General features: G+C 39.8%; 5 protein-coding genes and 1 pseudogene across 10 annotated transcripts in view; 3 read left to right on the forward strand and 3 right to left on the reverse strand.

The window, feature by feature from the left end:
- The first annotated feature begins 13,952 nt into the window (after positions 1-13,952).
- On the forward strand, positions 13,953-21,889 carry LOC130738523 (uncharacterized). 6 transcript variants are annotated; one of them, XM_057590516.1, is made up of 3 exons: positions 13,953-14,518; positions 14,804-14,915; positions 15,004-21,889. In XM_057590516.1, the coding sequence occupies exon 3, from the start codon at positions 20,514-20,516 to the stop codon at positions 21,438-21,440; it is 927 nt and encodes a 308-aa protein (XP_057446499.1). In that variant the 5' UTR covers positions 13,953-14,518; positions 14,804-14,915; positions 15,004-20,513; the 3' UTR covers positions 21,441-21,889. The 6 variants fall into 6 exon arrangements, with proteins under 6 accessions (XP_057446499.1, XP_057446498.1, XP_057446497.1 ...); XM_057590515.1 differs by lacking the exon at positions 14,804-14,915 and having other exon boundaries at positions 13,954-14,518; positions 14,963-21,889; XM_057590514.1 differs by having other exon boundaries at positions 13,955-14,518; positions 14,804-21,889.
- A 428-nt stretch (positions 21,890-22,317) lies between these two features.
- Positions 22,318-24,564, reverse strand: LOC130736721 (uncharacterized). Its single transcript, XM_057588512.1, has 4 exons — positions 24,244-24,564; positions 23,192-24,134; positions 22,748-22,888; positions 22,318-22,634 (listed from the first exon to the last, which is right to left on the reverse strand). Exons 1-4 carry the CDS (start codon positions 24,562-24,564, stop codon positions 22,318-22,320), a joined length of 1,722 nt encoding a protein of 573 aa, XP_057444495.1.
- Positions 24,565-38,358: 13,794 nt separating this feature from the next.
- Positions 38,359-106,710, reverse strand: LOC130736722 (probable 3-hydroxyisobutyryl-CoA hydrolase 3; annotated as a pseudogene).
- Positions 65,279-66,937, forward strand: LOC130738525 (replication protein A 70 kDa DNA-binding subunit C-like). Its single transcript, XM_057590519.1, has 5 exons — positions 65,279-65,641; positions 65,728-65,995; positions 66,245-66,341; positions 66,423-66,544; positions 66,649-66,937. The coding sequence occupies exons 1-5, from the start codon at positions 65,492-65,494 to the stop codon at positions 66,915-66,917; spliced, it is 906 nt and encodes a 301-aa protein (XP_057446502.1). The 5' UTR covers positions 65,279-65,491; the 3' UTR covers positions 66,918-66,937.
- LOC130738524 (uncharacterized) lies at positions 67,029-68,801 on the forward strand. Its single transcript, XM_057590518.1, has 6 exons — positions 67,029-67,237; positions 67,323-67,580; positions 67,666-67,848; positions 67,933-68,112; positions 68,220-68,309; positions 68,408-68,801. Exons 1-6 carry the CDS (start codon positions 67,067-67,069, stop codon positions 68,564-68,566), a joined length of 1,041 nt encoding a protein of 346 aa, XP_057446501.1. The 5' UTR covers positions 67,029-67,066; the 3' UTR covers positions 68,567-68,801.
- A 31,673-nt stretch (positions 106,711-138,383) lies between the features above and the next one.
- The window catches only part of LOC130738526 (ABC transporter G family member 11), a 6,596-nt gene continuing 800 nt past the window's right edge, over positions 138,384-144,179 (reverse strand). The window contains exons 1-10 of the mRNA XM_057590520.1: positions 143,984-144,179; positions 142,690-142,979; positions 141,536-141,707; positions 141,310-141,432; positions 140,871-140,999; positions 140,482-140,676; positions 140,305-140,391; positions 139,953-140,225; positions 139,229-139,336; positions 138,384-139,141 (exon numbers count right to left, since the gene is read on the reverse strand). The exon at positions 143,984-144,179 is cut by the window's right edge and continues 800 nt beyond it. Coding sequence (XP_057446503.1) covers positions 138,782-139,141; positions 139,229-139,336; positions 139,953-140,225; positions 140,305-140,391; positions 140,482-140,676; positions 140,871-140,999; positions 141,310-141,432; positions 141,536-141,707; positions 142,690-142,979; positions 143,984-144,179 — 1,933 coding nt within the window. The 3' untranslated portion in view covers positions 138,384-138,781. The remainder of the gene's footprint in view (positions 139,142-139,228; positions 139,337-139,952; positions 140,226-140,304; positions 140,392-140,481; positions 140,677-140,870; positions 141,000-141,309; positions 141,433-141,535; positions 141,708-142,689; positions 142,980-143,983) is intronic.

The following is a 144,179-nucleotide window of genomic DNA, read 5'->3' on the forward strand; positions in this document are numbered from 1 at the left end:
GAAAGAACAAGAAGAAGAAGCTGCCCGTCAAGCAGCAGCTCAGGCTGAACAAGCCAGACTTGAGGCAGAACGTCTTGAAGCTGAAGCTGAGGCAGAGCGACTTGCACCAGTTCTGTTTACTCCTGCTGCTTCTGCTTCCATTCCAGAACCTCAAGCTGCTCAGAACGTTCCTTCCAGCTCTACTCCGACAAGCTCATCCAGACTCGACATCATGGAACAACGTCTTGACACTCATGAATCCATGCTGATTGAGATGAAGCACATGATGATGGAACTTCTGCGCCGTACTGACAAATCTTAGTTTTTAGGATCTCTTCTTTTTCTTCCTTTTCCTTTTTATTTAACGTTGTTTTATTTAAACTCTGCTTATTTACTTACTTTAATTTGTTCATTTGTGATTCTATATGCATATATCTATATATATTTGTGGCACATATGTTTGCAAAACCTGTTTTATTCATAATTGTTCTATGTTTACATCATAATTCTTTCCATCATACATTATTCCCTATATCTAGAATGGAGGATCCTTCCTCATTCTTCTGCATTCTTGGCGCTGCTCCACTCTTTCCTTCTCCAGACGATCCAATGCATACTCTATGTTGCCAAGTTTGATGCTCAGATCATCTTTTTCTAGACTATCTTCTGTCGTCTTGAGTCTCTTTTCCACAGTCTCCTTCTCTTCCAGCAGATTCAGCTCCCGCTGGCAAAGCTCCTGAATCTCTTCCACGAAGCAGAGGAACTCCTTCAGATCTTTCTCCATCTCTGGACCAAGATCTTCTTCAAGCAGTGTCTTCGTCAGCTCTTGTATGGTCTTTGTACCATCGGGATGCCTCATATTGAGGAACATATCTTCCTCAAACGCCTTCCTTCTGAGCTCTTCTAATGCCATTCTGTATGATGCCATTTTTTTCTGAATATTATTCGAGGTGTGAAGCTTACCTTTCTCTCCAACGTTTTTATAGGCTTCACTTTCTCTCTGAAAGTTAATGCTCTTACAGTTTCTCGAGGTTAAGTACTTGGTAACTGACCCTTATATTTCCTCACTTGACCGGTGGTAAACGTTCATCCCTTGCATTAACTCTTCTATTTATTATCGCCTCACTCTGATTCTTACATCGTCTTCATTTTCTTTCAACTTAGACCTTCTCTAAGGGGGAAGTACCTTGTACTTCAAGCTAAGTTTTTCACACCCCAAGCTTTTTGCTTATGACAAAAAGGGGGAGTAAACCCAGTTTTTGATGTGTAAGATGTGTTAGTGTGACTTATTTTTCTTTTGGAGATTTTAAGAGTTCCACCTTCATGACCATAGATGTGTCACTGGGCAAATACAAGGAATACATTTCACTTCTTCTGAAGTGATTCTAAGTTGACTCTGATACCCAAGACTCTGATACCTTGTCCATGACTCTGATCACTTATGCGCTCTGATTATTCGTTTTTCATCTATGTCATAAGCTTTTCACTCTGAACTCTTATATGATTTAGCTCAGAATCTAGACTTTACTAACGTTTTCATCAAGTATTAGATTCAGGGGGAGCTAAGCTCAGAATCAAGCAGTGACTTGAATTCAGAATGAGCAAGATAAACTATTCACATCAGGATAAGTCTTATTTTATATCTCTAAACTCTGAGTGAATTCAGTTTAATGTTTAAGAATTGTTCATCAAAAATCTTAGTTTTGTCATCATCAAAAAGGGGGAGATTGTAAGATCAAGTTTTGATCTAGTAGTACAACTCTATGTTTTGATGATTACAAGTTAACCTTTTGATATGAACAATTGTGGTACTCTAACGTGTTTTTCTGAGTGTGCTATTTACAGGCTCTGACCCTGACTCAATTTCACACAAATCAGAAGCACTGTGTATAAAGGGTAACCCAAGCAACGCTTTCGCATTCACCATGTTCAGTATGAACAGTGGAAAAGCTTCAGAAGATCTGAAGCTATACAAACTCTGATGAGGACTCAGTCGCTAGAAGCTCTGATGATCCAGAAGTTCTGACAACCAAGAAACACTGAAGGTTCAGATGTTCCGATGGTGTAGAAGACTCTGAAGATCCAGAAGCTGAATAGTGGAAACTCTGAAGTCCAGAAGCAAGAAACTCTGAAGGCCATGTTCTTCCCTCTGAGTTCAGAATCAGAAGATACAATGGTCAGAGGATCTGTGCTATCCCTCTGACTCTGATCAACCGGCTTCACAAGTTCCAATACGAAGCATTCCTCTGATCAGAAGTCTCCTAGGTTAAAAGGTCAAGTCGCTATCCAAGTACAAAAGCAAGTGTACCTTCCTGACGACCTACCTAACGTTCTCAGCCACAGCAGAAGCTGGATTTTCCAGAACTGCCCTCCAACGGTAGCATTTCCATGCAACGCTCAACCCTAATCCTTGGAGTATATATAGAGGCTGAAGATTGAAAGAAGCGGCGAACAAGAAGAAGAAAAAAAAATATACAAGAAGCAATACACACGCGCAAGATATATTCTAAGCTTTCTTTCATCTTGTAATTTATTTTAGTTTACACTCAGCTTATTCAGAAGCAAACCCTTGTAAACACCAACCTCAAACAGTTGTTTGATTTTCCTTTAGGAGATCAAGGTTGATCGGATCCTAGAGAAGACTAAGAGAGTGAATCTTAGTGTGAGCTAAGTCAGTGTAATTGTTAGTCACTTGTAGGTTTCAAGTGCAGTTGTAACTCTTACCTGATTAGTGGATTGCCTTCATTCTAAGAAGGAAGAAATCACCTTAACGGGTGGACTGGAGTAGCTTGAGTGATTTATCAAGTGAACCAGGATAAAATTCTTGTGTGCTTTTCTATCTCTATCTTTTGCACTTAGTTCTCGAAAAGATTTGTTAAAATCTTTAAGGTGGTAGTTTTTGTACTGAAAACGTTATTCAAACCCCCCCTTTCTACCGTTTTTCATACCTTCATTGCTTATCTTCCTGCTTGGTCAAAAGCTTGATTCTCACCAGGCTGCCGCTTTGGCCAACCTTCAATCATTTTTGACGGATGCCTTAGCCACTTTCCATCAAGCCAAGGATGTGGGCCAAGCTGTTAGCCTCAAGGAAGCCAAAGTCTCTTCTGGTAAAGCTCAGATTGTGGCGATGAAAGAGGACTTCAAGAAGTTCACTGCTAGGAAGGTTTTAATCGCAGATGAAATTTCTGATGTCGACACTAAACTTGAGGAGCTGCGTCGAGAGATTGCCAAGTTGGAGAAGAAACGAGCTGATTTGGTCGAGGAAGGCCCTGCTGTGAAGACTCAGCTAGATGCACTCACTAAGGAATCCAAGGCTCTGATCATCTCGACGAAGGAGGTTATCAAGGATTTGGAAGTTGATCAGGCTGTCAAGAGGGATCTCGAAGCCAAGATTGCCACCTTTGCTGACCGCTTGAGTTCTTTCAAGTCTCAACTCTAGGATTTCTCTTTTCATTTGTCAGTTTGTAATGATGACATTATTTTGATCATGGCTTTTGATGCCAAATTTCATGTACTTATTTCGACAATGTTTTTGGCACTTGACTTTTGGGCTATATAATCTAACCTTTAATCTGCCAAACCTCTTCGTTTTCCTGCAACACATTTATGCTTTTACTCCTCAACGGCTGCCTATTATTGTTGCACCGTTCAAACTTCAACGCATTATTTATACCGTCGTCGTTTGATTTCTGGGAAATAGGCCAATTTATTGCAGTCTTTTACCACGTTTTCTTGATTCAGTGAAAGTCTTTGTCCATTAAAGGCCAAAGTTATTTACGATGGTAGTGGTAATCTACGTGGCCTGTAACCATAAGATGAAGAGTTGGCAACTGATCGTCATTAATTAATGTAATCCTTTGTTGTTATCCTATAAATAGAGCGTTCTTTGTTAATACTCTTCAGTAACTTCTTCAAACTCCTCCTTACTTCTTTTCAGTAACTTCTCCAGAATTTCCTTCCCGTTTCCACATACTCCTTTAACTATGGCCAGCCGTCGTCTTCTTAATCAAATCCGGAGTTTGGCCTTTGATCAGGATTTGTTTTGGGAGCTACATTCTTCTATCTCCTAGGCTGAAGAGCTTACTGGGCTCATCAACCAACTTCTGCAGCGGAATATCATTGCTTCCGTGAAAACTCGTCTCCTGGAGTTCCTGGAACTCCTGAATGAAGCAGTGCCTCTGTATGAAGAACAACGGGAATTTCCTGCTCGAGTGTTCTTTGCTGAACACCAAATTAATGAGAAGATGGAGGAGTTTGACGAGTTGAGGGCTGCTCTGAATCAAGTGGACCCTGAGGAGAGTGTGGGAGCTCTGAAAGTCTTGGTTGACAAGCTTTCCACTACCGCCCGCGAGGAGCTGGATCTTCGACAGGAAAAATCGCGACTGGAAGCCCAGCAAGAAGATGTACTGAGGCGCATGGAGCCTCTAAGGGCTAAATATAATAGTTATAGGGCCAACCCTCCTTTTTAGAATTTTTTGCCATATTTGTAATGTTTCATTTTTAATTAATAAAACATTCGATTTTGGCAATCTTTTCCTCATTTTCCTTATTCGATGTTTACTTCATGCAACATTGGCTTATACACTTTTAAGTACTTGCCATTTATTGTCATTTGTCGAGTTTTACCCCCTAACTCTTTAATCGAATAAGCGTTACCGGGGAGCACTGTCTCGATTTTGAAAGGGCCTTCCCAGTTTGGAGCCCATTTTCCATAACGTTTGTCTTTTTTATCAACCGGCAAAATAACCTTCCACACGTAATCGCCAGGCATAAAAGATTTAACTCTAACCTTTTTATTGTAAGCTCTAGCAATGCGGTCCTTTTGCCTGGTAAGGATATCCAACGCCAATAATCTTTCTTCGTCGAGATTGACTAACTCATCAAGCATCATATTCCAATAGTCTTCGCTTGGAATTTCCTCTTGCCTTTGGATTCTACATGACTGCAAATACACTTCTGCTGGCAGCACTGCTTCTTGGCCATACGCTAGTCGAAATGGTGTTGCCCCGGTAGCTTCCTTAGGTGAATTCCTGTACGCCCAAAGCACTTGGCCCAAAGTTTGATGCCAGCTTTTAGGTTTTCGACCAACGTGTTTCTTAATCAAGGAGATTAATGTTTTGTTGGCCGCTTCTACCTGGCCATTCGCCTGAGCATAATAAGGAGTCGAGGTTAGGAGTTTTATACCCCAAGATTCCGCGAATGATGCCACTTTTTGACCTACAAATACTGTGCCTTGGTCTGTAGTGAGTGATTCATGTAACCCGAAACGGTATACTATGTGATTCTGAATGAAATCGATCACTGTGTCTTGGGTAACGTTTTGTAGAGGAATCGCCTCTACCCACTTGGTAAAGTAGTCTATGTCCACTATTATATACCTATGATTCCTAGAAGAAGATGGGTTAATCTCGCCGATTAGGTCTAAAGCCCACCCCCTGAATGGTCATGGTTTAATGATCGAATGCAGTTCACTTGCTGGCACATGTTGTATCCCTGCATGTCTCTGGAAATCTTGGCATCCCTTTGCATACTTCATGCAATCCTTCATGATAGTAGGCCAATACATCCCTTGTCGAAATAAGATCCACTTCATCTTGATTCCTGCCTGATGGGAACCACATAACCCATCGTGAACAGCCGAGATTGCTATGAACGCTTCATCTTCGCTTAAACACTTCAGTAGTGTTCCGTCGACATTCTTCTTGAATAGCTCGTTTCCCATGACGACATAGTTCATCGCCCTGTACTTTGTTTTTCTATCAGTGGTGCCCACAGGATTTTGCAAATAATCGACAATTGGCTTTCTCCAATCATTAGGTACCACATTGTTAATGACCAAAATGTCGAGATCAGAGGGGTTTAATTTTTCTTTGACTTCAATGAGTTCTTTCAGCCTAAATTTATCAACCATGTACCCTGACGCGATCTGTGCCAATTCATTGGCCTCTTGATTGTCTATTCTGGGAACGTGGCCTATTCCGGCCTCGTCGAATTTAGCCAACAAATTACTCGCTTTCACGTAATATCTAGCTAAATTCTCACTAACGCATTTGTATTCCTTGGTAAGTTGCTTTATCACCAACTCAGAATCTCCTTTTATGACAACATTCTTTGCCCCAAGGGCTATCAAGATCTCGAGGCCTGATATCAACGCCTCATACTCAGCCTCATTATTCGAGCAATTACTCTTAATCCTAAATTTGAATTTAGTGGGGATGCCCCCTGGGGACACTATGAACATTCCGATTCTAGTTCCATTTTTATGGCTGGAACCGTCGAAAAATAGCTTCCAAGGTTGGATGCCCACATAAGTTACGATTTCTTTAGGAAAAGTGTGATCCGCCAAGAAATCGGCAACTGATTGCCCCTTGATTGCTTTTAATGGGGCATAAGTTAGTGAATATTCGGTTACGGCCAAAGCCCATTTACCAATTTGACTGTGCAAGATAGGTTTGGATAACATGTGCTTTATTATATCATAATGAGAAAAAACCATTACATCAATTGGCTTTATATAATATTTCAGCTTTACACAGGAGAAGTACAAGCATAAGTTCAATTTCTCGATCATAGTGTATCGAGTTTCTGCGCCATTCAACACTCTACTTCAGTAAAATATGGCCCTTTCGTTGCCCTCTTCATCTTCTTGAGCCAGCATGCTTCCAATGGTTTCATCTGTGGCAGAGATATACAGCTTCATTGGCCTCCCTCTTACAGGTGGTACCATCACAGGTGGGTTGGATAAGTACTCTTTGAGTTCATTAAATGCTTTTTGATGCTCTGCTTCCCAGCGGAACACATCTTCTTTCTTAAGTCGAAGAAGTGAGGAAAATGATTTGGTCTTCTCGCTGAGGTTGGTAATGAATCTCCTCAGGAAGCTAATCTTTCCCAATAACGACTGCAGTTGTTTCTTGCTGGTTGGTGGACTGGTGTCGAGAATGGCTTTAGCTTTGTTTTTGTTGATCTCGATGCCCTTTTTATGCACCACAAAACCCAAAAAATCACCTGCAATAACACCAAAGGCACATTTAAGAGGGTTCATCTTTAAGCCATATTTTCTCATCCTCTCAAAGGACTTCCTTAGATGCAATAAATGGTCATCCCTTTGGTAAGTCGCGCCAGCGTTTTTCAACCCAAATGGCATGACCACCCACTCATATGTCCCCAAGGCACCAGGACATCGAAAAGCTGTCTTCGACACATCCTCTTCTGCTATGAAGATTTGGTTGTAGCCTGAATAACCATCCAACAAGCTTAAGTATTCGTGACCAGCAGCTGAATCCACCATCATCTCAGCAATGGGCATGTGATATTCATCTTTTGGAGTGGCAGCATTAAGATCTCGAAAGTCAATGCAAACTCTCATTTTTCCATTCTTCTTGATCACCGGGACCACGTTGGCTAACCAATCCACATATCGAGCCGTTCTGATGAATTTGCACTTAAGGAGCCTTTCGATTTCTTCCTTGATTTTTACCAACACATCTGGATGGAACCTCCTGGGTAATTGCTTGACTGGTTTCTTGTCTTCCTTGATGGGTAACTGCAATTCCACGAGTTCTCGACTAAGTCCTGGCATTTCATCATAATCCCAAGCGAAACAGTCTTTGAATTCTTTGAGTAATTTCACCATCCTGTCCTTTAACTCTGGGTCAATAAGAGCACTGATGTATGTTGGCTTCTTCTCTGGGCCGTCACCCAAATCTACTTCTTCCAAAGGATCCTGTGCTTCCATTTTCTTGGGAGCCTCGATCGCTGGTTTCTCGAAACCCAATGGGCTATCATCATAGATGCAATCTAACCTCAAGTTGCGGAGATCTTCAAATTCTTCGATGCTTTGCTCGTCTTCTTCCAAGCACGTGTTATCCTTTTTTGTTGTTGCCTCATCCTGAAGTGTCATCTCGACAGGCAGAATTGAGACATCGGTAGCTTCATCAATAACCATTTCTTTGGCCATTCTTGCGGCCTCTAAGGCCGTTCTTATTTTGTTTTCGGCTGCGTAAGCCGAAATTCGAGCTATGCTCGAATTAATCATCTTTACCATTATTTTGCCACTCAGTAGTGGCATCTTTTTCTTCATCGCTGTGCCATCCACTCATAGCATCAGGTTTGCAAGCTTCATTGAGGTTCAACCCCCGGATGGGATCCAATGTCACTGAATACTCTAAGTATGGATTGAAATATTGATTGGCCACTGTGTCCAAAGGAGCAATTGTGGCTAAGCTCTTCTCGAAATTCTTCTTGCCAACGTAACCTGTCTCTGCTAAATAGTAGCTTTGATCTGCCTGTACATTTTCGACGACCCCATCCGATTTCCAAATGGATATACGTTGGTGCAAAGTTGAGGGTACTGCTCCCACGCCATGAATCCATTCTCTCCCCAGCAGCAAATTGTAATTGGCCTTTGAAGGGACCACAATGAATAATGTGGAGCGGGCCACCGTTCCTACGGTTATGTTCAGCATGATTGCCCCCAAGGAAGAGCCCGTCTTTCCTTCATAATCGGAAAGTACCATATCATGGGGGATTAGGTCTGCTTCAGTTTTGCCCAACTTTTTGAGCATAAACTTAGGCATCAGATTGATTGCAACTCCTCCGTCGACAAGGACTTTGTTCACTCCTTTCTCTTCGACTTTAGCCCAGACGAATAGTGGCTTCAAGTGGCTCTTCATCTGTTCTGTTGGCCTCTGAAAATAGCTCTCTCATCTTCGACAGACCCTTTTTGCATCACGTAGTAACACAAAGGGTTATCATCTGGCTCTTCTTCGACATAGTAGTCTTCCTCGCTTTCTGTAACCTCTGAGATTCTATCGAATTCAGCAGGCAAGATAGACACTATGCAGATGATGTTGAGGTCTTCTCCATCACTGTCATCGAAATCTTCGAGCATGTCTTCATCCTCATCTTCAACAACATCTTTCCCCTTTTCCTTGGCCGGGTTTGGTGGCACAGTTGTTCCTTGTTTGATGGCGTGGTCCAGCTGATTGATAATCGACGCCACACTAGGTTCATTGCTAGGGTTGTCTTCTGGCTTTATGTCCCATAGTGAACGAAATTTGCCACCTCTTTCCCTTTCAGCTTTCCTTTTCCTAAGGAAACGTCTGAACTGGGTTCTGGTCATTTGTTCAGGAGCATAGTAATTCCCGGAACCGTAGGAGTAGCTTCGCGACACACGGGAATTGTTGATGTAAGAGGATCCCTGGCCCAAGTCGATTTTCTGCCACTTTTGGTGTTGTTTTGGCCTTGGAGGTGCTGGCATGAACCATTGGTTTTTTGGTAATCCAGCATCAGGGACGTAAGTTTTGTCCTTGCCTCTTAACTTCTGGCCTTTGTGGCCGTCGAGTTCCTGGCCCCTCTCAACCCACTCCTCGTGGGGATATTTCAACCTTCTAGACACAGGCGTCTTCTTTTGATAATGTTTTTTCATTTCAGAATCTTGGTAGGCTTTGGCTGCAGACTTGTCGAAGACGGCACTGCATCGAGGGCACAACATGACTTCTTTCTCGCCATCTTTGCTCTGGGATAAAAACTCAACAAGAGTTTCTCCGGCCTTGGGGTAAACTTTATCTAAGCTCACCTCTTTCTCGACCTCTGGTTCCTCGACAGCAGTGTCTTCCTCCTTTGCTTCCCCGAGTGTCAGGCCCAGATCTAACTTTCCAGAAATATCGACCATACCAATATAGAAAGGTTCCACATAGTTGGCCTCAGCTACCTGCAACGGATCAGAGTCAATCTTCATTTGGCCTTTAGCTTTCTCATCATACTTGAGTCTCCCTGAATCCAATGCCCCCTGCACAAGATCCCTGAAACGAACACACTGTGAGGTCCAATGACCAAAAAAGTTATGATACTTACAATATTTCTTCCCTTTCCTTTGTTCAGGAGAAGGAAGCTTTTGGTCTTTAGGGACCACAAGCAAACCATCGGACACAAGTATATCATAAATTGCATCACATTTGGTCACATCAAAAGTATAAGTTTTCACAGCAGGAATGGTGTTCTTGGGGTTTTCTTCCCCAAGTTTGTTTTCATATGGTCTCAATGCTTTACAAACGTAAGGATCGCCTGGCTGGAGCTCAGCCAGATTGACATCATTTATGTTGACGTCTGCAGGGACTTCTCGATAAATACACGGACTTTGACACACTGGATTAGCGTCTATGTACGCTACTTTTTCTTTCTTTGGCCACTTAGTGGTCTTGGCCTTTTCTTCAGACTTCTCAGCCTTTAGTAATTCGATGTGTCTCACTCTGTCTGCGAGTAGGGACATATCTCGAATATATTGAGTATCGATTTTCTTTCTAATAGAATACTCTAGACCTCCAGCGGCTAAGACAACTAGTTCATGTTCAGGGACATGAGTGAAACATCGAGATTTAAGCATCCTAAACCTGTTTAAGTAATCATCAATGGACTCTGCTGTCTTTCTTTTGACACTAGCCAAATCCTTTAAGCTCACCTTGCACTCTCCTCTAAAGAATTGTTCGTGGAAAATTCTTTCCAATTGAGCTCATGTATGGACTGACCTTGGGGCAAGGGTGGTGAACCAGGTGAACGCATTCTTAGTTAAAGAACTTGGGAAGTACTTCATTTTTAAATTTTCATTGATGGCTAAGTCCCCTGCTTCAATCTGGTACCTGGCTATGTGCTCTACTGTAGACTCTCCGGAGTCCCCAGAGAACTTGGTGAACTTGGGGACCTTCCAGCCTCGAGGAAGCTTAGATTCGAGAACTTCTTCTGTAAAGGCCGACACAAAATGGGGTCTATTCGCGAAACCCACGTTGAAGCCGTGTTGGTTCAACAATTGTTCCACCACAGCAGCAACATTTTGTTGCCCCCCAGCGTTTTGGTGTCGAATTCTCTCCAGCACACCATCAGCGTGCTCATCCCTGTTCACCATATACACATTTTGCAGTGGTGGTTGCACTGCTTCGTTTCCCCCAAACAAAGGGTTTGCCCCCATGTTTTGGTGTTGTGGCGCTTGATAGCGCACAGGAGCGGGGACATGGTTAGGCAATGGGATTTGATTAACCCCTAGTGCCGGTTGGATTTCGACTGGTGCCCCCAGGGATGAAGCCAAACGATCCATCTGACGTGCCAAATGCTGATTATTGGCATTATTATTTTGGAGCACGGGGTTAATTATTTCACCTATCTGTCGAGATAACATGTTAACCATCTCATGGTTGCTATCATCCACTTGCTGCCTAATGGCTTGAAGTGAACCAGAGTTCATACCTGTGGACAAATAAATTTGCGAACTGGGCCCAGGGGTAGGGCCAGGAGGACTAACTCGACTTCCTAAGTTCAGCATTGTCCCATTTGCCCCAAAGGGGGGTATGCTAAATGGGGGAACATTCTCGGGGAGCGTCGAGTACGTGCCCTGTATGCCCTGCATTATAGATGCAGGCATACCATAAGGCATGTCTTCCCTTGTAACCGTTGGAACAATTTGTGCCTGCACTGATGTAGATACAGGCATTTCCGCAACTGCAGAAATTGCCACGTTCTGGGTTGGCATAGTGGTGCCAGGCCCCATCCCAGTAGATACTTCTTCATTATTGTTACCGCTACTTCCCCCGGGGCTGCCCTGATTGCCCACGTTAGACCCTTGGGGGGAGGTTCGTCCTCGATTGCTTGCCATACTTACAATCTTACCACTTCTCAGGTGCATATAAAACGTAAATCACAATCAAGGCAAGTAACAAATACCAAATAGCATGCAATAAACCAAACACACAAAACGCTTCTGTAAAACTTAGTTTTCACAAAAACGGTCCCACTGGGCGTGCCAATTTGTTTACGGTGGTTTTTGGTAAACAAATATCCTCTTAGTTCGACTAAAGGAAGTTTAAATTCGGGGTCCTTTTGGGAAAACGTCTTGCCAAAGTGTTGTGTGTGAGTTGATATTTTTCGACAACAATGCACGATTCAAAAGAAACTGGATTTCATTAAACACGGATCAATTACATGAAGATCAAAGTGCAACAAAGTGAAAAGAGAACTGCAGGGAACGTGAATTTCGACAAGAAATTAAGCAACGGGACTAATAAAATTAACAAGCGACGCTACAAGCTTAAATGCAAGAAAGATAAACATTTGGTTCTGCAACATACTCCTCCATCATCATGTCTTGCTCCTTGAGTCTCATTGATGCGGACATTAGAGCTTTTTAGTGAATTTTTCAGAGTTGAGTTGGGAACCCTTTTTCTGATGCTGCTTCTTCTATTTATAGCGCTCTCTCTTCCTCCACGTTCTTGGCGGTTTTTCTTCAGTGTGTATGGGCTTCGTGGGTTTGAATTTTGGCGCCTTACCCCACGTTCAACCGGAGATTCTGAGCACGTGATTTTAATTGCAACGTGGGCGGTCTTGAGTCGTGGGTAACCGTTGCCATTCGTGGCATCGTGGGTACACGCACGTGCTGATAATTGCCCATCACTCGGTAACTGCTTCTTCCGTTGAGTTTGTCGAAGTTCCTCCATCTGCTGAGTTTGTCGAGATGTGGCCTTTACTAACTTGTCTTTGGGGGACGCCACGTGCTGAGCCACAAGTCTTACCATAGTCCTTTCTGTCGAGCAACCGCCTTTCCAACATTGATGTCGAGAATCGTGGCGTTAATGATTTTAGTTCAACAGACTGGCACATAAAATTAGATATTTTATTAGTACATGAGGTTAAAAACATCCGCTAAACGTATTTTTCATTTTTTACTTTTCATATTTAGAGGTGGTCCTGTCGACCAGCGGCTGCAGAAACACAAGGTCTACTTATAATTATTATTATTACTATCGGCCAAAAAAGAGTTTAGGTTCTTTCACATTTTTCTCTTTCTTCGATCTCATTTTTAGTCACTTTTCTCTTTCTATCACTTTCATATTTTTCTATCACTTCACCTATCATTTCACTCCTTTAGGGCTGCCGAAAAAATCACTACTGACTGAAACCCGATTCACCCGACAAAATCGTCACCCGAGAAATTGAATACGAACAACCCGTAGTAACTAATCAGTCGAAGGCGAGCCTGGTGTTTTGATGTTACTCACCCGACAAAACCGATAATTTTGGCCTGTGTCCGACCGGAACCTACTAATTGACATCTCTTCCCTCAAACCCATCTAAATGGCTCACAACTTCACATTACCACCACTACTAACTTTGTTGCCTAACTTGCCTCCTCCCTCAAACATTTCTCTTCTCTGTAGCAATCATAAATCTGAATGTGTCCTTGAAGGCTAGTGAGGTTTTGTCTAAGACTTCCTTCAATCAGATGAGTGAGGTCCGTCCAAGTAGTCATTCTATGTCACTATCATGCACCGTCAAGGCGGAGCCAACTTCTTAGTGTCATCTTTTACTTTTTTTTATGATTTTTTTTGGATTAATAACTCGTATGAACTCAACTAACAAAACCGTGATTCGTGTAAACCGAATCGAAACAACCCGTAGCCACTAATTGGTCGGTGGCGAGTCTGGTGTTTAATGTTTTTCACTTGATAAAACAGACTATTTTGGCTCGAGACGACCGATGTACAACTTTACTCTCTTTCTCTATTTACTTCTTTCTCCCTCTTGGTGTGAGGAATGTTTCTCCCACTTGGTGTAAGAAATGTTAATAAAAACTTATTTGCCAAAAAACCTTCACTTGAGCTACCAATATTTTCATTTTGTGTACGTCATTGTCAAAACCTATGCTCATAACATTTTCATGTAGGCGAGATTAGCTATGAGAAACTAACTACAAGCCATATACATGCTTGGAGATGGTAAAAGTCTCCATCATCCGACACAAAGGAAAATGATAGATTCCTATCATTTCTTTCTCCCATAACCCACATGATATGGATGACACAGAAAGAGGAAGAAAGTGGGACCAACACTTGTTGAATTGGTCCCCTATTTGCTATACCAATTGAAGTATGTTTTTGGATGAACTTGAAAATGTGGCAGTCCGTCGGTGTGACTTTCTGGCATTTGGTTGGCAAGTAAGGCCACTTGCTCCTTTTTAGAACTTTGGTGAATCTACATTATTGTGTATGCTATCACACTAGAGGTTAGTAGAACCTTATTATATATACATGTAATTCTATAGAAGCCTTGGTGAACTAGCTGCAATATGTATCACTTGAAGCAGAACTACAAGCAGCATAGCCTCCTAAGAAGAACTTGCATGAAGAGGCAGAGAGCATAGTGCAGCCAAGGATGACTTGCCGGAGCAGGAGGCCAGGAGTTAACTCATGTTCATTGATTTTCTTATCTATCACTCCGACAAGTTGTCCTTGGCTATGTTGGGCTCTCTTCTTCTCATGTAAGTACTGCAATTAGGCAAAATTATTTTACAATCCGCAGCCACATTTGCGGCCGCAAAGTAAACAGTTTTGAAAATTTCACACCAATATCGCGCAGCTGTGATTGCAGCTGGATCAACTTGTATTTGTTTGCAATTCTCCAATGCAACTACAGCCTAGATTCCAATTTAAAGCTCTGATGAAGCCTTGTGTACAGAGCTATGATATTTAGTGCAACTTTATGGTGTTTTTCCAGGGTAAGTGATCAAAACTTGGTTGATATGGAAGTTAAGTTTTAAACTATGGGTTATTTACAACATTAACTCATTTGAGTCATTTCTGCATCTGTATCAGTCACATTTATATGTAAGTTTCCCATAATTTTAATATGAATTATGAAGGCAGCGCTACCAGAAATTAAAACTTTGACTAGAGATTGAACACGGTACAAAATGTCCCTTTCTTTTTGAAGTTGAACTCATCAGAAGTTTTTCATATTTTTTATAATTTGTTGGAGAACATAAGTATGTATACTTTGACAGAGTACGTAGTGTGAAAAATTCAGCGAAATTGGCTTGCTGACACAGACGTCCAGGACAAATATCAGAGAAGTGAGATGAAGGATTTGAAATTTTGAACATGAAGTCCTTGTAGGTATACAACATTAATTACATGTTGTTATTTCATTTTCTTTGACTTAGAACTACATTTTGATGGAAACTGGGGCTGAGACTCAATGTAGATCAACGTTATACTCAACAGAATTCCTTTTAGCCAGTTAACTCACAAGGATCATGAGCTGTTAATACTGGATTTTGATTTGGAGGAAGGATGCAATTTGGGAATTTGATGGAGATAAAAGCCCAAAACAATTAAGACGATTACAATTTCAAATTCATTAAATCTCTTTGGCATGTACTTCAGGAAGATATCAAAACGGTGCTAGATGAAATATTTGTTAGTATTATAAAATGTGTCATGGTTTTTACCTGTTGCTTGAAAGACATTTATCAGTGGACTGTCACGACCATGTGAAACAGTTATTAAAAATAAATTGCAAATAATGCAAAAACTCTCGTTACTTAAACACCTTGATTTTCTTAGTATTTCTAACTTCTTATTACATCACATAAACACCTGCAAATACTATGCTTGTTGCACATGTTGACCTTCTTTTAACATTGAGAGCAGTCTAAAGTGGACCATGCAATCTTAGGGTGATATGTTTGCTTGTTGTGTGCAGTTTGAGCCTCCAAAAATTTGTCTAGAAACAGAACATGTGTATGTCATGTCATAGATGTACAAGCCTATGGGGTCAAATGCCCCCACCTGATTTTCAATTTCAAAATTTACTTGTTTGATTTGAAACAAAAACATATTACTTAGTTATAAATTACAATGCTAATTGCTAAATTGCCCCCACCATAAAAAAGTTGCTCCCATGACTTATAGTAAAGAAAATGTGCCCCATGACTTTGTACGTATATTATACATTGAATACCATTAAAAATTTAAAATTTATCTACATTTGTGTTAAATATTCTAATTTATCTTTTTTCCCTTTCTCTGTAGTCTGTATAGTATTATGGTCTATTTGTTTTTAACATTCACATCATTATTTTAGTAGAAGTTATGTTGATTTTTCTATCCTTTTCCATATTTATAAAAAAAATCTTCATTTAATTCACTTATAGTTGTGTTGAAACCTTATATTTATGTAATAAATTTTGATTATTTTACATCTGATTAATAAATTACACCATCCAATTATTGATATCCATACCTCTTCCTCTGAACTCAATATGTCATCATCTCTTACCATTTGAGCTATCTTTTGGGACAATAAATTTTGATTTTAGAAATGAATGTATTTATGATTTTTTAGTAGTTAAAATATATTTATGAGAAATATGGTGTTCTATGACCATAAATTTTTTATTTCTATGCTAATTTTCATCTTCGGTAATTAAAAAATTTGAAATAGAGAAAAAAATAATTCAAGTGTGTGTAAGAATGAAAAAATTCTATGATGTATTTAATTTTTTTAATAATAGTGTATTATGTTTTTTTAATCTTACAAACTCACATGTATATTTTGCCCCCACGAGTTAAAATTTCTGGATCCGTCACTGATTATAAAATGTGTCATGGTTTTTACCTGTTGCTTGAAAGACATTTATCAGTGGACTGTCACGACCATGTGAAACAGTTATTAAAAATAAATTGCAAATAATGCAAAAACACTCGTTACTTAAACACCTTGATTTTCTTAGTATTTCTAACTTCTTATTACATCACATAAACACCTGCAAATACTATGCTTGTTGCACATGTTGACCTTCTTTTAACATTGAGAGCAGTCTAAAGTGGACCATGCAATCTTAGGGTGATATGTTTGCTTGTTGTGTGCAGTTTGAGCCTCCAAAAATTTGTCTAGAAACAGAACATGTGTATGTCATGTCATAGCTGAAGGTGTGAAAAACGACTAGAAAGGGGGGGGGGGGGTTGAATAGCGTTTTCAATATAAAAACTTTCCCCTTAAGATTTAAAGTAAATCTTTTCGGTTTCTCTAAGATAGATGGTGCAGCGGATAAAGATAGAGAGAAGAGAGAAGCACACAAGTATTTTATCCTGGTTCACTTGATAAATCCCTCAAGCTAATCCAGTCCACCCGTTAAGGTGATTTCTTCCTTCTTAGAATGAAGGCAATCCACTAATCAGATAATTGTTACAACTGCACTTGAAACCTACAAGTGACTAACAATACACTGACTTAGCTGTCACTAAGATTCACTCTCTTAGTCTTCTCTAGGATCCGATCAACCTTGATCTCCTAAAGGAATCACCACTAAGATTCACTCTCTTAGTCTTCTTAAGGATACTGACCTACCCGGTCCCTTAAGGAAAATCAAACAACTGTTTGAGGTTGGTGTTTACAAAGGTTTGCTTCTAAATAAGCTGAGTGTAAACTAAATAAGAACAGATGAAGAAAGTAGAGGCTTGAATCTTTTCTTGTATTGCAGCTCTTTGTTTTCTCTCTTTTCTTCAGCCTTTTATAGTCCAAGGTGCAAAGGATATTTCTGTTGAGAGAATATGACCGTTGGAGGGCATTTCTGGAACTTCCAGAACCTGCTGTGGCTGAACTTTGGTAGGTAGGCTTTTCAGAATAGTACACTGCTCTTGTACTTCTTGATAGAGACATTTGCCTTTAACCATTGACTTCTGATCAGAGTTATGCTTCGTGTTGGAACTTGTGAAGCTTGGTGATCAGAGTCAGAGGGATGCTTGGATCCTCTGACTTTCGTAACTTCTGCTTCTGGACCTTCAGAGCTTCTGGACCTTCAGAGCCTCTGGTCCCTCAGAGCTTCTGATCCTCTGATCCTCAGATCCTCTGATCTTCAGATCTTCTGATCTTCAGAACCTCTGATCCTCAGATCCTCTGATCTTCAGATCTTCTGATCTTCAGAACTTCTGACGAATATATCTTCTGGTGTCAGAATCAGAACCTGTTTGTCAAAACACTCAAGACAAACATTAGAGTATCATAGTTGTTCATCCACAAATAAATACTTGTTATTATCAAAACATAGAGTTGTACCACATGACCAAATCTTGATCTTACAATAGCAAATAATGAATATTAATTTGTAGTAACATAAAGAATGGTGTCCGCCCAATATGATAAAAAAACACAACTTTTATGATGTTTTCAACTTGAAAATTGTAGCACAAGAAAAAGTTAAAGAGCTTATTTGATAGCATAAGCTGTTTTGAGCTTATTTTCATAATTTATTCAAGATAGCTTATGAAAAAGAGCTTATATATAGCTTATTCTCAATTTATTTCAATAATTTTTTTAAAAGACCTTATGAATAAGTGCTTATGTCATAAGCGCTTATGACCATAAGCGCTTAGCTAAGCTGTGTTTTCCTAAATCAGACCAAAGTATGTTTCTTTTTTGAGTGTTCACTTTAGCAGCGATTAAAACCACAACAAAAGAGGAGATTTTTGATGTTACGCATTGTTGTGCTGTTCACCCATAGTTACCATTGTACTAATAAAACTTAACTTAAACAAACGTTAAATAATTGTATGATAAGTTTTGTTGACTATAACAATGTGTTGCGTTCTAAGGTAAGCTTAAGTAAGAAAGGTACAAAAAGCTAACCCTAGCAGAGCACTAAAATAGTAAAGACGTAATAAAAGGGAATATTCTCATTAATGGTCATAAAAGTTGGTGGTACAAGGTGATGACTTTCCCTTTTATAGAGGGGTATGGTCATGACATGGACTTTTCCTACATTTGGGCCTGACAACCAGGGCCCAAATCCCTATGCACATAAGACAAATCCAAGAGAATCTTCCAGCTGGCTTACGGGACCACTTAAAGGGGGCGAGAATCCTCGGTATTTCGCCAGTTCCCGCAATGTCTTCCTTCGTCCAGCTGATTGCTTGTTTTGGGCGGGCATGGAGGTCTTTATATCCCGCCCAGTCCACATGCCCCCAAGACATGAGGCTCAGATAGATTGAGTCGAAATGTCTTCATTATGCTATTTCATCGCCTGCCTTCATTACTCGTTGGGTGATTTTTGGTGAAGTCGTTGTAAATGTATTGGTTATTCTACATCGCCCCTTTCACATTTGTTGTTATATCGCCACTTTCCGCACTTTTTGATATGTCGCCACTTTTTATGTTTGTTGATATGTCGCCACTTTTTGCCCAACACGTTTTCTCAAACGTCAATCAAGTCTTTTTCACTGACACACGCAATCCTCGTTTCCCGGGATTCGTCATCATTTGCAATGAATGCAGTTTCCATTTGTGTGTCTCGAGGAGTTGCTTCGTTTGGTAGAAACCTAGGATGTTATGATGCCTTTTCACTTCACACTTTTTTCAAAATTTTCAAAATTTTAAATCCCACGTCGCTTCGCTACTTACCCCACTCATTCTCTCTCCTCTTTTCCCCTATAAACCTCTTTTACCTCTCTTCACTTTTTTACTTTCAAAGATTTTCTCACTTTCTCCTCTTTGAACTCCGACGAATCCTCCCTTGCTCCGACCGTCGTCATAGCGCGGTGTCTCCCTCTTCCCAACGTTTTCATTCCCCGTTTTAATCCCTCCTCCGGTGAGTCCCTTGCACGCTCCTCTTGTTTTGTTACTTTCTTTCTCGAATTTCTTCCCTCTGTTCATCTTCCTTTGTTCTTCTTTGGTTTTTTATCATGTGTTTTCCCAGTACATCCGCAAATAGTGCCAGTGCCTCTTCTTTTGAACTATCTCCCCCCTCAGCAGATGAAGAATCCTTTTCATCTGTTGTGGTTCTTTCTGATTCTCATACCGTTGGGAATGATTCCACCCTTGAGGAGTCTCCCACCTCTGTTCAATCCTATCATGATGGCTTATCCTCGCCTGAATGGCGAACAAATATAAGTTTGATTGAAGACAAGTGTCTGCTTCAATCTATCTAGGGTAGTGTTGGGTGTATCAACTCTCACCGATTGACCGCCCAAGGTTTTACCCGAATAAATCCCGCCACGTCCAAAAATGATGACCTGGCATTAAATGTTCTTCCTTGCGGCGAAGATGACTATGTTACTTTAAGAAAAGTAACGTCAGATGACTCGCCCGATTTCTTTTATGTGTACGGTTATTTCTTCACTGAACTAAACATAAAACTCCCTTTCTCCCCCTTTATCTGTCATGTTCTTACTTTTTTGAATGTGGCTCCCTGTCAGCTCCAGCCCAATGCTTGGGGTTTTATCCGTTGTTTTGAAATTTTGTGTGAACATCTCAGTTTCACGCCCACCTATCCTCTGTTTTTTCTTTTTTTATAAGTCAGTTTCAAAGAAACCCACTTCCGTTAAGTGGGTACCCTTGTTAGCTCGTAAGAAAATGAGTCGCTTTACCGCCCTCAAAAGCCATCATAAGGTGTGGCATAAATTTTTTTTTAAGGTTGCTGAGTCGCCCGAAATAAATAATTTGTTCCGTGACTCCCAAAATCGCCCCCTTTTTCCTTTCTATTGGATGAATAGTCCTCGTCGGAAGATTGTTGTTTCATCTGATGCGTTGGATGACTCCGAGCGAGGGGTGGCAGCTTATCTTCAATCATTGCCTGTTTTCTCCGGTCATGACTTGATTGAGGCGTCCAAATCTGGCACCCTAAATGAATTTTTTAGTAAGTTAAAAATCCTTGTTTATCTTTCGCTTATCGCCCTTTCATCATCCTAACTCGTACCATTCTTTGTGCAGCTACCATGGGAAAAGGCAAGTTTGATGCCAGCCCACAGAAAATGAAGGCGTTCCTCGCTCAGGCGGTTGAAGCAGCCAAAAAAATAGCCGCTGATGAAGAAAAGAAAAGAAAACCGGAAGGCACTTCTGATTCGGGTGCTACCAAAGATCCCAAGCGTCAAAAAACTTCAGGCGCTTCCGATAAGAGCTCTGGTGGTAAGGCTATGCACCAGACGACATTGAATCCTGCCAATCTTAGTCCGAAGACCAAAACTGCTGAGAAAAAGAAGGGAAATGACAATCTCCCGCCCCCTCGTAAAGATTCCCATTCTGCTGTTGTTCGCCCAAGTACTCCCTTTACCCAGGTTGGCTCAAGCGCCGCTGCTGCAGGCGATGTTGTCCCTGCCTTGCTTAATCTAACTGACCCCAACTTTGATGGTTTTGATTTTATGAACCAGACCTTTGACAATCGCCTGAGCAAAGACACTGTTGGACAATGCGACCCCAACATCGCTTCTCTGGCCATTCATCATGCTCTTTCTACCGCCAGCAATGTGGCGGGCCTGGTTAATTATGTGAAAGTTCTTTACTCTGCCAAACATCGCTTTGAAAAGAAAGCGAGTGAGTACAAAGCTGGTTATGAGCGCATGAAGGCTGATGTGGAGGCGCACAAAAAGAGCCTGCAAGAGTCTGAAGACAAGTGCGCCAAGCTTACTGAAGAGCTTGCCACTTCTGAGCTGCTCCTTAAAAAGACTAAGTCTTTGAGGGATACCATTAACTCCAAGCATACTATTCTTCAAGAGAAGTGTGAGAAGTTGGTGGGGAAATATGACCGCCTTAAAGAGTCTATCCTTGGCGCGCCTCGTATCAATTTGCAGAAGGTTTCATCAACGCTAAGGAGCAAATTCACGTTGTGGATCCTAACTTTGACCTTTCTCAAATTGGTTATCTGAAAGAGATTAAGGATGGCCAGGTGGTTGGCGATCATGACATTGCGCTTGATCTTCTTCCTAAGTTCACCTTTGAGAGTGATCTAGAAGAAGAAGAAGAAGAAGAAGAAGAAGAAGAAGAAGAAGAAGAAGAAGAAGAAGATGATGATGGTAACCAAGACCTAGGCGAGGATGATCATCAAGATCATGGTGGTTCTGGTGATTGCCAAGACCAAGTCGGAGATGGTCGCCAAGGTCGTGACAAATCTGTTGGTGATCAAGGCCAAGGCGACAATGATGATGCTAGAAATGAAAAAGGTTCTGATGCTCATGTGAGCCATGATACCACCAACCACGCCGAAGATCTTGCTAAGTTTTTCTCTTTTTGTTTTTGATGTAGGGCGAGGCCCGTTTTAATTTCATGCTTGTAATGGGCTCTGCCCCCGCCTCCTTTTTCATTAATGAAGTTTTTATTTCAGTTCAATTTATGTTATTACTTTTAAGTTGTTATTTACTGAGCTTTATCAACGTTTAGGTTTATGTACCTTAGCCAATTTTTCGACGAGGCTTGGTTTCTAGTGGCCACTAGAATTGTCAAGGCTTTTAATACTCAGTGGCGATACTTTCTTATTCCGAAAGGATTACTCGCGGTATTTTATACCTTGATACGACTTACGCCGCATAAATTTATAATATGAATCAAGAATAAACAATCTCTTGGAATGATCTTTTCATTGCTTTTCAAAACATGGGAACTATTGTCCCTTCATTTACACATATGCCGCCTCATTAAAAACCTTTCCTAAGAAAGGGAAAAAGAGTGCGGCTTCATTCATTCTTGTTGTTCCACTTAACTAAAGTACTGCTTCAAATGTGAGGCATTCCATGTTCGTGGAATCCTCTAACCATTCAGTTGTTCCAATTTATAGGCTCCACCTCCAACATCGCAAATTATCCTGTAAGGCCCGCCCCAATTGGGCGAGAGTTTGTTATGTTTGTCAGGTATAGTCTTCTTTCGAAGCACTAAGTCTCCTACCCTCATGGTTCTTGGGACCACCTTTGTTGCGAACTTCCTTGCAAACTTCACCTTTTCCGCCTCATTCCTTAAGTGTGCCTCTCGTTGTTCCTCAGGTAGCATGATTAAGTTTGCTATCAAATTCTCCCCATTGTCGTCCTCATTAAACCGAGCTACTCGCCAACTTCGGTTTTCAATTTCCACTGGAGCATGGCATCAGTTCCATAAGTTAAACGATATGGGGTTTCCTTCGTACTTGTCTGTTCAGTCGTGTTGTATGCCCAAAGGACGCCTGGCAGCTCCTCCGCCCAGAGACCTTTCGCCTCATATAATTTTTTCTTTAAGCCTTTCAAAATGACCTTGTTGGCTGATTCTGCCTGCCCATTTGTCTGAGGGTGCTCTACTGATGCAAATCGCATTTCAATTCCCAAATCTGCACAAATTTCAATTCCCAAATCTGCACAAAATTATCTAGTTAAATTGCTTGTGAATTGAGTCCCATTATCCATTACCAAGGCCATGGGGACACCAAATCTACACACAATTCGTCGTCATAGAAAGTTCCTGACTTTAGCGGCCGTAATAGTCGCCACTGCTTCCGCCTCTATCCACTTGGTAGAGTAATCAACCGCCACAATTATATACTTCATTTGTGCCTTTGCTACTGGGAATGGTCCTAAAATGTCAGTCCCCCACATAGCAAACAGCCAAGGTCCCATCATGGTTGACAACTCTTCAGGCGGGGCTTTGTGTAAGTCACAGAAAACTTGACACTTTTCACACTTCTTGACGTATTCCAGGCAGTCCTTCTTAATTGTTGGCCAGTAAAATCCTGCTCTCAATACCTTTACTGCCAATGATCGCCCTCCTATATGACTAGAACACACTCGTTCATGAACTTCTGCCATGATTCCCTGAGCATCTCCCACGTCAACACATTTGAGCATAGGAGACATATTTCCCCGCCGATATAACTCATCGCCTACCAGTGTGTAGAAACTAGCCTCCCTACGCTTTTCTTTTGTGTTAAAATTATCATCCTTTGGAAGGTTTTGGAGAAAAGTTTTGATTGATTCCATCCACGAAGGCTCGCCTTCCGTTACCGCTTTTACCGCCTTTAACTTAACTTCCACCAAGTCTATATTGGGGCGAGGAAGGGTTTCCTGGATGACTGTTTGATGATTGCCCAATCGTCCCGTACTGGCCAATTTTACTAGCACATTCGCCCTTTCATTTTGGCTTCTTGGAATATGTTCTATCCTGATCTTCTCTATTTCCATCATTAGCCTGTGCACCACTTCCAGGTATTTGGAAAGTTGTGGGTCCTTCACCTGATTCTCTCCTTTTACCTGCTTAACAACCAGTTGTGAGTCGCCTTTGATGAACAATTTCTGAACGCATAATTCAATGGCGAGCCTTAAACCAGCGATTAATGCTTCGTATTCTGATTGGTTGTTGCTCGCCTTAAACTCGAATTTCAGAGATTGCTCGATGACCATCTTGTCCGGGCTTTCAATAGTTATTCCTGCCCCACTTCCCGTATCATTGGAGGATCCATCAACAGACAGGACCCACTCTCCTTGTGTTTTCTCGCCTTCCGTGGGTGTTAATTCCGCCACAAAATCAATCAAGTTTTGGATTGTAATTTGCCCCCTTGGCTCATACTGTATATCATATTCAGACAACTCGACTGACCAATCGCCCTGACAGATCAGGTTTCTGGAGTACTTGCCGTAAGGGAACGTCACTTTTAACTTTGATTTGGAAACTTTGGAAGTATGGCCTGAGACGTCTCGCCGTTTTTAGAATTGCCAAAGCCGCCTTCTCGATTTTCTGGTATCGCAATTCAACACCTTGCAGAGTATGACTCACAAAATAGATAACCTTATGCTTTTTCCCCTCTTGAAGCAATACCGTACTGACCGCCCTATCTGTAACTGCCAAGTAGAGCATCAAAGGAACGCCTGGCGTGGGTTTGGATAGTACTGGTAATGTTGCTAATGATTTTTTCAATTCAGTAAAAGCTTGTTCACACGCCTCAGTCCATTGAAACGTCGAATTCTTCTTCAAACAAGTGAAGAACGAAGCTGCTTTGTCGCCTGCTATTGGCAAGAAACATGCTAAGGCAGCCATGCGTCCTGTTAACCGTTGTACTTCCTTGACATTTGTTGGACTTTTCATCTCCAAGATCGCCTTGCCTTTATCTGGATTTACTTATGTCCCTCTTGATGTTATCATGAACCCCATAAACTTTCCCCCTTGAATCCCAAATGAACATTTCTCGGGATTTAACCTCATGCGATATTTTCTTAGCTGAGCAAATGCTTCCTTAAGATCATCGCCATGTTCACTGGACTTGGCGGATTTGACAATCATATCATCCACATATACTTCCATGTTCCTTCCTACTTGGTTCGCAAAAATTTTATCCATGAGACGTTGGTAAGTAGCTCCCGCATTTTTTAAACCAAAAGGCATAGTTTTGTAACAGTAATTCGCCTGATTAGTCATGAACGCCGTACTTTCCTCGTCTGAAGGATGCATCATGATTTGATTATACCCAGAATATGCATCCATGAGACTTAAAAGTTCATTCCCGGAAGCCCCATCCACCAATTTATCAACATTGGGAAGAGGGTATGAATCTTTAGGACACATGATGACCCGGGTTTATATGATGTTTTTATGGTTTTTCCTTGTAGGTTTTGAGTCTTTTTCTTGTGTCTCATGTAGTGTTTCATGCATTCTCATGCATTTTTATTCTTTTCTTTAGTCTTTATTTTGTTTTGGTAATTTAGTAGTTTTATAGGTAGTTTTCTTGCATTTTAAGTAAAGTTTAGGACTTGCATGGTTTTGTTGTGTTTTATGAAGGACCTCTTGTGCTAATGAGCTCTTGGAGCTTCTAGAATCTTCCTTGACTTGTTGGTTAGGTTTGGAGAGCAGAAACTGAAGGAGAAAGATGGCCAAGAAGCATGGAATTGATGAAGAACTTAAAGAGGATTGAAAAGAGGAGTTTCAGAAGCCAAAAAGTCCTTTTCAGGCGAGCTTAAGCGCCTATGTAACACCCTCTAAACCCCGCATAATAATATATCATAAATCAGAGTAAAATGCATAACACAGAGGGTGTCACACTTATTCTCCAGAAACATAAATCAAAACACCTGTCATGCTCATAATAAATATATAAATTTTCCAACTTTAATGTCGCAACATCATATGCATAGCACAGCGGATTTATTTCAACTCCAAAATTTAACATAAAGAGAGTTCATAGGTAACTCTTAACATCAAGGTACAAAACTAAACGTTTCCCGGTGTTACATAAAAGAGCATGACTCCCCTAACTAAACCGTAAATGAAAGACTAGCTCCTCCAACTAACCCTCGCGAGAAGCTCCACTATCTTCGGTACCTGAGCGATGTTGCATAGAACATCATTCCAACAGAAGGGTGAGAACTCATATCATATGGATAAGCATAATAATAAATAATGTAAAAGCTTATCTATGCTCCACATAAATTACTCACATTCACTAACAAATAATAAATTATGTAATTTTAACATAATTAATCAAGTTCACAGTTATGGCAAATACTCCATAAATTATAGCTCAATTAGAACATATATAATAGTCTCTAATTACCACCACATCAAATCTCTCCAAAAATATCACCATAACACATATGACTCAAGTGATACCCGTGCAAATGCCTTTGGTACCAAAGTTGTTATCCTTAGCGGTATCACCGCGTCCACTCCAGACAGATAACCACCAATAAAGCCCTCGCTCTAGGCTTCAAAACCACTCCAGTTTTGGGACAAGTCACTAGCCTCCACGAGAACTAGCAAACATTGCCTCTTGACAACTATGCAGAGTGTATTGTGCAAAAATCAACTAACATATGCATATTCAGACCATCTCCAAGTCCTAATTATTTTAGCATATTCATCACCAGTTGCACAAAACACATATTACATGTTATCAATTATACAACTTGCAATCACAACAACTTAGCATCTCAAACATAACATCAATTCAGAAACAACATCATATAATGATTATTAAAAGTAGATGTAAATTAAATATAATTCATATATAACAGGCTCTGCAACTATTTCCTAAAGCCTGGATTTCTCTCTAAATTTTCCCAAAAACTCACGACATGCTCATGCTCGCCATCTCGCGACATCTCACTGCACAACTCGCCATGTCGCGACATCTCACGACATCTCCCTACGCAACTCGCCATGTCGCTGAATAACTCGCCATGTCACGACATCTCACGACATCTCCCTACGCAACTCGCCATGTCGCGACATCTTGCGACATCTTCCTGCGCAACTCGCCATGTGCGCTCACCACACATCTAATGAACTATTAAACAGATGTAAATTATCAAATATACTCAGAAAAATCTAATATTTTTATCATGGTTCCGTATACACGTTTTGTAAACCTCTATAAATTTTCAAGTCACAATTCGAAGTACAAAAATCAGGAAAAATCGTACACTAACCGTAGTTCGTAAGAAACTGGACAGCTTAATCTATACTCACTAAAATACACATAACTCGAGCTACAGACGTCGGAATGATGTGAATCCAGTGGTAAAAGTTTCGTAACAGAAAAACCTACAACTTTTATGAAGACTACTTCTTCAAATTCGGCCAATAACATAGCACGAAAAAGGGTACAAGAGAACGTAAATTTCTGCGCATCATGCAAGCCTATCATCTACCCCCAAAATCATCTAAAAACCAAACCCTAACTATTTCAATTTGGAAATTTTTGCAACCTAGGGTTCCTAAATCATGCTTTCTATCATTATCCACTATCATACCAATCCATAAAACATGAATTCAAACTCTTACCTCTTGTAGATCAGTTCTAAGTTTTCTCCTCTTTTCTCCTTTCCTTCTCTGCTTTCACGTGTTTCTTGTTCTGCTTCTCTTCTAATCCTTATTTTTTTTTCTTTTCTTTCTTTCTATTTCACTCCTAACCCTTAAATAGCCATGCAATGGGCCCCACTCTCAATTACTCACACTAAACCCTAAAACCTTATTTATCTATATCACATAATCACTTAATTATCTAATAAAATCACTTAATTACCATATACCATAATACTAATTAAAATAAAATAATAAATAACCTAATAACAGAAAATGGGGTGTTACAACTCTCCCCCACTTAAGAATTTTCGCCCTCGAAAATTGCCTTAAACGAACAACTCGGGATAGGAATTCCAAAACAGTATCGATTGTGTCATAAACACATATCGAATACAAAAAGAATTAGACATGCTAATAACCCTAGACTACTGACCAATCATGCTCTGATACCACTAATGTAACACCCTCTAAACCCCGCATAGTAATATATCATAAATCAGAGTAAAATGCATAACACAGAGGGTGTCACACTTATTCTCCAGAAACATAAATCAAAACACCGGTCATGCTCATAATAAATATATAAATTTTCCAACTTTAATGTCGCAACATCATATGCATAGCACAGCGGATTTATTTCAACTCCAAAATTTAACATAAAGAGAGTTCATAGGTAACTCTTAACATCAAGGTACAAAACTAAACGTTTTCCGGTGTTACATAACAGAGAATGGCTCCCCTAACTAAACCGTAAATGAAAGACTAGCTCCTCCAACTAACCCTCGCGAGAAGCTCCACTATCTTCGGTACCTGAGCGATGTCGCATAGAACATCATTCCAACAGAAGGGTGAGAACTCATATCATATGGATAAGCATAATAATAAATAATGTAAAAGCTTATCTATGCTCCACATAAATTACTCACATTCACTAACAAATAATAAATTATGTAATTTTAACATAATTAATCAAGTTCACAGTTATGGCAAATACTCCATAAATTATAGCTCAATTAGAACATATATAATAGTCTCTAATTACCACCACATCAAATCTCTCCAAAAATATCACCATAACACATATGACTCAAGTGAGACCCGTGCAAATGCCTTTGGTACCAAAGTTGTTATCCTTAGCGGTATCACCGCGTCCACTCCAGACAGATAACCACCAATAAAGAACTCGCTCTAGGCTTCAAAACCACTCCAGTTTTGGGACAAGTCACTAGCCTCCACGAGAACTAGCAAACATTGCCTCTTGACAACTATGCAGTGTATTGTGCAAAACTCAACTAACATATGCATATTCAGACCATCTCCAAGTCCTAATTATTTTAGCATATTCATCACCAGTTGCACAAAACACATATTACATGTTATCAATTATACAACTTGCAATCACAACAACTTAGCATCTCAAACATAACATCAATTCAGAAACAACATCATATAATGATTTTTAAAAGTAGATGTAAATTAAATATAATTCATATATAACAGGTTCTGCAACTATTTCCTAAAGACTGGATTTCTCTCTAAATTTTCCCAAAAACTCGCGACATGCTCATGCTCGCCATCTCGCGACATCTCACTGCACAACTCGCCATGTCGCGACATCTCACGACATCTCCCTACGCAACTCGCCATGTCGCTGAATAACTCGCCATGTCGCGACATCTCACGACATCTCCCGACGCAACTCGCCATGTCGCGACATCTTGCGACATCTTCCTGCGCAACTCGCCATGTGCGCGCACCACACATCTAATGAACTATTAAACAGATGTAAATTATCAAATATACTCAGAAAAATCTAATATTTTTATCATGGTTCCGTATACACGTTTTGTAAACCTCTATAAATTTTCAAGTCACAATTCGAAGTACAAAAATCAGGAAAAATCGTACACTAACCGCAGTTCGTAAGAAACTGGACAGCTTAACCTATACTCACTAAAATACACATAACTTGAGCTACAGACGTCGGAATGACGTGAAACCAGTGGCAAAAGTTTCGTAACAGAAAAACCTACAACTTTTATGAAGACTACTTCTTCAAATTCGGCCATTAACATAGCACGAAAAAGGGTCCAAGAGAACGTAAATTTCTGCGCATCATGCAAGCCTATCATCTACCCCCAAAATCATCTAAAAACCAAACCCTAACTATTTCAATTTGGGAATTTTTGCAACCTAGGGTTCCTAAATCATGCTTTCTATCATTATCCACTATCATACCAATCCATAAAACATGAATTCAAACCCTTACCTCTTGTAGATCAGTTCTAAGTTTTCTCCTCTTTTCTCCTCTCCTTCTCTGCTTTCACGTGTTTCTTGTTCTGCTTCTCTTCTAATCCTTATTTTTTTTTCTTTTCTTTCTTTCTATTTCACTCCTAACCCTTAAATAGCCATACAATGGGCCCCATGGAGATTTTTGTCCCTAGTTGACCCTTTTGAGCCTTATGGAGATTTCTTTGTTACCTTTGTAATGTGGGCTGGTTGTTTGGTTGGAAAAATGGGGAGTTGTGGTTCTTAACTCTCAATGGAGCTAGTTTATTGAAAATGCAATTGTCTCTTGCCCCAAAGAAAAAAAAATTCAAAAAATTCAAAAGATGAACTCCATGGCTGGATGGAGTTCAAAAAAAAAAAGTCAAAAGAAAAAAATGAACTCCATGGAATGGGTGGAGTTCCAAAAAAAAAAATAAAAAATTCTGAAACAAAAGGGGGTTGAGAGACTTGTGTGCTAAGTATCAATTGCTTTAAGCTCCGGTTTTCATGAAGGACCACACTCAAATTTTGTGCAGCCTTAGTCTTCCTTAGGGACCACCTACCTTGTGCTTTACCTAGCCAACATCATAACCCTTTTGAAGTCTCATTCAATAATGCATTGTCAACTTTAGTTGCTCTTGAGGAAATGATTCTCAGAACCTATGAACTTGCTTGTGTGCTTAGTGCACTAAACAATTGTCTCATGCTAGGATGTTAGCTCTAAATGCTTCTCATAGTGGACTCTAATTCTTCTTTATCTAAGAGTAGCATGAAGTTGATTGTTGAATTTTTCTCTTGGAACTAACTACATTCACTTGATCCCCCGGTTTTCTAAAACAGTATCCCTCTTTTGGCATGTGTGTTGGAAGCAATTCTTTGTGCTTGAGGGCAAGCTAATCTTAGTGACGCTTGAGGGCGATCTGTCGTTGAGTATAGTGGTGTGATGACCCGGGTTTATATGATGTTTTTATGGTTTTTCCTTGTAGGTTTTGAGTCTTTTTCTTGTGTCTCATGTAGTGTTTCATGCATTCTCATACATTTTTATTCTTTTCTTTAGTCTTTATTTTGTTTTGGTAATTTAGTAGTTTTATAGGTAGTTTTCTTGCATTTTAAGTAAAGTTTAGGACTTGCATGGTTTTGTTGTGTTTTATGAAGGACCTCTTGTGCTAATGAGCTCTTGGAGCTTCTAGAATCTTCCTTGACTTGTTGGTTAGGTTTAGAGAGCAGAAACTGAAGGAGAAAGAAGGCCAAGAAGCATGGAATTGATGAAGAACTTAAAGAGGATTGAAAAGAGGAGTTTCAGAAGCCAAAAAGTCCTTTTCAGGCGAGCTTAAGCGCCTAGGCGCTGGGAATGGGCGCCTAGGCGCCAATTAGCTCCAGAAAGCATGTTTTGGGCATGCAATTGGCGCTCAGGCGCTCTGAATTGGCGCCTGAGCGCCCAGAACAGCCCAGACTCGGGAATTTTGCCTATAAATAGGATTTTAGTCATTTTCTTTTGTAATCTTTTGATACTTTGTAAAATTCAGAGGTAGAGGATCATCTAGGAGAGTGAGAGAGGGCTTCCAAGCTTGTGTTCAAGGTTCATGCTTGGCTAATCTCTCTTCTTTTACTTTGGTTTTCTTGTAAGACTTTTCCTTTTAAGTTATAATCTTAAGTTCTTTCCCATATGTTCTTCTTCTTTCCTTGAATCCCATATCCATGCTTTATGTTTCAAGTTAGAACATGTGCTAGCTTTATGCTTTTCTATAATAGAACGGAAGTTTGTTATAGATTAGAGACTTGTTGTGGGATTACCCCTTCTTTGCTTGCTACTAGGAATAAAGGAAGGGTTGGGGTTTGTTGGCCTGAATTTACATGATCTAAAACCTCATATAAATGACTAAGTACACAAGGAATTGGGCTTAGCTTTTAGTATGGGAGAATTGCTTATGTGAGGAATCAATAAGTGAGTAACTAGGCTATAACATCAAGGAGAGATTCATGAGAACATGTGCTTAGAATGATGTGCTTGAATTGATTAGTTGAGCAAGAACCCAAAGTAAATCACTCTTTCTTCTCATTCTTTGTTTCATTTCTGAATTTGTATTTTCTTTTTCCTTATTACTACTTCGACATATGTTTGCCTCAATATAACAAACCTTCGGACTCAAAGCTTGAACCGAATCTATTCACTCACAATCCCTGTGGTTCGATATTTAAAACCGGGTGGATTCGTACACTTGCGGATTTACCAACAAGTTTTTGGCGTCGACAACACACTTTGTTCAGGCTTGTGTAATCCGTACACATTCTCCACTTCCCATTAGCTTTCTTGACCATCACTACGTTGGCGAGCCAGGTTGGGTACTGCACTTCACGAATGAATTGAGCCTTGATTAACTTTTTGGTTTCTACTTGCACCGCCTTGTTTTTTTCATCACTCATCCTTCGCCTTGTCTGGATGACGGGGTTCGCTCCTGGCCGTATAGCCAGTTTATGAGTGATTACATTGTGGTCAATCCCTGGTACATCATTAATTGTCCAAACAAATAGATCTATATTATCTCCCAAAAGGACGATCAACCTTTCCTCCTGTTCGTTTCTCAAACTGCTGCCGATTTTTAAAACCTTATCCTTGATTTGTGCTGATTTAGTTTCTTCCAAAGGTTGTGGGCGGAAATCGTCAGCATCATCCCTTGGGTCCAAAGTAAACCCTTCTTGTGGAAAACTTTCTGTGATACGGTGGCTTTCCTTGGCGGCCTTTCGCCCGTAGAGCGCCACACTTCTTAGGTAACATTCTCTCGCCGCATTCTGATCCACGCGAAGGACGCCAATCTTCCCGTTGCAGGCTGGGTACTTAATAGTTAAATGAGCGGTTGAAATCACAGCGCATAACTTGTTAAGAGTGTCCCGCCCCAAAAGTACATTGTAATTAGCTCTACACGCCAATACTAGGTATTTGACTTGAAATTTCTTGACAAATTCCCCTTCACCGAAGGTCGTTGGCATTTCCACGTATCCTCGCACATTGACACGATCCCCTGTGAATCCCACCAGGGTTCTTTATATGGTTTCAAATCTGACTCCTTCAGCCCCAGGCGATCAAAAGCATCACCATAAATAATGTCCGCCGAAGATCCCTGATCTAAGAACACTTTATTCATCATGTAATTGTTAACTCTGATTGTTACAACAATCGGGTCATTGTCCACATAACGCTTTCTGGCCTTGCTAGAAATCACGCCTCCTCCAAACCCTCATGCGATGGATGCGCATTCCCCTACAGGATCGCCCAATTCTTCTACTACCTCCTTTCCTTTTCCTTTGTCCGCCTGAGTTACCTTGGCGGCCACTGGTGTTGCTGCATCTTTAAAAAAATTTGCCAGATGTCCAGCCTTAATTAGCCGGTCGATCTCCCGCCGCAAGTTCCAACAATTATCCGTTGTGTGCCCCAACGTTTTGTGGTACTCACACCATCTCCTTGTGTCTACATTAGTTGGTGGTCGCCGAGGTGGTGGCGGATATTGCACAACATTTGTCTGTCCTACTGCCCTCAATATGGTGCTTAGGGGTGCATTCAATTTAGTAAGTGGAACCGTATTTGGCAAGGCAACATGTTGACCAGCCGGAGCTGTGGTGGTGCCTTGGGGACAATGTGTGATTTAAGTGTGGGGGTGAGAATCTTATTTAGGAGTAGTAGAACCTCAGTTAGGATAGTTTGCAATTATAATTTATTTGCTTTGTTTTTATTGTTTTCAATAAAATAGTTCACACTTTTTCAATGAGTTTTAGAGATGCTGAGTTTGTGAGCAATGTAACCACTTTTCTGTTAAGTTTCATGTCTCTTTTGGATGAAGTTGCTTGTATTTTGAGTTCATCATGATTTGCATTGAGAATTGATTTGTTGGATTCATTGTGTTATATGTTTGCCATGTGAGAATACCTTGTGAGGTTTTGGACCAAACACTTGAATGGTAATGTCTTTGCCATCATTCTCTTCTTTCTTGTGTGATTTCCTCATGTTTATATGCACTGCAGAACTTGACTTGATTCTGACTGAAATTGTTGTTCATGTGTATACATTGAAGTGATAAGGCATTCTTTTTCAATAAGTTATATGCCTAAAAAGCTGACCTTGCATGTTTTAACCTTTGTTTTAGCCCCTTTGAGCCTAATATCTCCATTCTTTTGTAGCTCAATACAAGCCTAAGTGAAAAACAATGATGATACCTTACCTTAGGAAATGTAAGAGCTTTGGAATTGACTTGGGAATGAGTATTCAACAAGTGCGGGGGTGATTTATTTGAATGCATGGTCTAAGTTGCTCTAAAAAGGTACCTTCCTTGTGGATAAATTGTAAGCAAGCTGAAAAAAAAAGTTGAAAGAAAAAAAAATGGAAATGCTGAAAAAAAAAATATGCAAATGTCAAAAAAGAAAAAGAAAGAAAAAAAGAGAAGTTACAAAGTGAAGGAAGGTACTAAAGAAAGAAAAGGAAGTGGAAGTTGAAAAAATGAAGTTGTATAAGGAATAATGTGTTAATTCTTGGGGTTGTGAGTAAGTTTAATTTGAATTTTTCCCCATTGCTCTTATTTTTCCTAAGGTTTTAACTCTGAATATCTTTCATAAATCCTTCCTTGACCTTAGCCTCATTACAACCTTCAAAAGTCCTTTGATCTTTGTATGCATTTGTTCAATTTAATTGGTGTGTTAGAATCTTGTGAAGCCTATGATAGATGCATGTTTTCATGAGATGATGAGAGTTGCTTAAGCATAATTAAACACAAGCCCAAACACTTGAGAGTAGAGAGTATAACACTTGCATCCAACTTTGATGTTCAATTTGCGATTTCTTGTTGGCTTGGAATGTAGGTGATGGAATCTAATTTGTCTAATCTTTGTGGAAAATGAAGTCGCTGTTTTCTTGCTCATAAATCTGAATTTCTACTTCTCAAAGATAAGTGTGAGCTGAGTTTTTATGTTTTAGGAAGTACTTGTTATCATAATTGATTTTCTGAATCTTTTTTGAAGTTAAGTTTTGCCCAGGAGTGCAAAAGGTTAAGTGTGGGGGTATTTGATAAGCGCATAATTGATGCACTTTACGTGTGTCTTTCTAAGCTTCATTATATATATTTTTGTGCTTAATTGTTATGACTTAGCACAAAAATGCTTAGCACAAAAGGTTAATTGATGCACTTAGCCATGTTTTGACCATTAGTGCTTATTTGGATTATTCATGGAAAAGTGCTTAATTCTACACTTTTAATTTCTGTGACTGTTTTGCTAGAACAGGTTGAACCTGGAGCTACAAATATCCAAATTGGGCGCATAATATGTCATTGGAAAGATCACTCGAAGCCCTACAACTTTCATGTTCAGAACAATTTGAGAATCAGCCTCTAACATGGTCATAATTTCCTTGCAAAGTTGCTGTCGCTAATCCTGCGAGTTTGGAACAGTCTGCACTAAAATGATCATATCTTGGGCTATAGAACTCCGAATTAGGATCCGATTGAAGGCCCGCGAAGCTGACTTAAAGATCTACAGCTCTCATGTTTACCTCAATTGAAGATTCAGACTTCTTATGGGACCCACGAATGCCTGATTGTTCAGCAGCTTACTCCTTTATGTGGGCCCGATTTTGTGAAGATTTAGAAAAGATTTAGATGACAAAGATTGTTACTTGATGAACAAGTTTATTTATTAGTATAAATAAGTGAGTTTAGGCTTTTGTTAGACCTCACCACACACCACCTCACCATACCACCTCACCACATCTCACCATCACCTCCTCCACCTTCTCCTAATATCTCTCTCCATCTTTTCTAGTATGAGTTGCTAAACTCCATAGTTAGTCTTAGGATTTTTAATATTCTTGTGTTTGCAAACTTGAGGTTCTGTTCTTAATGCAAATTTCTTTCTTTATTAATTCTTTTCATCTCTATTTCTGATCTAGGGTTTGCTTAATTCCTTAGGTTTAGGAATAAGAGTTGGTGCATGTTCGCTTAGTTCATGTTAGTTCGTAACTGTTTCTTAATCGCTTAGTTTAGGAAACTGTGAATTAATTTCCGCTTAGTTAATTAGTTCTCACGAATTAGGGAATTGATAAGGAAGAATTAATCTTTTGTAACCAATGAAGGTTTGTTGCACTTGAATGTTATAATCCGATGACTAACGTTTTCTCTCTTCTGTCTAGTCTATTTAGTTATTGCTTTGTTACTTTTCAATCCAATCAATCAACCCCCTTTTAGGTTTCTTGTTTTACTCTAATATCAATTAATAATTTATCAAGTCCTTGTGAGATCGATCCTGGTGTTCATCACCTTGTACTGCATTCAAAGCAGAATACTTTGGCACGCACCCGCGACAGTGCGTTGAAGTACTGCACGATTGTTGTCTCGACCGCCGCCGCGTCCGCCATGACGACCACCACCTCTACGGCGATGGTCACGGCGACCCACACCGCACGAATGAGTTTCGATGAATCGTAACTCTCATCTTCTACGTCACTTGTAGATCTAGGTTAGAGCCACAGACGGCGCCAATGCTGCGTTCTAAGGTAAGTTTAAGTAAGAAAGGTACAAAAAGCTAACCCTAGCAGAGCACTAAAATAGTAAAGATGTAGTAAAAGGGAATATTCTCATTAATGGTCATAAAAGTTGGTGGTACAAGGTGATGACCTTCCCTTTTATAGAGGGGTATGATCATGACATAGACTTTTCCTACATTTGGGCCTGACAACCAGGGCCCAAATCCCTATGCACATAAGACAAATCCAAGAGAATCTTCCAGCTGGCTTACGGGACCACTTAAAGGGGGCGAGAATCCTCGGAATTTCGCCAGTTCCCGCAATGTCTTCCTTCGTCTAGCTGATTGCTTGTTTTGGGCGGGCATGGAGGTCTTTATATCCCGCACAGTCCACAATGTTACCAGAGTAGAACAAGATTAGATCACTGGAGTCTGGAGTGGAGGACATTTGTATTTGGGCGGTCGGCAAACTGTCAGACGATGACAGACGATGATGTGAGCAAATGCTACACTACTGGAAGAATGTTGTTGTGGTGATCGACGAGGAGATCGATTCGCCTCCCTTCCATTGCGTCGCAACGAAGCTGTCCCAGTTGCCCTCGTTTGCCTCCTCAGCAGCCTGCTCTAAGATATCCCTGTGCTAAGAGTTCTCTCTCCCTAAATCCGCATAATCTACACTTTGGTCAGGACGACAAGGGAAAGCCTACATGGAAGCACAGAGCGAAAGAAGACATGTAAATGCATAAACATATTGCAACAGGAAGCAAGAGCAATGTCGCGCTGCCGGGAGAAAGGCGCCGCCATCACATAGGAAGTAGGGCCAGCAAGGTCGAAACAAGGGAAAGGCACAAGGAATCGACTTCTCTTTCTAGGAGATCTAAACAAATGATTGAATTCATAGGAGCACGGTGGCAGCTCTAGGAAGGCCGAAACGAAGCCTCACCACTTGAAAAAGGCTCGCCTCTACGAGGCTGCCTTGAACCCTAACAGAGGACGAAAAAGTCTCTCACGAGAAGAGAGAGAGAGAGAGAGAGAGAGAGAGAGAGAGAGAGAGAGAGAGTGAGCTTCAAACGAACAAAATAAGATAGAGGTGCACTGAACTGGCTCCGGAAGACTGGATCGAAGCCTCGCCGCCTGGAAAGGGGAGCGCCAGTAGGCCAACATGAAACCTAGTAGACGTTGTAGAAGACTCTCGCGAGAAGGACCTTCTTCACAATTATTTTATTTTACCTAGAACTAATTATTAGTTTTTCTAGAACAAAAACTAATAATTGCTTATTGAAAATAGCTAGAACTAATAAATACTAATATATATCATCCTGATTAATCTTATATATCTCATATGATATCACCAATGGAAGGGTCCGTTTATTTTACATTTGGATACAAATAATTTTAAAATAAAGGAATATGATCCGAATAGAGGTGTGGTGCTGTTTGTTGTCGTGGATCTATTTTGGGCGCTATGGTTCTGGGCTCCAGAGTGCTGCTCGAGGTCGGCGGTGAAAGTAGTGAAATTTCGGGCCGACCGTGTGCTGTTTGGGGTCGTTGTCGGGTTTGTCCCTCTTAGATTGTTATGCTTTCGTTTTCCGGTTGCAGTCCTGTGCTGATTCGTATCCCCTGCAATCGCTGGAGGAGCTCTGTTTTTGTTGGGTTATGTGGTCTTTCTTTGTCATATCTTGGTCCTCGACATATGCTCATTCTCATTGGTCGTATAGTGCTTGATCCGGTTTTTGACCTTGTCAATGTCGCTCGCGGGTTTTCCTGCATTTTGTGTAGGGTAGGTGTTCATTAATTAGGTGCTGCATTTCTAGAGTTATATCTTTAGGCGCATTTGAGCAATTTAATTTTTAGGTATTTCTATGTAATATTGAAGAGGATTATGCTCACTTCGTTGAGTTGTGTTGATACCACTAACCATTCTATCTAATAAAACTTTTGCTTTAAAAAAAAAGAGTGAAACATAGAAGTACAAAAAATTATAGATGATATATATAATGTAAAGATCAATTTCAACATGAGTAATTTTATAACGATCATTTAAACAAACCCCTCACAATATTTGATAAACATACTTTTAAAGTTTGAAAGACACTTCTATTCAACAGAAAAACATACAAACAAGACATAGTTTGTTAGTACATTTATTTAAGTGTAAAGCGAAAAAGACTATGAAGATAGAGACTCTAAGCCTTTTTCCACAGACATAATTATTTGCTTACGTAACTTTTTAAAACTAGACAACAAGTTTTACAACTTCAATCACAATTTGCTTGCAATTTGGAAGTTGGATCTATCAGGTAATTTGAGGCTCTCCCAATCCTCATCATTGACATTTTTAAAGAATTGATCCACCATTTCTTCGTTAACCAGCTCTAGCTTTGAAGGCTCCCACTAGTTAACAAAATTAAGAATTGAGAAAGAAAAAATTGGTGCAAGATCATAGGTTGAAAAGAAATATTCAATACAGTTTTCTTGATCTCTATACTCTTACCTTGGGTTTGTTGTTTTTCTCAAAAAACTTTGCCCTTGAACCCTAAGCACGCATTTAAAGTTGAAGGGTGGAAATCATTAGCGACACAACTATTCTTATTAAATTAATTCACTATATTAATGGTATAATTATTTTCAAGACAAAAAAAATACAACTTCATACCAGTTTCCACTAAAAGAAAATCATATGAACTTTTTTTACTTAATTTTCTCTCTCAAATAAAATACCCGAAAATTTACCTCATAGAAATCATTGCTAATAGTCCTTCTTAAAAAGTGGCAAGCAATGTTGTAATCCCGGTAGAGACATTGTTCAATGTTTTGTGTTCGACCTTTTCTGATCTAAAAGGAATAAAGTTCACGATTTGAGTTACTGAACAATAACAATAATAATAAAAGTTGATATATAACCACATAATGAAATTATTAACTTTTTAATTTTCTGCTTTACACATACTGATTTTAAAAAAAATCATGAGGCTGGTGGGACTTGATGAACGCATGGAGCTTAATGCATCCGTGATCCACATTTCAGCTTCAATTTCTGACTCATTTTCCTATATGATAAGAAAACGAGTCAAATATATGCCTAGCTAGTATTCAGCATATATAATATATAGTACGATATATATAAGTGAATAAAAGCTTATAAAATCGTTCAAAAAAAAAAGCTTATAAAAAAAATATAAGTGAATAAAATGTGTTGTTCATTTACTTACCAAGGATTGAATTATTTCCTCCACTGTCCTTTTTGAGAAACACTTGTTTATAGTCTCTAATCTTTTGTTTTTGTAAAGAGTGTTAGTTACTACACCATATATATAAGTCTCAAGAAATGATGATAATTATTTTTCATAATTTACCTTCTGAAATAGCTGTCTTTCTTCAAATCTTCTTTCTCCGCGAACGTTTCTATAATGCTAGCAATTGTAGATACATTGGAAGAAGTGGCATCTTCTAGGGCATGGTCCAAAATTCATACAAATCGTCACTAACACATAATTTAATTAATTCGTCACTAATATTTCAAAATTCATACAAATCGATTAAAAATCTTTATATATATCTTGGAAGCACATAATAATTAACAGAGAGAAGAGGTAGGTTTTGTTTTAATTTACCATGGATGGGACAAAATGAGTGGCTAAACCACATTCTGCAATTTCTGCTCCATGTAAGCGTGCCCCGGTGATCAGCCCCAAGTATTCACATTAATTAAACGTAAATGGAAAAAAGAAAAAGAAAAAAAAGGCCCACTTCGGGATGGTTCTCAGTTTAAAGTTTTTAAATTTTATAAAACTAAAACTAGTTTTAAGTTTTCAATTTTTAAAACGGTTGTAAAAGTCAGATGGAAATTAAAAAAGAATATAAAATGTTTCAGTGGGGATACATAAATCACGGAAGGTTTTTGACATCCACTTTTGTTTTACTAACTCATGAATTAACATAAACCTGATAAGATTGGTGAAGTCATGTGACAAATACACGTAGGATAAGTGAAGCCATATGACAAAGGTCACCAGACCACCACCTCTCAACTAGTAGGGACTGTGTTCAAATTTTGTTCTGGAAATGGACCATCTTTAAACTTAGTGTATTATATAAGACCAAAACATTATTTAACCCTAAATATATTAGTAAAATTGGAAAAAATATTAAATGATTCATAAATATTATAAAATAATTATATTTATGAAGAAAAAAATTTTCTTAAAAAAGAGACTTTAATAAATAGAGACGAGAAGTAATTTTGTTTTGGTATAAACAAAAGAATTGCATTAAAAGGGGTACAAGGGGTGCCCCAACCCTTAATACAAGAGAGGGAAGAGAAAAGAGAAAGAAACCATAACAGAGCAAAGAAACAACAGAGAAATTAGTACAGGCTTTGACAGAGACTAGCTAGCTAATAGTATCATCAAATAACCTCCAAGCAAAGCATTGGGTGAGATTGTCATTCAAACAGTGTGTACGAGAATCCCTTTATCTTGACTTTTAACCAGGACCAAGACTTCAATTGAATCAAGTCTAGCACCTTTTGAATATTAACTTCTTCATCCTTGAATATCAATGCATTTACCAGATGACATTAATTGCTACAATCCATATGGCCCAAGCACCACGCCTCCATCTCTGATTGCCATGTCCCTGCAAGAATTGCACAAAGTTCACAGCGCAGTCCTGCGGTATTACAGAAGAAACTCCGCACCAATTATTTAGAAACGTCCAGACCCTCCACGAAAAATTACAGGAAAAGAAGAGGTGAGAAGTGCTCTCTATTGTGTGCAGGCAAATAACTACACATAATTCAATAACATACCAAAATAACCAGGAAGTCTAGAGAGGAAGTAACTTGCACCCACATCTGGAAAATGTCCTATAAATGCCTCTGGCATAGCAAGTACCTACACATATATAATCGATAACATTATTCAATAATACCATAAAAAAAACTAATGATGTTTACACCTCAACTAATCGATAACTTTGTTAAACAATAGCCATTAAAAACTGCTCCCCATGTCAACAATTTTTTTCACCCAGATCGAGCCATCATCCTTGGACTGGGCGAGACCCCAGGGTCCCTCGCCCAGGAGACCTGACCTTGGGCGGGGGATGCGCCATGACCTTGGGCCTTCCTTCCCGAGGCCCAACTGCCCCGTTTAGATAGGATAGAGGCGCCAAAGCCCAACTCCACCTCTATAAATAGGAGGGGAATACCAATTGTAAAGGACTCTTAGCTCATTTGAGAAATAATAGCATTGAAATTCAGTTATATTTTCTCTTTCTAAGCGGTTAGAGTTTCTCTCTCTAAGCATTCACATCACTTTCCTCACACTTTAGGTACTACCTTCCCTCTCTATGTTCTAGCACGGAACATTTGGCGCCGTCTGTGGGGAACGGTAGATTTCTATTCCCGGACTACGTGGATCACGATTCAGTGGAGTGAAGCTTGTTCTTCTAAGCAATTGTTAGCGAGTTTTTCGTAGATTGTGATCCAGAAGTGGATTCCTTGATTTTCCGTACAGTTTCTTCCGTTTTCCGAGTTTTTCCGAAGAAATTCTCCAATTTTGATGGAAACGCGTCGCAGACGACGTGATGAAGATCCTGGACATCGGCATGTTTCGCCGACGTGCCGCGTCAGAGGCAGGCCGCGACGTGCGCAGGTGCAACGTGAGGAGACAGATCAGGTGACTCCTCCTGCTCCGCCTCCACCTCCTCCTTCTCCGACGCCTCCGTTGCCCTCATCGCCGTCCTCGCCAGAGCGGCAGAGGTCACCCACAGCGTCAGGATGAGAGACTCAGGCACCTCAGGCACCGATCTCCAGCCAAGATTGGAGACTTCTGATTAGTAGTATTGATGATATACGACAACGAAACGAGTATCTCCAAGAGCAGCTAGAGTATTAACGTTTTGAGCAGCAAGACGAGGGAGAGCGCGAGGCAGAGGTTGTGGCTGAGTTCGAACCATTTTCAGCGGCGGTGAGAGAAGTTGCCATTCCAGACAATATGAAGAATATAGTGCTGGAAACCTACAGTGGAAAAGCTGATCCCAAGGAACACAAAGATGGTGATTAGCGCCGCTTCTGATGCGGTCAAGTGTAGGATGTTTCCAGCCACGTTCAAAGGCACAACAATGGCGTGGTTCACGACTCTACCACGAGGATCCATCACGAACTTTCGAGATTTCTCATCCAAATTCCTTGTCCAGTTCTCGGCGAGCAAAACTAAGCAGGTGACGATTGAAGATTTGTACAACGTGCGTCAATCTAAGGGCGAGACTTTGAAACAGTACGTGAAGCGGTTCAGCGCTGCATCAGTAAAGATAGAGGAATCCGAGACAAATGCCTGTGCCCGCGCCTTTAAAAACGGATTGCAGCCAGGGAAGCTAAATAGTAAATTGAGCCGGAAGCCAGCCAAGTCAATCGCGGAGGTGCGAGCCCGGGCGAACACGTACATACTTGACGAGGAGGATGACGCTTTTAAGCGGAGACGCGCGAAGGTAGAGAAAGATGGCGACCAGAGGGATGTGTCACCAGAAGATAAGCCGAGCAAGGAGAAAGTAGAGGGAAGCAGAAGGCGGGACAGGAAGGTTCGAACAGGGGAAAGGGTGCCGAAGGAATCTTTGTATCCCAAAAAGGAAAATTTTGAGCAGCGCCGGCCCTGTCATTAGGCTGACCCACGTCGCCGGGAGGAGGCAGGGAAAAGTCTGAACGCCCACCTAACAGAGCTGCTGTGTGAAGTTAAGGTGGCGCACGCAGTTGAAGAGGGCGAAAGAGGGGCTGACCCGCTGCGGGCAACGACAGACAAGACCAAGTGGTGTGAATATCACCGCTCAGCGGGGCATGATACGGGGGATTGCTTTACTCTGAAGAATGAGATCGAGAGGCTCATCCGAGAGAGGCGGTCGCAACTTAATGAAAGCGGCGATCGCTGGAACGGAGAGCGACAGCAGGGGAACAGGTATAGGGGGTCTCGCCAACAAGACGATCGTCGGTGAGAGGATTGTCGCCACACGCCAAATACTGACAAAAAGGAGACGCTGGCCGCACGGAAGAAAGGAGCGGAGGAAACCTTTAATAAGGATCTTGAGCCGCCGGTTGGCACGATAAATACAATTGCAGGAGGTTTCGGCGGGGGTGGTGTAACAGCCTCAGCAAGGAGAAGACATGCTAGGGCGGTAACGTCGATGCAACAATACGAGACTCCTTTTGGGTTCCAGCATCCTGACATAGTAATTTCAACGACAGACTTTGACGGGGTTAAAACGCACAAAGATGATCCTATAGTCGTCATGATCAGGATCAACAGTTTCAATGTCCGTCGAGTCCTTCTGGACCAAGGCAGCTCTGCTGATGTCATCTATGGAGATGCATTCGATCAGCTGGGATTAACGGATAAAGATTTAATGTCTTATACAGGAACTCTGGTGGGGTTTTCCGGCGAGCAAGTTTGGGTGCGGGGATATATAGATTTGGACACAATCTTTGGGATCGATGAGAATGTCAAGCTCCTTCGTGTGAGATACCTCGTGATACAGGTCGTAGCTTCATACAACGTCTTTATAGGAATAAATACACTTAACCGTCTTTGTGCGGTAATCTCCACGGCCCATCTGGCGGTCAAGTATCTGCTGATGTGCGGACGAGTGGGAAAGATTGAAGTCGACCAAAGGCGAGCCAGAGAATGTTACAACAACTGCCTCAGCATGTACGGCAAAAAAGGAGCTGGCGATGGACACCGGTGCCACGAGGTTGAGATTTTGGAAGGCAAACAAGACAGGTTGAGCAGGAGGAAGCCGGGGACAGAACAGATTCTCGACAGGAAGGTAAAGAGGCAACGGGACAGTCAGAGCCGGGTTAAGCAAGAAGGTAAGGCAGGGCGAAATGAGCAATTCACAGATATCCGGGCAGAGGAACGCTGGGCTGGGATTATTGATGACTTGGAAAGGTATAAGTTTAGTAGCGGGTGCTGGCAATCGAGCCTAGGCTCACGCCAGGTCAGGAGCGGCGATTGGAGAAGTTGGTAGAGGATAATTTCGACCTCTTCAGCTAGAGTCCGAAAGATGTGACACTATGGGAACTTCCGCGGTTCAGGACACAAGCTCTTTCGAGCAAGGGACTGAACGAGCAGGAAGGGAAAGCAGCGATCAGCCAGGAAATGGACTCAGAGGTTTTTCAGAGCCAAGGTTACGAGCAAATGGGAAAGGAAGTGCTCGGGCTGACCCAGGAAAAGCAAAAGGCGGGGAAGATAGACCTGACGTACCGCAACAAGAACAAGGGAAAGGCTAAGGCAAAGCAAGGGAAATCAGACAGAACAATGACCTGCGGGAACAAAAAAGCCAAGTGGAATGAACGAGAAAGTGAATTAGAGGCAAGCTGGCAAGAAAGGTAATTCCGCGATGACAGGGACTGGGCGGCGAGTATGTCAGGCACTAAAGGCGAGGTGCTGGGCATAATACTTTGATTTGGGAGTTTGGCAACCGAGGCAAGAACGCAGCCTGGCAACCGGGGCGAGGATGCAGCTAAGGAACAACGCTGGGAGGAATAAGACAAAAATAAAGATGCACTCTTTTTCTCCATCTCAATGAGGCATCCCTCAATGTACAAAAAATCTTTTACAGATGAAATGCAAAAAGGATATTCACCAGCAGTACTCCTAATTCAAAAGATGTGGTCGCCCGGTGGGAAAAATTCCCCGAAGGTGGCAATCCCAACACGACCTTGATGTCTGGGGATTTCTCCGGGAAAGTCCGGCGCGAACCGGTGCTATCCAAATAGCAGCTCAACTAACATGTCACGTTCGCTCGGTGGGAAAAATTCCCCGAAGGTGGCAATCCCAACACGACCTTGATGTCTGGGGATTGCTCCGGGAAAGTCCGGCGCGAAGCACTGACCTCTCGTTGGCGATGTGTGCGAGAAAGCGACTTATCCCCAAAATGGGGTGGGTCCCTTATCCCCTTAGTCTCCCTGAAATCTGGGAATACGAGGCCTCCCTGAAATATGGGCGAGAAAATAAACTAGGCATAAGTCTGGGTAAACCCATATGGCCATTGGGCCCCCAGCAGTGTAAGCCCTTGGCGGGATGAAACCGCCAAGGCCACACATGCTCTTACGATAAATATTGGTGTGAGTAAAAGCCTCAAAATGAGCAAAAGTCCTAGTTTCTTCGGCATACCTTCAAAATCGCTACACGAACGCGATGCAAAAATTCCTAAAAAGTTTCCTAAATGGCGACGGGCGAGCGCAAGGCGAAAATTCCTAAAAAGTTGCCTAAATGGCGACGGGCGAGCGCAAGACGAAAATTCCTAAAAGAAATTTGCCTAAATGGCGACGAGCAAACGCGAGATGAATTCAAACTAAGGAAAATATAAGAACATTAATCAATTACAAAAGATGATAAAGAGAGTCAAAAAAAAAAAAACAACAAGAGTGTCAGTTACACATAGTTATTTTTACATTGACGATTTTTCCCTCTCAATTTCAGCAGCAGCGGCGAAACGCTCGGCGGTGAAGCCCGAAGGATCGTCAAGGCCAACGAGCCCATGCGAGGTATTCTTCTTGAAAGCCCCCATTCCATCAAGGTTAATTCCTGGGTAGAGATGTTGAACCTGGGCCTTGGCGAGAAAGAAGCTGCGACCACGTTCTTCCACGACCTCAGCAGCAACATCAGCCACCAACTGGGCCTGAGAGGTTTTGATTTTGGATTCCATATCCGCGAGGGCCTGGTTTTCTACCTCAAGTTGTGACCTCACATCAGTCAGGGCCTCGTTCGTCGCACCCAACTCGCTCTGAAGGAACGCGATCTCCTTGCCTTGAACGATGCAAGCGGCCCTGCCGGCGTTGATTGTCTCCGTTTTTGCCTTCAACTCTTGCTGAAGTTCATACCAATCCAACTCCAAATCATTCGTCCTTTCCTTTCAAGCAGCCAGGTCCCCCTCGTGGTAGTTCATATCAATGCCTACGTTGGTCAGTTTCCTCGTTTGAGCTACCACCTGGGTCAGCAACTTGTCCTATTCATTATGAGCCTCCTACGTGGCCGCACGGTAACCTTCAACCTCTTGTTGAAGTTTCTCCACTTCTGTGGAAGAAGCTGAGTCTTGGGATAGTTGGGCGAAGAGACACCCCACTCGCAAGAGGTGGTTGAGGGCTTCATGCGCTGCGATGTTGTTCTGTACTAGGGAAAGCTTACGTAAGAGAATGACAGAAAGTAAACCCTAGCAGAGCACTCAAAATGGCAAAAATATTATAAAAGGAATATTCTCATTAATGCTGAAAAAGTTGTTTCGTACAAGCTGATGACCTTCCCTTTTATAGAGGGTGAAATCATGACATGGACTTTTCCTATATTTGGGCCTGACAATCAGGGCCCAAATCCCTGTACATATAAGACAAATCCAAAGGAATCTTCCAGCTGACTCGTGGGTCCACCTAAGGACGGGCAAAGAAGCTCGTTGTGTCATTGTTCCCGCCATGGCTGTCTTCGGTCAGTTATTGTTCATTTTGGGCGGGCATAAACATCCTTTATGTCCCGCCCAGTCCACATGCCCCCAAGACATGAGGCTCGGGTAACTTGAGTCGAAATGTCTTTAATATGCTACTTCGTAACCCGCCTTTATTGTTTACTCATTCATCGCCATTTCGTTGTTCGTTGATATGACGCCACTTTTATGTTTCGTCATTGTTATAACCGTCAATCACGTCTTTTCAACTGACGCACGTAATCCTTGTTTTTCGGGATTTCGTCATCATTTGCCATAAATGCGGTTGTGCGTCTCGAGGAGTTACATCTTTTTTCAGTTTCATGCCTTTTCAAATTTCGAATCTCACGTCTCTTCACGATCTTCCCCCACTCATTCTCTCTCCTCCTTTTCCATCTGTAAAAACCCCTTTTTACTTTTCACTTTTCACTTTTCTGAAACTCTTTTCCTGAAAACTTTCTCTGCAATTCTTACTTTTTTCTCTTCAAACTCCGGGGAACCTCCCTTGCTCCGGTCGTCGTCATTGCGCGGTGCTCCCCCATAGCCGACGTCCTCCTTACTCAATCCTGCAGTTCTTCCTCCGGTTAGTTCTTCCTCTTTCTTGAAACTTTTCGTTTACTTCTTTTTTCTTCTTGAATCTGTTCATCTTCTTTTTTCTTCTTGAGTCTGTTCATCTTCTTTTTTCTTTTTATGAAACTGCCCCGTATGTCGTTGCAAAACACCAGCATTTCTTCCCTGGAACTTTCTTCACCCTCTACGGAGGAGGAAGTTGTTGCCCCCACTGTTATTGAAATTCACTCCTCGCCTTCCACTCAAGAGGATTCTGGACCCACCGGCTCGGTAGATTCCATTCTTTCTTCCAATGGAGACTTGTCCTCGCCCGAATGGCGTTCGAACGCGCATTTGGTTGAAGAAAAATGTCTTTTGCGGTCCATATGGGGCAGCATAGGGAGCACCAACTCGCTTCGAATATCTGCCCAGGGGTTTACCAAGATAAATCCCGCCACCTCTAATAACGAAGACCTTCAGTTGAATGTTCTTCCATGTGGCGATAATGATTGTGTTCTTTTACGCAAAGAGTCGTTCGATGAATCGCCCGATTTCTTTTTTGTTTATGGTTATTTTTTCTTAGACTTGAATATCAAACTCCCGTTCTCGCCTTTTATATGTCACGTTCTTTCCTTTCTGAACGTGGCGCCTTGTCAACTTCAACCCAACGCCTGGGGTTTTATCCGCTGCTTTGAAATTCTCTGCGAACACTTGAGTTTCACTCCCACCTACCCCTTGTTTTTCCTTTTCTATAAGTCAGTCACCACAAAACCTACATCCGTTAAGTGGGTTCCCCTTTTAGCCCGCAAGAACATGAGTCGATTCACCGCCCTTAAAAGCCACTACAAAGTGTGGCAGAAAAAATACTTCAAAGTTATGGAGTCGCCCGAAATAAAGAACTTGTTCCGGGATTCCGACAATAATCCTCTCTTCCCCTTTTACTGGACAAAAAACCCTCGCCGAAAAAATCCGTTTCATATGACGCCTTGGATGATTCTGAGCAAGGCATCGCCGATTATCTTCGCACACTACCAGTAATCTCTGGTCATGACTTGATTGAGGCGTCGAAATCCGGCACTTTAGATCAATTTTTTAGTAAGTTTATAATCTTTGCACATAACTTGTTTTTCTTTTTGTTCATGTATCTCGTCTAATTGATGCTTTTCATGCAGCTACGATGGGAAAAAGCAAGGTTGACGCAAACCCAATCAAGATGAAGGAATACCTCGCCCAGTCTGCTGCGGCGGCGAAGAAAAGGGCCGCCGAAGCTGAGCAAAAGAAGAAGAATGAGGGTGCTTCGGGCTCTGATAACGTCAGGGACCCTAAGCGCCAAAGAACTTCAGGCGCTGCTGGTGGCAAACCTCTTCACCAGTCCACTCTCGATCCAGCCGGTTTGGCTTCCAAAAGTCATCCTGCGGAGAAAAAGAAGGGAAATGAAAATGTCCCGCCACCCCACCAGGATTCAAGCATGCTGATCAACCGCCCGCCAACTCCATTTAGCCAAGCTGGCCCTAGCTCAGCCATTGGTGGCGAGGCTCCTCCCCCTTTGCTGAGCTTATCCGATCCTCACTTCAACGGGTTGGACTTCATGACCCGCACTTTTGACAACCGGATTCACAAGGATATTTCCGGTCAAGGCCCCCCCCAACATTGCTTCCCTGGCAATCTTTCATGCACTTTCTGCCGCCAGTACTGTGGCGGGAATGGCTCAGTGTGTGAAGGAATTGATATCGGCCAAGAATAGTTTTGAGAAGAAGGCGGCCGATTATAAGACTGCATATGAGCGAGCCAAGGTCGATGCTGAGACCGTCCACAAAAATCTGAAATCTTCTGAGGAGAAGTGCGCTAAGTTAATTGATGACTTGGAGGCTTCTAACGTGCTCCTTCAGAAGACCAAGTCTTTGAAAGAAGCCATCAACGACAAACACACTGCTGTTCAGGCCAAGTGCCAAAGACTGGAGAAGAAGTATGAACGCCTGAATGCTTCCATTTTAGGGCGTGCCTCCCTCCAATTTTCTCAAGGCTTTCTGGCGGCCAAAGAGCAAATAAGTGTGCTTGAACCGGGCTTTGATCTTTCCCGCATAGGATATCTGAAGGAGATCAAAGATGGTCAAGTAGTTGGCGATGATGACATTGGCCTCGACCTTCTTCCTCAGTTTGATTCTGACAGTGAGCCTGAGGAAGAGAATGGCGAGGATGGGAATGACCAGAACAAGAATGAGGATCAAGGGAAGGAAGACCCTCAAGCTGTTGCAAGCCAGGACAACAACGCCAACAATGAGAACCTGGCTTGAATTTAGATTGTTTTTATTTTGTTAAGTCAAAATTTTGCTTTTGGGCTTCGCCCTTTTGCTTTTTGTTTAAGTCATGTATGGGCCTCGCCCCTTCTTTATTTTTAATGAAATTTGTTTGAGTTCAACTGTTGTTATCTTGAAGTTGTTGCTTATTGAGTTTCTTTTTATTTTGGTCTATATACCTTAGCCGATTTTTCGACGAGGCTTGGTTTCTAGTGGCCACTAGAATTGCCAAGGCTTTTACATCTGATGGCGATACTTTCTTATTTCGAAAGGTTTATTCGCGGTATTGTATACCTTGGTACGATTTGCACTGCATAAACTCGTAATATAAATCAAAAAGTAAGCAACTCTGTTGAAATGATCTTTTCATTACTTTTTCATACATGGGAACAATTGTCCCTTCATTCTTTTCACATGCCGCCTCATTAAAAACCTCTCCAAAGAAAGGAAAAAAGAGTGCGGCTTCATTCACCTTTGTTGTTTCTTTTAACTAAAATACTGCTTCAGATGAGAGGCGTTCCATGTTCGTGGAACCTTTTGACCGTTAAGTTGTTCCAACTTATAAGCTCCTCCTCCCACATCGCCTATAATCCTATAGGGCCCACCCCAGTTGGGCGACAGTTTGTTGTGTTTATCAGGTATGGTATTTTTTCGGAGCACTAAGTCTCCTACCCTCATCGTTCTTGGCACCACTTTTGTTGAAAACTTTCTTGCGACCTTTACTTTTCCCGCCTCATTCCTTATGTGCGCTTCCCGTTGTTCCTCAGGCAGCATGACTAGATTTGCTATCAGATTTTCCCCATTGTCATTCTCATTAAACTGAGCCGCTCGCCAGCTTCGGTTGGCAATCTCCACAGGGAGCATGGCATCAGTTCCATAAGTCAAACGATATGGGGTTTCCCTCGTGCTTGACTGTTCAGTGGTGTTGTACGCCCATAGGACGCCTGGCAATTCTTCCGCCCAAAGCCCTTTCGCTTCATCCAGCTTCTTCTTTAAGCCTTTCAAAATAACCTTGTTAGCTGACTCAGCCTGTCCATTGGTTTGTGGATGTTCTACCGAGGCAAATCGCATTTCAATTCCCATTTCTGCACAAAATTCCCGGGTAACACTACTTGTAAATTGGGTTCCGTTGTCCATTACTAACGCCATGGGGACCCCAAATCTGCAAACACTCCTTCGCCACAGAAAGTTCCTGACCTTAGCGGCTGTGATGGTCGCCACTGCTTCAGCTTCTATCCATTTGGTGAAGTAATCAACCGCCACAATGATATACTTCATTTGAGCCTTTGCTACTGGGAATGGTCCTAAAATTTCAGTCCCCCACATAGCGAATGGCCAAGGCGACATCATAGTTGTTAATTCTTCTGGCGGAGCCTTATGTAAGTCAGAAAAGACTTGACATTTTTCACATTTTTTAACATATTCCAAACAGTCCTTCTTCATTGTAGGCCAGTAAAATCCTGCTCTTAAAACCTTTACTGCCAAGGATCGCCCACCGATATGACTGGAGCACACTCCTTCGTGGACTTCCGCCATTATTCCCGGGGCATCCTTAGTATCAACACATTTGAGCATAGGAGACATAATTCCCCGCCGATACAACTCACCATCCACCAATGTGTAAAAACTGGCCTCCCTGCGTTTTGCTCTCGTGTTCAGATCATCATCCTTTGATGGGTTCTCTAGGAAGATCTTGATTGACTCCATCCAGGAAGGCTCGCCCTCAATCACTGACTTTACTGCTTTTAACTTTATTTCTACCAAATCGATGCTCGGGCGAGGCAGGGTTTCTTGAATGACTGTTTGATAATTGCCCAATCTCCCCGTGCTTGCCAATTTTGCTAACACATCAGCCCTCTCATTTTGACCCCTCGGGACATGCTCTACTTTAATATCTTTGATCTCCATCATTAATATGCGCACCACTTCCAAGTATTTGGAAAGTTGCGGATCCTTCACCTGATACTCGCCTTTCACCTGTTTAACCACCAACTGCGAATCTCCTTTGATGAATAACTTCTGGACCCCTAACTCAATGGCTAGCCTTAAGCCGGCGATCAGAGCCTCATATTCGGATTGATTGTTGCTCGCCTTGAACTCGAATTTTAGAGATTGTTCGATGATCATTTTATCTGGACTTTCAATAGTTATCCCAGCCCCACTTCCAGTGTTATTGGAGGATCCATCCACAGATAGGACCCATTCTCCTTGAGTCTTCTCGCCTTCCGTGGGCGTTAATTCCGCCACGAAGTCGATCAAACTTTGGATTGTGACTTGGCCCCTCGGCTCATATTGTATATCATATTCTGATAACTCAACTGACCAGCTGACCAATCGCCCTGATAAATCAGGCTTCTGGAGTACCTGCCTTAAGGGAACATCAGTTTTAACTTTGACTTGGAAACTTTGGAAATAAGGCCTGAGGCGCCTTGCTGTTTTCAAAATTGCCAAAGCCGCCTTTTCAATTTTCTGGTACCGCAATTCCGCCCCTTGCAAAGTATGGCTCACAAAATATATAACCTTCTGCTTATTTCCTTCTTCCTGGAGCAACACCGTACTCACCGCCTTGTTAGTGACTGCTAAATAAAGTATTAAGGGAACGCCTGGCATTGGCTTGGAGAGTACTGGTAACGTTGCTAATGTTTCTTTCAACTTGGTAAAAGCTTGTTCGCATTCCTCTGTCCACTGAAACTTTGAATTCTTTTTTAGACATGTGAAGAATGGGGCCGCTTTGTCACCCGCCATTGGCAAAAAACGTGATAAGGCGGCCATTCGTCCAGTTAAACGTTGAACCTCATTTACACTTGTTGGGCTTTTCATTTCCAAGATCGCCCTCCCCTTATCAGGATTCACTTCTATTCCTCTTGACGTTAACATAAATCCCAGGAACTTCCCCCCCTGGATCCCAAAAGAACACTTCTCAGGATTTAACTTCATTTGATACGTTCTTAATTGAGCAAATGCTTCCTTAAGATCACCGCCATGATCACCAGCCCTGGCGGACTTTACAATCATATCATCCACATATACCTCCATATTCCTGCCTAATTGTTTTGAAAAATTTTTATCCATGAGTCGTTGGTACGTAGCTCCTGCGTTCTTCAAACCAAAAGGCATTGTCTTGTAACAATAATTCGCCTGATTGGTCATAAATGCTGTACTTTCCTCGTCAGAAGGATGCATCATAATTTGATTGTAGCCTGAGTAAGCATCCATGAGACTTAAAAGTTCATTTCCGGAAGCTCCATCCACAAGCTTATCAACATTAGGAAGTGGATACGAATCTTTGGGACACACTTTGTTCAAGCTTGTGTAGTCCGTGCACACCCATTGGCCTTTTTGACCATCACAACATTGGCGAGCCAAGTTGGGTACTGCACCTCACGGATGAATCGAGCCTTGATTAGTTTCTCAGTCTCTAATTGTACAGCCTAATTCTTTTCATCACTCATTCTTCGCCTTGGCTGGATGACTGGTGTCGCCCCTGGTCGTATGGCCAGTTTGTGGGTGATCACATTGGGGTCAATCCCTGGTACATCATTAATGGTCCATGCAAAGAGATCCAAATTATTGCCCAAGAGGGTGATCAATCTTTCCTCTTGCTCCTTTGTTAAACTGCTGCCAATCTTTAAAAACTTATCCTTGACTTGCACCTGCTTGGTTTCTTCCAGAGGTTGTGGGCGAAATTCATCAGCATCGTCTCTTGGGTCTAAACTGAATCCTTCTTGTGGAAAGATTTCTGTAATTCGATGGCTTTCCATGGCGGCCTTTCGCCCATAGAGCGCCACACTTCTTAGATAACACTCTCTTGCTGCGTTCTGGTCTACGCGCAGTATCCCGACCTTCCCATTGCAGGCTGGATACTTGACAGTTAAGTGAACAGTTGAAATGACCGCACATAACTTGTTGAGGGTGTCTCGCCCCAAGAGGACATTGTAATTGGCTCTACACGCCAAGACTAAGTACTTCACTTGAAATTTCTTAACGAACTCTCCTTCTCCAAAGGCAGTTGGTATTTCCACGTATCCCCGCACATTGACACGATCCCCTGTAAATCCCACCAAGGTTCCATTATATGGCTTCAAGTCTGATTCCTTTAACCCCAGGCGATCAAAGGCATCTCCATAAATGATATCCGCCGAGGATCCCTGGTCTAAAAACACTTTCTTTGTCATGTAATTGTTAACCTTGATTGTTACCACAATTGGGTCATTGTCATGAGGGATCACATGCGCAAAATCCTGAGGGGTAAATATAATAGGAGAGTGGTTCACCCAACACTCGCCTTCGTACGCCTTATGTACTGAGTGTACTGCCGCGACATAACGCTTTCTAGCCTTGCTTGAAATTGCACCCCCACCGAATCCTCCTGCAATAGACGAGCATTCCCCAACAGGATCGCCCAACTCTTCAATTATCTCCTTTCCTTTGCCTTTGTCCCCTTGTGTTATCTTGGCGGTTTCTGGTGCTGTTGTGTCTTTTACAAAATTTGCTAAATGGCCAGCCTTAATCAGGCGATCAATTTCCCGCCTCAAGTTCCAACAATTATCCGTGGTATGCCCCAATGCTTTGTGGTACTCGCACCATCTATTTGTATCCACATTGGCTGGTGGCCGCCGGGGCGGTGGGGGATATTGCACAACATTTGTCTGCCCAACTGCTTTTAAAATGGTACTTAAGGGAGCATTCAACTTAGTAAGCGGAACTGGAGCTGGCGAGGCTCCATGCTGACCAGTTGAGGCTGCCGTGGGACCTTGGGAATTTCTGTGCCATGTATTTTGAAATCCGGGTTTGGAGTTTTGATATGGTCCAGGTCTTGACATACGCGGGGTTTGTGCTATCCTGGTTTCCTTTCCCGCCTTGGGTTTCTCCTGTGAAACACCGCCGGATTGGGCCTGCTTGCGTCCTTCCTCTCTTTCTTGTTTTTTCTGGTCATCTTGTTCAATTAATATGAATTCTTGAACACGAGCACGAAGATCCATCATGTCCTTCGCGGGTCGCCTTGTTAAGTCCCGATTCAAGTCTCCCGCCCGAAGACCATTTTTTAAAGACGCCAAACATACATCCGGGTTATCCTCCTCCAGCTGAACCGCCATCTTGCTGAAGCGTGCCATGTAAGTTTTTAACTTCTCCCCTAGCTGCTGATGTATGCTGATAAGATCAAACATCGTTGCTTTTGTGGTTTTATTGGCGGAGAATTGAGTCAGGAACTTGGTAGACAGATCAGTAAAATTGTTAATGGAGAAAGGCGGTTGTCTGATGAACCACTGCATCGCCATGCCTTTGAATGTTGAAGGCAATAATCTGCACTTCACTGCATCCGTTGCCCCCCAATCACAATTTTTGTGTTAAAATATCTCAGGTGTTCCATGGGATCAGAGTCGTCTGAGAAGGCGTCTAATGTCATGGTTTGTAGGTGCTTTGGTATGTCTACCTTGGTGATGGCTGGAACAAAATGTTGAAATTCGACTACGTCCTCTGCCTCAACTTGGGCTTGTAACTGCTCGTTTTGGGATTGCACCTTCTGCAAAGTAGCTAACATTTGTTGCAAAGCCGCAGGCGTGATACCCGTCACTGCTTCCTGCGTTCTCCGTGGAGCACTGGTTTTAAGGTCTTCTAAGTTCACATAGTCGGGTGGCGTTGATCGCCGCCTAACGCCTGGATCTGATTTAGCTATCAGATCTGAAGGTCTTCCCGGAACTGCATTCATCAGCGACACCGGCGACGGCGCCACTGAGTGGACCCCCTCCGAGGAAGCCTCCTGCTCTTGCTCGTGCAGTATAGGACGATTGTTGTCCCGTTCGCCGCCGCGGCCGCCGTGTCGACCACCACCGCGTCGGCGATGATCACGGCGGCCCACGCCGCATGAAGGAGTCTCCATGGCTCGTAACTCCTGCCTTCTGCGTCACTGGAAGATCTAGGTTAGAGCCACAGACGGCGCCAATGTTCTGTACTAGGGAAAGCTTACGTAAGAGAATGACAGAAAGTAAACCCTAGCAGAGCACTCAAAATGGCAAAAATATCATAAAAGGAATATTCTCATTAATGCTGAAAAAGTTGTTTCGTACAAGCTGATGACCTTCCCTTTTATAGAGGGTGAAATCATGACATGGACTTTTCCTATATTTGGGCCTGACAATCAGGGTCCAAATCCCTGTACATATAAGACAAATCCAAAGGAATCTTCCAGCTGGCTCGTGGGTCCACCTAAGGACGGGCAAAGAAGCTCGTTGTGTCATTGTTCCCGCCATGGATGTCTTCGGTCAGTTATTGTTCATTTTGGGCGGGCATAAACATCCTTTATGTCCCGCCCAGTCCAGATGTCAAGGTCAGGAATCTCAGCTGCTCTCATGTTGCCGAGAAAGGCGTTGGATAACATGAAGTCGATGGTGGAAGGTTGTTGGCTTGGTGAAAATCTCGTTTGATCGCCAGTAGTAGCATGGTTGATTTCAGGACTGGGGGGACAACAGACTGGCGACGCTTGGGGGCTTGCACCTTCGTCCTGAGGGCTCACCGGTCGGGCGAATGATACTCCAGCTGAGTCCGCCCCGACTTGACCGGAGGAAGGAATTATCTGGGGAGAATCTTCAGGAATTGTTGGCCAGCGGAAACTCCCTCTGGGCAAGGTGAAGACTCAGCACCGCCCAAGGGCTTCGAAGCCTCTTCGCCCGCCAGGTGTGGGGCAGGTGCTTCGCCAGCTGGAGGTTTCTTACCTTTCTTTTTCTTCTTTTTTAACTTCTGGGGCGAGAAAGTCTCGACCCCAGATTTTCCCGCTGGATCGGGGTTAACCTTTTTGGATTTCTGGGACCTCTTCGGGGGAGAAGGCGGAACGACATCATCATTGGATCCAGGAACCAGATCGTCAGTTGTGGGCAATAGGGCGACGCCCGGTGTAGCCTCATCAGACCCATCAACACCTGGATCAGGGTCAATTGAAGAAGATCTTTTGACCTTCTTTGGCGGGAGAGCGGCAACCTCGGTGTCAGAATCGGTGATGACGCGTTTCCTCTAGTTCACCTGGGTATTGAAAACAGGAGGAAACTCGAGCGAATCGGCAGTTAAGGCGCGTTGTAGCGCGGCCACAGTAAAGTCAATCCCTTCTAGGAGGGTGTGGAGTGTGTTTTCACGAGCGGCTTCGAGCAACTGGGAGCATTCAAGGATGGGGAACATGGCGAGGAAGCCGAGGATGGCTTTATCTTCATTATTCAGTGATGTGTCGGGTGGCGGAGGAACGTCGCGGGGATCCTCGGTTCAATAAAAAAGGAATGAAGCAGTCCCATCCCGGCGTGTGAAAGCTTCAGGATAAGAGGGGTGCACGATTATGCGAAAATATCGGCGTCCGGGCCCCATCTTGATATTGCTCTTATAAAGTTGGAGACGCTGCCGACCCGTTCGAGACTTCAGGGAGACCCACCCGGGAGTCTCGGCTTTCAAGGATCTCGGCTCCACACCGTAGAAATAAAAGAAATGGGAGGTTTTGGCTTCGAGGTTGACGGCGTTACACAAAATCTCGTAGCATCGAATGAAAGCTCAGGCGTTCAGATGAAGTTGTCTTGGAGCTACGTTGATCTCCCTCAAAACTTGGCAAAGAAAAGGGGAGAAAGGTAGTTTGATCCCTAGATCAAGAAAGAAGTACTCGTAAACATAGAAGAAGTGGGGCTCTTTCGCGCCTTGTTCGAGTGTGCGGCACTTCCAAGGGCGACGGATGCTCAAGCCTCGGCTGGTGATAAGGACATCCTCGAGGGACTTTTCGTGGCATAACCCTCCGACCTGGCGGGCTAACTCGGCGATGGATTTATCGGTGGACAACTCAGAGGGTTGGCAGATAGCTTTCAGAGTGGGTTCTCGGGTGGCAGACGGAGGGAGGGTGGAAAGGACTTGGTGCAGAATGCATTTTTCTCATTTTCTTTAAGGGGAAGTCCCCCGGCCGGGGGAGGAATGGCCGGGGCGCGGGATGTTTGGGCGGGGCTCTGGAGTCGAGAGGATCCTTTGGTGCGGCGTTGAGGAGTCATCTTTTGCATAAAGGAGCTGAGACGGAAGAGGAGAAGGTGCTGGGGTAATAACTTGAGTAACTTTGCAAGGCTGTGGTAGCAAGTAAGAGAAAGAAGTTGAATTTAAAAGTTAGGATAAGAAACGTTTGGGAAATCGTGCCCCATCATGACAAAGGTGGAATGATTGCCTCGGGATACGTGGCATAGATTTTGGAACATTGGGGGTGCCGCATTGAGTGAAAGCTGCAACGCTTGCTGCCGGTTGATTGAAATTCAAATTGTCAAAGTTGTGACGTGACTGGAAGGGAAATGTCAAAGGTAGCGGTTGAGATTCTGTGGATTCACTGACCATTGGCGTCCTTTCAAGGCTCGACGCGTGGGATGGACACACCACGCGACAGAGTGTCACGATTCAAGGCACGTGCATAACTATGCTGAGGCGGGCAGACTAAAAGCCGTCGCCACAAGCCTGCTTGTGGACTTGGGTCGCCCAGAAGAAGAGGGCGCGGCTGGAGGTCCAAAAGTGTTGATTCTAAAAGGCTCTATATATCAGGCCATGTTGGCCATTGTTCTTCACTTCTAGATTTTAAGTTTTTAAGTTTAATCAGTATCCTTAAGGGATCTCGCCTTATTTCTTACTTAAAGACACACTTAGATCTCATGCTTCGAGCTCGGTGTCTTGTGGACTTGTGGACTGGGCGACACCCCAGGGTCCCTCGCCCAGGAGACCTGACCTTGGGCGGGGGATGCGCCATGACCTTGGGCCTCCCTTCCCGAGGCCCAACTGGCCCGTTTGGATAGGATAGAGGCGCCAAAGCCCAACTCCACCTCTATAAATAGGAGGGGAATACCAATTGTAAAGGACTCTTAGCTCATTTGAGAAATAATAGCATTGAAATTCAGTTATATTTTCTCTCTCTAAGCGGTTAGAGTTTCTCTCTCTAAGCATTCACATCACTTTCCTCACACTTTGGGTACTACCTTCCCTCTATATGTTCTAGCACGAAACAATCCTCTTCACACACTCTGACCTAGGTTCTGTAGTGGTGAGGAAAAAGGTTTGATTGAAACATCAAACCAAAAGACGAAAAGATTGAAGCTTTTCAATGGGTTTGGAAATCTCTACTCAGATATGCGGGTTTGGAAATCTCATTTAGGTAGAGAGAAATGAGTTTAGGTAGGGGTGGGGGATGGACTTTGCAGTGGGGGATTGGGTTGTGATGGAAGGAATGGTGAAGATGATGAAGAACGATGGCGATGGCTAGTGGTTAGGATTTTTTGTGTTTTATTTAATTGAGCTTTTAGTTAATTTATTATTTTAATTTAATTTAATAATTTTTCAGCTTAAAAAAGGAAATAGGTAACGTTTGTTAAGTTTTTTTTTTTTAGCGGAAGGATTAATATGAATGACGTTTCCCACATTCAGGGACCACGCGATGAATAAAATTCATAAAGGGACTAATGTGACAGCGCCTCGCACTTTCGAGTACCAAAGTGACCATTTACTCCATCTGAAATTGAGCACAAACAAAATGATTATGTGTACGGTGAGTGCTTATGTGGTCTTGTCCACATCATTTAATGAATCTTACGTGGACACATGATCTTCCTCTTCCTTCATTTTCGTGTCACCAGCAAAAATCAAGCACAGCCTCTCCTGTCCTCACACCTGCAAACCCACCGCCCCAAAACTATAGCAACATCCTGTTTTTTTCTAAGCCAAACAATTCAATCATAGGAAGTATAAAGGGTGTTTCAACCCAAGAACAACCTGGATTATAGCTTCCCTCCATCGCCAACATAACCCCTCCACACTAAAATTGATGCCCTATAACATAAATTTAACAACATGAATTGGAGAAATGGGGAAAGAAAGAGCCACATGAAATTATAAGAAGAGGCGAAGGCACTGTCCCTCTTGGAGGGATATGGGGAAAGCAAAAGGCATGTGAAATTCTTAGAAGAGGAAAAGGGTGTGGTCGGGTTAATAACAAGCCATAGAATTATAAGTGATAGGAGGGAAGTGACATGGCCTCATCGTTTCATGCAGCAAAAGACAAGCATGAAAATGGGAAGTTCCTTTGCTTTTTCTTCAAAATTCTTCCCTCCCCAACACACCCTTCTCTTTAGTCTCTAGTCAAGTTCTTTATAGTTGTTCCACAAGGGTTTAAAGTAGAGAAAACATAATAATGGAGGGTGCACTTGAGCTTCATCGATTTCAGCACGCTTGTGTCAAGGTTTCGAACCAGACGACTTTCAAGTGTGCCAGTGCGAAACCTATTTTTTCCCTTAATCGCCTTGGTTCAGTGGTGACGAGACCCTCAAAACGCTTGTTAACTACCTTAGCGACTACGTCAAAAGAGGATGAAGATAGGAGGGGTCGGTGGAGGTCGAGGTGGATGGAGGTTTGGTTTTCTGGATGACTGGAAGAGAGAGGCTAACATTTGGGGCAAAGCCAAAGGGGCGTTGATGCGCATCTATTTTGCAGACTTTTTACTATGGCTTTTATATTGTTTTGTGCCTAAATATTTCCTTAACTTTGCATAACTTCCATGTTTCATGTTAAAAATGTGCAATAGGCAGGTCATAAGTGGAAAATGGAAAAGATAAAAAATAAATAAATAAATAAAAATATAGTTGTTTGTGAAGATTCGTGTGCTGACTAAGAGGCCCAGTCGCACGTACCCTAAGTTCACGGTCGTCCTTAGTTAATTATTTTACCATTATCATAAATTCCTCGAGGCTTGTCCGTTGTAACTTATTTGAGGCCAAAATTGAGCCTTATTCTGGCCACGACCATGCATATTTTTGGATAGAAAGTAGGTTGTGAACCCTATTGTGTTTCTAATTAAAGGGGACCAAGAGAAGACCCAAAAGAGATATACGTGCCGAGAAGGTAGTATAGGCTAAGGAAGTAGAGTTTAGAGTTAGAATTCAGAGACGATTCCTAAAGGGCTCCGATAGAGACATTGGAGGATTAGTATTTTTACTCTTCTTTCTTTGCTATGATATTATTTTCTAGGACTATGATGATTTATCTTTGTATCATGAGTAGATAAACATCTCTCTCAATGTTGCAATGTAGAAGATAATTTGAACCCAGATTTTAGTTATGATTATTGTTTTAGTTTCCGTTTTCAATGTGTATAATCTTTTATATATGAGCTTAGTCCTATACTAAGTAATTACCCATATCAATATTAGGCTAGTTTATTCTTGGTTGATAATTAGTCTATAGAACCAAAAGAATCTTTAAGTTTGAGAATTAATAATAACTCATCTCCTAGATAGATTCTATATTATAACTTATGTTGAAGCAATTACACCTGCATGACGGTTATGGAAGATAGTATCCTTAGGTAATTAGTTGAGTTACAGCCTGGCGACGTAGTTGATACTTGAGAGACAGAGTTGGTTCATATAGGATTCTAGGAATAACATATATAAAATTGGTTGAATATTCAAATCCTTAACAGTCTCGAGGCTTCTTTAATCTGATTTGTTATTGTGCATTAATCACTTACTATTTCACCTAAATAATCACAACCACCATCTTAAAATATTATTTTCCTAAACAATAATTTTCCTCTAGAGTTAGTTCTTACTTGGTCTCTAGGGTTCGATAACTGGGATTTCGATTCCTATATTACTTTTGCAATAGAGTGCATTTGCTTTTAATTACGTGTGCATGTGTTTATAATGAAAAACCAGTCTTGATTGGGCTTTGTATAGTGGTTGGAGGGTTGATTAGATGTTGTTGATGGTGGTTTTCAGTGCAGTGCGAAAGCGGCAAGGCCACATTGGTGGTTGGGAAGTGGGCTAGTTTATGGCTCAGTTGTCTCTATTTGGGTTGTTGTGGTTAGGCTCTCAATCCAATGGATGTTGGTTTGTGAGTAACAGGCATATGAGCTTGGTTTTGTGTTTTTGAATCTATGGTGTTTTGGTGAAATCTTCGTAGAGGATGATGGATCTTCTATCCTTCTTATTTTAAAAATTAAAACTTTGAAATTTAGCTTGATCTTTTTTTAGTTGTTTTCAAAATTAGAGCTTTCATGTAGGTGGTTATGGTGGAATCTATTAAGGAGTGAGGGAAGTTGCTTGAGTGGAGGAGAAAATATAGTTTTATAGGCTAACTAAGTTTTTGGTCCCTTTAAAATTTGCTTTGAATCCCACAATGACTAGTTAGTAACTCATTGTGTAACCTGGCATGGCAAGTGTCGTAGGCATGCCACGTAAGTGCTCATTTGACATTGAGCATTTTTCCTAAAACAAATTCAGGCAATGACCAAAATCAAACATTTTTCTATTCCAAAAGATCTTAATACGACTTTTCTTCTACAAGAAAATAAAATCTAAACAACCCAACATTTACAAGGACAAAAAACTCATTTAATGCTTGATATAAATATATTTCATTATTGTTTTTTTTTTACAGAAAAATGGAATTACTATATAAAAACTCATTGGCGAACCAAGCAGGAATAAATACAGAGGTGAATGAAGGTTGGTACACCAAAAATCTGATCATCACACGAAATAAACAGCCCCAAAGAAAAAATATCCAGGCCAAAACCCACCAAAAACCAACCAAAACATACTCCTATAAAAAGATCTAAGCACGCCGGAAACGGCCAAACAATCAATCGGACCTCAACCTACGGGACCTAATGTTTTCTGTAATGCCATGAAGGGTAACCTCATCTGAACAATCATATACCATCCCAAAACGTTTTCCAATTGCCAAAGCCGCCCTCGCCCTCGTCATAACCCCCAGAGGCCCCTTTGGAGTCAGAGATTCAACAATCATCAACTGATTACTCAATTCACCCACCACAAGATCAGAAGAACAACTACCAACATCCAGCCCCAACTTCTTCAACTACTTGGGCCACCCTCGAGGATGAGGAAGCGCCGCCGACTACCAATGATAATCCCTTCTCTAGAAACGATCCAAAGATCAAAAGTACAAGAGCCTCCACCGGATTTTCTAGGACGACCTCACCTCTTAGGAAGCTTGTAAACATCAGCAGAATCAGACCCCTGATCACGAACAACCCTTTCACTAGGCAAATCAGTAGACCCGCCCACATCGTCCTCCAAAGAAAATGTTGTGGTAACGTCAAGAGGATCATTGCGCGGGCTTGCACCATCCAACATAGTCTCCATAGCCTCCCTCACACTGGCCCACTAGGAAGGAGCCTTCACTACCCAAGGCAAAGTTCGAATATGAGAAGAAAGCTCACCGTGGCAGCCTAGCGAATATGAGAAGAAAGCACACGAACCCCATAAAAACTCAGAGTAAAATCACAGCAGAGTCATGGTGGTAGGGGAAACACGCCTCGATCCAACGCTGGACGTAGAAGCTCGACACCACCGTCTTCCAACACATCGCCTGACTGTGCAGCAAAGGCCATCACCCTGACCATCCTAGACAAAGATTCAGGAAACAAATCAGCGTCCGGGACCTTGGGTGTCTCCGACCCAAACAAATGGACCTCCAAAGAATGACCAGTAGATTCAATCTCAGGAAAAATAAAGGCCACTAGAACACTGTGATCATCCTCGCTCCCTCTCCCCAAACCTGTAAGAAACCAATCTTCCCCCGACAGCAATACACGATCATGAACCGACCAAGAATTTCCATCAAAGATATCACGCCACGAGAGAGAAGAAGGAGATGACTGAACAACCTTAGCTGAATTCTTCTGCAACTCTGCCTCACTCTGCTTTGAAACAAAAATCCCCAAATCCAACTTCTAAGGAAACGAACCCCTCACTAATGGGTATCTCGCCACCATCACCGAGAGGTGAGTTCCCCCAACCTTGAAGTTGTTAAGCCGCCGCACCGCCGCCTCGGCATGGGCCCTCGAAAGGAAATGCACAAAGCCAAATCAAAAGCTCCTGCCAATCTTGCAATAACGTTGAACAAACACCTTTCCTATCCTTCCAATTTGACCAAACAAAGCCCTAATCTGAGGATATCCAACCGCTTCTGAGATGCCATCGATGAACATCGTAGAGCTCTTCGGAGAAGACCCTCCACTCTTGCGCGACCCTTTCTCTTCACCCCCTTCCACCTCATCTTCCTCCGCCTTGCCGTCTCCTGACGCAGCAGAGCAATCGTCATTCGCGCCTCCATGGCTAGGTGGTGGCGGCGCTGAAGAAGAAGGATGCCATTCCCTAGCAGAGAAGGAAATATTCGTTTTCGTTGCATTTCATCCCAAGATAATGTATTTCATTATTGTTGTCATTGTTATCCTTTCTTTAGGATCAATTCTATCGTGGATAATGTTAAATTCGATCAACCCATACACTGGGTTGTTACTATCAATATGTTATTATGTAATAATATTATTTTGTGGGAAAAAAAAACTTTTATGAACTTGCTTGGTTTACGGTACACAAACAGAGCCTTGTTTGAGTATATTTCTTGCGTTTATGAAATATATTGAGAGTGGACCGTCATGGACTTTGGACTGGATGGTTAAGTCCCTCATGGTGGACTATGCTTGTAACACCCCGGTTTTTTGGTGTCACTTTAGTAACTCAAAAATAAAATAAAGCGGAAAAGCAGGTATTTTTTTTTCGTTTGTTTTCTTTTTGAAATAAAGAAACTTTAAAGATAGAGACACAACCCAAGACGCGATAAACATAAACTAATTTACAATACTATTACAGCCCTGCTGTAACCCCTAAGTGCCATGAGTATCAGCAAGTGACAGAAAGTGAGCCCGAAGGCAGAATAAGTTCAAGTCCATAAATCAAGTGAGAAGTTATAAGTACAGTCCTCCAAAACATGAGAGAGTCAGCCCAAAACGGCCTCCTCCAGACCTCCTAATGTCCGACTACTCTTTGTGATCCCCACGATAGAGAACCACACAAAAAGTAATGTGTCGGGGACCTACCCTGCCCCAAATATAAACTCGACTAGTCAAAGCTAGAACAATAACACCTGACCTTAAAAGACTCTATACCCCCATACCCTACACTTCTACTATCGACCCTCATCTGATCATGCATTTCGCCCGGGTCCTCGCTGAATGGTTTAGTAGTAATCGTTACGCTCCTGGTCCTCCCCGAGAGATGAATCATCTCGAACTAGCTGTCGAACGTCTGGCAGCAGGCCGACCGCCCAAACACAAACATACAACCAAAGCAAGGCGCTAGGGTCAACTTACGGAATATAATAGATATACAAAGAGCATGCGATAAAAGGGGTATACATACATACATACATACATACATCAATATATATATTAAAGCAGTAACACTCCAAGCATGCCATTATCAAAAACCTCAGCTCCTGAATATTTTGCAATATTTTATTCCCTCCCCTTTGCATCTCAACGTGACACGTGTCCCTCCATGAATATTATATTCATTTTTATTCCTCCAACCTTCATTTTCCTTCTTCTTCCACTATCTCCATTAAGTTGGTCTCCCCCATTATCTTGGCATAAGCATAGAATCATTGAGTGTTTATTGTTGGTCAAATTTCAATGTACAATTAACATTAATCTTCATTGATTTTATCTCTCTTTATCCTCCCTTTTATGAATCCGGTCCCTTTTTCATTTAGATTCGAAAATGATTTAATTATTCAACCTCCTTTATTTGTATTTCTACATTCCCTATGTATTATATAAACCGCCCACTAAGTAATTAAAATAAAGAATATTTAATTTTAAATTCATCTATTTTATCTCCTTTCTTTTATTCTCTTTCACCCATTATGTCTTCACGTTTATACACAGAATGAGAATTCCTTATTAACCCAATATATATCAAATTCATCATCTTCCATTTATTGGCTCAACATTCCATTCTCCATTCCTTGATTTTTTGTTCACGCCCCTTTAATGAATATTGGGACTTTGTGTTTTGATTTTCTCTATATGTGCCCAATAATTGTTTGTTCATCCCCCCTCATTTTGTTGTTTCCAATTCTTATTTTGAAATGAAAATTCAAAGGTTTCAACCCATGTAGAGTCTTCTATATAAGTAGTTGTGTTGTGATGCCCTCATCCACAATCCCTTCTGAATTAAGTGTTTTTCCTCTTCATAATTTGTTCTTCATTCCCTCTTAAGATGTCTCTCAGAGTTGATGATGTGTCCAAGATTGATGCTTCCAAAGAAACTTGGGCCATTGTTGTGAAGGTTGTAAGGTTGTGGTTTACTCCTAGCTACTCTGGATCTAAGCTCCCTTCATCGTTGGAGATGGTTTTGATGGACTCCAAGGTTTCATTTTTACCCTATATTCCTCAATGTTTATGGGTTTATGTTTTGAGAATATTTTTTTAACGTCCTTTTTTGTTTTTATGTAGGGCTGCAAAATACATGCTTCAATCCGGCGTACTTTAGTCTACCGATTCAAGAATCAGTTGTTTGAGGGCCGTGTATACCAGATATCATTTTTTGGTGTTTGTGAGAACGGCGGTGATTTCAGGACGACCTCTCATCCATACAAGGTTAATTTTCAAATGCATACCAGTGTTAGGCTTATGGTTAACACCCCCATCACAGGAAAACCTTTTACCTTCATGCCTCTATCTGATGTTGTCTTCAAGGATCCTGACACATCCTTCCTCATAGGTAGATTTTATCTGTTTATTTTTTTATTCATTCTTCTTTCAATCTATAAATTATTCTCCCCTTAATTTGATTGTTGCTCTTTTTTGTTATCTTTATACGTTATTTTTTTGTTATTTCAATTTTTGTTTTTTATGTTAATATATTTATTTGTAGAATCGTTGTGATTTTGTTGTTATTATGTTTTATTTTGTTTTTCTTTTACATTATATAAACGTTGTTATGGTCCTCTAAAAGTTTTATTTTTTCCAGATGTCATAGGTATCTTGACTGGCTCCTCTGGTGAGCAGGAGTTTGAGAAGCATGGTAAAGTGCAAAAGAGGATCACACTAGAAATTGAACAGGAAGGGTATGTGTAAATTTGTACCATAATTTTGATTCAATTATCTTATGTGGCGTTTATTGATTTGAGTTTTTCTCTTTTGATTAGAGTTCGTGTCGAGGCAGCTTTTTTTGGAAAATATGTGGATGAAATTGTTGGGCAATTGGCTTCTGGGGATATGACGAACGCTGTAGTTGTTGTCCAATTTGCGAAGATAAAACCGTTTAAAGGTTTTTTTTTTTTTTTGTTTGTTTGTTCTTTTGTAAATCATTCTCCTTAATTAAATTCGTATGGCGTCCTTAGATTCTAACTTCCTTTTTTTTGTAATTCACAGGGAGGCCTAGCATTCAAAACGTGTATGGGGCAACCCAAATTCTTTTTAATCCTGCTATTGATGAAGCTGGTCCAATTCGAGAAAGGTTTTTTGAGACTAATGGCCCTGCTGCTAAAGTCATTTGCCAGCTTCAGGATTCGGCAAAACTATCTCCAGCAGAGGATTTTCTAAAACAAAATGAAGGGAAAACCATTGAGCAGATTAAAGATTTGGCTGAGGATTGTTTATTTTATTTTGTTTTTATTTGTTGGTTTGGTTTTTTTTTATAATGTTTTTTCCATTTCCCTAACTTTTTCTAATTTCTTTTCATCAGAAATCTGTTTGTGTTGTGTTTGCCACTGTTAAATTCATTCCTGATGACAACAGTTGGTATTACCCTGCTTGCAAGTGTAACAAAAAGGTGTACCCAGCTGAGGACATGTACTTTTGTGAAGCCTGTGTTCGCCATGTTGTTACTGCAATTCCTAAATACAAAATTCGTTTGAGGGTTATGGATGCTAAAGATTCGACAACCTTTGTTTTATTTGATCAAGAGGCCAACAACCTTCTTAATAAGCCATGTTCTGAATTGGTTGAAAAATGCCATAAGGTTATTTCATATATCCCTAAATCCACTACTTTTCAATTAAATTTGTGTTATTTTTTCTCTAACTAAATTATATTTTCAATTCCAGGACCCTAGCGATTCTCAGGTTCCGTCGGAGATTATGAGTTTGATTGATAAGTCATTTTTATTCAAGATTGAAGTTGACAATAGTTCCAACACATGGTTTGAGCCATCTTATAAGGTGAAGAGAATTTGTTCTGATCCTGAAGTCATTTCCCAATTTAAGAACGCAAATCCCCACTTAGAAAGCTCTCCTCCCTATATGCTTTTAACAACTCCTAGCTCAGGGAGTGTTGGCCAAGGATCTTCTTCAAGTTTTGCTAAGGTTTTGTACATCTTACCTGATTTTATGATTTTGTTTCTTTCATTATTGTGATCTTTTTTCTAATTTTCTTTTTTTATGAAATTAGGATCTTAATGAAGATTTTAATGTTGCTGGTGGGCTTTCTTCAAACAATTCTCCTGTTGCTGATATAAGTAGAGGTTGTCGAGAAGGTTCTATAGTGTTGGCTCCTGTTTCTGAACTGAAAATGCAGTTCGAAACCCAAAAGAAATCCAACAAGGGAAAGGCAGAAATTCTACCTAAAAAAGATGTTAGAATCGTATTTGGTTTTACTCTGAATGCATTTTTTGAACATTTGCTTAATATAATATAGTGTTGTCTTCTCCCATTACAGTGTCTTGATGTTTGTAAGGCTTCGAATGGTGCTCCCGGTGGTTCTTCTACAGCCTGCGATCCATATAACTTGATCAATGAACCTGCTGCTATTGAAGCCTCTTCTAAATTAGTTAGTGGTGTTAATGGATCATCCCCCCTAGAAAATCCCGAGCTTTCAGCAGCTAAGCACGATGATCTGGTCCTGAAATTTCCTTTACTAATTTTAGTTTCTTGAGTTGGATCTAAATCTTATTAATTTTTTATTATATTGTCTTTCTTCTAACGTTTAATATTACACTAATGAAGGCTCATGATAAGGAGGTCAAAGTCCCACAAAAAATGAAATCAGTGGCTTCTAAAAAGAACGTTTCTGCTTCTTCTAAAAAGAATGTTCAGGTTTGTGTTATCTCATGTGAGAAATTTATTAAGATTTTAGTTACACCCTTTAATATTATATAAGTATCTTATCCAATTTTTGTTTTTTTTTACTGCAGGACAAAGCTCTTAATGTTGAAACGGAGGGTATCATCAAAGCTTCCCTACCATACAATGTGAATTCTGAGAAACTCTTCATGTGGAAAGCAATGATTCTCCTCCTGCTAAACGTCCTAGCCCTGAAGCAAATCCTATTTCTGACAACAAGAAGCCTCTGAAGATGGTCAAGAAAGAGAAAATTTGAGAGAGTTTATGTCTATTCAAAAGTGTTTTGTTTTTTGATGTTTTTTGTTGGCTCTATGAGCCATTGATGGTGTTATGCGAATTTTCATTATGATTTTGTAGTTTGTCATTTTGAAGATCCTTTCAATTTTGCCCTCTAAGGGATGTACTTGACTTTTTCATCCGATGATCGGATACACCGTTTATCTTATGCAATGTTCCCTTTTTCCATAAGTTGATCTATTAATTAGCATTTGTTATATTTACCTTTCATTAGTATTTTTCATACGAGTTATTTTTTTTTGTGTATAACGATGAAATTATTGCAAAAAATATCTACTTTTGATATTGTCAAACAGCTAAGGATATTATCAATTTAAATCATAATTTGAAGCTATGTTTCAATAAAAACTAACGTTGTGTGATCAGTGAGGACAAATGCTATTTTTAATTGTTAAAGAATTATCAAATCAAATAAAGATTGGATGTTGTTTCTTCCTTCCACATGAATGTTATCAACTTAATAATATTTTTTTCAAAATTGGATATCACGCACATAATTTTACTTTATATCAATTTCAGTTAGAAATATTGAAATTCGTTTATGAGATATTGAATTCATATGTAAGATAAATTGGATTATTTTAATACTTTGAGTTTCTATAACAACTCAACAACCCAAAATACGAATTTGAGTTAATAGATTTCTCTTTTTTTATTGGTCAAAATTTCTAAGTAATAACAGTGTTTAATATTATTTAACTCTAATTTTTGTATTTCATTATATATAATTCCCTAATTTCCGATTATAAAATTTATTTTTCTTAAGTCCCCCCTCCTTCCTTAATTTGTTTCTATCTTTTTGGAAATATCCCTTATTTTAAAATTAGCATACGTATTTTTTTGAAAATATAACATATACGTATCCCTTTTAAAAATAAGGGTTTGATCTACTTAGATGGTATCCATTTTTTTTTTCATGTTACACAAAACCTGTTTGTTAGTATATAGATTTTTATATCCTGTTTTCAGAAGTAACAAAAAAAAATAGAATTTTATATTTAATTCATTTTAAATATGCCCCCAATTTAAAATGATTCATCTATCACCAATATATGATTAGTTAATAACTTATTCCCCCCTCCTTCCTTAACGTGAATTATCTCCCATTCATAACAGATTTTTGTTAATTTTATAACATTTATTTGTTTGGAAGTTAATATATTTATATTTTCTATAAATATAAATAGATTCTAGGTTATAATACCCTATGAAGAAAAATAAAATTAATTTTTTTAATTTTGTTTAGTTCCAATAATTATTTTTGAAAACTGTTGTCCCTTATTATAACCCACTTCTTTCTATCTTCTTATTCATCCTTTTGGATTCCCAAAACCGTTTATAATTTTTTTTAATGACTTCCAATTTCTTCTTTAAATTGGGTAGTGCCTTATAGTTCCTCATTCCCAAAACTATTGATAGCAAAAAAAAAGTATGTAGCCACGTGAAGACCAAAAGAATCCTTCCTTTACACCAACCTTTCATATGTGAACTGATGTTTTGTTCTTGAATCTAATCATTGCTCATTGAATGTGGATTGAATGCCAAAATTCATATTCCCAATCATATTCTTTTGAAAGGGTGCAATAGGTTAACACACGTGTAACCTCCACATTTTGCATGGAAACTCAACCACCATGCCATTTGGCTCTTTCTCTTCTATATAAACTTCTCTACTTCATACGTTCCAATGACAACTTCTCCATATTTCTCAAAGTCTTTTTTGTTTCCAAATTTTGCTATGGATCCAGTTAACCATCCACGCCTCTTTTACAAGAGTTTCTTTCCTGTTAGAAGTTGCTATTTAGAGGTAAATCAAAGTTTGCTAAATCCTTTCCATGTTCCTCATTTTCTTCCATTCTCTTCCTCTTATTAATTTTGCCTTTTTACAGAGGGAGGGTGAACTGAGTCCTGCTTACGTGAGGAAAAATATCAACAAGCTAAAGCCACAATGGGTTCTAATTGATGATGCAATGAAGCAACATACTGTTGGCTTTAACATGAATGAGCAAAGGCCTCGCCTAACAACAGGTTGGTATGAATTGAGGCAATACTACAACTTGGAGGGGAATTGCACAATTTGGTTCCATGAGGTTGATGATTCAATCTTCAAAATTGATGTTCGTGATTCAAGCCACAAGGAAATACAAGTGCCTGGAGGTCCTCCTCCTATCGATTGGAGCGTGGATCATGAGACTGATTCTCTTGGTGTTCTCGACTTTTATCCTGACTTTAGGTTTGCTGGACAGTCCTCTCAAGGCCCTCCTTTGTATCAGGGAAATCCTTCAACTTCTCCTCCTGAAATTTCTGAACCTATTTTTTTATCAGATGATGATCAACTTTCGTTTCAAGTGGGTGAAATGAATCTTGATGTTCCTGAGCAAACTGTGGTTCAGGAATCTACCTATGAATTTGAATTTGATACCCAGATCACTCACGAGTGGTTCTCATTAAATCAAGTTGTGAGTTCTTTTTTTTTTACTGTTTGTTGATATATGAATTTCGTAATCTACCAAAGATAGTTTTTTCATCTTTGTTTCATACTAAAGCTTCCCTCTGATCTCATACATATTCTATATTTTTTTTTTAAATGCAGCCTGTCCCCGAAAATGCTGCTACATATATCAGACAAGCCGGGGTTGATAAGTGGTATTTTGTTGGTCCTAACCTATATCCAGGAGAATTTCACATGAGCCTTCGCCCAAATTCCGGAAATGCAAGGATGGGACATGGATGGAGTAGTTTTTGCGATTATAACGACATAGGTGCAAGTGATAGGCTCCGATTCCGTTTCACCAATGCTCTCAACCGCATTGTTTATATTGTCAGGACGTAGTCCTTTTTTCTAATTAGGCTTGACATTTGTGTTTATGTTATCAGACTTTGGAGTGTTCTCAATATGGGGTTGTTTGTATCGATGTGTTGATCAAGTATCATATCTATGTGCTTCTAACGTTGAAGAATTGCAAGGAATGTTTGCATTATGTGTAATGTTGCTTCTCATGGAATGAAGAAGAAGTTTTAATCTTTTCATATTTTTTACAATTTTATTCCAATCTTCAATCCCCTTTCACTCCTAGATTCAAATATGTGGTTTTTATTATTGTTTAAATTATATATATAGATAATTGAAGCGTGCAATTCATGAAAAAATGTTGTATAACGTGCTTCTAAAAGTATCTTTTTCAATAAGGATTAATTTAACAAATGGATTAAATAATGAGGTTGGATATTTATTAAGAAAAAAGGGATAGGATTAAAAAAAACGTGTATTAAATTGGGTGGCTATGTTTTCCATTGTATGGCATATGAGTAGGGGAAATTTGATAGAAACTTCTAAGGTTAATGTAATTCCTATAACAATCTAATGGATATAACATTAAATCTTATTATAATTTTCTCAACAACAACTTCCAATATATACTACTCCTTATGGATCTGTTAAACCTTTAAAATTATTGTTTTTTGTTTTAACTATTTAAGTGATTTATAATTTTTTACTATTTAAGTGATTTATGATTTTTTCATAAAATTTAAATCCATGCCTATCACCTATAGCCCTGTTTCTGACTATTGTTTAAAATTTAAAATATATATAGATGTTTTGGAAGGGAAAACGCCCTATTCCCTTTATATATTATCCTAGATTATCCTTTTTTTTAATTAACAATTCATATTAGAGAAATTGTCAAGAATACAAACACCCCTCCAGAGTGTGGGATATTTAAGAAATCCTCCTTCATTATGATTTTTAACAGAACTGACTATAAGGATCCCCCATTGTGTTTATTATGGGTTGCCAGATGATAAGTGTTGTATTTGATAGAGGATTTTATATTTATTGTTATTCGTATAACAAACTAATGGATATAACAATTGAGCATATAATCTTTTTCCCAGAAATATCTTTAAATTGATAACTCAGTTTTTTCAAATTCTTTATTTTCTAATTTATTTTTTTTTTGTTCGATATCTTGCAATGATTTTTCAATTTTTAATAGATGATGAATATATGGGGTCCACGTAGAGGCATGTTTTAAACTCTTTTAGTATATTTTATTTTTAAGTGTATTTTTTGTTTTAAAGGTTAACTGGAATTTAAATGCACATTAAATTTTGCAATATTTCATTCCTTCAATAATCATTGATATATGTTCAACTCAATGTTATCCGTATTTCATTGAGAGGTTATTTATTTTGGATTTCAAAAAAATTTATCACTACATATCAAATAATTGATTTCTGTTTTTGGTTTTTTTTTATCGTTATTATTTTAAATAATTTGTAAGTTTTTATACTTTCTTCATTTCCTATACTCTATGCTGAATACCCATCTTATACTCTTCATTATATATCTAATTTTCGAGTTGGAGTTATTTCTTTTGGTAAATTACTGAATTCTCTAGGAAAGTGTGATAATTTATGGTTATAATTATAAATGATGATATCTATTCCTATTGTATAAATGTTTTTTCTTCCCCAAAATATCTATCTCTTTCCATGATTTAGACTAGGTTGTTATAGTAAATATATTTAAATGATAGAGACTGTTAATCTCCATATGTGTGATTATAATTCTGTGTGCAGATTTCCAAGTGTAATTTATTTCATACATTTTTACGTTTTGAATATTTTCTTGACCTCCCACATTCTAACGTGAGACTATAAATTCATTATCATGGTTGAATCGATTTCTCTATCTGCCCCATTTGTGTTAATCCTTTTTCTCTCTTTTAAGTACTCCATAGTTCTGCTTCACCTTCAGTTATTCCTTTATCTCAATCTCAATGCCCAAGCCCAAACATTCTCCTCCCCCGTTTTATAAATTCTTTCTGCCTGTTGTTAGCCGTGAGGATGAGGCACGACTTACATCTTTTGAATTTTTTTTTATTCTGATTTTTTTATTTTCATCCCTTTATAATCCTTTTTTTTTTCATTCCCAGGATGAAGGCGAAGTGATGCTGGAGTTTGTCAGGCAGTTTAAGGATGAATTAAAAGAGAATTGGTTATTGATTGATGATGGGGGATGTACCAACGTCGTTAAGTTTAACATGAGTGTTGTTAGACCTAGATTAACCCATGGATGGAAGCAGTTGAGAAAAGATTATTATCTGCGAGGAACTTGCACTATATGGATGCATTTGATTGAGGATTGTGTTTTTAACATGTATATTTTCAATAGTGAAGGCAAGGAACTTTATGTACCTGGCGCTCCTCTTAGAGATATTTACAAATCAGATGATGATGATGATGATGATGAATTTTATAGTAATCTTCGACAAAGCCTTTCTTCAGAAAGTTCCTTGCTTGATCATATAGAGTGCGATGGGTATATTTCTGCCCAAAGTAGTGGAGTTGTTGCAACAACGGATCTAACAATTCGTCAACAACTCGATGTAGAAGGAGGTCAAGAAGTGCCTGATGTTGTTGCTGCTGATAATGTCGTTGATGGTGCAGAAATAGAACCAGAAATAATTGAAAATGATGATGGCTTAGTGGATGGAGATGTTATAATTCCTGTGGCGCCTATCCCAGATCCTGGCATCATTTTTCAGTGTATTTTCACATGCACTCTTACTACATACTATGCAACAAAGAGTCATTTGGTGAGTTGTTTTTAACATATGTTTTTCCTTTTTGTTCATTTTTTTGTTCATGTCTTTTATTCTTTTGACATGCATTTTTCCATTATATTTTTCTTTGATTTATATTCAGTATGTCCCAAAGGATGCTGCTGCGTATCTCATAGAAGCTGGCCTACACAGTTGGATGTTCGTAGGTCCTAAAAGAATCCCGTTTGAGTGTCGTATTCTAATCAGTTCCTGTCATCGTTATGCCAAAATTGGAAGTGGATGGAGGTTCTTCTGTGAAGCTAACCAGTTCTCCCCGGATGACTATTTACTATTTCAATTTACAAGCCCGGAAGAAGGAATTGCATACGTGAACTATGGAGACCAAATTGACATTTAGATAGTATTGTAATTGTTAGTGTGTTTTGGACTGGGCGAGCCCCTAGAGGGGCAACGCCCAGCATGTATCCCGCCCTGAGGCGGGGCCCTGGCCTTCAGATGGGCCTTGACCTCGGAGGCCCAATTGGCCCAATAGGTAGTACCCAAGCTCTATAAATAGGAGGTAGTTATCAAGTGTAGGGGACTTTTGGCTCATTTGAGAAAATCACGCATGAAATTCAGCACTCTCTCTCTCATTCTCATTCTCTCTTAGCACAATCCTCTACCTCTAGGTACTATACCTCTCTTCAATGTTCATTCCAAGAACATTTGCGCCTCCTAGCCCGCCCTCAACACATGATGCGGGCTCCATGCCTTCCCCGCCTCATCAAGGGGAAAAATCCTGTCCTGACGCTGCCACTACCTCTGAAGCGGCTCAAATTGAACAAGCCCCTGCTCCCGAGGTCGGTTCTTCAAGCTATTATAACATGCTCCCCAACGCCATTGAACCCTCAGAATTCTTACTTACTGGTCTTAACCGTGACGCCATAGAAAAAGAAGTTTTGAGTCGGGGCCTTAATGACACCAAGGAGGAGACTCTTGCTTGCCTCCTACGCGCTGGGTGCATCTTTGCCCACGCGTTTGAGAAGTTCAATGCCGCCACCGTTGAAGCTGAGCGGTTGAAGGCCGAAAGTGCTAAGCATCAAGAAGCCGCCGCTGCTTGGGAAAAGCGTTTCGACAAACTGGCGACGCAGGCAGGAAAAGACAAAGTCTATGCCGACAAGATGATTGGCACGGCGGGGATTAAAATCGGCGAGCTGGAGGATCAGCTGGCGCTGATTAAGGAAGAAGCAGATGAGCTTGATGCAAGCCTTCAAGCTTGCAAAAAGGAAAAAGAGCAAGCTGAGAAGGACTTGATCGCCCGAGGCGAGGCGCTGATTGCTAAGGAGTCAGAGCTTGCCATACTGCGCGCTGAGCTGGAGTTAGTGAAGAAGGCGTTGGCGGAGCAAGAGAAAAAGTCTGCGGAGTCCTTGGCCTTGGCGAAGTCTGACATGGAGGCGGTGATGCAGGCTACGTCCGAGGAGATCAAGAAAGCGACCGAAACTCATGCCGAGGCCCTCGCCACGAAAGATGCTGAGATTGCTTCCCAACTGGGAAAGATCAAAAGACTAGAGGACGAGCTGGCGACGGAGAAGGCCAAAGCCACTGAGGCGAGGGAACAAGCCGCTGACATCGCCCTTGACAACCGCGAGCGCGGTTTCTACCTCGCCAAAGATCAGGCCCAACATTTGTACCCGAACTTTGACTTTAGCGCCATGGGAGTAATGAAAGAGATAACCGCCGAAGGACTGGTTGGTCCCGACGATCCTCCCCTGATTGACCAACACCTCTGGACAGCGATTGAAGAAGAAGAGGAAGAAGAAGAACAGGAGAAAGAAAACAATGAATAATGTAATTTTAACATTACTTTAGCTTTTACTGTCACCTTGTAGTGTACTTTTCCGCCATTCGTCTATGTTTAAGCAACCCTTCGCCATAGCTTTTTATATCGCCGTTGGATATTTTGTAAATCATGTTGGAATGCTTCCGCCGTACATTTTTTAGTCGCCGCCTTCTTATGGCTTAAAAAATTTAAGAATAAGTTTCATAGTTTAACCCCTCAACACGCCAGAGTAGTAAAATACTCAACATCCTGAGTGACCAAGCACTCGCCTTCCACCTTATTCATTCGCCGACCTTATATCTTGCGCTATTTTTCACGCGTCATATGATTGAATTACGCCTAACGATTTCGTGCCTTAATTTTAACTAGGACTTGTTGCTTGGTATTCCACCACCAAGACTTTAGACGTTTTCCCCAATAGGAAGAAACGGCCTCCATTCTCGAGGACTTCGCCCGGGGCTTTGCCCGCTCGGGGCTTACAATGCTTGGATCCCAATGGCCATTTGGGGGTCCCAAGACTTTTGCCTAGCTAACGGCGCTCGTCGTATTCTGGCGAGACTTACCCAGCACATCGTTTACGGGACCGGCGATCACGTCAGACTTTCCGGAGGGTGATTCCCAGGCGTCAAAGGCCATTTGTGGAATCGCCACAACCTTCAGGGTTCCAGCAAGCCCCTTTGGGGATCAAGCTTGTCCCACTTAGTGATCGCCGTAATTCTTTATGTCGATCGGCAATTCCGATCGTCAGGGAATCCCTGGAATTTTTGGACACGAATTTCGTGAATTTTCGTTTTATTTTATTGATGGAGCGCCTCATTAAAAAACTCCTTTCGGAGAAAAAGAGCACGCCTTGTTATTGCAATACATTGGAGAATTTGAAAAGACTTCGGAAAATCTTAAAGATATCTGGCTCCGGCGATTCCGCCTTGTTCACTTTCTCGCCTGCGATCAACTATAAAAGTAGCGCAAGCTCAAACCATTGAACGATCGAGGTAACCGCCTTCCATCAAGCTCTTCTAAGTGATAGGCCCCATTACCAAGAACTTTAATAATGCGGTAGGGCCCTTCCCAGTTAGGAGTAAGCTTGTTCCCCGGGGCTCCCGATCGCCACTTGAGGACCAGGTCGCCGACCTGCATATCTCGGACGCGAACCCTGCTGTTGAACTTTGCCGCCACGCGCTGCTTCATCGCTGTTTCCCGAATGTGCGCCTCGTCGCGCGTTTCCGACAAAAGGTCCAGCTCCATCGCCATGTTGGCCTGATTTTCCCCTTCAAAACCTGGTTGAGTCCGCCATGTAAAGTTGTCAATCTCCAACAGCAACATGGCATCTACCCCATAGGTCATTCTAAAGGGGGTTTCCCTTGTAGTAGATTGCTCGGTGGTGTTGTACGACCACAGCACCGCCGGAAGTTCATCCAACCAAGCTCCCTTAGCCTCCGCAAGCCGTCGTCTTAGTCCTCGTAGGATTACCCTGTTTGCAGATTCCACCTGCCCGTTCGTCTGCGGATGCTCAACAGAGGCGAACCTCATCTGTATGCCCATTTCCCTGCAGAACTCCCTTGTTTGGCTGCTTGAAAACTGGGTCCCGTTGTCAGATACGATCGCACTTGGGATCCCGAACCTGCAAACAATACGCTTCCAGTAGAAATTGACTATCTTTGCAGAAGTAATCTTGGCCAGGGGTTCAGCCTCAATCCACTTAGTGAAGTAGTCCACCGCCACTAATATAAACTTCATTTGTGCCCTGGCGGTCGGAAAAGGTCCGACTAAGTCCACACCCCACATGGCGAAAGGCCACGGGGCGCTCATCGTTACCAACTCTTTTGGCGGTGCCTTAGACAAATCCGCGAACACTTGACATTTCTTGCACTGCTTCACGAAGTCCATACAATCTTTCCTGAGGGTGGGCCAGTAAAAACCCGCCCTCAACACCTTGCAAGCCAAAGACCTTCCCCCGATGTGGCTCGCGCACACTCCTTCATGTACCTCAGACATTATCGCTTCGTACCTCTCTGGCGGTACGCATTTCAACAATGGCGTTGAGAAACCACGGCGATACAAGTGTCCGTCAATGAGAGTATAGTGACTCGCCTCCCGCCGTTGTTCCTTCGTGCATTGCTCCACTTCTGCCGGGTCCCCCGCCAAGATAGATATTATGGGACCCATCCATGTTCCCCCTCTGTTCACGCAGGCCATGAGCTCGCCTTCGATGCTTGGGTACGCCAACGTTTCCTGAATCACACTTTTGTTATTGCCGGGCTTCCGCGTGCTCGCCAATTTGGCCAGCGCGTCCGCCCGCTGATTTTCTGCCCGAGGAACGTACTCCACCACGACCTCTTGAAAAAGTGTCATCAAATACCGTACCCGCTCAAGGTACTTGATCATATTAGGATCTTTGACCTGGAAAGTTCCCTTCACTTGATTCTCCACCAATTGTGAGTCCGTTCTTATCAACAAACTCCCGATCTTCACTTCCCGCGCCAACTTCAATCCGGCGATGAGAACTTCATATTCTGCTTGGTTGTTCGTTGCTTTGAACTCGAATTTCAGGGATTGCTCCAACACTAGTTCCCCCGGCCCTTCTAACGTTACTCCCGCGCCGCTGCCACTACTATTGGAGGATCCATCCACGAAGAGAGTCAACTGAGTGTCCACTCTTTCAAACCGATCTGGAGTCAACTCGACCACAAAGTCAGCTAGTGACTGCGCACCAACCGCGCCCCGCTTATCATATTGCAAACCATACTCTGACAATTCAACCGACCAGGCGACCAATCTACCTGATAAATCCGGTTTTTGTAATACTTGTCTCAAAGGCAAATCCGTCCGCACCTTCACGGGAAAACTCTGAAAATAAGGTCTCAACCGCCGGGCGGTGACGAGGACCGCCAGCGCCGCCTTCTCAATTTTCTGATATCTGACCTCCGCGCCCTGGAGTGTGTGACTAACAAAATAAACAATTCGATGCTCGCCATCTATCTCCTGCAACATCACAGAACTCAGAGCACTATCGCTCACAGCAAAATACAAATGCAGCGGGTGTCCCTGTATTGGTTTCGACAAGATTGGCGGTGACGATAGGAGTTCCTTGAGGCGAACAAAAGCTTCCTCACACTCCGCCGTCCACTCAAATGCGACATTCTTGCGAAGACACTTGAAAAAAGGGAAAGATCTGTCACCAGACTTGGGAAGAAACCGAGATAATGCTGCTATTCGCCCCGTCAAACGTTGGACCTCTTTCACATTAGAAGGGCTTTTCATCTGCTGAATCGCCTTGCATTTTTCTGGGTTTATCTCGATTCCTCTGGATGTGATCATGAATCCCAAAAACTTGCCCCCCTGAACACCAAAAGAGCATTTCTCCGGGTTGAGGCGCATATTGTGCTTCCTTATTTCGCCAAATGCTTCCTCCAGATCTTGATGATGGTCTAAACCACGTACTGATTTAACAATCATGTCATCAACGTAAACCTCCATGTTTCTTCCCACCTGCCCAGCAAAAACCCTATCCATCAATCTTTGGTAGGTCGCCCCAGCGTTCTTTAGTCCAAACGGCATGGTGCGATAGCAATAATTGACTCTGGCGGTCATAAAAGCCGTTTTGTCCTCGTCTGCCGGGTGCATGCGGATTTGATGATAGCCAGAATAAGCATCCATCAAGCTAAGCAGTTCGTTGCCCGAGGCACCATCAACAAGGCTATCGATGCTGGGAAGGGGATACGAATCTTTTGGACATGCTTTGTTTAAGTCTGTGTAATCTACACACATTCGCCATTTCCCGTTCGCCTTCTTCACCATTACGACGTTCGCCAACCACGTCGGATACTTCACTTCCCTGATGAACTCTGCCGCCAGCAACTTGTCGACTTCCTGTTGCACCGCCTTCCCTTTGTCGCCACCCAAGCGCCTCCTGAGTTGTGAAACTGGCTTGACACTTGGATTCAATGCTAACCGATGGCATATGAAGTTTGGATCAATTCCAGGCATGTCTTTGCAGCTCCAAGCAAACAAGTCTAAGTTCTCCCCAAGCAGTTTTGTCAGGCGCGTCTCCTGCTCTTCCGTCAGTCTGGTCCCAATCTTCAAAGTGCGATCGCCGAACTTTAGTGCCTTCGTTTCCTCAATTGGCGTGGGCCTATTTACTCGCCCCTCGCCCCGGGGATCAAGATTTTCATCCGAAGCTTCGATTTCATAACATCTATGACCAACCAACGCACTCTTCTTGCCATACAAGTTAAGGCAATTATTGTAACACTCCCTCGCCATCTTCTGGTCCACCTTCAGCTTTCCCACCTTTCCACTGCTTAGCGGATACTTGACCGCCAAGTGGGCTGTTGAAATTACAGCACAAAGGCGATTCAATGTATTTCGCCCAATGATGACATTGTAAGATGCCACCACCTGGAGAACCAGATACCTTACCTTCAAAACCCTAGCACACTCATCTTCCCCAAATATTGTGTCTAGATCAATGTATCCCCGCACCATTACTTGCTCCCCCGCGAAACCTACCAAGGTTCCCGCATATGGAGTCAGATCATTGTCAGTTAGTCCCAACTTGTCAAATGCATCACCATAGATAATATCAGCCGAACTACCCTGATCCAGGAGTACCCTTCTAACGTTGAAACTGTTCATCCTTAACTGCACCACAATCGGGTCGTCCTTATGAGGCTTTATCCCCTCAAAGTCCGCCATCGAGATTGTTATGTCAGGGTGTACGAATCCAAAAGCGACCTCATGAACGGAATTAACGGCACGAACATGGCGCTTACGCGCCGCATGAGTGTCGCCACCGCCGCCAAATCCCCCGACGATGGTGTTGATGGTCCCGACGGGCGGTCCTGAGTGTTGAGCGAACGTGTCATCAGCCCCTTTTGTGGCGATAGCCGCTGATTCTTGCTTTTTCTTGCCCTTAGTGTCCGCTCGCTCCTCCTCCCGCTTGTGCGCTTTGTTTTGATCGCCACCGTTGCGCCACAGACCTTGACGATTTCCTTGATATCCCGCCCGAATCAACTTATCAATCTCCCACTGCAAAGGTCCAGCTCGCATATTATAATAGCTTGAATTCTGAGGGTTCAATGGCGTTGGGGAGCATATTATAATAGCTTGAAGAACCGACCTTGGGAGCAGGGGCTTGTTCAATTTGAGCCGCTTCAGAGGTAGTGGCAGCGTCAGGACAGGATTTTTCCCCTTGATGAGGCGGGGAAGGCATGGAGCCCGCATCATGTGTTGAGGGCGGGCTAGGAGGCGCATCTTGGCGAGAGGGAGACTTCGGGGTTTCATTTTCTTTTTCCTTCTCTCCAACAGGAGTGTCGGAAGACGCAGCAGCTTTTGTGGCGTTGACGCCGGCGAGTTTCTCGGCAGCTGAGGATTGAGAAATGTTGGTGGTTGTGGCACCGACGGAGGCGGCTGTGGCGCCAGCAGAGGACTCAGCGGCAACAGCAGCGGTCGCACCGGCGGTGGCAGGAGTAGAAGCTGGTACGGTGGTTGGCTCGATAGCCGCGGCGACGGAGGCTTCAGTGACATTTTTGCCTTTAGGCGCAGCAGCAGTGGTGGGCTGAGCGCCAGGGTTGGATGTGCCGGCGCCGGAGGAGGCTTTGACCAATCTTCTCCTCTTGGGAGCTTTGGTGCTCTCGGCTTGGTTCTCAGCACCGCCCCGTTTTTTCACGTCGCCCTCAGTGTTGAATTTTGGGGAAAAGCGAGCCATTCTCCTCTCGCGGGCCTTCAGGAGCTCGGCGTTCGTGAAATTCATATCTTCTGTAACAATAAAAAATACAATCAGTGACAACATAGGAGACGAGAAAGGAAATGTCAATAATAAAAGTGAGCTATGGGCAACCTAAGTATTTGGGAGTTCTTGAGAGGTCAGCGCCCTCAAGGACTGTTGTGCAGTCAAGGATGGGAAGTGGGGCAAGGAGATTAAGAAAGGCTTTGTCGTTGGCGGACAAAGATTCCTCTGAAGGATCGGTGATCCCATTGGGCTTCTCCGTCCAGTAAAGAGGAAAAAGGGCGGTCCCGTCTCTAAGGGTGAATGCCTCTGGGTAGGCGGGATGAACCGCCACACGGAAGTACTTCCGTGCGAAGGAGGACTTCGCGTTACTTTTGTGAGGATGCAAGCACTTCCGGCCGGCTCGGGCCTTCAAGGAAATCCATCCTTTGTTTTTGATGGACTTGGGGTCGACGTCGTAGAGGTAGAAGAAACTGGTGGGGGATGGGGCGATGCCGACAGCGGCGCTTAAGATTTCAAAACATCGAATGAAGGCCCAGGCGTTAGGGTGGAGTTGGCAGGGAGCCGCGTTGATGTCGCGGAGGACGGTTTGGACAAAGGGCGAGAAAGGAAGCCTGATTCCAAGCTCGCTAAACATGTATTCATACGCAAAGAAAAAATGGGATCTCTTTACGTCGCCGTCTGGCTTATGAAGCCAGGGGCGGTCCTCAGGACTGCAAATCCAGATCCTGAGTTTGGCGTTAAACTCATCGTCATTAGACAAACCACCCAGGGAGTTCACGAACTGCACGATGAGATCGCTATTCTGGAAAATAGAAGGTTGGTCTATAGCCTCGTGAGTGGGAGCTATTTGGACTGGAAGGGGCAGAGTGGCGTAGGTTTTTAGTCGGTAAGGTGGGATCTCCGGGACCTCTAAACGGAGGCCGCCGGCGGCGGTGGCATCAGGGTCGCTTCCGGAGGAAGAAGAGGAGTGGTTAGGGGAGGTAGGGCTTGAAGCCATTTTTAGAAGACAGTGAAGTGAAAGAAAGGAAAAGATGAGTATGTGTATGATGCAAAGATAAGGACAGTGGGACTCACCGGAGTAGGATGTGAAGAGTGGGTAACGGAAAGGGTGATAAGCGACGGCTCCGGAGCGGAAGTGGGCAGAGGGAGTTTGGTAAGCGATTAGGGAAGTAAAGAGGGGTCTCGGAAAGGGATGACTGTGGGGAAGAAGGGTTTTTATAGGAGAAGGGGGGAAGCTGGAAGGGTGACGCGTGTTGGACGCGTGTGGAAGGTTGGAAGTCATGATGGTTTTGGGGAGGTGGGTCGCGTGCAAAGGGGAGTTACTGCGCACGATGGGACGGTTATGAAAGGTGAAGTGACGGTTCCGGAGAAAGAGGGAAATTGATGTAACCGACGCGTCACGTGGGGCAGTCACGTGGGGCAGATAGGGATTTGAAAGGGTTTTAAAATAAGGGAAAGCGCGAAAAGCCTCGCCACTATAAAGATCAAACACCATCGCCTGACAGGTGACACCAACAACAAAGTTCAGTCGCTCGCCGGGGTTACCGCCAGTCAATGATTGAATGATCAGCACATGACCCATGCCTGCCACCTTTCCCGCCGGCGAACGATCATACACCTGCTCCAACTTATCGCCAATACGAAGTAATCGTTCTCGCAGCTTGTGGACTTGTGGACTTGCCAGCTCGGGTTGCTCGTCAAGTCAGTGGACTGGGTAACTGAAAATGCTAGTTTCCTTTTGCTCACGCCATGTTGGCGATATAGTTTACTTCTCTTTTCTCAAGCCATGTTGGCAGTGCAGATTCCGGTGTACTGTAAGACATATGTAAAAGCATTTAAAAGACACACTTAGCCCAATTGGCCCAATAGGTAGTACCCAAGCTCTATAAATAGGAGGTAGTTATCAAGTGTAGGGGACTTTTGGCTCATTTGAGAAAATCACGCATGAAATTCAGCACTCTCTCTTTCATTCTCATTCTCTCTTAGCACAATCCTCTACCTCTAGGTACTATACCTCTCTTCAATGTTCATTCCAAGAACATGTTTCAATGAATGGGTTAAAATTGTATGGGGTGTTTCTTCATGTGCCAGAGAAAAAAAAATTCTCATTATGTTTTGCTCTTAGGCATGCCCCCCTGTTTTTGTAATTTCGTCTAATGATATTGAGTTATGTTCTACTTTGGGATTTCCATCTATTATGTTTGTTATCTTTTTTAGTATGAATCGATTTTTTTTGTGCTTGCCATCCTCAGGAATAATTGTGTAAAGTATTTTTTCTTTTTAGGAGTGGGTATATAATAAGTAGGATAAATTAAGTTAAATTTTTTAATTTTGTTAACAATTAAAAATGTTATTGGTTAATTCCATATGTTTAATTTAAACTGAATAAAATAATTTATGGCGTATCTCATACAAGAAGAGAACCCAAATCCTTATATCCTTCTATATGTTAGTGTGGGCAGCCAATTATTCTATCTCCCCCCTAAAACACCCCATTTAACTCATTCTTCCACCCCCCCCCCCCAAATCAAGCTTAGGCCCCATTTATATTCTTTAAAATTCCAACAATGATACCCATTTTTATAATCAATCACAACATTATTAAAAGATCATTTTCAGTGGACATTATGAAAAGAAAAAAATTGACTATTTCCATAATTTTCATTAAGATCAAATGGTGTTAGGACGCCCTTTGTTACATATATCTCAATAATATTGAAATTTAGCGTGTTGTATTTTTTGTGGGAAAACCATGTATTTAATTAAAAAACTTTTATTTTTGTTCCTTTACATTTTTTCGTCCTTATCGAAGGAAGATTTAATAACAATTCACCTATTTTTTCTATATGTTTTATTATATTTTGTATAAAGGGTTTGACAATGAGTATAGTATTTCCCCCCAATTTAAAATGATTCATCTATCACCAATATATGATTAGTTAATAACTTATTCCCCCCTCCTTCCTTAACGTGAATTATCTCCCATTCATAACAGATTTTGTTAATTTTATAAGATTTATTTGTTTGGAAGTTAATATATTTATATTTTCTAGAAATATAAATAGATTCTAGGTTATAATACCCTATGAAGAAAAATAAAATTACTTTTATTAATTTTGTTTAGTTCCAATAATTATTTTTTAAAACTGTTGTCCCTTATTATAACCCACTTCTTTCTATCTTCTTATTCATGATTTTTTTTGCTATCAATAGTTTTGGGAATGAGGAACTATTAGGCACTACCCAATTTAAAGAAGAAATTGGAAGTCATTAAAATAATTAAAAGATGTTATTGTATTTCAATTAATTTTTCTATATGTTTTATTATATTTTGTATATTTGTATTATAAGCGATTTGGGCAATATTACGTTTAGATATTTTAATATATCGATTGAGGGAAATTGGAGAATATTTAGTTTTTAAAAGTTTGTTATATTTTGGACGATTAAGAAAGATTTGTTATTTATTTGACAGCATTTTAAAATAGTTAAACAACCTCACATATATCTTTTAAAATATATTTTATATTTAAATCAATTATGCATTTATTGGTTTTGGGTTTGTTGCATATTCCTAAGTAATGTATAAAGTATGAATAATAAATATACCTTATTATTATTTAACACAAAATATTTGTATTTCCAAAAAACATACTAATACTCTATTGAAATCCCAAACACCACATAACATGCTTTGATAACCAAAAAACAAAAAAAAGCCACCTTTAACGTTTGAATTCTCCATTATTTTCATCAAATTGGTTTTATCTCATAACCTCCCATAATTATAACGATTTATTTGTTTTTTTTTAGAACTCATTTTAAATTATAGTAACAACTTCATAATCAAGATTTTAAATATTATAATATATTTAAATAAATTATTTAATTATTTAGTTTCTTTTTTTGTTAGATACTTTCAGTTTAAGAAATCTAATTTATTGATTCAGAATAAAGAATTTGTTTTTCCAAAAAAAAAAGGAATTAATTCCATATTGAAATACCAAACACTCCATTAACGTGTGGTTTTTCCACCTCTTGAAACTTGCAACGTTTTCAACTCTTTTCACTTTTCATGATGAGTTTGCTGTATGCCTAAATACTTCTTCTATAAAGGCTCTCTAAACTCCCTCTGATGTTATAATCCTTTTTTTCTTTCAAGTGTTCCTTTGTCTTTTAAGAATTTGATACATGGATTCTCCCCGGTTAACTCCGGGGTCAAGCTCAAAAGAATCTAGAGCTCGAAGGAGATTGATAAGGAGCAGCAGAAAGGATTTATCTCCTGACGAAAATATAGGTGAGAACCTATTGTTTCCCTCTGTTTTTTTTTCCAACGAAGGCAAATTTCTAATGTGAGATGTTCTAACTATCTGTATTTGTATAATTTTAATTTTTTGCAGCAACCGGGGGATCCATCATTCCATCTGTGTCTTCTTCTATCTCAACAAGAAGACCTTTGTCCAATATAACAAATGTGTCTCCATCTTCTTCGCATAATGCTCGAGTTGGTAATTCAAGGAATAAATCCAGAACTCTAGGTTAGTATGTCCCTGGTTTTTTTGGTTGTTTTTTCCCTTGCTCCTTATTTCAAGTGCTGTGAATCTAAATTATCTCATTTTTCAGTACCTAATCAATATGAGAAAGCTCTTCATGAACCATGTTCTCAAAAAAAAAGGAAAACAAATCAAGCTGGAGGTTCGTCCCAATGTCAACAACCTTTTCCAAGTTCAGGTGAATTTTTGTTGTTTCTTTTGTAAATTGTTTTTGAGTTTGTACGTGACATCTCTTAAGTCAATTTAACCATGGTTTTTTGTTTATTGATTTCTTTTTTTTTTTCTGTAGGTGTTGGAGGTTCTGTATTATGTAATGAGAACAGCCCTGTAAATCTCATTTCATTTGATAATTCACCTTCCTTAACTTATAAGGAAATAATGGATAGGCAGTTTTCAAATGCGAACAGCAAAAGAAAGTCCATTGATCAAGCCACTTTGGCTTCAGTTAGTCATTTTTCATTGGAACATTCCAAAACACAAATGAATGAGATTTTTCCAAAAAGTTTTGATAGTAATTCTTCCAATCCTCCCCTATCTACTGTCATTGCTACGTCATCAAAACATCCTTCTCCATCAATATTGAAGCCAAAACAAACCTGAACGAGAAAAACAAACGAGGGCTCCATCTAGAATGAAAAAAGTTAAAATAATTAAAGAGTTGCCTACCCCTATCCGTTCGGAATCAAAGTGGTCGCGTTATTTAAGAAAGAAAGCTTTGGATACCAAGAGAGGAAGGTTTTCTCCCTCTAATGGAACTGCAGATGAAGCAGGGCCATCTAATGTGGCTTTATGTGAACCTGGAGCATTAAGCAGTGATTCTGAAGATGCTGAATCAGGTTATATTTCATACATCAAAATTATTTTAAGAGAAAGTTGTTTAATATTAGTTCTTTTGATATTATTTTTGTTATTTACATCTAACCTACTTTCTTAATTCATATGATACCTCATGGGGATTCAGATGAGGATTATGTGGAACATACGCATGAAGTGATTCCTGAAATTCCAGCAAACATTGTTGCTTTGCTTCAGATAGCTGAAAATACAGGTATCATCCTAATATTTTTTCATTAACCAAAATTTTATATATGTTATTTTTTATTGAATCATGAGGCTCTATTGATGACATCTATTTTTTTTAAAGACGTTCTTGATTTTGGAGATCCAACCAGCGCTTGCTTTTACTGCGGAGCTTTCATGTGGGCTTCTGAGAAATCGGGGAAGATAGATTCAGATGGGGCTTCAGCTTTTTCATTGTGTTGTATGAAGGGGAAGGTTGATTTACCCTTAATCCCTAAGCCTCCTCCTCTACTTCTTGACTTGATAACAGATAGAGAACCAAGGGCGCAAAATTTCAAGGAGAATATAAGAGCGTATAATAGCATGTTTTCCTTTACGTCTATGGGTGGGAAGGTTTTAACTGCTCTTAATGACGGTGGAGGCCCCCCTCAATTTGTATTGAGTGGACAGAACTATCACTGTATGGGTTCTTTAATTCCACGTCAGGGACAACCTCCTAAGTTTGCTCAGTTGTATATTTATGATACACAAAATGAGAATTCTAATAGAGTGAGGAATCTAAGGTATGAAATCCTGAAATTAATTCTTTTGATCATTTTGATTTTTTATTATATAATTGTTAACAGCCTTATGTTCTTAAATTCTATTTCTTTTGTAGCTATAATGGGAGAGGACAGGGTCTTGACCTTTCTTTAGTGGAAGATCTTAAGCAGATGATTGACAGACACAATGTCCTAGCCAAAATATTTAGGCAGGTCCGAGAACGATTGAACTCTGATGAATCAACCCAGTTATCTATCCGTCTGTTCAGAGCCCGGGGGAAAGATCCTAGAACTTATAATATGCCGTCAACGGATGAGGTTGCAGCCTTGATTGTTGGGGACATTGGGGAGTCAGACGTTGGCAGAGATGTTGTAGTGAAAATGAATGATGGATGTCTTTCAAACATTCATGAAACACATACTGCTTTCATTCCTTTGCACTATCCGCTTATATTTCCATACGGTGAAGATGGCTTCCGTGAAGATATTCCCATTAGTGAGATTTTTAGAAACATGGGAAGCTACAAAAGATGGAAAGTCTCTATGAGGCAATTCATTTCATTCCGCCTTCAAGACAGAAACAGTGAGTATGGGAACATTATTTTTGCTAAGAGGTTGTTCCAACGGTTCGTCGTTGACGCATATACCATGATTGAAGCAAATCGTCTTTCATATATTCGATTTAATCAGAAAACCATAAGAGCAGATTATTTAAATGGGGTTGCAGAGGCAATTGAGAAGGGAGAGACAGACCCGTCATCTGTAGGAAAGCGGATTATATTGCCTCCTTCCTTTACAGGAGGTCGTCGTTACATGTTTAATAATTGTCAGGATGCCATGTCAATTTGCAAAAAGTTTGGGTACCCTGATCTTTTTATTACAGCAACATGTAATTCACAATGGGGGGAAATTCAAAGGTATGTCCGTGCTAGGAATTTGAGAGCTGAAGATAGACCTGATATTTGTGTTAGGGTTTTCAAGATGAAGCTCGATAATCTGATGTCTGATTTAAGGAAAGGCACTATATTTGGTCCTGTTGATGCAGGTATGTCATTTATTATTTATTTTTTTTTTCCGGAAATATATGTTTATGTTGCAATATCATTAATACTGCAATTTTAGATTTCCATTTAATTTCGTTTAACTTTTTTTGAAGGTATGTATATAGTAGAGTTTCAAAAACGTGGATTGCCACACGCGCATATTCTTCTATGGTTGAAACCCCAGTACAAATTGATAACCGGAGAGGACATTGATAAATTCATTTCAGCTGAGCTTCCTGACCCGCAGATTTATCCAAAGCTTTACAAGGCCGTTTCCTCTTTCATGATCCACGGTCCGTGTGGGGTTATTGATCCTAAGTGTGCATGCATGGTTGATGGAAAGTGTTCTAAACACTTTCCCAAAAAATATCAGAACTGCACTACCATTGATGATGATGGTTTCCCAATTTATAAGAGAAGGAAGACAGGAATTACAGTGGCCAAGAAAGGAGTTCCTTTGGATAATGGTTTTGTTGTTCCCTACAATCCTCGACTTTTGATGAATTATCATGGACATATCAACGTGGAGTATTGCAATAAATCAAATGCAATAAAGTATCTATTTAAATATATCAACAAAGGCAGTGATAGGGTGAATGTTCAAATTTCAAATGCTGGAAATGGAGAATCGAACCAGGATGAAATTAAACAGTACTACGATTGCAGGTAAGTAATCACATTGTTTTTCTTCTTTTTTTTTAATTTTTTTTTACTCAGTTGTTAAACTGAAATGAAATGCTAGGTATCTAACTCCATGTGAGGCAGCATGGAGGACATTTAAATTTGATATCCACGAGAGATGGCCGCCCGTGAAGCGCTTATCATTTCATCTTCCCGGTCAGCAGTGTGTAACTTTCAACGATGATGAAGACTTGGAAGGCGTTGTTGAAAAATGTTCAACTAAAGATACTCAATTCTTAGCATGGATGAATGCGAATAAGCTATACCCGGAGGGAAGAAGTTTAACGTATGCTGAATATCCGTCTATGTTTGTTTATAAGAAAGATAAGCAAGTATGGGAGCCAAGAAAGAGAGGTTTCTCCCTTGGTCGTCTTCAATATATCGCTCTAGGCATGGGCGAGGTATATTACATGAGGATTCTATTAACAAAACAGAGGGGTTGTGACAGTTTTGCAAGTTTAAGAACTGTCAAAGGGGTTGTTTATCCAACATTACAAGATGTGTGCGATGCTATGGGATTAATGGAAGATGAGAGGGAGTATGTTGATGGGATTATTCACATGAGTGAGATTGGTTCAGGGTCTTATTTGAGGCATTTGTTTGTAACGTTGCTCTCTACAAACGCTATAGGAAAGCCAAGAGAAGTGTGGGATAAGACATGGAGATTTTTAGCTGACGGCATTTTGTACCACAGAAGAAGGTTGCTTAAAATGCCAGGTATTTTTGCACTATGTTCTTATTAAATATATTGAATGACGTTTTTTTATTTTTGTGTGTTATTTTAAATGGGCATCTTAGAAGGAATCATTTCCTTTGCTATATCAAAGAAACAACCTCTTTACAATTGGATTTGATTGTATACATTACGTGATTTAGAGAATGTTTTTCTATATTGTTTTAAATCCATTTAATATTTGTTGCAGATCTTCAAATAAATGATGAGGATTTGATGAACTTATGTTTGATTGAGATAGAGAAGGTGTTGAGAACCAATGGAAGGTCACTTAAAGAATGGCCTAGCTTACCTTATCCATCATTTTGTGAGACCTTTCGTTTTGAAAATCAATTTGTTGCAGATGAGCTTAATTACAATAAGGATGAAATGAACGTACAGCATCAACAATTGGTCTGTTCCCTAACTTCTGAACAGAAAGGAGCGTATACCCAGGTAATAAATTACGATTAAAGCATAATAGGAGAAAAAATGAATAAATTCGATTATTATGTGTTTCATATTTTCTTTTTGACAAATTATGTCAATTTACAGATATTGGATGCTGTTTCGTCCAATAACGGAGGATTTTTTTTCCTATATGGATTTGGCGGATCTGGTAAGACTTTTGTGTGGAATACCCTCTCAGCTGCGTTGCGTTCTGAAGGAAAGATTGTTCTAAATGTTGCGTCAAGTGGCATTGCTTCATTACTATTACCTGGAGGTAGAACTGCTCACTCTAGATTTTCCATTCCGATCACTATCCATGAATCATCAACATGTAATGTCCGTCAAGGTTCTCATAAAGCTGAAATGCTTCAAAAAGCAAGTCTTATCATTTGGGATGAAGCTCCAATGCTTAACAAGCACTGTTTTGAAGCTCTAGACAAAACTTTGAATGACATCATGAAGACCCAAGCAACTTTTGGCCATGATAAACCCTTTGGAGGAAAGGTAGTTGTTTTGGGTGGGGACTTTCGACAGATTCTGCCAGTAATTTTGAAAGGAAGTAGATCAGAAATCATTTCTTCTTCTGTGAATTCATCATACCTATGGAAGGATTGTAAAGTAATGAAGTTAACTACCAACATGAGATTACAACAAGAAGGGTCCTCTTCTTCATCCTTGGAGATCAAAGAATTTGCGGATTGGCTTCTACAAGTGGGCGATGGCACGGTTAAGCCAATTGATGAGGATGATTCTATTATAGAAATTCCCTCTGATTTGTTGGTGAGGGAGTCCGATAATCCCTTACTTGAGTTAGTTAATTTTGCATATCCCAATGTTGTTGCAAATTTGGAGAACCATGCATATTTTGAACAAAGAGCACTCCTTGCTCCCACTCTTGAAAGTGTTGAAGAGGTTAATAACTTCATGATGTCAATGATCCCTGGGGAGGAAACAGAATATTTGAGTTATGACACGCCATGGAGGTCAGATGAAGACTCTGAAATAGATGCAGAATGGTTCACTTCAGAATTTCTAAATGATGTTAAGTGCTCTGGTATTCCCAACCACAGAATTGTTCTCAAAGTTGGTGTCCCTATCATGCTAATTCGGAACATTGATCAGTCTGCTGGATTGTGTAATGGAACAAGATTGATAGTGAGCGCTTTGACACCTTATATCATTGTTGCAACAGCTCTTTCCGGTTCTAAAACAGGTAAACCTGTTTATATTCCTAGGCTTAGCTTAACTCCTTCTGATACTGGCCTCCCTTTCAAATTCTCAAGGAGACAGTTCCCTATTACTGTTTGTTTTGCTATGACTATAAATAAGAGCCAAGGCCAGTCGTTATCGCATGTTGGATTATACCTTCCTAGGCCGGTGTTCACGCATGGCCAGCTATATGTAGCTCTATCAAGAGTAAAATCTAGAAAAGGGTTGAAGATACTTATAGTCGATGACAAAGGAGTAGTATCTAATTGCACTCGGAATGTTGTGTATGAAGAAGTATTCCAGAACATATGAATGGTTAGATTATCTATCTTTGAATTCGTACTTCTTTGTATAATGCACATTGTATTTAACGTGCTGTATTTTTTGATCTACTTATTTAAAACATTTTCTAAATTGTTTCAGATTCAACAGGCTTTCAATGATAATGGGGCAGCAAGCAACAAGTGGAATGCATAACGTTCATATGACATCTTTTTGTTGCCGATATATATATTTCTGTAATCATCAACCTTTGTTAGATTCATTCAGTTTTTCATTGTTGTGTAAACGAATCAAACCTAATTTCAATTGTTATCTATTGTTTTGTGGTAGTTAATCATGTCAATTTCATGTAAAAATAATTGGCATAAAAAATTAGAAAAATCTTTCGCCGTGCAGCGCACGGGTAAAAACACTAGTACATACATACATACATACATACATACATACATATATATATATATATATATATATATATTCTTAGCATGTTATCGAGGCTCTAACAATAATTCAATAGACAATAGCACACAATTCCAGTTAGGGTGCATGTATGCTTGCAATGCAATTTCAAATGATCCGGATAGTTCAATTGGGATGGGCACCATCGAGTTAGTCACCACTGGGCTAGTGTGTAACCTTTTCCACTCGGGTGTCGCTTACAATTCATGCATAGTCGGATCAATTCTAACCACCCTAGGTTGAACCATTTCCGCCCGCTATGCCGAAGATACACTCTAGGTGTTCTTTGATGAAGGCCCAGTCTTTCGACAGTCCCAACCTTCGTGAAGCCGACCGAAGTCGTCCCAACTTCATCGAGGCCCGATCTTTCGATCATCCCAAACCCCGAATGTATGCATGATGCAATATGGTTAGCCAAACATCGAATCGTCCTCGCACGTACGTGTTTAACTACAAATTTCGATTCAAAAGTACCCGAAGGTCAAAGTCGTCTTGCGACTAGGCTCTGAAAAGCCGGAGTTCATAAAGCACTCAGTGACATTTCCCTGGTCACTATGGTTCACCCCCGTGGCGACCATCAAATTATTCAAGAAGTGCAAGGAAGCACTTATTTGCCTTATTAGTCATGTTGACTCATCCACTTGACAGTCAAGCAAACGGCTAAACGAGCGAGAAGAGTATTACCCATGGCTTGTCGACTTACTCCCGTATTTCACAATCCTTTCCAATTCCTAAGTTTCCCTAAGGTCATCGTTAATTAATTAAAGCGTTTCAAGTTGAGTTAATTCAATTATGAGGTTTATCGTCAAAATATAAGTTTCATGAATTATCAAGTTCCATGTTCTAACTAATCAAAGTCCCCAAAATCCCCCAAGTGTAAACCCCGGGAAAAGTCTAAGTATTTCAGGAAGGGCTAGATCTCAGGCCTCTGGTCAGGACCTGCCTAGGGTTATTATTTCAACCCGAATGATCAAATCGAATCAATTCAAATGTCCTACACTCCACAATCGCGTCAAAGCGCACAATTCGATAACAATATCAATATCTCAAGCTATAAGAAGCAATATAATAATAATTCAGTGCGGAAATCATAAGACAGAAACCAGTAAACGGCCGAAGCCTCTCAAAAAACGGAGACACACGTCTCATATCAGTTCACTCGGCCGAAGCCTCCAGAAAACATTTTTCCATAAAGCGATAAACAATATTCAATATCAAGCAATATTCAAGTCGAATTTATCGACGCCTACAATACAAATAGCTAGTAAGTAAGTTGCACTAACCTCGAGTTGTTCCAGTCTCGCAGTGCAGGTCACGCTCACAAGCTTGCTCTGTCAACCCCAAAGTTTCCACAAACGAACCTTGGAACAAACAAAGCGAAAATCAATCAAAACAAGTCAATTCGATTACAACAATTACTAACTAACGATAGACAAAGCTTAAAAAGCTTCCGAGTACGACATTATAACACGAATGGAAGAGTTTCCCCGAATGGGTGAGTTTTGACACGTGAAGCCAAACCAGAAAATTCTAATATTTACCTTTGCTCACTAAAACGCGCATAACTCGAGCTACAGAACTCGGAATGACACGAAACCAAAGCCAAAATTTTGGCGACTCGAAGGGCTACAGTAAGCATAAGGCCAACCTTGCCCAGATTTGAGTTTCCTCACTGTCCTAACACAAATAGGTCTTGGCCACTCTCCAATTTAGCGTTTCGGCTCTTTTTCTTCGATCTAATTTAATTCCTAGGTAGTTTTAGGGTATAACTAGGGTAAATCAATGCTCGGAAAAAATTTTAGAAATTGTATTGCATACAGGGGTAGTTTGGTCCAAGTTTTGAGCTCAAAAACTCAAAGTTGAAATTTTGAAAAACAAAATTGATGGGGTTGTTCACAACGACATTTATAGCAACTAATCCTAAGGGCACTAAGTCCGATTGTGGCTTTTTGAAGATAAAGTTTCAATATGTGAGTAAAGGGGTTTTTATACCGTTTTTCATATCTATGGCAACTCGATCGAAATCGGCGCGCATCGGCGAGAGATTTAGCTTGTTGGGTAGTAGTAGAAGGTAGATCTAAGGAAAAATCGGGAAAATCGGACAATTTTACAAAAAGCTCAAAACTAGGAGCTCAGAAAGAGATAAAGAAACGCGATATAAAAGATGATTAGAGGTGAGAATAAGCAAGAGTACCTCTGTGCCGTGAAGTAGAGACAAACAGCTCAAAGATCCGTCAAAAAACGAAGAAAATCTCTCCTTTCTCTCTCAGCTTCTCACTCTCGGCCACACAAGGAAATAATGGTGAGTTTTTTTGTTTTTTTTTTCTATTTATAGGAGAGAGAAATCGCGGGAAAATGAATATTTCGCGATTCCGATTTTTGCAGTATGTTCATCTGCGAATTCTAAGCGAGATTCTGGCGACAGAATTCCAGAACTCAAAAAAAGTCTCTTGAATTTGAAGAAAACGATCCAAAAGCGGTGTGAGTTAAAATACTCCGAAAAAACTACTTTTTGCTGTGAAAGTCGGATGACAAAACTTCCTTCTGAAGAAAGGTTGGAAACGTCGAAAGAAATTTGGACGCGGATGGAAACTTCGTTAGAAGTTTCGAATAGAAAAAGTCTTCATTCAGTGTTTGAATTTAAAGTCTTGAGAGAATAGAATTTAGCGTCGTCGGACTTCCGAGAAGTGAAACCTATCGTGCGTATAGTCCAGAGTTCCGTAATGAAACGCTGGTCGAGGGAAAAATAAAGAGAACTTCTTATTTTTCCAAGGATTTTGAATTTCGCTTAAACAGTGCTTTAAGAGAGGAATTAGCCTTTTCTGGACACTCTCGCCATAAGGCGGGTGTGCAAACGACTCGTGGTAACTCCTATAACGACTATGGTACTATCCTCAAGCAATTCCTGAACTTTCTTCTTCACTAAACTTTCCCAAACAACAAACTCCTGCACGGGGTCATGTCACGCTTACACCGATCCTATGCGTGAGTCGAAAAAATAATTATTTAAACCAGCTCCGAAATCTGGGTCTTACAATGCTGCTCTCTTAGGATTGGGCTGGACAGATGAAGTCTGCGCATACAGGTTAGAAGACTAAAGTAAAGGCACACTTCATTACGAAGGCATCCCAATCGTTAGTGAAGAAGCAGGATGACCGTTGATTGCGTGCCTGGTCAATGGTCGAGACTTTCCTTGACCAGCGCCATCTATCACAGAGCTATCTAACCGTGTAATAAAAACGCTCCATTGACGGGTGTGATTTGCACATAGGTCAGCCGACAATGTGATGAATGCGTCAACTAGAGTTTGGAAGTCGATCTGCTATAAAAGAGAGACTTTTACCCTTCCATGTATCTCATCTTCTATCCATTGAAATAACACTCTATTTTATGTCAAAAAAAAGAAATAACACTCTATACGTTCTTAGTCTTTTATGATTTCGATTCCCTTTGAATCCCTTATCGGAACAAAGAGAAAAAAATCTTTTGAAATATTGCAAAATTTGAAGAGAAACGTACAGCTTTTTCTGTCACAATCTTGAACCTTGAATTCATGGACAGTCCTGCTCCTCCCCCATGACTACTCCATTGATGAAAAAGACCTGATTAATTCCACAACCGTTGAAACAAATCCACTCAAATGGGTGTTTGATCATGAATGAGAACTAGACTTCAAGAACTTCATTAGTCAACTTACAATAGGCTTTTTATAGGTCGCTATCAAGTAGTCCAAAATAAGTTCTTTGTTGTAAAAGCTAGCAGGGTAAGTCCAGTGTCCTGGTTTTAATCATAGATTACCTTGTAAAGATAAAAGCAATTAAAAGCACAAGTTTCTCCATATATGTAGTTTTTAGATGCCATAATTGCATCTGGGGAAAGAGATCAAAGTTGATCCATACATTAACATATTATTAGTTAAAGATTGTAAAGGGAGTTAATTAGCTTCTTCACTTATGAACTAGGGGCACCTTTCACATATCAGACACGACACTAACATCAGTATGACAGCGACGTAATATGTGTTAGACTGTCATATATTTCTTTTTTCAGGGTCTGATTCACTTTAAAGAAAAAGAGATGATAAAAATTGACGTGATTTTTCTCTCTCATCATTTGGTTGAATTGGAATTTGGATCATCTCCGACTCTTGGATGGTGCTGCAAGTAGAAACGAAAGAGGAGTTAAATGTAATTTAGCACTTGCTTTTTAGTTAGACTAATTCCAACCTTTGGATAATTGAATCAATGGATGAAAATGTGCTGGAGAGGTTGGAGGGAGTGTATTGCTGGAGAGGATCCATATTCGTTGAGAAAGAGTACATTATTTTTTATAAAAAAGACTTTTTTTTATGTTGGTTCTTCCTTTAGTGAGCCAATAAATAAAAGGGAAAAAAATGTTTAATGGGCTTTAGCCCATGTGGTTTATTTATGAGTGAATTAAACCCTTGTTTGAAAAGCGCACAGTAGCATCAATTTGAGAGGCACTGCAGACAACATCTAAGGAGGAGGATTTGAGCCGCCGACAAATTTTAGTGATACATCATTTGTACTCTGTTTTGGCTGATACTTCAATATATATTTCCTGTTGACAAGCCTGATAGTTTAATAGTTTTTATTTTGGTTTTCACCAGCTCTATTTTCTTGTTTTGTTTTCCCTTTTGTTGGGTTTTTTTGTGCTTATTTCCACGTTTACTGTGTAGATTTTGATGTCTCTACTCTCTAGGTTTTTTAGGAAGACACTATTTTGGATCAATTATTTTTCTATAGCGGTGATTTTTGGCTTATCGTGGTTTTTATTCTCTCAAATTGAGGGGAAAACTTTAAAAATTTCATGTGTCCTTATTATTTATTTTACTCATTTTTTATTATTGTTACCGTGGATTTGCTTGAAAGTTATTTTATTTAGTTCTCACAAATGAAGAGGAGTATCTTGAAGGTATGAAAAACGGTAGAAGGGGGGGTTGAATAGCGTTTTCAATATAAAAACTTTCCCCTTAAGATTTAAAGTAAATCTTTTCGGTTTCTCTAAGATAGATGGTGCAGCGGATAAAGATAGAGAGAAGAGAAAAGCACACAAGTATTTTATCCTGGTTCACTTGATAAATCCCTCAAGCTAATCCAGTCCACCCGTTAAGGTGATTTCTTCCTTCTTAGAATGAAGGCAATCCACTAATCAGATAATTGTTACAACTGCACTTGAAACCTACAAGTGACTAACAATACACTGACTTAGCTATCACTAAGATTCACTCTCTTAGTCTTCTCTAGGATCCGATCAACCTTGATCTCCTAAAGGAATCACCACTAAGATTCACTCTCTTAGTCTTCTTAAGGATACTGACCTACCCGGTCCCTTAAGGAAAATCAAACAACTGTTTGAGGTTGGTGTTTACAAAGGTTTGCTTCTAAATAAGCTGAGTGTAAACTAAATAAGAATAGATGAAGAAAGTAGAGGCTTGAATCTTTTCTTGTATTGCAGCTCTTGATTTCTCTCGCTCTTAGTCTTTCTTCTTTTCTTCAGCCTTTTATAATCCAAGGTGCAAAGGATATTTCTGTTGAGAGAATATGACCGTTGGAGGGCATTTCTGGAACTTCCAGAACCTGCTGTGGCTGAACCTTGGTAGGTAGGCTTTTCAGAATAGTACACTGCTCTTGTACTTCTCGATAGAGACATTTGCCTTTAACCATTGTCTTCTGATCAGAGTTATGCTTCGTGTTGGAACTTGTGAAGCTTGGTGATCAGAGTCAGAGGGAAGCTTGGATCCTCTGACCTTCGTAACTTCTGCTTCTGGACCTTCAGAGCTTCTGAACCTTCAGAGCCTCTGGTCCCTCAGAGCTTCTGGTCTTCAGATCTTCTGATCCTCAGATCTTCTGATCCTCTGATCTTCTGATCCTCTGATCCTCAGATCCTCTGATCTTCAGATCCTCTGATCTTCAGATCTTCTGATCTTCAGAACTTCTGACGAATATATCTTCTGGTGTCAGAATCAGAACCTGTTTGTCAAAACACTCAAGACAAACATTAGAGTATCATAGTTGTTCATCCACAAATAAATACTTGTTATCATCAAAACATAGAGTTGTACCACATGACCAAATCTTGATCTTACATATCTAATCTCCTAATTTTTCCATTGCGTCACTATGATCCCATCATTTTTTACCTAAAGTATAAATACATAAATGTTTGAAACAAAAGGATAAACTAGTAAATATAACTTAAATTTGGTTAACACCAACCACTTCACTCTAAATCAAAGAGACCATAAAACTGAAATGGTCTCACAATTTAAACTCTATCTCAGAAGGTTCAGTCACTAGATCGGAAGTTCTAGCAACATATCAGAGTTCCCTTCATCCAGATCGGAAGTTAAATCTCAAGATTGTTGGTTTAAAGAACAGATTGATGACATGCAATAAGTTGTCGTCGCCATCGGTGCTGTTCTCCCTTCTCTTCTGTAATAAATTTTTGAATTTTTTTATTTTTTGCTTTTGTTTGGGACTATCAACAATTTATATTTTAAATTTATTAAATATGTGCTCATCTCCCTTCTCTTCTGTAATAAATTTCTGAATTTGTTTTTTCTTATGTTTGGTACTTTTCTGGATTTTCTATGTTTGTTGCTTTTGCCTCTTCATTGATCTTTGTTTCCCTCTTCTTTTAACGAGAATTATGTTGTTGATTGAGAGAGAGAAAAGGATTTTTTAAGCAAAAGCAAAATAAGGAACCAAAAAAAGCAACGCTACTTATTTCCTCCTACTTAACAACTAGTAACAACAGCTCAATAAGCTCCAAGGAAACCCAAAAATAAGCAATGTTGCTTATTTTCTCCAACCAAATTAAGCAACTTGCGTTGGAGATGCTCTTTAGTCAATATCTCTGCACCTAATTCTATCTATGCTTGATAATTGTTGAGATCAAGAAGATAATTCCTTCTATTTTATTTGTATCTTCTATCTATCTATCTATCTATAAACTATATAAAGGGAGAGTTTTTGCAGCCTTAAGGGCAAATTCGGAAATCAATAACTCATTGCACTACACTGAAAATTTTTCCATGGGTATTTGAGTAAAAATGAAAATTAATTTTAACAGATTGAATCACAGTCGTTTGTTCCCTTCAATCTCGCTGCGGTTTCATTCCTCTTTGCATTCCATACGTTTTGCCGTTTCAATCCTCTTTGCATTCCATACGTTTTGCTGTTTCATTCCTCTTTGCATATATATTTGGCTCTGGAAAGCCTACCTTCTGGTGAGAACGATGATGCCGCTCGGATTAGGTCGCTCTGCGGTTAAAACCCCCATCTGTTGTTCCTCACGCCGCGGTCACTGAGGTGGGGGATGGGATCGAGACCTCTTCATCTCCTCCCTGTCGTCACCAAAGGATTTATGAGGTGATTTTGCGGTTCAGACATTTTTACATTGCAATCGTTTTTCAGTGATTGCTTAGTGTTAATTCTTACTCCCATTTGGTTTTCATTTTGCAGTTATCATCAGAGTCATCTTCTGCACAACCATCATAGATTCTAGCTCCAATTTTAATGCCCCACCTGCTTTATTCAGTTGGTAGCAGGACAACAAGAAAGTTAAGGTAAAGAGCATGTAATATAATTCTTCACGTAATTGAAATGGTTGAAAAATAGATATCTTCGTAAGATGGTTTTGTTTCACATAATTCAATTTTCAAATTTCATCCTACCAATTACCAAACATGCTTACACACTTCTGTTTGGCAACGGTTACATAGAATGCTTCACATCATACTTTTTTCCTATTTTTTCCCGTTTCATATTAGTTTCAAATCAAAATCAGGCTATGTAACAACAGAACCAACTCATGCAGCATGTTACTTGACGAGAAATCGCCACAATTGATCATGACACTGTACAGAGGGAAAATGAGTGCGATTTGGAAAAGTGAAATAACTGCCATTGAAGGACAAGAACATGTAGAGGGGATTGCAGTGCCTGAATTGGGAATGAGTTCAAGTTCTTGGTGAAGACTACTATGAAGTTGAAGCTAAACGTCGGAAGAGGGTCCGCAAGGTGAAGTTTCTTCTTTTCATCTTCTTATTCATCAAAGTGTGTGGGAATTGTTTTCATTTTTTTTTATCCTGATTCATCCTTGCCCTCACTATGTTAATTTTGCGTTTTGAGGTTCGTTTCTTTTTTATTGGAAAGAATTATGATGGAACATTGGGAACCAACCCTTCCCATCTTTGCATGAGAAGGCTTTTACCAGAAGAAAAAAAAACTTATTGTATTGATTGGAAATGAAAAGAGATGGATGACAACCAATTCCCCACTTTCAGTTAATTTATTATTAATTTTTAAATATTAGCATTAGGATTTTCTCTGGAGTGAAACATGTTGTCACAAGCCTCCTCATTCTCACTGCTGAATGTCATCTATTAATTACTGAAATTGAAATATGTATTGATGTTCCTATTATGTTCAGTGACTTAGAGATGACGAGGACGTTTATCAAGAGCATGATTTAGAGTTCGAATTTGGATTTGGCAACATTATAGTGGTCAATAGCGGTGTTTCTCAAATTTGTCTAGACCATGCTGAGGTGTTATTTATCTTTTCTTCCTTCTTTATGTGGCACTTTATGCATGTTGCACATTGCTCAAAGTGATTAATTTTAAGGCTACATACTGATTTTTATGTAATAGTTTTGTTGTCTAATTATGACTAGAAGCATGGATGTGTCAAACAAGAATGATATATGCACTTGACATGTGCAAGCCTTTGAAGGTCTGATATAGACCTGATGCTTTTTATTGTTATTACATAGTTTTCTTTCCATTTGCCTCTTTAATTATGTTGGTTGACAAGCACATGTCTTGCAGAATGCTAGCAGAGCTTTCTAAATTGGATACCTTGATGTGGTTATTTGCCTATTTTTCTTCTCTATTTGGCACTTTACAGCTCACCTTTGCTCGAAGTGACTATTTTTAAGGCTACATATTGATTTTTCTCACTTTTTCCTTCTTTGTTCTCCTTGCTTTTTCACTACTTTGTTCTTACACAATGTGTTGTTTTGTCGACTGTGTTCTGCTAGGAATTCAGTCGCATAAGCTTTGTGTAAGAGGAACGAATTGGGGACGAAGTAGAACTGTGTTCTGCTAGGAATTCAGTCGTAAGTTTTGTCGATTGTAAATTTCAATGTTTATCTTATATTGTATATGCTATTGTTGAATATACTCTTTCCTTTGCTCCCCTATTGGTTTCCGGTCACAGCTCCTTTCAGCACTTCTGCAGCAGCTATGGACTCTACCTCATTATGCAGAGTTGCAGTGGTACTGCTACAGTAAGGTATAGTTCTTTTATCCTTAATCATAATTCTTATTATCTTTGTCTATAGTTGTGATATTTCTTACAATCAATTGGCAAGGGGTCAAATATTGGGAAATTGAATTCGTGTGCATAGCTTGGTCCTTCCACGGCTTCCCTCAGGTACAAAATTTCAATACTTAACTTTTATGATCCATGAGATGTATGTACTGCGTGAACAAATTTTGAGTCTTTGTTTTCTAAAAAGTGTATCTTCTCATATGAGGTCAATTGCTGTTATAGATCTACTCCATAAGGCATGATATCATGGATGCCAAGTGTCTCATGCCAGGCTTGCTGTTAGCCATCAGAAAAGTAGTGCATCTCAAGGTAGCCAACTAAATAATTTGCTTAGTGTGATTCAATCTTTTCATTTCCCTTTTATCATCCAAGAAGAATTTGTTATACGACATGGATAAGTTTTTGTGAACTTCCACAAGGCTCCATTGCCCATATATTTGCTTTAAATATTAAATTAATATATGTAGTTTTTATGTCCTAACTCAAAGCTTTTTGGAGAGTAAGAATTGAAGCAGTATTATGCATTGTATGGCATCATCCTTTACACTTATCATAAAAAATTGAAATTGTTGTCCTGTTGGCAACTCTGAATCAGAATTTGTTACATATGCATTTGCTGTCATGTCCTCAGGCAAAAAATACTTGCTTTGCATCTTCCCTTTGTCTTAGGACTGATTGTTTCAGTCAAGAATTTTTAGCACAACGATGCGTATTAGAATTGTTGTTTCTTTCTAGAGCTCAACGCCCTCTTAAAGAATTTGTGAGATGTTCTATTAAATACATCTCATTTGAGCAGGTCCATATCTTTTTGAACTGTTGAGTGAAGAAAGTCTGCTGCCAAGAAGCCAGCAGCAGGCACCAGGAAGATGAGTGCAGCAGCAGGAAGAAAACAATCATTATGTCAGAAGTTCATAACTGATATGTTGCAGCCTGCTGAAAGTAAGAAAGATGAGGTAGTCACCGTTCAACAAGGAAAGTGATTTTGTCCTGGGTAGGCTTGCTGACAAAAACAGTTTCTTCTGCAAGTGAAAAATGGACTTACAATGCTTTTAACATTAAATTTCATATCAATGTTGAAAAAACTTTCCGCTAACCATTTTCTTTTTGCAGTGATGTCCAGTGCAGGTTATGTCTATAAATAACAATTTTCCTGTTTGTTCTCTAAGTTCCATCACACACAGAAAAAAGTCTCACCGTCACAGGGTAGCGTTATATGGGTTTTTGTAATCTAATTATTTGAATTGGAAAAATGAAGAGTTGTCTGTCAGAGTTTCATATATTATCAATTTATAAGTTTCCAGAAGGTGATTCTTTGATATTCCATTCTACATGGGGTTGGATTTATTTTCTTATCAGGTTTTATTTTAATAAATGACCTGAAAACATATTTTGTATAGGTTGTTTGAGCTGCCAAGGAACGGGTTGAGGAATTTGAGTTGTTGATTCCAACCTGCTTGCTTGAACATGTTAAAATTAAAATTAATACAATATTTGCTTGCTGTTGAGTTTCTTTTGAACAGTGAATGAATGGATTCTTCATATACTTGGTCTATCACTTATTTCTCTTAACTGACCATAATTTGAGGACTAGGAACTGCACAAACCAGGAGCTAATTATAGTGAATGTTAATGCATATGTAGTATCACAATTGGTAGAATGTGATCTATCCCGGTTAGTGACTTTCTTTCACCTTTTCTTTTTCTCTACATCTATAACACATAGTTTGAACATATATATAATTTCTAGCAAACCATTTAAGCTTTTTACTACAAGCCTACCTTTAGTAGATTAAGCTTTCTATTTTTTCTTCTGCAGGAAAAGAAAGATGATATAACTGAGGCTCCTAGACATGAACATTAAGATCAAATCCCTTCTTTAATCTTAGCTCAGGAAATACTGTACATGTTAGGTGGACCTTTCATGTGAAAGCTTCTTCAAGTAAACACTCCTCTTTGCAAGCATGACGGTTAAACTGAGAGGAACCGTTGCAGCAGAATGCTTAAGTGTGTGACTGCTGACCATATGAAAAGTGCATGTATAGATCACTCTATTAGTAGACTCATGCAACTGGATAATAAATTGTTTTGAATAGTTATTTACCAGTTACAGAATTTCAATTAAAGAGGTGAGTAAAATACACTTTAAGCCAATTTATGTCAGAATTTGAATGATTGTTATTATGAATTTAGAACCTGCCAATATTTTTAAAATTATGTCTGCTTGGTACTAATTCCATTAATATCATTTACACAAATGATTGTTTTGAACAAATGATTGTCATGTTATTTTATCATCTGGGATAGTGTCATTGTGTGGGATTGCCGTGGTTAATCATGGATCCCATAGAAATAGATGAACCCATGTCCTCTTCTTATTAGTCACAACCTTACTCTTTAAAAATTTACATGTGTATGAACATAAGGTTAAAAAAGGCAGACACGTAAATAACAAGGCATTTGCTTCCCTCATGAGAGATACCACTAGGCATTTTCTAGACCGCATAATGTGATTGGATGATAATTATTATACACTGACCGTACATATTCATTAAATTTAATTTTAAACCTTTCTTTATATAAATCAGATTATTTTAGGGAACTTCTACTATGTCATCTATAAGGCACTAGAGGACAAAAATGTATTACCTACAATTTGAAGTATAGGTAGAGTTAGAGAAGCAATAAATTGTCAAAATTAGGCTTAAACATCATATTAGTCCCTGTCTTTGTGTCGTCGTCTGAGGTAGGTCCCTGACTGGAAATATTTGTACAAAAGGTCCTCATGAATGAAAAACGTATGGAGTCAGTCCTAGCCGGAGCTCCGGGCTCCGGTGAGTGATGAAATGGCATGATGACTGGATAAATGATGATGACGTGGCTTTAAAAAAAATTTTAAAAATTTAAAATTTAATTAATATTAAGTTGTTATATAAGCAAAATTAAATTTAAAAGGATTGTACAATATTAAAAGTGCTTGGAAAAACAGAATTCCCAGTTTTATTCTCAATTTTATTATGGCGAGGGGAAAAAATATATATGACGATTTACTCAGTGACTATTTTAAGCTTATATATGTCACTTTATCTTAATAAACTATTAAATTTTTATATTAAATAATTTAAATAATGCAAACATTTAGACAAACAAATAAAAAAACTCAAATAAATATAACTATTGTGCTTCTAAATAAAATCAAACACATTCATCGTAAAAAAAACTTTCAAGTTTATGTTTTGTTATATCTAAAATTAATTTTTTTTATTTTAAACTATATTTTAATAAGCATAAAAAATAATACATTTTAAAAAATTACAGGCTATCAATAAAAAATACTATCCCGTTGCATGGGTCAACAATGATGAAAACCACAAATAAATTAATAATTTTGCACTTACAAGACAAAAACAAACACGTTCATCATAAAAAAAAACTTAAAAATAATGTACCATTTATAAAAGCAAACACATTTATCACAAAACAAAACTTATAAATTTCTTGATATAATAAACATTTATTATTTTAATACCAAAAATATCTTTTAAAAAATAACACACAAATAATAAAAATAGACAAAATAAACAAAAATGAATATCCCCGTGCATCGCACGGGTCAAAAATACTAGTTCTTTCATATTTTTAGAGAAGCAATTAATGCTGCACATTTTTTGTCAAAGTACTCTCTATTTCATGAAGAAGATGTCTTGATTAATAGGGTACCCTCGTGTCTTCAACATTGTATTCTCTAAAAAAAATTCGAATATTTTTTAATCGAAGATTCTTTTTCATGCCAAAAAAAATATTATAAGTTGTTTTCCGATGTACTAAAAATAAATCATTCTAACAAGTGACTTAACTACATTTAATAGAAGTGAGAATTTTGATTTTTCGTAAAAAAATGACTCATAGAGTTTTACCCGACTTTTTTAAGCTTAAAAGTTACTTTAAATCCAAAGATAAAAATAAGAGCTTTTAAAAAAAAGTTAGAAGTTGTTTGACCATTTTCATTTTTTAATAACTTAAAAGGGTCTTTTAAGTCAAAAAGTGTTTAGTATAAAAGTTTTCTAAAAAAGTTAATTTTATTTAAAACAAGTAAGTATCAAACAATCTTCATAAATTTCTTTCAACCCCAACAGTGCAAATCCCATGTCTTCCTCTATTCCTCTAACTTTTTTTCTTTGTTCCTCTTACATACCAGCCAAGGCTAGATAGAATTGAAAAAATAACTTAATCACAACAAGGCCTTAAGAAAAATCCATAGAACAAAATCAAATCCATAACAACACCTTAAATTGGAGCATGCAAAAGGGGCATTTAATCCAAAACCCATAAAAACGTAAAAAAGAAGGGTGAGTGCGGCCTTGCGCCACTGTGATGCGAGGCACCCTCAATGTCGAGGTTGAGAGGAAGAGGTGCGCCGCCACTTTGAATGTGAAAGGAGGTGGCCTCATTCCATCGCCAAGACGTAAAGGCTTGTACTTGTTTGTGATACAGATTGTGGAAGGAAACGCCGCCTACATCCATGGCGGCGAGTAAAGACTTGGGTTGCTGCCATAGCTGTTTGGAAGAAGTCGTCGCCGACATCCATGGCGGTGAGCGGAGACTTCGGTTCTTATCATAGTTGTTTGTACTGCAGATTGGGGAAGAAGACATCGTCAATATCCGTGGCGGCGAAGAAAGCGAAGCCACCTTGAGAGGTTCAGAATCACAGATATATACGAAAGAAACCATGACTCTCTGCTTCGGAGAGGTCGACGAGAGATATAAACATCACATATATTTTTTTGAAAGAAAAACAAAGTAAATATAAGCTCCTTAGAAGATAAAAAAGTGTTTTAAAACTCGGCGCGGTCATCGACTCGGCGATGTACATAGTTAATAAGTCACTAGTCGGACCATGAGTCTCTGGTTCGTATGTTTGACTTTGTGTATATCAAGAAATTTAACAAAAATCAAATGCAATATGAAGTTAAGATAAAAGAATTAAAAAAACGTTACTAATCATTGAACTATTGGGTGGTACAGCGGTAAAATTTCCCCTCACCTTCCTGAAGTCATACGTGCAAGTCCCACCAGTACCATTTTTTTAAAATAATTACATGATTTTGATTGAATTGTCTCAAAGTCTGCACCTGGGTTAACCCATTGTCAACGAAATTAAAAAAATGAAATGGGTGACTTACCAGTTCTCACCGGACGACATGCACATCTGATCCATTGAGAGGCTTAGACCAATCAAGTGATCGAGTCCCGATCCAACTGGCCGAATCCAAACCGAATTATAATACTATGGATAAAATCCCTTTTCCCTATCTTTTTTTTTCTAAAAAGTTACTTATTTTTTCATTATGTGTTTTAAAATTAAATTACTTCAAATTTTATAACTTTTTAAAAATTGTGTTTGACCCAACAAGTAAGCTGAGCAAAACACTACCTAAATGTAGATTTACAAAATATATCTATATTTTTTTTGTTACAAAGAGGGGAAACCCCACGACAAAAGAAAAAACTAGAAAGCAATAAACCCTACAGGGAGGACCGAGGGAACATCAAATCCCTTCGCAGCCACGAATGACACTCGCTGAAGGGAGAATTAAAGGTCTGCATCCCAAAAGGTAGAGATAAACCTACCTTCGCAAGGTAGTCGGCCAAGGAATTCAATTCCATTGGGCCATAACGGAATACAACAGTTCCATGAACTGAAGCCAGCTCTAAAATATCAGCAGCAATCTGGCCATACTGGTAGGATGAGACGTCTTGGCCATTTAACAGGTTCACCACCTGGACTGAATCACTCTCAATAATGACTTAGGGGATATCCAAGCTAATTATGAGATCCACTACTGCTTGAACAGCAAGCAGCTCAACAAGGAAAACATTTGGCAAGCTTAGATCACCAAGGTTGTTACTAATGTCTATCCTCCAATCACCAGCTGCACCACGGATCACGCCCCCACAAGGTGCATTTAAATACTCAAAAGTGTTATGAATATTTGGATGCCCATCAGAGTTAGGAGTCAATGGGCCAGGCCCACATGTATACTTGTTCAACACTCTAAACCTAATAGTATAAATACAAGGGAGTCTGCACCTAGCAGAGTATCCTCATCACATTATTCTATATCTCTTGTTCCTCTATTCTCCTTTCTTATTTACTTGCTTACTCTTTATTCATAATACGTTATTAGCACGATAGTCTCTCCATAAAATTCCCAATTCCTAAGTGAAAGAGTAAGTACCAATTCCAGAGTAAGTACCACATCCATGTGGAAGGTTATAATTTGTTTTTATTTTCTCTCTTCTTTCTTCTTCTTCGAATCAATTTTTTTTTCTTTTATATTGATTCATAACTATGAGTCTAAAAGTACCAATTTTTGCATGAATCCTGAAGATTCATAGCCTTACAGTCCAGAAGTACTGTAATTGAATTATTATGCATGAATCAGGAAGATTCATAGCCTTACAGTCCAGAAATACTGTAATTGAATTATTATGCATGAATCAGGAAGATTCATAGCCTTACAGTCCAGAAGTACTGTAATTGAATTATTATGCATGAATCAGGAAGATTCATAGCCTTACAGTCCAGAAGTACTGTAATTGAATTATTATGCATGAATCAGGAAGATTCATAGCCTTACAGTCCATAAGCTCTGTAATTGAATTATTTTGCATGAATTAGCCTTACAGTCCAGAAGCACTGTAATTGAATTATTTTGCATGAATCAAGAAGATTCATAGCCTTAGTGTAATTGAATTATTTTAAAAGAATCATGAAGATTCATAGCCTACAATCCAGAAACATTGTAGTTGAATTATTTTGAATGAATCATGAAGATTCATAACCTACGAGTTTAGAAGTACCGTAGTTGATTTTTACAATACGAATCCTGAAGATTCGTAACCTACGAGTCTGGAAGTACCGTAGTAGAATTTTTAAAATATGAATCATGAAGATTTGTATCCTACAAATCCATAAGAATTGTATTGAGATATATTCTCTTTGAGCTATGAGTCTAGAAGTACCATAGCATGAATACACAAAGAGTTCTTGGAGAACTAGAAATTTATATGAATATTAAATCCCAAAAAGATTCAATCGATTTATTGGATACATTTGAGAGAAATTACTCTATGGTTTAGTTGACTTGATTATTCTTCATTCCTTCCTTGATGTGAATGAAATATTATTGAATATTGCCACCAGAAGTGGAAGAGACAAAAAAAAAAGTCATGAGATATATCATAATGGAAAGAGATCAAGAAAAGATTCATAAAATACACTATATTATTAAATTGATCTCTTTATTGAATTTACTACTTTTCATATGATTTGTTACATAAATTCTCTTCTGATAATTGATTTGTGAAATACTATCTTCTAATTATTATTTTTTTTTTTAGATCACGGGTGTATTTTTATTGGTGTCAATATCAGTTTTTTTATCTCCATGAAAATTTTATACTTATATAATCATACATTTAATTTTTGTTATAATCAGTTTAAATTCAATTCAAATTAAATATATATTTAAAAGAGATATGATCATGATGAGTTTATTTTTATCTTCAATAAATTGGATATGGTTCCTAAATAAATAAATAAAAATTTACATGAGTTGTGCTTTTTCCAGTCTTTTCATTATAATAACTGATTAATTTTTTTTAGTAAAAATGAAGAACATTGCAAAGCTTGATTTATGGCTAGATAATATGGGAAGAGTTAATCTAATATCAATTGATTTTGGGACTCTTAATAAAATTAGAATTTAAAGTTTTTTAATATGTGTAAATATTTATGAGATCATGAACAGAGTATTTTAGGAATAAATCTATGGGTTTGTGATAAAATTATTTTAGTTATTTATAAAAAAAATTATTTACATATATTTGGACTTCCTTCTTGTATCATAAAGGAATAGTTAAACAAACTTAGCCTTTTGAAATAAACAAAAGAAGAAGACTCTATAGTCTTTTGTCAATATTTATATTGTAGTTCCTGAAGAATTATATCGTTGTCATTATAAATGATCAAGTTGATTGAAAGACATGTGTCTATCATGTAAGTGTAAGACCCAAGATTTTAAGCTTAGGATCAGTGGAAGAGATTTCCATTTACGATTAGGGTTGATGTATTGTGAAGGGAAACCTGAACTAGAGTTTACCAAATGAAATAAATTTATGAAGGAGAAAGTTCAGGAAAAGTCAAAGGATTACATCATGATCGATAAAAGTTATAATACGATCGTTATACGCTTAACCTAGGTCAGAAACCCTAGTATATAGCTAATTTTCACTTTTAGGCACGACGGAAGTTAATTCCAAAAATCTTCAGAGAAATGTTAGAACTTCTCTTTTTCCATATATCACAATCGTTTCGAGGCGAAACTCTAGGATCTACGAACGTCCGATTCCAATCATCGGAAGTTTGCCGAAACCGAAACTCTGGTATTTCAAAACCCTAGAATCACCCGACTATGGGGACTTTATCTATTCAGAGCTTCAAATGAATATTCTACACGCGTACACCCATTTCTCTTGATGATTTCAATCTTTCTTCCGAAGGAAGTTTTCTATTCCGACATTCGATGCAAAAAGCAACTTATCGGGTAAAATAGTTTTATACCGACTATGCTTTAGTTGCCAAAAATACAAAGAGACCTCATTTTAGTTTTGGAATTCTTTCGCCAAAACCTATCTTAGAATTCACGGAGAATGACGCCGGAAAAATCAGATTCGCGAAACTTTCATTTTACCGCGTTTTGCCAACCTCTATATATAGCCAAGAAATGAGAAAAAAACAAATATCTTACCCATTTCATCCAAGGAGGCCGCGAGTTTGAGAGGAGAGGAGGAGAAGAAGATTTTGTTCAATCCTTGCTTGATCGTTGATTAATCAGTTGCTGCTTCAAGGTTTCGAGGTATAGTCGCTAATCCTTACCTCTGATCGCTTTTTCCATAGCTTTTCTGTAGAGTTTTCTGAGCGGATAGTTTATGGGTTTTTGCAAAACTATCCTGAATCTTTCATTTCTGATTCTAAACCTCTTCTATATGTGCCCAAGATCACTTCTGCCGGATTAGATTTTCCGTTATGTCGCCGGAATTCCGCCGGAATCAATTTTAGCCTTAAATACCCATTTTTGGAGTTTTTGAGGTAAAGCTTCAACCTTTAGGCTAAAAACTATCGCCTTAGCTTAGTGTTAGTAGGATTAGTTGTCATAAACGTCGTTAGTAACGTCCCTGCAAAATTTGGTTTTTGGGATTTCAGTTTTGAAATTTCTAAGTTAAAAATCATGACCAAAATACCCCTGCGACAGTTTTTGATCCGATAATTTTTCCGAGTTCAGAATACCCTTAGTTACGGCTAATGAAAGCATAGGAACCAAGTTTGATCGAAGAAAAATCGAGCCCCACAATTACCAAAAGTGGTCGAGCCCTATAGGGGAGGAGGAGGAAAATTTCCTTTTCCGAAAACTTGTCTTTCGCGCTAGATTATCGTACCTTAGAGTATAGATTACTTCGTGTAACCTTAGTAAGTATCGATAGCTTAGTTTTCGATAGATTCTGATAGTATTTCTGTGGTTTTGCTCTAAAGGTGATTTTGAGGAATTCCCAGAGGAGCAAGCCTTTGATTGTGAACAAGTGTTAGGAGATCGTCCTGGAGAATCTACAGGTGAGGGCTTCTCACTAAATCTCTAGTTAATGCTTAGGGTCGATGTTTCGACATTGTTTACTGTTTATGCACTGGAATTGTGTGTGATTGGAAAATGTTTTCTGAGGCTTCGGCTGACAATGTAGATGATGCATCTACTGAATGTTTTTGATGAGTGAATGACATGCTAAGTGCTAATTGGGTAATTTAGGATGTGTGGTGCATGCCTTATATGCTAGGGGCTATGTGGTTATTGCTTAAGATATTGACATATGACATGTTGATTGATTATGATGAGTTAATTCTGCTTTTGCACTATAATCTGAGTTTCTGAACGGTGAGAAAAGCGGGCAGGTCATGCCGATTTTATTTTGAGAGTTTTGAGAAAGCTTGAAAGGACGAATGAGATTCGGGCCTTGTTGTGGTGTTGTATGGATCGAGACATTCTCTGGAGTCATTTGGGGATTAGGAGATCCCGAGAACTTATAGGATTCGCGATAAGACTAAAAGGATAATTATTTTGTAAAGAAAACTCATAAGACATTAAACAACCTCTAAATCTTTAAGTAATGGTAATAATCTCGGAAGGAAGCTTTGGATGCAAATCATAGTTTTGGAAAACGAGAAGTGTCGTCGGATCCCAGCATTGAGAAAGTTGAGGGGCTTCGAGTATGTAGATGTTGTGGTGCTGTTGGAGCAGCGTTTGTTGTTGTGCTGTTGGAGCAGCTATTGTGGTTGTGCTGTTGGAGCAGCTATGTTGTTGGGTGTATCTTCGACTTTGCGGCGCGAATCCGTATGTCCAAACCCGACGGGTTGGGCCGATTCGGCAATAATTGTTGACACGCGCGAATCCGTATATTCAATCCGATAGATTGGATCGATTCGGCGGTAGTCACTCAGGCACGCGTGAGTCCGTATGTTCAATCAGAGGGATTGGATCGATTCAGCGATTGCCATTTTACCTCGCGTGAATCCGTATGTTCAATCCAAGGGATTGGATCGATTCAGCGACAACTTGTTGACACGCGCGAATCCGTATATTAAATCCGATGGATTGGATCGATTCGGCGGTAGTCATTCAGGCACGCGTGAGTCCGTATGTTCAATCCGATGGATTGGATCGATTCAGCGATTGCCATTTTACCTCGCGTGAATCCGTATGTTCAATCCGAGGGATTGGATCGATTCAGCGATAACCTTTCGACTCGCGCGGATCCGTATGTTCAATCCGATGGATTGGATCGATTCGGCGATAGTCATTGGACACGCGCAATGTCCGTATGTTCGACTCTTTTGAGTGAACCGACTTGGCGTTGTCATTTGTTGCGTGTGCGAGTCCGTATGTTCATCCCGATGGGTTGGATCGACTCGACATGCCTAATTGTGGGAGTTGCGTGTGCGAGTCCGTATGTTCAACCCAGGGGGTTGGATCGACTCGACATGCCTAATTGTGGGAGTTGCGTGTGCGAGTCCGTATGTTCAACCCAGGGGGTTGTATCGACTCGACATGCCTAATTGTGGGAGTTGCGTGTGCGAGTCCGTATGTTCAACCCAAGGGGTTGGATCGACTTGACATGCCTAATTGTTGGGCTATCCTGGGGATAAGTCCGGGAAACCGGTAGTTTCCGAGTATGTGATACTCTTTGCTTGTTGAGCAGTTGTAACCATCGGATTGAGATGAGTCGGATGATCCGGAGATCATCATGAGTTACTATGTTGATGTGAAGAAGTGTCTTTTGTCGCAGAATCGACTTTACCTTAGGGTAAGCTTTTAGAGACTTTAATTTACCTAGAACACGTGGCGACGTGTCGAGTGAGAGTCGGAGACGTTGTTTGACTAATCATCCTGCCTTCATGCATACTGATTTAGTTGTCGAGTGTGATTGTTATTTGTTAATCCTATTTGGAACATGTTAATTGTTATTATTGCTGTTAAGTTCATTATGGAAAATGCAACCCTAGGATGTTATCCCTAGCTATAAGCCTAAGTGGCTATTCTCTTATCTATATCTATTGGTGCTATTATTTATGTAATTCTTTGGAGTTGACCCTCGCGTCTTCTGTGTGTGCTTTGGCGGACAAACGCCCTTTGTCAGATGTCTTTGGCGGACTGGTTCACGACGGTTCACCCTTCGGGGGAAACTAGAGTTGGGATGCTGGAACAGGAGCGCATCGCGATAGCGAGCGGAGGACGGATGGTGTACATAGACTAGGTCGTTCTGGATTTCGAATTCGGACGACGATCATGCTAGCATGTAGGTTTTAGTGCTGGTGTGAGCTCCTCGAGATGGGATTAGTGTAGGAGTAGAGTCTTAGCTCTGAACATTATTTGTTTCATTCGGGACAGGGTAGTTTCCCACCTATAGCTTTTTGTGTGGTTTCTTTACGGGAATCACAGAGAGTTGGTTGGACTTAGGAGGTCTTGTTTCAGGCCGATGAGCCAGCTTATTCTCAGTTTTTGAGGGATAGTGTTGCAGACACTTACCTTTAGATTTGGTTTGTACATTTTGCCTTCGGGCGCTACACTTTTCTTTCCGTCACTGGAGGTTACTCGTGACGAGGTTGTTACTTATAGTGGGGGCTGTTTATATATTGTATATTAGCTCTATTACTTTTCGCTTTTGGGTTTTATTTAATTCAGTCTTGTCTTAGTTATTATCGAAAAAAAAATATTTCACGTTTTTCCGCATTAAGTTTACTTTTGGTTACTAAAGTGACGCCACCGAAATCGGGGTGTTACATTGTGGTATCAGAGCACGGTCGAGTCTTTCGGGAGTTGTTGGGGAATAGGTCTTCTGTGCTAGGTTGTGTGACTCTGCAAAGAGTAAAAAAATTGATTGTCTGCCAAGCGATTTTTCGCTTAGAATTGATTGAAGTTATTGCTTAATCATATTGTATAGTTATGGAAAAGCTATCTTATGATTAGTACTAACTGTTGGTTTAACTAAACCGAACGATGATAACCTTCTAACCATTCTTTCTCATTTCAGTATAATATGTTCCATTAATCGCGTAGCGTGTGCAAACGCACCTATCTTACTTATACTGTTTGAGCTTTGACCTTATAGTTATTACGCCTATTAATACCTTATTTGACCGTAGCTCGTATTTTAGGTATAGAAGTTATACGAGGTTTAGAATGACACGCTAAGCTTAGAAAGTAGTCTTCTACCGATGCGTTTAAAAGGAAGCTAGAAGCTGAAGAATGAATCTCATAGAGATTTCTTATGGATAGTTTACGTATGATGTCGAGGGCGTGTAGTTCCGTAGCGGAATCGTTGGGATGTGAGGTCAGGATAATTGTGACTATTGGATGATAGGAACTCATTGACTGTTCCAGTGGGTTTTTCTAAATTTCACCTTCGATGTATTAGGCTTGATCAACTTAATATTGAGGGGGTGATATTCGGAATCAGAGCTGGCTATGGACTTTGATAGAAGGATTGGTAAGATTAACTTGATTGGATCGAGGATTAGTCGACTTGGGAGGAAAAAGTTCGCATTAAGTATAAGTTCTCTTGCGAAGGAGATATAGTTTGAAGAAATGGATATTCATTTAGGAAGCATTGAAGAATTAACGGACATTAGAGGTCCAAACTTGGTGAAGGTTCAGGTTTTAAGTCTATGAACTATTGTCTTAAGTTTCTAGGACTCGAAGTTGGTTAGAATTTGATAGAGAGATTAAGAAGTTGATTGACGAGATGGTGATCAAGTTACAGAAAAGGGAGGTGTTAGTATTAAGATGAACACTTGAGGTTGTCATATTTGGACAAGTTGCTTAAAGTCTAAGAGTGAATGAAACTTGTTATGGATTTTGGTGATACGAGCTAGAGATTATCGAGTGAATTTTGCTAAGTGGAATGAGAATCTTAGGGTAAAGATTGACTTCAGAAGCTGGAGATCATATTCGAGTAAGAGTTTTAGCGGTGTTATCATTGATGATTGTAGTTAAACCTCGGCAAGTTGAAAGATGATATGTCTGTTGAGACGCCGTTGGTCAACATTGGGACTAGAAGAGTGAAACAATCGAAGGGAAAGCAGAGTGTTTTAGTGAAAATTATTTGGAATAAAGACACGGACGGTGTTATGTGAGAGTTAGAGGAAAAGATCAAGGAATAATATCCAGAACTATTACTGACCCTTAAGTTTCGAGGACGAAACTTTCTTTTTGGAGGGTAGTAATGTAAGACCCAAGATTTTAAGCTTAGGATCAGTGGAAGAGATTTCCATTTACGATTAGGGTTGATGTATTGTGAAGGGAAACCTGAACTAGAGTTTACCAAATGAAATAAATTTATGAAGGAGAAAGTTCAGGAAAAGTCAAAGGATTACATCATGATCGATAAAAGTTATAATACGATCGTTATACGCTTAACCTAGGTCAGAAACCCTAGTATATAGCTAATTTTCACTTTTAGGCACGACGGAAGTTAATTCCAAAAATCTTCAGAGAAATGTTAGAACTTCTCTTTTTCCATATATCACAATCGTTTCGAGGCGAAACTCTAGGATCTACGAACGTCCGATTCCAATCATCGGAAGTTTGCCGAAACCGAAACCCTGGTATTTCAAAACCCTAGAATCACCCGACTATGGGGACTTTATCTATTCAGAGCTTCAAATGAATATTCTACACGCGTACACCCATTTCTCTTGATGATTTCAATCTTTCTTCCGAAGGAAGTTTTCTATTCCGACATTCGATGCAAAAAGCAACTTATCGGGTAAAATAGTTTTATACCGACTATGCTTTAGTTGCCAAAAATACAAAGAGACCTCATTTTAGTTTTGGAATTCTTTCGCCAAAACCTATCTTAGAATTCACGGAGAATGACGCCGGAAAAATCAGATTCGCGAAACTTTCATTTTACCGCGTTTTGCCAACCTCTATATATAGCCAAGAAATGAGAAAAAAACAAATATCTTACCCATTTCATCCAAGGAGACCGCGAGTTTGAGAGGAGAGGAGGAGAAGAAGATTTTGTTCAATCCTTGCTTGATCGTTGATTAATCAGTTGCTGCTTCAAGGTTTCGAGGTATAGTCGCTAATCCTTACCTCTGATCGCTTTTTCCATAGCTTTTCTGTAGAGTTTTCTGAGCGGATAGTTTATGGGTTTTTGCAAAACTATCCTGAATCTTTCATTTCTGATTCTAAACCTCTTCTATATGTGCCCAAGATCACTTCTGCCGGATTAGATTTTCCGTTATGTCGCCAGAATTCCGCCGGAATCAATTTTAGCCTTAAATACCCATTTTTGGAGTTTTTGAGGTAAAGCTTCAACCTTTAGGCTAAAAACTATCGCCTTAGCTTAGTGTTAGTAGGATTAGTTGTCATAAACGTCGTTAGTAACGTCCCTGCAAAATTTGGTTTTTGGGATTTCAGTTTTGAAATTTCTAAGTTAAAAATCATGACCAAAATACCCCTGCGACAGTTTTTGATCCGATAATTTTTCCGAGTTCAGAATACCCTTAGTTACGGCTAATGAAAGCATAGGAACCAAGTTTGATCGAAGAAAAATCGAGCCCCACAATTACCAAAAGTGGTCGAGCCCTATAGGGGAGGAGGAGGAAAATTTCCTTTTCCGAAAACTTGTCTTTCGCGCTAGATTATCGTACCTTAGAGTATAGATTACTTCGTGTAACCTTAGTAAGTATCGATAGCTTAGTTTTCGATAGATTCTGATAGTATTTCTGTGGTTTTGCTCTAAAGGTGATTTTGATGAATTCCCAGAGGAGCAAGCCTTTGATTGTGAACAAGTGTTAGGAGATCGTCCTGGAGAATCTACAGGTGAGGGCTTCTCACTGAATCTCTAGTTAATGCTTAGGGTCGATGTTTCGACATTGTTTACTGTTTATGCACTGGAATTGTGTGTGATTGGAAAATGTTTTCTGAGGCTTCGGCTGACAATGTAGATGATGCATCTACTGAATGTTTTTGATGAGTGAATGACATGCTAAGTGCTAATTGGGTAATTTAGGATGTGTGGTGCATGCCTTATATGCTAGGGGCTATGTGGTTATTGCTTAAGATATTGACATATGACATGTTGATTGATTATGATGAGTTAATTCTGCTTTTGCACTATAATCTGAGTTTCTGAACGGTGAGAAAAGCGGGCAGGTCATGCCGATTTTATTTTGAGAGTTTTGAGAAAGCTTGAAAGGACGAATGAGATTCGGGCCTTGTTGTGGTGTTGTATGGATCGAGACATTCTCTGGAGTCATTTGGGGATTAGGAGATCCCGAGAACTTATAGGATTCGCGATAAGACTAAAAGGATAATTATTTTGTAAAGAAAACTCATAAGACATTAAACAACCTCTAAATCTTTAAGTAATGGTAATAATCTCGGAAGGAAGCTTTGGATGCAAATCATAGTTTTGGAAAACGAGAAGTGTCGTCGGATCCCAGCATTGAGAAAGTTGAGGGGCTTCGAGTATGTAGATGTTGTGGTGCTGTTGGAGCAGCGTTTGTTGTTGTGCTGTTGGAGCAGTTATTGTGGTTGTGCTGTTGGAGCAGCTATGTTGTTGGGTGTATCTTCGACTTTGCGGCGCGAATCCGTATGTCCAAACCCGACGGGTTGGGCCGATTCGGCAATAATTGTTGACACGCGCGAATCCGTATATTCAATCCGATGGATTGGATCGATTCGGCGGTAGTCACTCAGGCACGCGTGAGTCCGTATGTTCAATCAGAGGGATTGGATCGATTCAGCGATTGCCATTTTACCTCGCGTGAATCCGTATGTTCAATCCGAGGGATTGGATCGATTCAGCGACAACTTGTTGACACGCGCGAATCCGTATATTCAATCCGATGGATTGGATCGATTCGGCGGTAGTCATTCAGGCACGCGTGAGTCCGTATGTTCAATCCGATGGATTGGATCGATTCAGCGATTGCCATTTTACCTCGCGTGAATCCGTATGTTCAATCCGAGGGATTGGATCGATTCAGCGATAACCTTTCGACTCGCGCGGATCCGTATGTTCAATCCGATGGATTGGATCGATTCGGCGATAGTCATTGGACACGCGCAATGTCCGTATGTTCGACTCTTTTGAGTGAACCGACTTGGCGTTGTCATTTGTTGCGTGTGCGAGTCCGTATGTTCATCCCGATGGGTTGGATCGACTCGACATGCCTAATTGTGGGAGTTGCGTGTGCGAGTCCGTATGTTCAACCCAGGGGGTTGGATCGACTCGACATGCCTAATTGTGGGAGTTGCGTGTGCGAGTCCGTATGTTCAACCCAGGGGGTTGTATCGACTCGACATGCCTAATTGTGGGAGTTGCGTGTGCGAGTCCGTATGTTCAACCCAAGGGGTTGGATCGACTTGACATGCCTAATTGTTGGGCTATCCTGGGGATAAGTCCGGGAAACCGGTAGTTTCCGAGTATGTGATACTCTTTGCTTGTTGAGCAGTTGTAACCATCGGATTGAGATGAGTCGGATGATCCGGAGATCATCATGAGTTACTATGTTGATGTGAAGAAGTGTCTTTTGTCGCAGAATCGACTTTACCTTAGGGTAAGCTTTTAGAGACTTTAATTTACCTAGAACACGTGGCGACGTGTCGAGTGAGAGTCGGAGACGTTGTTTGACTAATCATCCTGCCTTCATGCATACTGATTTAGTTGTCGAGTGTGATTGTTATTTGTTAATCCTATTTGAAACATGTTAATTGTTATTATTGCTGTTAAGTTCATTATGGAAAATGCAACCCTAGGATGTTATCCCTAGCTATAAGCCTAAGTGGCTATTCTCTTATCTATATCTATTGGTGCTATTATTTATGTAATTCTTTGGAGTTGACCCTCGCGTCTTCTGTGTGTGCTTTGGCGGACAAACGCCCTTTGTCAGATGTCTTTGGCGGACTGGTTCACGACGGTTCACCCTTCGGGGGAAACTAGAGTTGGGATGCTGGAACAGGAGCGCATCGCGATAGCGAGCGGAGGACGGATGGTGTACATAGACTAGGTCGTTCTGGATTTCGAATTCGGACGACGATCATGCTAGCATGTAGGTTTTAGTGCTGGTGTGAGCTCCTCGAGATGGGATTAGTGTAGGAGTAGAGTCTTAGCTCTGAACATTATTTGTTTCATTCGGGACAGGGTAGTTTCCCACCTATAGCTTTTTGTGTGGTTTCTTTACGGGAATCACAGAGAGTTGGTTGGACTTAGGAGGTCTTGTTTCAGGCCGATGAGCCAGCTTATTCTCAGTTTTTGAGGGATAGTGTTGCGGACACTTACCTTTAGATTTGGTTTGTACATTTTGCCTTCGGGCGCTACACTTTTCTTTCCGTCACTGGAGGTTACTCGTGACGAGGTTGTTACTTATAGCGGGGGCTGTTTATATATTGTATATTAGCTCTATTACTTTTCGCTTTTGAGTTTTATTTAATTCAGTCTTGTCTTAGTTATTATCGAAAAAAAAATATTTCACGTTTTTCCGCATTAAGTTTACTTTTGGTTACTAAAGTGACGCCACCGAAATCGGGGTGTTACAGTAAGCTACAGAAGTAGCTATATTAAGGAAGGATTGAGATATTTCCTGAAGTGAAAATTTCAACAAACATGGCAAAAGTTGTGATCATTTAGATCAACGCATGGTCAAATGTCCCTGAAGGACATCCAATGGCATATATGGTATTGTTTCATGAAATGAAACTTTTGTGGTGGCTCTCTAGAAGAAGCCTATGAAATTTCAAAGCAATATCTTAAAATGGATCACTGACACTCTTGAAAAGATCTATTGATCAATAATCTTATATTTTCTTTTGAAGAAACAACCCCAGATGCGGTTGCAATCCTAAAAATGGTATTTGAATTAATGGTTGATGTGACCATGATAATGACTCCTCATATCGAAAGTCTTCTTGACACAATGTGGTGGTCAGACAACATGTCCTATTGACACGGTGATGAAGCGAATTACAGTGCAATTGCTAATAGTTTGTTGAGGGGGAGCATAATAATATGGTTGTGACTCACACTTAGGGGGAGAATGTTGAGAATTGAAGTGTGAGTTAGAGTCTCACATTGGTGCATGATCTCATGTTTTCTGCTCCCTTTATCTTCCCCTAAATTGGTATCAAAGTATAGAAAGATAAGGAGCAATATAAAAACTGTTGTTAGATATTGCTTGGATCGGTAGTAATTCAGACATGTAAATATGTCAAACCTATTGCGTTTTCCATGCGATGGATATGAGTTAAAGGAAATTATGAGATGTAATACTCATCTTGTGACACAATTGTCATGTACACATATTCCTTATTAATTTGAAAGTCTTGAAGGACTTTATTTACATCTAATTGATGTAACGATAAACTATGGGTTGAAAATATCAAAATCCTTGAAGGATTTAAAATGCCAGAAAATTTTACTTCAAACATTGAAGTATTATTTTGAATGATAAAGTTCTATATATGGAACAAATTGAATGTAATTGGCATGCATGACCGGTTAGACCATCCCGAGTCTTATGATGCGAAAGTATATGAATTCATATGAGTACCCATCGAAAAACCTAAAGATTCTTCAGTATAATGAATTCTTATATCTTGTTCTCATTACCAATTAATAATTGGTAAAATATATGGGTTTGAATCCCGCATACTCTTGAGTATATTAGATGCGATACATGTGCACGTATTCACTCTTTTTATGGGTCATTTAAGTATTTCATAAATTTATCGATGCATCGACTAAATGACCAAATATATGTCATCAACTCTCAATATTGATAGAGTGAAAAATTCCAACCTTGATCAAGTTGGTAAATGACATGATTTTGAATATCTAGTTGCACATGTTCGTATTCAAATTATCTAGCTGATTTGTTTAATTAAATGCCTCATATTTATAGCTAGACAATTACATATGAGAACAAATATCCTTATTTATGGACATGTGATATTGCAATTAGCAGCATTGACACGCATCAAGCCAACAATTCATTAGAATTCTCCCCATTGCAATCGGTTCATGGTCAGGAACCTAATATCTCTCATCTAAGAATTTTCAATGTGCGTTATATATTTTGAATCGCTCCACCACAACGCACTAAGGTGGGACCACAAGGAAAGCTGAGATTATGTAATCAATTTGAGCCAGTACCGATATATATTTTATATCTTACTTGTTGTTTCTCAGCATTGGGGGGAGAGGAAATTAAGCAGCTCTGAAAATTTGTAAAGAATGCATATGTATACTCGCACTATGAACCAGAAGTTCAAAAGATGCATTCTCTGACCTAAAAGGAATTATTAAATTCCTTATATGCTGTAAATACCCTTCTCTAACTTGATATCCCAGTTGGAAAATTTGTCATTATTATTAGGTTAAGGCATGCCTAAAACTTGGTTCAAAAATATATATCCTAGAGAAGGATGATGGTCTTGTTGAGGAGGCAAACTATCTTGAAAAGTGTAGAGACTACAAAAATGTTTATTCCTCCTGAAGAGGTTCAGGTACCTGTAATTATTTATTTAAGAGATCTCATATGATTATTTCTCTACAAGTTAACACAAGGAACCAAGAACATGAAGAATTGTCGACATGATGAAGTAGCGCTCAATATTAGAAATATGTGCGAGAATCTGGAACCCGAAAATGAATGGGTGTGATTGGCCATTAATAGAAAGAAGCAATTCATTTGCTGAATTTAAGGGTCTTTGGACCTCATATCTATACCCTAAAGGTATAAAGACGATAAGGCTTAAAGAGTCTTTGTAGTAAAGTGAAATAATGTTGTCATATTTAAGACAAACAAGTGACAATCGTGGTGGATACTTGGAGTTACAACTTATTGGTATGGCTCACTTGAGATTGATATCTCTATAAAACTCCTTGAAGATTGTAAGATGCCTAAAGCACACAATTCATGTTCTCAACAATGAACAAATTACTAGATTGAGGCAATCTAGATGATTATTTTCTTAAGGACGGTCACAAAATGACCCAACAAACTCATGCATATTTATGATGAGATATGAGATTGTTTATGTCATAATTAATGTTTATGACAATAATTTATTGAGACTCTAGAAGAGCTCACAAAAGCTGTAGATTTGCTAAAGAAATAATTTGAGATAAAAGAGTTGAGAATGAAACTTTTGTCTAGCCTTATCAATTGAGTATCTAAATGATGAGGTATTTATGTACCAAAGGACTTATATTGCAAAGGTACTAAAAGGATTCTATATGGACAAATCATGTCCACTGTGTACTCTATTTATTTTAAGGTCATTAAATGTAAATAAAGATCCTTTTAGACCTTGAGAAAAGAATTAAGAATTACTTGGTCCTGAAGTACCATATCTTAGTCTATCAGAGCATTAATGTATCTTGCTAGTCATACTCGACTTGATATATCATTTTCTATTAACTTATTAGCAAGATATAGTTCTTCACCTACACGAAGACATTGAAATGGAATAAAACAAGTCTTTCGTTATCTTAAAGGCACAATGGATATGAGTTTATTTTTCCCCTCTGTGTCCAAGCTTGATCTAATTGGTTATGCAGATGCTGGATATTTGTCTAAATATCTCAAACAAGTTACTTGTTTACATGTGGAGGAACAACCATTTCATGGAGATCTGTGAAAGAAACTATGATAGCCACCTCAGCTAACCTTGCAGGAATATTAGCATTACATGAGGCAAGACAAGAATATGTTTGGCTGAGATTCGTGATTCAATGCGTACTTGATATTGGTGATTTGTCCTCTTGAAAGATGCCGCCAACAACTATATATGAAGATAATACTACATGCACTACTCAAATCAAAAGAAGGATACATCATGGGAGATGGACAAAGCAAATATCACCGAGGCTCTTCTTCACTCATGATCTACAAAAGAATGGTGACATAGACATCCAACAAGTTCGTTCAAGAGATAATTTGGAAAACTTATTTACGAAGGCTCTTCCAACTACAACATTTGAAAAGCTTGTGCAGAATATGAGAGTTCGTCGACTCAAAGATCTCAATTAAAATGAATTGTACTCTTTTTTCCTTAACCATGTTTTTTCCCATCGGGTTTTTCATGGTAGGGTTTTTAATGAGGCAATGTATAAAGACGAACTATAAAATCATGTACTCTTTTTCCTTCACTAGGTTTTTATCCCACACTGGATTTTTCCTAGTAAGGTTTCCAAAGGGGAGTGTTATGAATATTTGGATGCTCATCAGAGTTAGGAGTCAATGGGCCAGGCCCACATGTATACTTGTTCAACACTCTAAACCTAATAGTATAAATACAAGGGAGTCTGCACCTAGCAGAGTATCATCATCACATTATTCTATATCTCTTGTTCCTCTATTCTCCTCTCTTATTTACTTGCTTACTCTTTATTCATAATAAAAAGTATTTAATACTAGTTGTTAAGTGAATATATGTTGGATATAATTTTGTTTTGAAAAAAGAAATGAATATTGTATAAATAGACGTATGAGTCAGAAACAGCTCAATGCGAAAGCAAAGTACATCCAGGTGATCAAGACCAAGATACAAGAGATTCCAGATAGGAAACAATAGGTGCAGTTTAGCTCTTGGATATAATACTAGTTGCTAAGTATGTTTTATATCAAACATATATTCACTTAATTTTAAATTGTCCTATTAAACTTAAAAATAAATGAACCTTAAATTCAATTGTTTGATTCATATTTTTTTTTGTTTTATTATTTGATTCACATTAATATATTAACAGTAAAATAACTTAAAAAAAAATAATAGTTAAGCTCTCCACACCCATCATTATCTCCTTAAATAATAAGTATTTTTTCGGTGCAGCGAAAAAGTAAATAAAACAAGAAAGAAACTAAGGAACTACAAGCTCATCCCTGAGCAGCAACGGTTTGACATCAAAACAAGCTTCCTGCCACAATCGTAACCCCTGCGAGCCACTCCGAGCTCCAAATATGGCGTACCAATCAGCCACACCATTGCACTCGCGAGGAACCCACTGCAGGATAACCTCCCAATCCCGTCGGAGAAAGTCACGCACCACCTCCACCGCTGGGCAAAAGCGAACAGTCTCACTATTATCAAGCGCCGCCAACACCTCAGCACAGTCCAGCTCAATTATGACTTTCTGATGGCCAACATTCCACACTAGATGCAAGCCATCGCGGAGGGCTCCAAGCTCGGCCAGAAACGTAGCCTTCAACTTCATTAACAAGTTCGTAGTGGTGCCTACTAGGGTGGACGATATATATTTTGGTCCACCGGTGGTCCCTTGCTTAGAACCGTTGGATGAAGAAATCTAGGAATATTTTAAAAATTAGTTGTCAGGATTGAATTAGTGTTAGAAGGATATGGTTGTAATACCACCATGATCAATTTCTCTCTCCTCAATAGACCCAGAACCACCACTGTCGTGCAATCTCCATAGCGTCGTAGCCACCACTGTTTCGACCCACGACACCACAACCACCACCACCACAGGATCTTCTCCCTTCCCACCTACAACGACAACGCCTTCGTCAATCTAGTTCTCCCTCCGTTGCATTTTTGTTGGGTTTTTGGGTGAGGGAGGGATTGGGTAAGAAGACGATGAAGAAGAAGGAGGAGAACAACAACATGGTAAAGCTACAACGGAGGGCGCTGTTCAAGCTCTCTGCATGTTCCGATCTACTTTACATTTCGTTGTTCCAGCCACCGTCCTTGAATCACAAGGCCACATATCCAACTTTTGTGGCCAAGATCCAACCTTTCCTCCTTTTTCTAATTGTGAATTGTTGTTTTTGGTTGATTTTACCTTGGCTTTGAGGTATTTGTTGACATTGGAGACTTTATCAAGACTCAAGGTTAAAGTCTATCTTCTGTTGTTGTTGGTGTTTATATGATGGCCTCTGTTTCTAGAAGAGTTTGGATTTTGCATCTTAGGGGTTGGTTGGCTTGCAGGGAAGGAGATTAGAGGGTGAAAGAAAAAGATAAGGAATGACTTAAATATCCTTGGTGCAATGTCAAATATGCCCCTGGTGCACCATGTAAGATCAAGATTTGATCAGTGGTTGCATCTCTATGTTTTGATGATTACAATTAAGGTTTGTGATGATGAACAATTATGGTACTCTAACGTTTGTCTCTTTTAGCTGTGACAAACAGGTTCTGATTCTGACCCAAGCTTATTCTATCAGAAGATAAAGACCCAAGGAAAACCATAAGAGAGTTCTAAAGCTTACCATGTTCGTTCAGAACAGTGGCGTTTACTTCAGAAGTTCTGAAGTTAGAAGCCCTCACAAGGTTCTGAAGAACCGGAGTTAGAAGTTCTGAAGACCAGTTGTTCCAGAAGGAACGGTTCTGAAGAAGAAAGACTCAAGTTCTGAAGACCGGCAAGAAGTTGGCTCTGAAGACCCAAGCTATTCTAGCTTTGACGTCAGAAGTTCTGAGGAACTTGTCCAGAAGCAGAAGCTGCAAGGTCAGAGGATCCAAGCTTCCGTCTGACACTGATCAGAAGCTTCACCAACGTCCATCTGAAGCAATCCAGATCAGAAGTCAACTGGTGAAAGGACAAGTCGCTGTCATAGTACACACTGTACAGTCATAGCCTGCCCGCCACCTACCTCGTTCAGCCTAGCAGTCTGATATCACAAGATTGCCACTCCAACAGACAAAACCCTAGCAACGGCTACATCAAATGTCTTGGAGTATATAAGGGCTGTAGATAGAAGAAAGAAGCCAAGAAACTTTGTTGAAACCATTCAACTTATTCGAACCAATCTCTTAGCATTATTTCTTCACTGTTCTTAAACATCTGAGTTTACTATTAGCTTTTCAGAAGCATTTCTTGTAAACCCAAAACCTTTTACAAACACTTTGTAAAGTTCCTTAAGAGACCAAGGTTGTTCGGATCTTGAGAGGACTGAATCAAGTTTGATTCAGTGTTTAACTAGTCTTAAGAGGATCGGTAGATCAGCTTCTTAAGAGGATACTAGTGTGAAAATCAGTGTATTGTTAGTCACTCAGCAGGTAGCCAAGTGCAGTTGTAACATTCATTGATTTAGTGAATTGCCTTCATCAGAAGAAGGAAGAAATCACCTTCACAGGTGGACTGGATTAGCTTGAGCTTTTATCTCAAGTGAACCAGGATAAAATCTTGCGTGCTCCTTTTTACATTCTTTAGCACCTAGTTATTATCTTTAAGTTTGCCAAAACTTGAAAAAGGGAATCGTTTATCCAAAAACTCTATTCAAACCCCCCCTTTCTAGTGTTTTTCGCACCTTCAATTGGCATCAGAGCTCCGGTTCTGATTTAAACACCTAACAATGTTCAGTGATCCAGAACCTAGTGTGAAAAACAACGATGGCCCAAGCCCATACTTCCGCTGACAACAACAACAACAACAACCAACTCAGAGCACCAGTCTTTGATGGTGAAAAGTTTGAGGACTGGAAAGATAGAATAGAGAGTTATTTCCTTGGCACTGACCCAGATCTCTGGGATATGGTCATGGAAGGCTATACTGATCCAGTATATGCTTCAGGAGTGAAGATCCCCCGTTCTGAAATGACTGACGCTCAGAAGAAGCATTTCAAGGGTCATCACAAGGCGAAGTCTATGCTGTTCAGCTCAATATCATATATTGAATATGAGAAGATCTCTGACAAAGAAACAGCAAAATCCATCTATGACTCTTTGGTCATGACGCATGAAGGAAATGAAGAAGTCAAGGAGACCAAGGCTCTTGCTCTCATACAACAATATGAGCAATTCAAGATGGAATCTTGTGAAACCATTGAAGAGATGTACTCAAGGTTTCAAACTCTGATTGCTGGAATCAGAGTGCTAAACAAGAGCTACTCTACTGGTGATCATGTCAAAAAGATCATCAGAAGTTTGCCTAAGGAGTGGATGGCTTTTGTCACTGCACTAAAACTCTCCAGGAATCTTAACTCCTTGAAGCTAGAAGAGCTTGTGAGTCATCTCAGAAGCCATGAGATTGAGCTCAAAGAGCACAAGCCTCAAAGGAAAGACAAATTTATTGCTCTTAAGTCAAAATCTGACAAGGCGAAAGCTTACCAGGCAGAAGAGGAAGATTCCTCTGAAGAAGCTTCAGATGCTTCTGGTGATGAAGAGCTGTCTCTTTTCACAAAGAGATTAAGCAAGCTCTGGAAGAACAGACACAACAAGGGCAAAGGACTGAAGAAAAGTAAGGGAAGATTTGAATCTTCATCTGATCAAAAGAAGTCTTCTGGGAAGGAAGTCACCTGTTTTGAATGCAAGGAATCTGGGCACTACAAGAGTGACTGTCCCAAGCTAAAGAAGGACAAGAGACCAAGAAAAGTCTTCAAGAAGAAAGCCGTTGTGACATTTGATGCGACCGACTCTGATGAAGCTGAGTCAAAAGAAGATGAAGCTGTGGAAGCTCTGATGGCTACCACTAGCAGAGATGCTGAAGCACAGAATGATACGAGAGCTTCAGAAGATGACTCAGACTCTGAGAATGACGATGAGGTATTCTCTAATTTTTCTCCATCCGAGCTAAGAACTGCTTTATTTAAAATAATGGAGAAACATGATGTGCTGTTAAATAAATATAAAGAGCTTAAAAGAAAATATGTTGTTAAAACAAGTTCATCAGAAGTTCATGAGAAGTCAGTCTCTGGACTCATTGAAGAGAACTATTCTCTTAAAAATGACAACTCTGTTCTTCGTGCCAAAAATGCCGTGCTAGAAGAGAAACTTGCATCATCTGATATTAAACATGAAACTCTTTATGAGAAAGCGTTTCAAAGGTTCCTAGCTAAAGGCATAGATAGAAGTCTTATGGCTTCAATGATCTATGGCATAAGTAGAAATGGGAACAGTGGTCATGGCTACTCTCAACCTATGAGAAGTGAGTCATCTGAGCCCAAACGCGAACCTTTGCATAAGCATTTTGTTTTTGCCGGTACTATAATTCCAGAAAAGGTTACACCCAAGATGGTAAAACCAAAGGGAAAACTTAAACTTGACATGTCTAAATATTATAATCAAGTTCCTTTGCACTATCCTCCTGTTGCACCCAAAGTTCCAAGAACTTCTGGGAAAACTAACAAGAAAGGACCCAAGGTATGGGTACCTAAGGCAAAAATTATTCCTGTTGCAGATATCTTATGCAGCTCAGTTAAGACACCTGTCATGGTACCTGGACAGTGGATGCTCACGACACATGACGGGCATAAGGTCTATATTCCAAGAACTGACACCGCTTAAGTTAGGAGGAGACGTTGGCTTTGGAGGAAACCAGAAGGAAAAGATCATTGGAAAATGTTTCATAGGAGATGGAAAAAATCCAGTCATCAACGACGTACTTCTGGTGGATGGATTAATACACAACTTGCTCTCCATAAGCCAAATATCTGACAAAGGTTATGATGTGATCTTCAATCAAACCGGCACCAAAGCTGTCAATCAAACAGATGGATCTGTTCTCTTTCCTGGAAAGAGAAGAAACAACATTTACAAAATCTACTCCTCTGAACTACTATCTCAGAAAGTCAAATGTCTCATGTCCGTAAATGATGAGCAATGGGTTTGGCACAGACGCCTAGGGCATGCCAGCCTCAGAAGGATATCTCAACTAAGCAAGCTAAAACTCGTTAGAGGATTGCCTCGTCTGAAGTTCTCATCAGAGGCTCTGTGTGAAGCTTGTCAGAAAGGAAAATTCACCAAGAAGCCCTTCAAAGCAAAGAATGTGGTATCTACAACAAGACCCCTTTAGCTACTTCACATTGATCTCTTTGGACCGGTGAAAACTGAATCCATTGGAGGAAAGAAGTATGGGTTGGTCATTGTGGATGACTACAGCAGGTGGACATGGGTAAAGTTCTTAAGGCACAAGGATGAAACACACACTATGTTCGCCAACTTCATTACCCAAGTTCAGAAGGAGTTCCAAACTTCAGTGATTACTGTCAGAAGTGATCATGGTGGAGAATTTGAGAACAAAGCCTTTGAAGAATTGTTCAACTCTCAAGGGATCTCTCACAACTTCTCCTGTCCACGCACTCCTCAACAAAATGGAGTTGTTGAAAGAAAGAACATAACTCTTCAGGAGATGGCTCGCACCATGGTGCAAGAATCAAGGATGGCCAAGCACTTCTGGGCAGAAGCAATCAACACTGCATGCTATATCCAAAACAGAATATCCATCAGACCAATTCTGGAGAAGACTCCTTATGAGCTGTGCAAAGGAAGACAACCTGATATCTCTTACTTCCATCCCTTTGGGAGTATCTACAACATGCTCAACACAAAGGAGCAATTGGGTAAATTTGATTCTAAAGCTTTAAAATGTTATTTTCTTGGTTATTCTGAAAGATCCAAAGGTTTTAGAATTTATAATATTGTTCATCAAACTGTTGAGGAATCTATCCAAATTAGATTTGATGACAAGCTTGGCTCAGAAAAGTCAAAGCTGTTTGAAAGATTTGCAGATTTAAGCATTGATCATTCGGAAGAGAATCAACCAAAGAACAATCCAGAGGATGTTGCTCCAGAGGCAGAAGCATCTGAAGATACTCCAACAACTTCTGATCAACTTCAGAAGAAGAAGAGAATAGCTGCCTCTCATCCAGAAGAACTGATTATTGGCAACAAAGATGCTCCCGTCAGAACCAGGTCTATGCTCAAACCTTCAGAAGAGACTCTTCTGAGTTTGAAGGGACTTGTATCTCTCATTGAGCCCAAATCAGTTGATGAAGCTCTTGAAGATAAAGGTTGGATTCTGGCAATGCAAGAAGAGCTAGATCAGTTCACCAAGAATGATGTTTGGTCCTTAATGCCAAAACCCAAAGGTTTCCATGTCATAGGAACCAAGTGGGTATTCAGAAACAAGTTGAATGAAAAAGGAGAAGTAACAAGAAACAAGGCAAGACTGGTGACTCAAGGCTACAGTCAAAAAGAGGGGATTGATTACACTGAGACCTTTGCTCCTGTGGCAAGGTTTGAAGCTATAAGGCTACTGATCTTCTTCTCAGTAAATCACAACATCATTCTCCATCAGATGGATGTCAAGAGTGCCTTCTTAAATGGCTACATTTCTGAAGAAGTGTATGTCAAGCAACCTCCTGGCTTTGAAGATGACAAGCATCCAGAACATGTCTACAAGCTCAAGAAGTCACTTTATGGACTGAAACAAGCTCCCAGAGCTTGGTATGAAAGGCATAGCTCTTTTCTTCTAAAGAATGAGTTTGTAAGGGGTAAAGGTGACAACACTCTTTTCTGCAGAACCTATAAGGATGATATTCTTATAGTTCAGATTTATGTTGATGACATTATTTTTGGTTCTGCTAATCCCTCCTTGTGCAAGGAATTTTCTAAGATGATGCAGGCTGAGTTCGAAATGAGCATGATGGGAGAACTCAAATACTTCCTGGGAATTCAAATTGATCAACGACCAGGAGTCACTTATATTCATCAGAAGAAGTACACCTTGGAACTTCTGAAGAAATTCAACATGAGTGACTGCAACATCTCTAAGACTTCAATGCATCCAACTTGCATTCTTGAGAAAGAGGAAGTTTCCTCTAAGGTTTGTCAGAAGCTCTATCGTGGAATGATAGGCTCTCTTCTTTATTTAACAGCCTCCAGACCTGATATATTGTTTAGTGTGCATCTCTGTGCTAGATTCCAATCAGATCCTGGAGAGACTCACTTAACTGCTGTTAAGAGGATCCTCAAATATCTGAAAGGAACCACTAACCTTGGCTTGATGTATAGAAAAACATCAGAGTATACACTTTCAGGTTTTTGTGATGCTGATTTTGCTGGAGACAGAGTGGAAAGGAAAAGCACCTCCGGAAGCTGCCACTTCCTTGGAGCAAATCTTGTTACTTGGTCAAGCAAGAGACAGAACACAATTGCTCTATCAACTGCAGAAGCAGAATATGTCTCAGCTGCCACTTGTTGTACACAAACCATATGGATGAAGAATCATCTGGAGGACTATGGTTTGTCTCTGAAGAAGGTTCCTATTTACTGTGACAACACAGCTGCTATCTCACTCAGCAGTTCTACACTCAAGAGCAAAGCACATAGAGGTAAAGTATCATTATATTCGAGATCATGTTCAGAAGGGCACTCTATCATTAGAGTATGTTGATACTGACCATCAGTGGGCAAATATTTTCACTAAGCCCTTAGCAGAAGATAGATTTTTATTTATTCTTGAAAACCTGAACATGGACTTTTGTCCAGAGTAAGGTACCTTCAGAACCTCTGACCATGGTGCCTCTGAAGTCATCAGATGTTACCTATTCAGAAGGTACTCGATCAAAATGTACTTGACTCACTGGTTAAGCTTCTATGGTAGACAAGAATACACGTGTCACTTCTTCTATGACATAGTTCCTTGTGTTGCGTGGTATATCTGCTATAATGATGGTACCTACTCTCCTCTACTATGCTATTTTCAGACTAATTATTTTAATAACCGTTGATCTTGCTTTTTACTTTATGTCCTGTAAAATCTCAATGGTTACCATTTAACTCACTATACACACGATCCTTCACACGACCTAACCCACACACTCAATTAAACGGTTTTCAAACTCTTCGTGTGCATTGCATTTCATTCATACTCCTCCCTCCAATATTTCCCTTTCTCTCTGAACCCTAAACTTCACATATCTGAGAATCATAGGCAAATCAAGGAAATCAAAGACAAATGTTACTGCTTCATCCAAACAAACCGCCAATGATCAAGAAAAACAAATATTTGAAGAAGCTCAGCAAATTCTGAACACGCCCAATGTGGTCACCTGCGTCAAGAAAGCTGAAGAACTGATTGTGTGCAACGAAGCAAGAGTGGACTTCGACAACCTGGCTGATCATGGGTTTGATATCAGGGATCAAGTTAACTTGCAAGGCTGGTCTGGCTACTTTGATAGGCTCTGTGGTCCTATCTACTACAAACTGGTTGTGGAATTCTGGAAAAATGCAGTTTGCAACGACTACTACGTAGTTTCTCATGTGCTGGATAGGAAGATTGTGATTTCAGAAGAGTCCATTGCAAAGCTGCTGGGTATGGAGTTTCAACAAGGAAAAAGGATCAAGAACGTGGATGCTAACGTTCCTGGCATGAGGAAGTTAGTAAATTTTGCTATTTATGACAATTGGTCTCTGGATAGGACCAAGTATTCTCTAAAGGATCTAAAGCCCAAGATGAAGATCTGGCAGAAGATTTTCCTTTCTTGCATTCATCCCAGAACCGGAGGAACCGATTACCTCAATGCAACTCAGAAGGTAATCATGTACTACATTTCTAGAGGTGAGCCTGTATGTCTGTCGTTTCTGCTCTTCAACTATCTGAAAGAATGTGTTGAGAAGTCAAGAACTACTGGAATTGAGAACAAGAGGTCTATATCTTACATTCCTTATGGAAGGTTACTCTCAGATATCTTCACTCAGAATCGACTGGTCAAGACTCTTTCTGATTTAGGCCTTCATGATGATTTGGCTATGTCCATTGGAGATGCTCTCAATGGGACTAAGCTGAAGAGAATGCAGATTATTGAGAAAGTTCAAATTGAACCTAAAGAAGACACATCTGAAGAGGTTCATCAGAAGAACTACCCTGTTGATGATTTTCCTTTATGGTCTAAAAAGAACAATCCAGCATGCATTCTGGAGTATGTGAGAATGCTCAGAAGAGAAGGAGATCCAATCACCCTTGAGGAATTTGTCAAAAACCTTCCTGATAGTCCTCCTGAGATGGCAACAAGAAAATCCAAAAGAGAAACAAGCAGCAAGCCTTCAGATCCTAAGGGCAAAGGGATTCTGATAGAGGAACCTAAAAGGAAGAAAGCTGCATCTAAGTCAGTGGTCATCAGGGAACCCACTCCAGAAAGTCCTCCTAAGAGAACTCCAGTGCAATCACCTCAACTATCTGAGTCTGAAAGCTCTGAGAACTCTTTGGAAGAATTCTCAAGTGAGGAGACTGAAGATGATGATGTTCCCCTGGCCAAGAGGCGTAAAGTTCTTGTTGAGGAAGAAGTTGAGCTGGATGACTGTGAGATCATTGAGAATGTGCTTCAGGTTATAAGGGAATTTTCAGAAGCTGAAGAATCCACGGATTCTGATGAAGCACCCTTAGTCAAGAGAAAGAAACTGTCTCTGAAGGGTCCACTTCAGCAGAAAGGGTCAGTATCAAAGCAAGCATCTGACTATGCTTCAGAGGCACAAAGGGAAAGAAGATCAAAGAGTACTTCTGATCCTGCAAGGGCTGCAAAACTCACCAGAACCACTATCCTCATAAGTCCAAGTAAGGTAATTACTGAAAGCATTAACTCAGATTCTGCTTTAGTAGTTATTCCTGAACAACCTTTGCCTATATCTACTTCCCTGCCTACTTGAACCCAAACAGCTCCCACTCAAACAGAACCTGAAACACAAGCCCTCCAATCAAACATACAAACAGCTACCACTGCCATTCCATCCATCCCAATTCAAACCTTCAGTTCCTTTCAGTTCCTTCATTCAAGGTATTGTTCAAAGTGAAGCTACCCTGAGAAATCTGGTTCAACAATTCACTCCCAAGCCTCCATCCACCTCAAAGACCCTCTTGATAACACAAACTGGTGAGATTCCGGCTGAAGAAGACAAAGAGGATGATGATGTTCAGATCCTCGAACCTCCCTTCAATGTGAAGCCTATTCAGCAAGTAGTTTCCAATTTTGAAGATCAGCTCCAAGATACTGCTGCTGAATCTTCCTATGTGTCCTTGTCTCACTATTCCGCAGTGAACTCACGAGATATGAGTTTCACCTCGCCTGAGAAGACTGCTTCATCCAGGCAAAGGCAAGTGACTATTTCTGAGGCTGAGCATATGGATGAATCTGATCATTCAGGAATAGAGAAGGACCATGAGATTGTTTCTGCTCCTTCAGGACAACACAGAACTGAAAGCTCTAATGCTTCAAGCTCCAATGCAACCAGAACTCCTCTGCCTATCTTGACCTTGGCACCCTCCTTCAGACCTCAAAATCTTATTCAACTCATTCAGGAGTTCTCTGAAGAAGCAACCAGAAGATTGCAATGGTTATATCAGGTAACTGATAATCAGTTTAATGCTTCATTGGTTGATGGTCTGTGGTCTGCTTTCAGAAGATGGTCAGAAAGCATAGCTTATGAGTTTCAGAAGCTGCTTAGCACTGAGAAGCGTCTGAGAGTTCATGATGCTTCTGAGAGAGCTCATGAGCAAAAGAAGAGATTGCTACACATGGTGTGTGAACCGATGAGAAGAGCTATGGCTGAAAGAACTGATGTTATCTCTGAACGTACCTCAGAAGATGCTAAGATGATTCCAGCAGAGGTTGCAGAAGACAGTTCTGACGGAATAGTCATTCTGGAAGATGCAGATGTTGATGAAGTTGAGAAGCAAGTGCCAATTCCAGTTGATGCTGAAATTCCATCAGAGGCAGAAGTTCCTACTCCTGCTCAAGCTCCAGAACCTTCTCCCCATCCAGAAGTTGCTACTCTTGCTGCCAGGATTGACAGAATTCAAGATGATCAGCAGAGGCTGTTTTAGATGGTTGAGCAACAAGGACTTGTTCAGAGTGAACAAAGTAGGCAGATTCAGGAATCCTCCAGGCGAATGGAAGCTATGATGAAGTATCTGATCGAGAATCTTCCCTCTTCATCAAAGCCTTGAACCCCTCTCATCTATCTTGCATGCATTTTTGTTTTTGCGTGAATTTATTTCATGTTTGACTGTGTTTATTTCTGCTTCTCTTATTTAATGCACCGTCCATTTCCTTTAAGTAACTCACATGTTTTTATGATTTGATGAGTTTTATGCATGTTTTTCTGTTACTTTTCTTCCTTATAATCTGATGCTTTCCGTCTTCTCCATCATAACGCAATTCACTTCAACTCAGTCAATTCCTTTCTCTTCTAAATCCATAAATGACTTCTGTTGAATTAATCTCTGAAGTCAAGGCTCTGGTATTTGACCAGGTCTTTTCATGGAGTGTTAATCTCTCTACTTCTCAAATCTCTCAAGCTCTTGAGAGGATTGACAGTCTTTTAGATTGCTGGTTGACTTCCCATCAGACTCACTGTCTTTAGAATCTTCAGGAAGTTCTGAAAGACCTCCTTCGTCTGGCCTCTCGCCGGAAGGACCTTGAAGTTCAGTTCGAAGGCATTTGTATGCTTCTTGAACATGAAGAAGATCAAAAAGAAGCAGGTCAGGATGCTGCTTCCAACCCTGGTCTCCGTGAAAGCGAAGTTCTGAAGGAAGAACTGGCTACTCAGTTAGCCTCTGTTGATCAGGACATTCGTCCTTTACACCTTCAGCTTCTATCTATGAAGAATTCTCGTGCTTTCTTATATATCTAGAAATTGTTCTTCTAGTTATGTTTTCTATCCTCTGTACTCATCTTCGTTAATTAATAATAACAAGCGTCTTATCTGCATTAATTCTTGATTGTTATTGTTATTAGTTGTGTTTTTTACTCTTTTTGCTTATGACAAAAAGGGGGAGTACATAAAATGGTTTTGATAAACTTTTAATTATCTTTTATTATATAAAACCAGTTGAGGAGAATAAGTATCAGTACTTATAGCACATAGATATTGCAATGCGTCCTAATCAAGGAATACATTCCTACTTGAACAATACTCTATGTTTCAATATGATCTACGCGAGTTCTGAACCATCAATTTCCGATGAGTATACATCCCTCTACGCGTATCTTCTGATCACATCACTAAGACTCCGAATCTAGACTCTTCATCATCTCATCAAGTCTCAGATTCAGGGGGAATCAGGGGAGTCCCCAGCTCAGAATCAGGTGCTATCCTAGATTCAGAAGGAGCAATATAAACTGTTACACAAGGATAAGTTTAAACTTTGATCTCTTCTCTCTTGCGTATTCAGTTTATTGACTTAGAATTGTTCATCAAAATACTTCTTTTGTCATCATCAAAAAGGGGGAGATTGTAAGATCAAGATTTGATCAGTGGTTGCATCTCTATGTTTTGATGATTACAATTAAGTTTTGTGATGATGAACAATTATGGTACTCTAACGTTTGTCTCTTTTAGCTGTGACAAACAGGTTCTGATTCTGACCCAAGCTTATTCTATCAGAAGATAAAGACCCAAGGGTAACCATAAGAGATTTCTAAAGCTTACCATGTTCGTTCAGAATAGTGGCGTTTACTTCAGAAGTTCTGAAGTTAGAAGCTCTCACAAGGTTCTGAAGAACCGGAGTCAGAAGTTCTGAAGACCAGTTGTTCCAGAAGGAACGGTTCTGAAGAAGAAAGACTCAAGTTCTGAAGACCGGCAAGAAGTTGGCTCTGAAGACCCAAGCTATTCTAGCTCTGACGTCAGAAGTTCTGAGGAACTTGTCCAGAAGCAGAAGCTGCAAGGTCAGAGGATCCAAGCTTCCGTCTGACACTGATCAGAAGCTTCACCAACGTCCATCTGAAGCAATCCAGATCAGAAGTCAGCTGGTGAAAGGACAAGTCGCTGTCATAGTACACACTGTACAGTCATAGCCTGCCCGCCACCTACCTCGTTCAGTCTAGCAGTCTGATATCACAAGATTGCCGCTCCAACGGACAAAACCCTAGCAACGGCTATATCAAATGTCTTGGAGTATATAAGGGCTGAAGATAGAAGAAAGAAGTCAATAAACTTTGCTGAAACCATTCAACTTATTCGAACCAATCTCTTAGCATTATTTCTTCACTGTTCTTAAACATCTGAGTTTACTATTAGCTTTTCAGAAGCATTTCTTGTAAACCCAAAACCTTTTACAAACACTTTGTAAAGTTCCTTAAGAGACCAAGGTTGGTCGGATCTTGAGAGGACTGAATCAAGTTTGATTCAGTGTTTAGCTAGTCTTAAGAGGATCGGTAGATCAGCTTCTTAAGAGGATACTAGTGTGAAAATCAGTGAATTGTTAGTCACTCAGCAGGTAGCCAAGTGCAGTTGTAACATTCATTGATTTAGTGAATTGCCTTCATCAGAAGAAGGAAGAAATCACATTCACAGGTGGACTGGATTAGCTTGAGCTTTTATCTCAAGTGAACCAGGATAAAATCTTGCGTGCTCCTCTTTACATTCTTTAGCACCTAGTTCTTATCTTTAAGTTTGCCAAAACTTGAAAAAGGGAATCGTTTATCCAAAAACTCTATTCAAACCCCCCCTTTCTAGTGTTTTTCGCACCTTCACACCAGTGGACCAAATAAGAAAATGTCCACCCTAGTGGGCACCTTAAAAAAAACAGATATGGTGAAGCTTGCAGGTGAATTTGGATTTAGAATTAGTTTGTTGGGATTATAGGGGGAATTCTTTGATGAAGATGTTAACGATTGAGGATGGTGGATTATGGATTTTTCATCTCAAGGGTTGGCTGCCTTGCAAGGAAGGAGATTAGAGGGTAAAAGACAAAGAGAAGGAATGACTAAAATATCCTTGGCTCAAAGTCAAATATGCCCCTGGATCACCGGTGGAACAATTAAGAAAATGTTCACCCTAATGGGCAACGTTAGTAGTCATGCTTTTGACGCTGCATGATTCTAGAATGAACTCTACTTTTCTTCCACAAGACTTTCATATAAGGGAGATTAATGGCAAGACATACCCTTCTCTGTTTCGAACACTTTTGGACATTGAAGATTTTCTTGTGGAGCTAATTGAATTCAACAGCACCTCCCAATCAAAACCGATAGAATTTGGTGAACAGTGAAATATATGTTGCCAATGGGGTCAGAAAAATTACAAACAGAAGACTAAGATGACTCAATAATGGACACTCCAGGATTTTATATATCAAGACCAAAGATTTAAAAAAATAATAATAAGAATCTAAGTTATATATAGCTAATCCTATTTAATAATAAAAGATCGATAGTTCATTTTCTTTTTTCTTTCTTGAAGGCCATGGGAATGATTCTCTCATAATACAATTTCACATTACCTTGTCATATGAAATTTGTATCCACTTTTCCTCTTCATGAACATTCACCAATTTTTAATAACAACCCAACTATTTCATATCTATATATGAAGAGAGAAACTTGGATACAGGAAATTCACATGTCACAAGTTAAGTGAAATGTTTATTAATGAGAGGTGGAAGTGCCATTTTTTGTTTGAGTGGAAATGTAGGCTCTTAGAGAAGGAGACTGAGTGAGAACATCAGGGGCAATAGTTGTGTTCTGTGCTCCACTCTTCTGCTGCATTCTTCTCCTAGCCATGTAGCCTCTCACCCAAGGGGTGACATCCTCATTGATCTTGATCATGATGAAAAAGATGATGCGGTAAATCACAATCATGCTCAAGATCACGCTGAGATTGACCCACTTCGATCGGCTGACATCAATCTGGAACACGTTCTCGAGGATGTATTCACCTGGAATCTTTGGAAGATCCGGTTTCTGATTGTCAAATACCAAGCCTCTCAGATCATTCTGGTATTGCCCCTGAAATATTTTTGTGTTTCTATCATCAAACTAGGCTTTAATAGCAGCATATGCATTTCAACAATTGAGTTGCTCCATTTCTCTTACCTGTAATGCCCAGAAGTGGAAACTGATGTATGACATTGGGTAGCGCCACACCGGCTTCGGGATATCATGTGGGAGCCTAAAGTAGCCAGAGACCAACATGAATATGCCCTGAAATTTGAAAACAGATCATAGAAATTGTTAATGTTTTTACTTTGCTCCATGTTTTATAAATACATTTGTGTAGAATATGAATGAAGAAACACTTGTGGAGTGATTTATGCAAACAAGCATATTGGTTCCACATTGATTAACGATATGACCAAAATAGTCTTACATAGGATAAACAATCCTCACCCCTAAGTTAGCGTTTGGAGTAGAGTTATGTCTAACCCAACTTCTCAACAAAGTAGAAAACGAAGCCACTTTGATTGCTTATGCAATACAATGCATGCAATTAGTACTTTCATTTAGTAAATTTACTGTTGTGCAAAGAAAACAAGAAACTTTGCCTACGTTGTATCATAGTTGGTTTTAAGCCCGAGTAAAGGAGGAAAGTTGTGCTAGACCTTGAGCAACCAAGGTAAAAATAAAATAGATAGTATCTTTAATATGGATAAAGTGATCCATATAGCCGACTTCAATTAGTCGGATAAGGTTTTCGTAGTTGTAGTTGTAACATAGAAAACAAGAAGTTCATAAATTGAGCAAAAAGGTTGAATTGTAGAAGGCGGTTTAAAAGAACTTAATTAATGCATATGTGCTCAGATTATGGTTAGATGCATACTTGAATCCCTGCTCCAATTATGATACCCATGAGGAAGTTCGGGACAATACTAGCGATTGCCATCATCAAGCTTTCAACCACTGTGACACTGGCATAGAGGCACAGCACAAAGAACACATAATGCGAGAAGCCAGGATGCAGGCGAACCATGAAGTAGCAAATCGTTCCTGAGAGGAAGGTGATCAATACCAGGAATGGCGTTGCAGATACCGTGTTGCTGACGACAAATGCAGTGACACCATAGTGGCCATTCAGCCTCTCCCTTTGGAAAACCTGTGATTGAAACAGATAATCAGGTCATGGCATTGTATAAGGTGATTGAAGGTTGCATTAGGCACAAAAATTGTTTTACCTTCATGTCTTCAACAAATGAAGGGAATCCACCAATTGACATGAATGTGACAAAACCAAAGACAAATGATGCACATGAACCTCTAGCCTGGAATAAAAATACAGATGAACTCCAGTAAGAAACTCAACTTTCTTGGAAAACTGATCAGAATTGGTCTCAAATGATAAATAGAAGTACCAGAATTGAGTTGTAGCCTGTTCCAACATTCAAATAGATGGTTCCAATGCAGATAGTGACTACAATGTAGATTACAAGCCTAAGCCAATAGTATCCAAAGTCCCTTGACATGTTGATGAATGAGCGCTTTGTTAAGGTGTAAGACTGCATCAAGAAACTAGCTTCACTTCCTCCAGCTTCAAGCACTGTTCCTTTCTGCAGAATATGTGAAAAATGTGTCATCAACAAATGAACCATAAGAAGATACTCAATTGCATCATTGCTAAATTTGGTTATTTATTATCAAAAAGTAATCAAACAAAAGAACTTAGAACCTTTGATATAATCAATTGCATCATTGCCAAGTTTGGTTATTTTGCATCAAAAAGTGAACATTTAAAAGCACTTACAAATTGGGAAATCTCATCCACTTTTTGTCTTGCAGCATAAGATTGCTGGGAAGTGCGGTAGAAGTCAATAAGAGTTCTGATAGCTTCAGCAGTGGTAATCTTGTCCAGGGGATCTTCACTTCCCTCAAACTGAAAGAACAATTTTTCAAGGTAAACAATTCAGAAAGAGCTTTCTAACCATAACTAAAGACAAATAGTACAATTTTTAGATAGGAAAATGGCAAGTAATTAATGACTAAGACTATGTTTGGATACTTGCTGATATTAGTGCCAACAGACATTAGCACTCACTTCAAGATAAAAAGTGAACAAAACTCTTCTTATGAATTTAGATGAGTCTGTCCACGTTGTAATCAACTGGTATCCAAACACACACTAAATAGTACCGGCAAATTCAAAAGAAAAGTTGAGAGATTCATAAAGCAGAAAAGTTGAATACCCTGAGTTTCATGGAGCCTTTAAGAGTGGCTTTGACTTTGTCAAAGTCAGAATTGATGCACCTAAGGAAATGATCAGAAGGGTTCCTCAGAGCAGGGCATGGAAAACCAGCTTGTGCAAAGAACTGCAGAAATATTAACATCACTTGTAATAAAAAGAAGCTCCATTTCTTCACAATCATAATACATATAGGTGGATAGAAAATGGAAAATAAGCTTATTTATTACCTCATATGCTTCTGAAGCTTGGCCAAAATAAACAGTTTTGCCTCCAGAAAGCAAGTACAATTGGTCAAATAGTTCAAACACTTCACTGCTAGGCTGATGAATTGAGGCTATCACAGTTCGTCCATCCCTTGCCAAAGCACGCAATGTCTGAGTCACAAAGAAAGCTGAAGCACTGCCACAAAAAACACAATTTCAGAACATTAGAATTTAGAACAAGAAATTAATGTTTAGCAAATTAACAACAAAAAGACTAATTAGAGATGCACTAAATTGATATATTTTTTAAACTGAGATAATTATTCTATATAGGTTTTTTTATAATCATTGAAGTTGCCTTTTATAAATACAGCTAAAAGACAAGCATAAATTAGTGATAACTTCCTACAATGAAAACAGACAAAACACTATGAAGAACAAAGAATTGTATAAACTATACCTGCTTGAATAATGTGACATAGTTAAAACATGTAGGTTTCCTAATTTGATGTGTCCACGTTTCTCTAATCATAGAAAAGGATTTTACAACCTAGCTACTGATTGAACTGCTTCTTCAAATTAAGACTCTGGTCACGGTAGAACATGTTTCTTTATTACATTTTTTATTATATTTAAAAAATTCAGTTAATAAAAATTTTATTTTGTTAAATATATAACAATTACACTGTTAAGATATCATTAAAGTCTAAGAAAAATTTAAATTCATGAAATGAAGTTACAACTAAACATTCAATTCTAAGAGTACATAATTACGTAGTAATTTATTTGTCTCCTTAGCAAAAACCCATTAAATAATTGGAAAACTTTTGCAGTTGTCTATGAAGAGAAAATAAAATTTACATGATCATCTCTTTTTGACACATAATTAAAGTGTTTAATTTTTATGTATGACTGATGTGAATATTTTTTACATTGTCGACCAATTTGATTTTTAAAATTATAGTTTTTTACATTTTCAAAATTATATTTTGAAAATTATATTTTTTTACATTTTAAAATTTGATTGGTGAACAATATGCATATACTTTTCTCATATAGTAAATGTTCATCCTAAAGTGCACGAATATCTGGCAACTTAATTCAAATGTTGGTGGGAGATCACTTCAATCTTGTGGCAAACACAAGTAATAAATGCAGAAATAGTGATGTCTAACAACCTGTCAAGTCCACTTGTTGGCTCATCAAGGAAAAGCAACCTTGGCCTCATCAAGATTTCCAAGGCAATGCTAACCCTTCTCTTTTCTCCTCCACTGATCCCACGCAAGTGCCAGTTCCCAATCACTGTGTCAGCACAATCCTGAAGACCCATTTGCACTATGGTGCTCTCAACCAGAGCTCGTTTATCTGACCATGGCATCTTATCAGGCAAACGCAGACGAGCAGAATAAGCAATGGTTTCTCGGACCGTGAGAGTGCCAATCAAGTTGTCATCTTGTGTCACATAAGCCTAAGTTTGAAGCACATAAATCATAATAAGTAAACCAACCCTTTTGTGAAAATAGCATGTAAACAACATTTATAGACAAAAATAACCTAAGCTTCATGTAACTATATAGTTTTTAATTAATTATTACTAGCAAACATCATAAGAAAAATTAATTAAAGCTTACATGTGTTTTCAAATTATTGGAAATTATTGATTTTAGTCACGAGTAAATTTTTTATTTAACTTCAGTCCATATATTTACAAAATAGTCAGGTTTGAGTTCCCAAGAGGTACTAAATCAAAAATCGATGACTGAAAATCTAATTTTAAAAACTGAAAATTTAGTAAAAACGTAGTCCTCTAAAATTTATTTTTCCTTAAGTATTGGTGCTATTAAGAACACAAACATAGCTATTTTGAATATTTAAGGTCTAAAGTCATACAGAAATTTTATTAGGGACTGAAACAAAAAAAGTCCAGTAATGCAGAAACAAAAACATATTTAAGACCTTAATTAATAAAAAATTAAGTTTATTAAATAAAAATATAATATTTTATGCAATACAGCTGGATCAATCATGTTTGCTGTACACTAAAATAGTATAGACATGTAGAGTGAGACATGAAGAGAATAAAGATAAATGATATATTAATACATGATAAGAAAAGAGAGATAAAAAAAAAGTGACGTTTGTAAGTCCGGACACGGTTTTGCAATCTACCAAGCTTACTTAAAAAAATTAACTTTTTTATAAAATACTTTCTGGTTTTGAATAGCAATCAAGCTTACTCTCAAAAGTTAATAACCAAACAAAATCTAGAAAAAACTTTTGGTTGTTAGGTAAGTAACCAACCAGAGATACACTCAAAAGTTCAAAACCAAACCAAACAAAATCTAAAGGAAATATATATTGTAAAAGTAAGTGTATCTAACTCTGTTCTCTGACTAAAAAATTATTACTTATTAGATACACTGGTAAGTAAGCAATCATCTATAAGCAAAGGAGAAACAGTGGAATACTCACTGCAGTGCCAAAAGAGAGCTTGGCTTTACGACCATTGAGGAGAATAGTCCCTGAGAGGAACGCATTTGCTGCTAGACGACTAGACAGAGCATCAAGCAGAGTAGATTTCCCTGAACCAGAAGGACCCATGAGAGCAGTGAAGTTACCAGGTTCAGCATAACCAGTTAAACCCTCCAGAACATTCTGTGTCTCTCCA

This window comes from Lotus japonicus, chromosome 2 (assembly GCF_012489685.1).
Source record: "Lotus japonicus ecotype B-129 chromosome 2, LjGifu_v1.2".
Lineage (NCBI taxonomy): Eukaryota > Viridiplantae > Streptophyta > Magnoliopsida > Fabales > Fabaceae > Lotus > Lotus japonicus.

Excerpts from the sequence above, each read along its gene's own strand:
- LOC130738523 (XM_057590516.1), top strand. The coding sequence starts at position 20,514 with ATGGGAAAAGGCAAGTTTGATGCCAGCCCACAGAAAATGAAGGCGTTC.
- LOC130738524 (XM_057590518.1), top strand. The coding sequence starts at position 67,067 with ATGTACTTTTGTGAAGCCTGTGTTCGCCATGTTGTTACTGCAATTCCT. Across the intron at positions 67,581-67,665 it reads CTTCTTCAAGTTTTGCTAAG|GATCTTAATGAAGATTTTAA; the intron begins GTTTTGTACATC and ends TTATGAAATTAG. Across the intron at positions 68,310-68,407 it reads CTTCTAAAAAGAATGTTCAG|GACAAAGCTCTTAATGTTGA; the intron begins GTTTGTGTTATC and ends TTTTTACTGCAG.
- LOC130738525 (XM_057590519.1), top strand. The coding sequence starts at position 65,492 with ATGTCTCTCAGAGTTGATGATGTGTCCAAGATTGATGCTTCCAAAGAA. Across the intron at positions 65,642-65,727 it reads TGGTTTTGATGGACTCCAAG|GGCTGCAAAATACATGCTTC; the intron begins GTTTCATTTTTA and ends GTTTTTATGTAG. Across the intron at positions 65,996-66,244 it reads TGACACATCCTTCCTCATAG|ATGTCATAGGTATCTTGACT; the intron begins GTAGATTTTATC and ends TATTTTTTCCAG.
- LOC130736721 (XM_057588512.1), bottom strand. The coding sequence starts at position 24,564 with ATGGCTGCCTTAGCATGTTTCTTGCCAATAGCAGGCGACAAAGCAGCT. Across the intron at positions 22,889-23,191 it reads TGAAAAGTGTCAAGTTTTCT|ATTTGGGAATTGAAATTTGT; the intron begins GTGACTTACACA and ends AATTTTGTGCAG. Across the intron at positions 22,635-22,747 it reads AAAATTATATGAGGCGAAAG|TGGAAATTGAAAACCGAAGT; the intron begins GTCTCTGGGCGG and ends GCCATGCTCCAG.